This window comes from Pelophylax lessonae, assembly GCF_965119305.1.
Source record: "Pelophylax lessonae genome assembly, chromosome: 3".
Lineage (NCBI taxonomy): Eukaryota > Metazoa > Chordata > Amphibia > Anura > Ranidae > Pelophylax > Pelophylax lessonae.
The window spans coordinates 284487162-284623820 of record NC_138770.1 but is presented as its reverse complement, the minus strand read 5'-3'; the positions used below and the strand labels follow the sequence as shown (position 1 = coordinate 284623820).

The following is a 136659-nucleotide window of genomic DNA, read 5'->3' as shown; positions in this document are numbered from 1 at the left end:
AATGCTGTAATGTAGGAATGCTTTCAAAAATATAAATTTAATTGTTTTTTTTAATTTACAACATACAAAGTGAGCGAATAGAAGAAAAATCGAAATCATACCTTTTTTTGTTGTGACTACCCTTTGGCTTCCAACCAGCATAAATTCTTACACTTACAGTAAACACTTTGTACGCTTTAACAAAGTCAGGAATTTTGTAGGATTAGAGTCAGGTGATAAACCAATTATACCAAGCAAGTGCTAATGATCATCAATTTCATATGTAGGTTGAAACATAAATATTAATTAAGGCTGGGTTCACACTGATGTGAATTAGATTTTAAATAGAGGACTTGTCAAAAACGTTCCTGACTGGCCAGGCTTTATGCTCGGGAAAGGGTCTGGTATGGATTTTGGGAGGGACCCCACACCATTTAAAAAAAAAAAAAAATTGGTGTCAGTGTTCTCTTCTAAATCCATACTTATTCCGAAGGGCCTGGTATGAATTGGGGGGTGTGCCACGCCTCTTTTTTCACGTTTTTTTATTCAGTGGTCCTCAACTCCGGTCCTCAGGGCCCACTAACAGGCCAGATTTTAAGTATTACCTTGGAGAGATGCAGACTAGAGTACTGCAATCACTGAGCAGCAAATTATATCAGCTGGGATGCATATCAGTTATCTTGCAAACCTGGCCTGTTAGTGGGCCCTGAGGGCCAGGGTTGAGGACCACTGTTTTAATTGACGGCAATTGTTTTCTTTACATTCTGCTATCAGCAACTCATCGGTTGTTAATGACATGGCGGCTACCCGCACCCTAACAGTCATGCGGGTAAACAACACCTACATCTGATCCACATATTGAATTGAACATAGTTCACAGGTGATGACATAAACCAAATACTTGTATTGCAGGTAATAAAGGATATAATTTTAAACTGCTTGTCAGTGGTAACAGAATGGATCGTGTCACCTCTTTTAACATGGGAGCAGCAAAAACATCTGTCCGTGCCACACCGAAAAGTACCTTTAAATTGTAATCAATGTAAAGGGGATTTTTTGCTGGTATATAAATATATTGGGAATAAGGTGTTTCCTATAGTGTGGGCTCTACGAGAAACTGTCCTCACTCCCTTACGCGGAATCTGGGCATAAGTAGGATTATTGTATAATACTAGGAAATATCTTAGAATAGTGTTCCTAACTTTCCCAAATCCGCTACTAAAGGGAGTAGAGAACATACATATTTATTAGTGTAAATAAATACACCGGCTAGTGCCAGGCACTAACTTACCGCATGTTTTCACTACTAAAATACCGCAAGACTTAATAAAATAACTCATGCAGTATTTTAGTAGCGTTTTTTGTGAATGAAAAACACAGAGCGGTATTTTACCTGCATTTTTTGAGGGGAAGCCTGCCTCTTTGTAAATGGAACCTAATATTTAAATTTTTAACACGTTTTTATGTTTTACAGAAGTAAAAAAGCTGTATCTCTGTGCTGTGGTGGGGCGGCAGCTGTCACAGATCAGTAATATACCAAACTTATAAATAATCTTAAGAAAAAGTGTGTAGCACCAAAAGTAAATGAACAATGAAATATAAATACTGTGTTATAAATGAACAACACATTAAAATAAAGTCCAAAAAAGTGCTAAAGTGAAAAATGTATTTCCTGGCCCACCTCACGTCAGCACACCAGACATCTCAAGTCTCCCGCAAGTCGCGGGAGACTCCCGCTTTCCGCCCTGAGCTCACGGACACCCGCGAGCTCAGGGCAATATCCCGGCTCTGTCTGTGAGTCAGATGACTCATCGATGCAGGCAGAAGAGTGTGTCAGCAAGCCTGCACGGAGCCGAAGTAGATCCGGCTCACAGGCGGAGTGATATGAGTCATGCACTCCGCCTGTGGGAGGAGCTGCAGAGAGCAAGCAGAGGCTTTTCTCTCTACTACAGCCACATCTTATACTCCAGGAGGCATTTTGGCGCGCGCGGGACCAATCATCGTGACACCCCACTCTGTGACAGACACAGTGACCTAACCTGAGAGCAGCACCAGAGAGCTAGCACCTGAGAACAGTACCAGCAAATGACCAGCACCTATGACCAGCGCCAGTACCAGCACCAGTGACCAGCACCAGTGACCAGGCCAGTACCAGCACCAGTGAACAGGCCAGTACCAGCACCAGTGACCAGCACCAGTACCAGCACCAGTGACCAGGCCAGTACCAGCACCAGTGACCAGCACCAGTGACCAGGCCAGTACCAGCACCAGTACCAGCACCAGTGACCAGCACCAGTGACCAGGCCAGTACCAGTACCAGCACCAGTGACCAGGCCAGTACCAGCACCAGTGACCAGGCCAGTACCAGCACCAGTGACCAGCACCAGTACCAGTGACCAGGCCAGCACCAGTGACCAGGCCAGTACCAGCACCAGTGACCAGCACCAGTGACCAGCACCAGTGACCAGGCCAGTACCAGCACCAGTACCAGCACCAGTGACCAGCACCAATGACCAGGCCAGTACCAGCACCAGTACCAGCACCAGTGACCAGGCCAGTACCAGTACCAGCACCAGTACCAGCACCAGTGACCAGCACTAGCACCAGTGAGCAGCACCAGTGACCAGGCCAGTACCAGCACCAGTGACCAGTACCAGCACCAGTGACCAGGCCAGCATCAGTACCAGCACCAGCACCAGTGACCAGGGCCAGCACCAGTGACCAGCACCAGCACCAGTGACCAGGCCAGCACCAGTGACCAGGCCAGTACCAGAGACCAGTACGAGCACCAGTACCAGCACCAGTGACCAGGTATACTGATTTCATTTCATTATTCTCTGGTAGTGTTAAAATGGAAAGGGGGGGGGGTGCGGCGCGTGCATGGGGGGGGGGGGTGCGGCGTGTGGGGTGGGGGGGTGCGGCGTGTGGGGGGGGGGCTCACCTCCCTGAAATTAGTTTTTGCAGGTTGGGATGTCTGGCACACAATGGGTTAACACCTCCTCTGGAGCCCACAGGACCACCTCTTCCTAGCTAAATAAAAGACAGCCCCTCCCCCAGCTGAAGTGTTCTTCTTTTTTGGTCATGCTCCAGGCCACCTGTGGTTTGCAGTTGGTAAGTGCTTTTCTGCAAGGATATCCCCCCCCTGCCGAACCTACCCCTCCATGTTCAGCCTCTCATGGTGCTGGGAGACCCAGAATGTTGAAAGTAAATCTTTCTAAAAACTGGGTGCCCTGTGTGCTGGGCTGCGGGCAAAATGATGCTTAAAGAGCATTGATATTGTACAGGTGTGGTATTATAAAAGCTCTGCAATGCCATCATTACCTCTCCCTTGAGTTTTTATTTTTCTTTCCTGTCTTGTATATGTAGTGCACCGCACTGCTCTCCCGGCTTTATTTTCAGTCTGAGAGCGGCTGTGAATGATGCCACAGCGAGCAGGGAGATGGGCAGCACAGGATGGTATCCGCCAGGCGCCAAACAATGGCGTAAACACTCTTGGAGGTCTGTAGAGGAAAGGATTTCTCTCGCTCTCCCTCTGCAGTCCTGCCAGGTAAGGACTTGTTGCTGCTGCAGTATGTTCCAAGAGATGGGACGGTCTGACTGGTTGTGCTGTACTATGCTGTGTATTCCGGTGGGTTTGACGGTCTGACTGGTTTTGTCTCAGATCCTGTCTGCCTCTGGCTGTGCTGTACTATGCTGTGTATTCCGGTGGGTTTGACGGTCTGACTGGTTTTGTCTCAGATCCTGTCTGCCTCTGGCTGTGCTGTACTATGCTGTGTATTCCGGTGGGTTTGACGGTCTGACTGGTTTTGTCTCAGATCCTGTCTGCCTCTGGCTGTGCTGTACTATGCTGTGTATTCCGGTGGGTTTGACGGTCTGACTGGTTTTGTCTCAGATCCGGTCTGGCTGTGCTATGCTGTGTATACCAGTGGGTTTGACGGTCTGACTGGTTTTGTCTCAGATCCGGTCTGGCTGTGTTATGCTGTGTACCCCTGTGGGTTTGACGGTCTGACTTATTTTGTCTTAAGCTGGATACACACTGTACAACCTTTTAGATTTACCTTCAACTATGTAGTGCATGGGCCGGCCTGATTGCAAATTGAAAGTATTTAGATTTGATCTCATATTATATGGTTTTGGTAAATCTGGGGAGAAAAAATCTATGGACAATTTGTATAGTGTGTATGGCCCATTAGACTCTGACTATGTCTGCTGTCTGCCTTGGGAAGTGTTGCTTGGGCTCACCTGCTGCTACTTCTGAAGTAAGTGGATGAAGGCAAATGAGTCTTAAAGAAACAGCGTTCATGTTTTTGGTGAGAGGTAATATATGATTTTGCTCTATATATTTTGTGCAAATATGAGCTTGCCACACCTGTTAGTGGCACCGAAGACTAGCAAAGGTAGGAGGGGGCAACGTGGGACATATTTTTAAAAGAGTGCTCAAGGACTGCAAAGAAAGAAGTTTTGCATGATTGTGGGAGCAGAGACCCTGAAAGCAAATGCTCCAAAAAACATAAGACCCGCCAACGATCTTCTCCTGCCCAGGACAAGCCACATCCAATGGAGTCCTCCACAGGGCGGCTTTCATGCTCCCCAAGCACCCCAAGTGGCAATGGCGCCCATGCGTTTGTCAGCATGATAGGAAATGTCTTGGCCAGCTCAGGGTGCATTGTGGGCCTGCATGCAGCTGCAGTGGCAGAGAAATGAGAATGCACAGATTGCCTCACAAGGATGTGGATGTGCAAACTTCTAAGCCCTATTGAGGAGGCTATAGCCGAAAGTACGCTGCAGATGCCTTACCACTACAAAAGCATGCAGATATTTCCAAGGGCCTTCTTTTCTTATGACACAGCGTAAAACGCTCGTTAACCACTTAAGCCCCGGAAGATTTTACCCCCATTCCGACCAGGGGGTATTTTGCGATTCGGCACTGCGTGACTTTAACGGACAATAGCGCGGTCGTGCGACGCTGTACCTAAACGAATTTGACGTCCTTTTTTTCCCACAAACAGAGATTTCTTTTGGTGGTATTTGATCACCTGTGCGATTTTTTTTTTTTTTTTTTTTTTTTTTTTTTTTTTTTTTTTGATCACGCGCTATAAACAAAAAAAGAGCGTCAATTTTGCAAAAATAGCAATATTTTTCACATTTTTTTTGATATGAAATTCCCCCCAAAAAAAATGTAAAAATCAAAATTTTTTAACATTTTCGGCCAATTTGTTTTATGCTACCTATGTTTGGTAAAAAAAATCGCAAAAAGCGTATTTTGATTGGTTTGCGCAAAAGTTATCGCGTTTACTAACAAATGGAAAGATTTTTGTCATTTTTGTTGTTTTTTTTTTTAACGCGTAATGGCGGCGATCTGCGATTTTTTTTTTTTTTTTTTTTTTTTTTGCGACATTGCAGCGGACAGATCGGACCCTTGACTGACATTTTTGACACTTTTGGGGTTACCAGTGACATTTCTACAGTAATCAGTGCTATATATATGCACTGTTACTGTAAAAATACACTGGTAGTGAAGGGGTTAACTTTATTTGGGAGGGAGGGGCTGTGTGTGTCCCTAGGGGTGTGCTTTCTACTGTGATTGGCTGTGGCTTGAGCTGTAAGGACACTGATCAACGGATCTACATAGTAGATCCATGTGATCAGTGTCTTTACAGCTAGGAGAATGACAGGCAGCTTGTTTACACAAGCTGCCTGACATTCTCCCTCTCCCCCGCCGATCGCCGAGTGGCCGGCGGACATCGGGTCCGCTGGTCACACGTGCGGGGGGGTCCGTGACCACGCGGGAGCGCGCCTCCGGGGGCGCACGCTCGCTCCCTAGACCCTCACAAGCAAGCAACGTAGCCCTACGTTAGTTTGCCTGTAAGGGGCTGACCGCCGACGTAGATAGTCGTGCTGCGGTGGGCAAGTGGTTAAGGAAGGATGGCAGAGACCTCTCCAGAAGACCAACTTGCAGTAAACAGGTTCTCTAAGCTTTATTCAAATAGGATGGCTGATGCATGTTTATGCACTGCGCTTCCAGGAGTGGATGCTGCCTTCTAACGTCTGGCACATCAAGTGTTTTTGCCTTTTTATAACTCAGTTGCCTTTATAGAAGACTTTAATCCCAGAGAGAAATTAGGAAATTATTGAAGATCCTATGGATGGCAAAGTGGACTTGTTCATATCAGATGCAATCCAGTACATTTTTTATTCTGCTGCAAGAAGGCATGGACAGTGTTTAATTTCCTAGTTCACACCAGTGCAGTGCATTCTAGCGCAGGCAACAAAGTAAAAAATGTTACATTTGTTTCTGTATTGAACACATCTGGAAAGTGGCAAAACGCATTGAGAACGCATTGGACTGCATCAAAAACACTTATGCAGAAACACATCTGGAATGCAGAAGTTGTGGTGATCTGGCAATCATGCTTGTAGAGATTCTAGACAGTGACCGTTTTTCCTGTCAACCAGCAAGGTTTGGCACGGTTTCTGGAAGAGTTGAACCTGGCAGATGGCTTCTGGTTGATGCATGGATAGACTTAGTACAAGCCTGGCACACTCTGCCACACCCATGAGAGCATTGTGATTACCTCACTGGAGGGCAGATATAAAGTCCACACAAGCCTTCAACACATTCTATAGTGGGAGGTTGTTTGGTCAAACACTGAACAACGCAATTAAAGTGAGTGACCGGAAGAAAAGATGGGAATGTGGCCGCATACTAGTATGAGAAGGCAGCCATCTTTGACTCAAGCCTATTGAACTTCAGAAGGGTGCAGGAGGCCAAGTCTTATAGGACAGGCCATAGATTTAACAGATCACATTGGAGGTGTCTCAGTTACTCTTTACATGAAAGTCCAGAGCAAGTTGCTAAGATGGCTGAAATGCCTTTTTGAAGGTGGGCTCAGATAGTCTTTCCCAGTTGGGGCCAGGAGGCCTGAGTGAAGTTGATGATTGTAGCTTCCTTCTGGAGGGTTTGGACAACAATCCTTAAAGACCAGTGGGTCCAGAAGACAGTTAAGTGGGAGTACAAAGGAAGATCCCAACGCTGACCACTGAACCAATTTCATTTATGACCAACAGATCTCAGAAGAGAGAATGTTTGGTTTGCAAGATTGTGTTTAAGAATACTGCTACAAGACCATCATGCCAGTGATGCCAAAGACATAGAATCCTTTGGGTTCTTTTCTCCTTGGTTTTACTAGTACTTAAGGCAGGAGCCTTCTGGTCGTTTTCAGTTTCAAGGAATCGAATGTGTGTACACATACACACACCAAGAGGTTCAAGATGGAGGCCATGCAGACAGTCACAGGGATAGTTCAGCTGGAAGACCAGTTAGTGTTAATTGACCGCCGACTCATACTCTCAGGTGCAGATCAAGGCCACGCTCCAGAGGCATGTGGGAATTGCGGTGGCCAGATGTTCCTTCCAGTTCAGGTCTTTGCCCTTTACAGAAGTGGCACAGCCCCAGGAATCGTTTGAAAATCTTGTTGGCAGAGGTGGTACCTTGGTCAGGTGGCACATGAGGTAATTTTTAATTTACCTTCTTTAGTCTATAAGCTGGGCTGTCCATGGATCAGAAAATCTTTGTGCCTATACAAATTCAGCAAGAAATGAAAATTTGGACATCGCTACTGTACTTGCAGGACATGCCTCTCAGCCCAGGAGATATGATTCTGATGGCAGATCTCAGCCTTTGGGGCTGAGGAGTACACAATCTGAATAAACCAATGGGATACAGACTCCCCAATTATCTGGAACTGAAGGTAACCTTTTCTAGCATTGCAAGCCTTTCAGTATCTACTTTAAAGGGGCTTGAGTGAAGTTGATTGACAACAAGACAGCAGTAGCCTAGATTTCTTCCCAGGGGACACCAGAAGCCTTTTCCTGTTACATCTTGCAACAGAATAATTTTGCTGGGCAGAGAGCCACTTACAGTTCGTTAACGGTGGCCTTCTTGCCAGGAAAGCAAAATCAACCAGTGGTTTGGTTAGGCAAAAGATTTTTCAACAAGTGCCTCAAACCAATATTGGCAAATAAGGCTTTCCAACAGTAGTTCACAGGGAGACTCCATTGAACATGCAGCTTCGGACATTTGCAACAGTATACCAATGCAAAGGCTCTGTCATATAAGATAGGTTCACAGTGCCATGGAATTTTGTGTTTGATCTTTGTCTCTTGCCGATATCCTTGAATATAAAGATGCTTCTGAAAATTTGGACAGGACAAATCCATGCCATATAAGTCCCTTCCACCTACCGAGAAGGCCTTGACTTAGACTGCTCCCCAGATGTCATCAGCACCACCAAACCCATTTCTGGTCAAATTAAATCTTTTTGGCAAGGTTAGTGACAGCACCCTAATCCAATGAGACTACTTTAACAGCCTGGCTATAGAATAGGCCAGACTAGAGGTGCAGGGATTCTCATCCAAGCTTGCTCAGACCTTGGTGTCCAGAGTACAGACCCTAAATACTACATATGAGAGGATATGAAATGTTTGTTTTCTTTGCTCAGCAAAGGCTTTCTCTCCTGTGTTCCATGCTCTAGCCAATATCCTGGACATTTTACAGTCAGCGCTAGAGGTTGGTCTGGCATACAACTCCATTTAAGTTACAATTCTTCACCTTATCTTTCACAGACTTCAAACTGGTGGAAGAGCCAGATGCTTTTTGCAGGCGACAATCTACAGTATACATGACCTTGAAGGAGATCCTTGTTCCATCTGTAGGACTTAGGCTTGGATCTGAGAGCACTAGGGCGCCCGTTGCTCCAATAATTTAAATTCCATCAAGATTCCTTACAGAAAAACAAGTTCTTCTGCCAGTAACAACTTCAGACAGAAGGTTTGACAATTGCAACACTTTTCCTGCAGGGGCCCTTTGTGTCCTTCCTTTTTTTCCAGAAAGAGTGATACTATGTCTATCTCCAGAGTTCAATTTTAAAGTGAGATCCAGTTTCCAGCAAGACTGGGAAGTAGTCCCTGAGTTTCACACAAGAGTCACTGGATGCACAGCAGAAAGACTTCAGTTCCTTACACATGGGCACGTTGCTGTGTACTTGGTCAAAGAGGAAAGTGGACAATCCTTCTCATTTAGCCATCAGGTCCTCAAGAGTCATCCACTAATGGACTTCTAGGGTGATTACATTGCATGCTGGAAGTACGCTTTTCTGCTCTGAAATAGTTGCAAGCTTATTTGACAAGAGGGGCGGTAGCCTTTGGGGCAATTGTGCCAGGATTTCTTGGAAGGTCATTGTAAGGCGGCTAGCTTGAAATTCTTATCGGGCCTTCAACCCTACAAACGAAATATGCGATCAGCAAGTTTGGGACTAGAGGGATTCACTCTTATTGGCTTTAACAACTTTTCTTTTGAGTGTCTCTTTTCAGGTGTTCTCTCCCGCCCTATATTCAGCTTGGGTATATCCCATTGTGTGCTGACGTGAGGTGGGCCAGGAAAATGGAAAATTGTTATCATACTTACCGTAATTTCCCTTTCCTGGCCCATCCTCACGTCAGCACAAGACTCCCTCCCTAGTGGCCTGTCGCAGGCTAGGTTATCGAACACTTCAGCTGGGGGAGGGGCTGTCTTTTATTTAGCTAGGAAGAGGTGGTCCTGTGGGCTCCAGAGGAGGTGTTAACCCATTGTGTGCTAACGTGAGGATAGGCCAGGAAAGGAAAATTACGGTAAGTATGATAACAATTTTCCATTATATACAAGTCCAATGTTGATTGAAAATCAACAATAAAACACCAATATAGTGAAAAATATAGATTTAAATGCATAGTCCCATGATAGGATCAGCAATATAAATGTATTGGTAAAAGCACAAAGTTTAGTGCAGACGTGCACAAAAAATTGGTAGTGACTTGAAAAGTGAAGAAGTGATCCAGTACAGTGCTCCAGAATCATCCACCATACCCCTGTAAAATGGACCCTCACCGGAAAAGCTGGTTGCCGTTGCAGCAGCAAACACGCAATCAGTGTAGATTCGTCATCTGTTGTGGGGAACGCTGTTCAGCGACTAGTACCATCCAGATGTAGCTGTGGTAAATAAAGCTCACCGGGAGCCAGGTGAAGTCTCCATAGTGTAGTATTTTTTGGATGTATATGTTAAAAGACAAAATAAAATGAATCATAAAACCTTATGACAATGGGTGCCACTACCGACCCGGTATCGGACAGTGGCCTGTCGTCAACACTAGTGTCTTATCCAATAGCGTTTCATCCAATAGGACATTATTAAGGGGTTCTCTAGTATCAAACGTCAAACTAGTTGAAATAGCCTCTTAGAACTGCTCAAGTGATCTGTCTGCCATTTTGCCGGTTACAGGATTTGACACGGCCACCATTATACTGGTGTTCAAAGGCACAGAAAATGCTAGTGCAAATGCAAAATGCTATTTTGTTGAAGACCAGGAAATGACCAAAGTTATTCAGTGGAACAAAAACCAAAAGATTGGACTTGTATATGTACATGTCTTTCACTTCAGCACGTTTTTGGACTTTATTTTAATTGTTGTTCATTTACTTTTGGCGATACACACTTTTTCTTGTATGTTTTACTCTGTAAGATAGTTACACAGCAAAAAAACATTATACAACCATGATGGAATGAGATGTAGAATGGCACAAGTTTCAAATATTGTCTTCACACCTTATGTAATCGTCAGCATATAAATCATAAAACAGTCCACCAGTTAGATCAAGTAAATATAAAAACAAGGAAAAATGAAATGAGAAAAAGCAGGTAAGACAGTAGCAGTAGAGGAAGAACCCACCAGGCACAGATGACAATTAGTAAAAAATTACCGTTTGTAAGTGCTAAATGTACAGTCATATAGATTAAGTAACCCTAATGTCAGATTGCTGCTACGCTAGACCAAATAAAACAGACAAACCCACTTAGAGGGAGTATACTCTGTTTGCAATGGATATGCAAAAGAGAAAATCTGGACAGCACTGCGTTGCAATCACCTTAAGGCCCCTTTCACACAGACGGACCGTACAGATCCGCCTGTTCGTTTTTTTGGCGGATCTGAACGGTCCCCCCATGCATTGCTATGGGGCATCAGATGTCAGCGGAGACATGTCTGCTGACATCCGACCCGATCCCTCAAATCTGGATGGATGGAAACCCTATTTTCCATCCATCCAGCGGATGGGATCGGATGAGAACGGACCGACGGTCCGTTCCCATCCAATTCCCCCATAGAGATGCATGGGGAACTGACAACTGTGTCTCCGCACACAGCGCGGAGACACAGCTGTCATTCTTCTGCTCAGCGGGGGATTGGCGGATCGGTCCCCTGCTGAGATAAACAGAGTACGTTTAACGGACTACAAGTGTGAAAGAGCCCTAAGGCCCCTTTCACACATACGGTCCGTTCAGTTCTTCAGTTCAGTCACGTCAAATGTATCCAGTTTTCCATCCGTTTTCCATCCGTTTTCCATCCGTTTTCCATCCGTTTTCCATCCGTTTTCCATCCGTTTTCCATCCGTTTTCCATCCGTTTTCCATCCGTTTTCCATCCGTTGTTATCCGTTTTTCATCCGTTGTTATCCGTTTTTCATCCGTTGTTATCCGTTTTTCGTCAGTTGTCATCCGTTTTTCGTCAGTTGTCATCCGTTTTTCGTCAGTTGTCATCCGTTTTTCATCCGTTGTCATCCGTTTTTCATCCGTTGTCATCCGTTTTTCATCCGTTGTCATCCGTTTTTCGTCTGATCTGTTTTTTTTGATGGATGAAAAATAGGGCATTCATCCGTTCAAAAAAACGGACATTGACGGAAAGGGATGAAAACTGATGTTAACGGATGATCATCCGTTGTCATCCGTTTTTATATAGAGATACATTGATGTCCGTTTTTCATCCGTCAACGGATGGATGAAAAACGGACAAACGGACAGCATGTGTGAAAGGGGCCTTAGGCCTCTTTCACACGGAGCGGACTGTATTGCGATCCGCCTCCGGCAGCGGATGGTCATCCGCTGACATCCGCAATCCCATTGACATGCATTATGTCCGTATATCACCCGCAAACGGATGGGGTGATATACGGACATACAGAACGCCCGTGTGAAAGGCCTTAGTGTAAAAAGTTGAATGACTAATTATGTCAACTTAAATAATATCATGTGTGGCCAGCAGAAAACATCTGAAGATAGTTAAGATGGTTCTGGCAATTAAGGGAATCATAAATGATGTCAAAGCTCTCCTATAATGTGAAATTACCCTTAAGCCTCGTACACACGCACCGATTGTTGGCCGACCGATCGGCCATCTTTTGTCCAGTGTTGTTGTGTTGGTTGAAATGTGCTCTAGACTTGCACTGGACTTTTGTTGGCCAACTTCAGAAGTGATGTCATGTGATGGTTTACTTTCCGTGTGTTTTTTCTTCTCTGAGCATGCCCAGTCTTGCTCATCAGATTTTTGTCTGCCGAAATCTGTACTGACTGAGGAACAATCGGCCGTTCTGCTGACGGCCAACAAAAATTTTATAGCATGCACACCAGATTTTGTTCGGCTGAAAAGTCGCAGTTGGTTGTCGGAAGCATCATACTAAGGGCTCTTTCACACGGGCGTTCCTTTTTTTTTGCCCGATCAGGTCCTTTTTTTTTTTTTTTTGTAACGGACACGGATGACACTTGTGTCATCCGGTCCGTATGTCCGTTTTTCATCCCATCCGTTTACGGATGATAAACTGACATAATGCATGTCTATGTAAATACGGATGTCTGCGGATGACACCACTGACATCCGTTTTTGCTTCAGTTCCGTTTTTTGAAAGGAAGAAAAAATAGGGTTCTCCTCCGTTCAAAAAAACTGAACTGAACTGAACTGACAAAAAACGGATGTCAGAGGATGATCATCCGATGACATCCGTATTTACATAGAGATACATTATGTCCGTTTTTCATCCGCAAACGGATGGGATGAAAAACAGACATACGGAACGCCCGTGTGAAAGAGCCCTAACAAGCCGACAATCGGCCGATCGGACGTTGGCCGAACATTCACGGCCAACAATGGTTGCGTGTGTACGAGGCTTTAGAACCGATTTTAAAAAACTTTTTAGAAAACATATAAATCCAACAACTAAAACGGAAAACAAAAATGTTCATATTCTTGCAGGGGTGCCGAGGCACAAAAATACCCAGATCACAGGAAAAAATTGTGTAATAAATGCATAGATATAAAGACATGGAAAAAACCTTCAGTCTCTCACAGCCTAATTCACTAAAAGAAAGGAGTAGAAATGCTCACTTCTCATTAACACCTCAACTAGGTGAACCTGCAGATGTAAAATCATAACTAGATGCAATAGTGAATTCCAATTAGAGTATACCAATTTGCAGTCGCGTTTTTTATAAATGGAAATTCCTATATTCTGAATCAATATTTCAGAGCAATGGCAGTTATTATGGGTTCATTTATTTTTTATGTATAGTTATGTATCTGTTATGTGTTTTAACCTTTAGGCTACGTTCACATCTTGGCGTTGCTATTACAGGCGTTTTTATGGGCGTTTTTGCAGGTGTTTTTATGGGCGTTTTTGCAGGTGTTTTTATGGGCGTTTTTGCAGGCGTTTTACAGGCGTTTTTTGTGCAGGCGTTTTTAGACTAGAGACCAATGGAAAACGCCTGTAATCTTCCCAAAAAGAAGCTTATGTACTTTTTTGAGCATTGGGCGTTTTGCTCACGGCGTCAAAACGCTCAGATGTGAACAGGGGCCATTGAAATGAATAGGATTTGTCTTGTTGGGCGTTTTGAGAGCTGATCCTAGAGCAGAAAAACGCCCCCAAAACGCCTACATGTGAACGTAGCCTAAAGCCTCCTACACACGCGTCGAAAATTGGCAGGGAGTTTTCGGCCAAAGTCCGATCTGCCGATTTTCGGCTTGTTAGTAAAAAAAAATCTGGTGTGCAGACTATAAAATTTTTGTTGGCCGTCAACACAGATTTTCGTGCAGTCAGTACAGATTTCGACAGGGAAAAATCTGATCAGCAAGTCTGGGCATGCTCAGTGAAGAAAAAACACAAAGAAAGCAACCAAACACATCACATCACTTCTGAAGTAGAATTTTGTTGGGCGAGAAAATTCGTGTGCAGTCTAGGCACATTCCAACCAACAAAACACAACTCTGGACAAAAGTCGGCCGATCGGTCGGCCGATAATCGTTGCGTGTGTACGGGGCTTAAGATTTAATATTAGCAGACTACAGAGCTCTCTAATTATCAACATTCATTCTTTATTCATCCTAAACTTTAAAGCATGTCTGATTGTACTCAGCACATTGGTGTAGTGGTCTATGATCATGGCCAAAGACTGCTAGGTCATGGGTTCTAGTCCCAACCATGCTCAAACCTTGCGTGCTCACCAGTGTGTTATTATTATTTTGCCACGTAGTAATGCCTTGACTACATCACATAAAATTGCATGTAAATTGCCATGTACATTCAAGAAACAGACATGCATATTTGCCGGTTGCAATTAGGCGTTCGCCAAGTTTCAGTATTCACAGCTAAAATTTATGGAGATGATAGCATATTTGGGATTTGAACCCATGGTTGCAGTATTTATAGATAGGAGCGCTAACCACTAAAACATTGAGCTGAGCACAATTACACTTGGAAAATTAAGTAGTCCAAAGCTTCAATAATTCCACAAATCTTGAAAGTATATACAGTGCTCAAATGCATGATCGTTGTAAAATTGACACTAATTTGTAATGTATTGTTGGGTCCTGGCAATACAGATAAAAAAACGGCGTAGGGTCCTGTCCCCCCCAGTCCATACCAGGTCCTTCGGGTCTGGTATAGATTTTAAGGGGAAATTTAAAAAAAAAGACGTGGCCCCCCCCAAAATCCATACCAGACCCTTATCCGAGCATAAAGCCCGACAGGCCAGGGTGGGGAGGGGAATGAGCGAGCACCCCCCCCCCCCACCTCCTGAACCCTACCAGGCCACTTGCCCTCAACATGGGGAGGGTGCTTTGGGGTGCCCCCCAAAAGCACCTTGTCCCCATGTTGATGGAGACAAGGGCCTCTTCCTGACAACCCTGGGCTGTGGTTGTGGGTGTCTGCGGGTGTGGGGGCCTATTGTAATCTGGAAGCCCCCTTTAACAAGGGGGCTCCCAGATCCTGGCCCCCCTATGTGAATGGGTATCGGGTACACCATACCCCTACCCATTCACCAAAAAATTGAAAAAAGTAAAAAACACAGAACACAGTTTTAGACAAGTCCTTTATTCAAAATAAAATTTACAAAATAGTGTCCTTCAATGCAATTCCATTGTCAATCACAATACCCTCCGGCCCGAAAAAAAAAAAAAAAAAAAAAACGCTTTGCCATTTCTGAGGCTCCCCGCCGTCTGCCAATTTGGAGCTTTGACAGCTCTTTTTTAGGCAAGGGGCGGGGCTACCCGGTTACATCACCTGGTGACTCTGTCCTTTCTGACATCACATGACGTCAGATGGGGGCGATGCCGCTGGGTGACGTAACCGGGTAGCCCCCAGATGATGTCTCCTTAGACGAAACGCGCATCGGGTCCACTGTGTATGCCGTCTCCATCTATTTCTACATGCGTTTACCATCTCAAGCTTCTTCCGGTGGAAGAAGTATTGTTGCCCTTATCACCAGTGGTTATAATACTCTATTTATGTGGATGATGATGATGTTGAAGGATTGAGTTATCGACTTTCAAAGGCTGTGGATGAAGATATACTGCCATACTACAGTTTAACTACTCTTTACAAGCCTGAATGACCTAAAAAGTGTACACTTTATTGGGTCTACTACATCTGGTAAGCATTCATTTTGGTTGTCTTGGTAGTGATGGTTATGCACCTGAGATCACAGTAGAAGATATACAGTATCAGCATACACTCATGGTGGATTTTATGGACTGTCGCTTTGATCAACAGTGTCCTTAACAGCATCAGCTCTAAATTGTTTATGCACTTTATATATAAGTACTATGTTGATTTATACTGCACAGAATATGTGGTTTTTATGAAGATTTGTGTTTTATTATTGAACTACAACAATATACACGTTTTCATATGTTATACAGTTTAGCACTTTAATTTGCGAGAGTTTGCACATTTTTCTCCGGTTATAGTGATATGGGTATGCATATTTCTAGATGTGGCATACATTAGCACTTTAATTACATGAGTTTACACGTTACTTTGCTAAACATACATTTATATGTATGAGCACTGTTGCACTTTATATAAATGTTTTAATTTATCAGCGCTGCACATTTTATACATTGATTTCACAAATTGTCATTTGTTATTGCTGGCTGCTGTGCACTTTGGATTGGCGCAGTTTATACTATTATCTGCCCATATCTCTATTATATATATATGACAGACTTTGAAGTTTGAATATGACAGACAGACAGACAGACAGAAGTTTGAATCTGTACAAAAAATAAAACTTTATTTTGCCAAAAAGAAAACATCATTTTAAAAATAAAAGAATTAAAAGAAAGACTTAAAATACAAGGGCTGGTCAGCAGAAGGACCAACCCCAAATTGCCACTCCAAATACTGGATACAGCGGACGGCCCACCGCAGCTTCTCTTTCATTTGGAACGTCAATGGATTCGTCACCACTGGGGAGAAAAAGAGACAAAATAATTACCTGGAGGCAAAATGCATAAACAAAGGATTCACAAAACCATCACATCAAAAACTAGGCACTGTAGCATATTTGCCGTTTTACATACATTCTTGCTCAAACATGATAGATTGCTTGTCTGCATAGTCAGATTCAAATGCCTAATCCCCAAAAATGTTTAGGGCACGTGTAAGGTGAGTTCCTTGGCCAACAAGATGAAATTTTTACGTTCAATCTCCACGGATATATCTATGTTGGGAATGCTGTACCAATTCAATTGACACAGGATCAGAGTTTCCTATTGACCTAATGGTTTGATTAATAGGTATGGTGGAAGGGAGGAGGCCCAGCTCCTAGGAAGCTGAGGTGTGGTCTTTCATTTCTTAGCATTGAAGCCTGAAGATGGTAGAGATGACTGGAGGAAGCACTTTGTTTGGCCTAACAGGTAAATACTCACTAGATTCTCCAGTTTTTAAAATATTCTCCCAAATGTGAATAAACTTTAAGGGGCCATAAGTATAGACAATAAGCTGTCCGCGGGAAAGTGTTCTAAAGGTTCAACAAGATGACTTCTGACTTTGTTAGCTGTTCCCCAAAAACAATGTAAAAGGCTTGCCATGTAAACCTCAACAGGTTAAGAGAAACAAACATTTGTAACAATGGTATGTGTTTTGTCCAATTACTACTAGGCTACATGTGCACATATCTCTCTCTATCAAAAACTAGATTTAGATCTCTCTCTCTCTCTTGCTATCTATATATTTAAAGAGACACATTGTAGAGACTTGTCACTCTGTCTGCAGCTGGGCCTGTGGAAGGGGTTGGTCCAGCTGCGGAGCAGCCCTTGAGGCCTCAGGAGGATCTGTGTGAAGAGAGATCAAAAAGAAGAAAACTAAGTTTAGTCATGAAATTCAAACAACAAATGGAGGATAGGCAGTCAGGAAAAACATCAAACCCCCTCTCCCATTCTCTCATCTTCATCCACACCATATCCACCCTCCCCCTTTTTTCTCTTTCTCTAAATGTTCACCCATTAAACCCCCCTGCTCTTTTACACTTTTCTCTACTCTCCCACCTATGTCTCTCTCTCTCTCTCTCTCTCTCCTTACCCCCTCCACCCTCCCCTGAAAGGGTGCTTTAAACATCTATTCAGTGCTGAAGCTGGTTTCTACACTTCAACCTTCCTGTCACATCTAGCTAAAATACAATGGATCTTCACCAAACTTACATATGGCACATGGCACATATACACATTCCCCTAGCACACACAATAAATGGGTGAATCCCATTGAAGGTACTTACAGTGGTCTCCAGCCTGAGGGACGTCCTCTTGCGAGGTCTGGCATGGCTCAGCCTCCACTGCCTCCTCCTTCTCCCCCGCCCCCTCCTCCTTCTCCTCCACCACCTCCTCCTCCCTCCTGGCCACCATGGCTGATTAAACATGGCAGCAATATACTCAATGCCCCAACAATTTTGGTTCCAAAGCTAGAGCCACAGAAAGAGACATCAGAATCGCTGCTGTCGTCACTTTCCGTAACTGATGGCGAATTTTCCCACGAATCGCTATCGCTCAGTTCTTCACGTAACTCAGTTTCGCTGTTGCTGTTTTCCAGTTAGTCTAGAAGCGCTTTTGAGCAAAAAGAACGCTTTTTGGACGCCATGGTCATTCTCTATTTTCCAAGCACAAAGCACTGGAAAAGCACAGGTAGGGCACTGGAAAAGTCACCAGGTGAAATCCTGTGGTGAAATGGCATGATACAGTGTAATCCATTAGGATCACAACTTTGTATCGCTCACAGGGAAGGGAACCGTAAGACAGGTGTCGGCATCGGCCGAGCACACAGCGGGAGGACGGCGGGGGAGGACAGCGGGAGGACGGCAGGGGAGGACAGCAAAAGGACGATGGGGGAGGACGGCGAGGGAGGACAGTGGAGGATCGCAGGGGAAGGTGAGTTTTAAAATGTAAAACAACAGATTTCTATGCAAAACAATGTACCGCTTTTAGCAAGAAATCTGGACATAATCAGACCGCCAGGGAGGTTAAACATCCTTAACCCCTTGGTGTAGGCTACCACTGGCACTTTAAGGGATTTGCTAGGTTTGGCACCTCATCCCTTTAAAACCATACACATTAATTACCAAGGTTCTGTGGGGAATTAAATTGTTAATGAAACTCACTTGATGCCTTATCTGTAATACATTTGCATTTGCCTCAGAACCTGTGTAATTCATGTGTGTTGGGGTTTAAGGGGAATAGGTGGCCAGTTTAGGATTTTCTCTTCTGGGAGGCGGGGCTTATGGCCATGTGATCACCACGATTGTCAGTCACATGATTGACAAAGTCCCAAATTACAAGTAGTGAGTAGGAACTTGCAGTGAGCTGCCAATCAGTGTGCAAGACCAAATATGCACACTCAGCTCTGCTAGCAATATTGCATGCAAATATTCAAATGCTCTGTGACAAGGGCCAGCTAAAGACATGGCGCATATTTGTGTGCACACAGCACCGACTGCATCAAAGCACTGCTCCTTTAAAAACAAGATTGAAACACACACACACACATATATATATTAGACCCATACACACTGTATATATATATATATATATATATATATATATATATATATATGTAGCACCCTCCTAGATAGGTGCTAGGCAGGGGAGTGGCAGGTAAAGCATAGTCTGCTCCATTGGCTTTTTAGGGGAGCCTGATCAGTAGTTAAGCCTTTTACATGTGTCCAGGGTGTGATTCATCTGGGCTGAGGGAGTGTCCCCACTGTATCCAATAGGGGGGAGCCTGTTAGACAGCGGAGGAAACCCAGCCAGTGACACACAGGCTTTTATAGCTATCCCAGTGGGTTGGCACAAACAGTGATGCATCCTGTGATATGTTATAAAAGCCAAAGGCACATGTGACAGGATGTCTTTGGGCGGGAAGCCAGGTCCCAGGAGGAGGGTGGCGGCTGTCTCTCCACCTGTCTGATGTGGAAGGTGGTCACAGGCGGTCGGCCTAGTGAACCAGGAGTGTGGGGCTGAGCCAGGAGGTCCAGGAAGCTGACAAGTGGAGTTTGAGGCAGAAGCAACCTTGGGAAAAACAGTGTCCGTGAGTACCGGGAAGCTTGCCAGGGGTCTGCCCAGGAAGGGGGACCACTCCAGTGGAGTGTCAGTGGACAGGAGTTCAGAACACACAGCAAGTGAGAAAGGGGGTGCCAAGTTAGACCCTGAAGAGTAACTTAAACAGGATCATAGTGTCTATCTTCACTTCAGTGGCAAGGTGAAGCAGCAGCCTTTCCGCACACATTGCAGCTAGTGTCTTCAGAATTGTACATAGTTCATAGTTGGAGTATCCCACTCATCCCTTCTCTTACCCCAGTTCTAAATAAAATACAACAAAACCAACATCCCCTTGATTGATTATTGACTGAGCCAAGGACTTTAAATGCTATTTGTCTGCTATCAGTTGCTAAGGGTAACCCAGGGGAATCCAGAAAGTGCAATTCTCAGCAATCCTCTAGGGGCAGTGCTACATATATATATATTTATATATATACACATACATACATACATACATACATACACACACACACACACACACACACACACATATATATATATACATATATATATATATATATATATATATATATATATATATATATATACACACACACATATATACAGTATCTCATAAAAGTGAGTACACCGCTCACATTTTTGTAAGTATTTTATTATATCTTCATGTGACAACACTGAAGAAATTACATTTTGCTATAATGTAAAGTAGTGAGTATACAGCTTGTATTACAGTATAAATGTGCTGTTCCCTCAAAATAACTTAACACGTAGCCATTAATGACTAATGGCAACAAACGTGAGTACACCCCTATGTTAAAATGTCCAAATTGGGCCCAAAGTGCCAATATTTTGTGTGGCCACCATTATTTTCCAGCACTGCCTTAACCCTCTTGGGCATGGAGTTCACCAGAACTTCACAGATTGCCACTGGAGTCCTCTTCCACTCCTCCATGACGACATCACAGAGCTGGTGAATGTTAGAAACCATGCGCTCCTCCACCTTCCCTTTGAGGATGCCCCACAGATGCTCAATAGGGTTTAGGTCTGGAGACATGCTTGGCCAGTCCATTACTATTACCCTTACCTTCTTTAGCAAGGCAGTGATCATCTTGGAGGTATGTTTGGGTTCATTATCATGTTGTAATACTGCCCTGTGGCCCAGTCTTCGAGGAAAGGGGATCATGCTCTGCTTCAGTATGTCACAGTACATATTGGCATTCATGGTTCCCTCAATTAACTGCAGCTCCCCAGTGCCGGCAGCACTCATGCAGCCCCAGGCCATGACACTCCCACCCCCATGCTTGACTGTAGGCAAGACACACTTGTCTTTGTACTCTTCACTTAGTTGCTGCCACACACACTTGACACCATCTGAACCAAATAGGTTTGTCTTGGTCTCATCAGACTACAGAACATGGTTCCAGTAACCCATGTCCTTAGTCTGCTTGTCTTCAGAAAACTGTTTGCGGGCTTTCTTGTGCATTATCTTTAGAAGAGGCTTACTTCTGGGATGACAGCCATGCAGATCAATTTGATGCAGTGTGGGGCATATGGTCCGAGTACTGACAGGCTGACCCCCCCACCCCTTCAACCCCTGCAACAATGCTGGCAGCACTCATACGTCTATTTCCCAAAAACAACCTCTGGATATGACGCTGAGCATGCGCACTCAACTTCTTTGGTTGACCATAGTGAGGCCTCTTCTGAGTGGAACCTGTCCTATTAAAGATAATAATGATAATAATGATAAGGCTTACCTATAGGTACTGTAAATATCTCCTAAACATGCACCGCTTAGGAGATATTTACTTTGCATGCAGCCAGTGACATCACTGGTGCATGCGCTCTAAAGGAACGGCCGCTCGTGCCGTTCCTTCAGAGCCCTGTCCCGTGAACGTCGGCTCCCGCGCGTATGAGCGGGAGTGACGTCATCGCGGCTCCAATCAATCAGATGGCCGGATGCCGCAAACCAAGAAGAAGGGCAACTGAACATATCACCTGTGCGAGAGGTGAGCGGGCGGAACTGTGGGGCTTCGTCTAAGGTAAGTATTTCATAATGAGCTAGTATGTGATGCATACTAGCTCATTATGTGCTTGTCTTTCAGGTGTTTTTTTTTTAATTTTCTGAGGTTTACAACCTCTTTAAACCACTGTATGGTCTTGGCCACAGTGCTGCAGCTCCGTTTCAGGGTCTTGGCAATCTTCTTAAGGCCTAGGCCATCTTTATGTAGAGCAACAATTCTTTTTTTCAGATCCTTATAGAGTTCTTTGCCATGAGGTGCCATGTTAAACTTCCATTGACCAGTAGGAGAGAGTGAGAGCGATAACACCAAATTTAACACACCTGCTCCCCATTCCCACCTGAGACCTTGTGACACTAATGAGTCACATGACACTGGGGAGGGAAAATTGCTAAATGTGCCCAATTTGGACATTTTCACTTTTTGTTGCCAGCTGTGTTGGGTTATTTTGAGGGGACAGCACATTTACACTGTTATACAAGCTGTACACTCACTATTTTACATTGTAGCAAAGTGTAATTTCTTCAGTGTTGTCCCATGAAAAGATATAATAAAAATATTTACAAAAATGTGAGGGGTGTACTCACTTTTGTGAGATACTGTATATAACATTATATATAACATCAAAAACAGAAAAACAAAAGAGAAAAAAATATATCTATTAACATTATTGGTACATGTCAGATCAATCTTTTTGCATAATACAGTATAAGCTACATGTCTGATCGGGTACTGTGATGGGGAATGTAGTGATTAAACCCTTTGGACAAGAGGGGTAATATAGTCCTAATGACAGACAAACAATATGTGGATATGTGTAGAATGGTACAAACCCATGTCCAAGACACAAATGGGGGAAATCAACACAGAGTTTAAAAATATCATCCAGCAGGCCAATAAAAATGCACTTATTCATTGTGACTGCCAAAGACACATAAAAATGCAATGCAAACACCTGGCTGTTCCATTGTGTTGGGGATTATGTAATTAACATAAAGAGCAAGACAGTTTGTGGATTTATATTAACAGCCCACCTGAGATGTTTACCCTCCTTTGTAAAGGATACAATTTAATTTTTATAAGATCTTAGAGAGGATTGAGGCCCTCCCAGGTACCCTGCTTGTGTTCATAGATATAGAGGCCTTGTACTCTAGTAAACCCTTTGTGCGAGGTGTTGGGGTGATCAAATCCTTCCTTCAAGAATAGGATCGTACTAAATGGCTGTTTAATAAATTTATCATTTAGATGCTCAGATTCATTCTTACCAGGAATGACCTTGTTTTCCAGGATACCAACAACCTCCAGGTACAGGGCATTGCTATGGGCATATGTAGTGCACCTCTTATGCAAACCCGTACCGGAGAGAGTGGGAGTGACAGGTATTCTTGGACAAGACCCTGTCTATGTATTTGTACCATGTACTTTGTTGGCACAGATACATATATGATGTGTATGTCATTTGGACAGGTACTATGTTCAAGATACAATCATTTATGCAAACTAAACAGGGCCGGACTGACCATTGGGCACAGCGGGCATTGTCCCGGTGGGCCGCGGCGCCGCGAGTCATCCACGGTAAAAGTAAGTTCCCTCACTGCGGCCGCCGGCCGATGTACTTGCCAGTTTCCAGCTTACCGGCTCCGCGGCCAATCAGCCTTCTGCTCAGGGGAGGTGCGAGTCACACCCCCCTGAGCAGAAGGCTGATTGGCAGCGGAGACGGAAGTCAAGTAGTTCAGCGTGTGTTACTTTACTTCCCGCCGGCCGCCGGTGTCCTGCCCGGCGCGGCCAGCCCAGCCCTGCCAGTATCGGACGACATCTCAAGCAGCTGCAGCCTGCAGATGGCAGCTCCTTCAGTCCAACTCCGGGCTGCTCACGGGGGGGCAGCGGGGAGAGAAGAGCAGAGAAGGTAAGTGCCTGCCTGCAGACAGTGCTGTGCAGCCCCGGCCGTGTGTGACTGCTCAATAGGAGGGGGATGGATGGGGCGGCTGCAGCCTGCATATAGAGGATTTTTGATGTTTACCTATTCCTCCTGCTGCCGCTAGATGGATGCCTGATTCTCCTCTCTGCAGGCATTCTGCGGCTGCAGGAGAAATATGGAAATATAATCAATTTCTCTATATGCAGCTGTCCCATCCCCCTCCTATACAACTTCTTTTACTGCCCCCCACTCCCCCAGTGATCTTAGCGCCCCCCCCTGTGCTCTTCAAGTCCACATAGTACTTTTCAACCCCCCCTATGCACTCTGGCTCCCCCAGTGCTCTCCACCCCCTGTGCTCCCTGGCTCCCCCCTAAGTGATTTCCAGTCCCCCCAGTGCTCTCCAGTCCCCCCCCCCCATGCTCTCCATCCCCCTGGTTTTCCCTGCCTGCCCCCCCCCCGTGCTATCCACGCCCTGCGCCTTCCAACCCCCCTGCAATGCTTTCCAACCCCCCCCCTTAATTCTTTCCAGTCCCCCCCCCCCCCTTGCCCTTCAGCTCCTCCAGTGCTATCTGCTTTCCCTGTGCTCTCCGGCCCCCCTAGTGTTCTTCTATCTTCTATTATGTCTGCAGACTCTGAACGTCTCCTGTACTATGTCTGCAGTCTACGACTTTCTCCTGTACTATGTCTGCAGTCTCTGCCAATATCCTGTACTATGTCTGCAGACTCTGACCATCTCTTGTATCACGTCTGCAGTCTCTGACCATCTCTTGTATCACGTCTGCAGTCTCTGACCATCTCCTGTATCACGTCCTCGGTCTCTGACCATCTCCTGTATCACGTCCTCGGTCTCTGACCATCTCCTGTATCACGTCCTCGGTCTCTGACCATCTCCTGTATCACGTCCTCGGTCTCTGACCATCTCCTGTATCACGTCCTCGGTCTCTGACCATCTCCTGTATCACGTCCTCGGTCTCTGACCATCTCCTGTATCACGTCCTCGGTCTCTGACCATCTCCTGTATCACGTCCTCGGTCTCTGACCATCTCCTGTATCATGTCCTCAGTCTCTGACCATCTCTTGTATCATGTCCTCAGTCTCTGACCATCTCCTGTATCATGTCCTCAGTCTCTGACCATCTCTTGTATCATGTCCTCAGTCTCTGACCATCTCTTGTATCATGTCCTCAGTCTCTGACCATCTCTTGTATCATGTTTGCAGTCTCTGACCATCTCCTGTACTATGTCCAGCGGGAACACTCTGCAGCCGCACCGCACAGCACACCCAAGGTAAGTGGAGGTCTGGAGAGAGGAGTGACTTCTACTTAAGGATTTCTTTTGCAGATAGGCTGGGCTGGCACTGGCAGCAACAATTTTATTCAAAGAAATCAGGATTTCTTCTGCAAATAGGCTGGCACTGGCAGCAACAATTTAATTCAAATCGGGATTTATTTTGCAAATAGACTGGTCTGGCACTGGCAGCCAGGCATAGTACTAGTCTAGTACTATGCCTGCCAGTGCCAGGTCAGCCTATTTGCAGAAGAAATCCTGATTTGAATTGGTCATGTCATGTGTCTGATGAGATTGTTTTTTGTTAATTGTCTGATCTGATGCCACTGCCAGCCTATTTGCAGAAGAAAACCTTATTTTTCCTAATGTTTTGATCATGTGTCATGATGACATTGATTTTGGTAATTATCTGACTCTGATGCCAGCCTATTTGCAGAAGAAATCCTGATTTGAATAAAATATTTGCTGCCAGTGCCAGCCTGCCAGGTGATCTAAAGTGTGAAGGTGCAGGAATTGGGGTGATCTGAGGTGTGAAGGTGCAGGAATTGGGACTGATCTGAGGTGTGAAGGTGCAGGAATTGGAGCTGATTTGATGTGTTAAGGTGCAGGAATTGGGGTGATCTGAGGTGTGATAGTGACGGAATTGGGGCTGATCTGATGTGTGAAGGTGCAGGAATTGGTGTGATTTGATGTGTGAAGGTGCAGGAATTGGGCTGATCTGAGGTGTGATAGTGCAGGAATTGGGGCTGATCTAAGGTGTGATGGTGCAGGAATTGGTGTGATCTGAGGTGTGATAGTGCAGGAATTGGGGTGATCTGATGTGTGATAGTGCAGGAATTGGGGCTGATCTGAGGTGTGATAGTGACGGAATTGGGGTGATCTGAGGTGTGATAGTGACGGAATTGGGGCTGATCTGAGGTGTGAAGTTGCAGGAATTGGGGTGATCTGATGTGTGAAGGTGCAGGAATTGGGGCTGATCTGAGGTGTGAAGGTGCAGGAATTGGGATGATCTGAGGTGTGATAGTGCAGGAATTGAGCTGATCTGAGGTGAGAAGGTGCAGGAATTGGGGTGATCTGAGGTGAGAAGGTGCAGGAATTGGGGTGATCTGAGGTGAGAAGGTGCAGGAATTGGGGTGATCTGAGGTGTGATAGTGCAGGAATTGAGCTGATCTGAGGTGAGAAGGTGCAGGAATTGGGGTGATCTGAGGTGAGAAGGTGCAGGAATTGGGGTGATCTGAGGTGTGATAGTGCAGGAATTGGGGCTGATCTGAGGAGTGAAGGTGCAGGAATTGGGGTGATCTGAGGTGTGAAGGTGCAGGAATTGGGGTGATCTGAGGTGTGATAGTGCAGGAATTGGGGTGATCTGAGGTGTGAAGGTGCAGGAATTGGGGCTGATCTGATGTGTGAAGATGCAGGAATTGGGGTGATCTGAGGTGTGATAGTGCAGGATTTGGGGTGATCTGAGGTGTGATAGTGCAGGAATTGGGGCTGATCTGAGGAGTGAAGGTGCAGGAATTGGGGTGATCTGAGGTGTGAAGGTGCAGGAATTGGGGTGATCTGAGGTGTGATAGTGCAGGAATTGGGGTGATCTGAGGTGTGAAGGTGCAGGAATTGGGGCTGATCTGAGGTGTGAAGGTGCAGGAATTGGGGTGATCTGAGGTGAGAAGGTGCAGGAATTGGGGTGATCTGAGGTGTGATAGTGCAGGAATTGAGCTGATCTGAGGTGAGAAGGTGCAGGAATTGGGACTGATTTGAGGTGTGATAGTGCAGGAATTGGGGTGATCTGAGGTGAGAAGGTGCAGGAATTGGGGTGATCTGAGGTGTGATAGTGCAGGAATTGAGCTGATCTGAGGTGAGAAGGTGCAGGAATTGGGACTGATTTGAGGTGTGATAGTGCAGGAATTGGGGTGGTCTGAGGTGTGAAGGTGCAGGAATTGGGGTGATCTGAGGTGAGAAGGTGCAGGAATTGGGGTGATCTGAGGTGAGAAGGTGCAGGAATTGGGGTGATCTGAGGTGAGAAGGTGCAGGAATTGGGGCTGATCTGAGGTGAGAAGGTGCAGGAATTGGGGTGATCTGAGGAGTGAAGGTGCAGGAATTGGGGAGATCTGAGGTGTGAAGGTGCAGGAATTGGGGTGATCTGAGGTGTGATAGTGCAGGAATTGGGGTGATCTGAGGTGTGAAGGTGCAGGAATTGGGGAGATCTGAGGTGTGAAGGTGCAGGAATTGGGGTGATCTGAGGTGTGATAGTGCAGGAATTGGGGTGATCTGAGGTGTGAAGGTGCAGGAATTGGGGTGATCTGAGGAGTGAAGGTGCAGGAATTGGGGAGATCTGAGGTGTGAAGGTGCAGGAATTGGGGTGATCTGAGGAGTGAAGGTGCAGGAATTGGGGAGATCTGAGGTGTGAAGGTGCAGGAATTGGGATGATCTGAGGTGTGATAGTGCAGGAATTGGGGTGATCTGAGGTGTGAAGGTGCAGGAATTGGGGAGATCTGAGGTGTGAAGGTGCAGGAATTGGGGTGATCTGAGGTGTGATAGTGCAGGAATTGGGGTGATCTGAGGTGTGAAGGTGCAGGAATTGGGGCTGATCTGATGTGTGAAGATGCAGGAATTGGGGTGATCTGAGGTGAGAAGGTGCAGGAATTGGGGTGATCTGAGGTGTGATAGTGCAGGAATTGAGCTGATCTGAGGTGAGAAGGTGCAGGAATTGGGACTGATTTGAGGTGTGATAGTGCAGGAATTGGGGTGGTCTGAGGTGTGAAGGTGCAGGAATTGGGGTGATCTGAGGTGAGAAGGTGCAGGAATTGGGGTGATCTGAGGTGTGATAGTGCAGGAATTGAGCTGATCTGAGGTGAGAAGGTGCAGGAATTGGGGTGTTCTGAGGTGTGAAGTTGCAAAGCTCACTTGATTTCTTACTATTATTCAAGCGGTTTACAGCAGTTACTTTATATGAAGTTGACAGTTGTTTTTTATGTATCTGGCACTCCCAATTTCTTTGAAAACATTTTTCGGCACACTGTGCCCACAAAGGTTGTCTACCCCTTGATTAGAGTAACCCTCATCTTGTGCTGCTTCATACTATTTTTAGGACTCAACCATCAAAACAGGATTTAAAGTAAGACAAAAAAAACAGCATCATATGGCAGCTCTGATCTAAACTGGACCCAGTCTGTCAGATTAAACTAAAAAAGGAACCGTAATCGAATCCACACATCCTGGAACATTAAATCCTCTCATCAACCATCCCGACAAACGCCCCGCCACGCCCCCCCCGCGGGCTGCTCAGTCCAAAATGCCCGGGCCTATTTTTTGTCCCAGTCCGGGCCTGAAACTAAATGTAACAACTCTTTCAATCTAAAATTTTCTATGCAATGTGATGTGGCCAGGATTTCATTCCAATTCTAGTTCCAGAACAGCTGGAGGGCCATAGTTTGGACCCCCTTGCATTACGCGATTACATCATGTTCTAGGAAGAGGACTTCAGGTATCAGGTCAAACTATTACAGACTAGGCTCCTAGCAAGAAGCTACAGCAAAATAATTCTAAATAAAGCGTATCATAGAGCCTTGGAAACTTCAAGAATGTCCCTCCTGTATAATTCTAAGAAGTGGGATTAACAAACCACAGGTAACTTGATCACTAAGTTTTGTGACAAGCATTTACAGATTCGCTCTACCATTCAGAAATACAGATATTTACTACAAGGGGATGAGATTAAATCAAGATATGTCAAGGAATCCCCAGAGATTGTATAAAGATGCTCCACCTATATGAGGGACAGACTAGTTTGTAGTCATTATACCCAGTATGAAAAACACGAACCCCTCTACATGTACCGATAAAATTAATAGGCATTCCTTGTTATAGTTGTATATTTGTTTCTCTTTTGAATTGCTGAATGTTTGAGCATATATAAATGCTCTCCCAATCCTCCTTAAACAGGTTTCTATCCTGTGAACCATGTAGAGGCTGTCCCAGTCTTATTTAAAATGACTTCAATACATACAGTCATATGAGATTCCCTCAATTAGGAAGCCCTCAATGAGGGAGCCATGATGATTGCATAATAGTTGACTTTTATTACATCTGAAGTGACATATACACTAAGTGCAGTGCCAGCATCCCTTAGAACAGGGCTTGACAAATTTTCTATGAATCTAGGAGCCAGCAAAAAAAAAAGTTAGGAGCCAGTTTTTTTTTTTTTTTTTTTTTTTTTTTTTTTTTTAGTGTGGGTTGTCAGGGCAAGTAATTTGCGCCCTTTAACTCTAACTTACAGCAGAGCGGCCAGTCAATGACTCCAATGTAACGCATTACGTCAAGGTTATGGGCTGGCCAGAAAGAATGACATTAAAAACCTGTTATAGGGGAAACTCCTTTTTATGTGAATGCATCATGACTGTGGCATGTAAAATACCCTCATCTGCTGCCTATTGTAGCTTAAGTGTGGCAAAAACATGTCTTTACATCACATTTTTACCACCCAACTGCAAATCTAAATAAAGCCTTTGTGACATTTTAAATAAAATACAGAAAAGGATGAAAGAAGTATCTCAGTGCTGCTGATCTTCTGTTGCCTCTTTGCAGCTACTTCCTGTCTACATGTGTGTCACCCTGTGGTGATTGTTGATAATACACAGGGCTTTGCCAGAGGACATAAAAAGATAGTTCTAAAGCATGCCTGCCTCATCTCCCCTCCTCCACCTCACAGCACACCTTAAAAAACTTTGCACTATTAGAACAGCGGCTCACTGTGTCACAGCATGCACACAGGAACACACAGCCCAAGCAGCCCCCGTGCTCTATCCTCCACCAGAACCCTCCCCCCCCCCCTCACAGTAGTGACAGTCCGCCTGCTAGGTCAGGTAAAGGCCACACAGGCTGCCGGGTCCCCCCCCCCTCCTCACCCTTCACCAAGGTCTGAACTCCCCCCACGTCGTGGGCTCTGGGGGGGGGGAGGCCAGCCTGACAGCGACGTGACGGGCAGCAGAAGAGAGCTCAGAGAGCAGCCATTCAGGACCTTGCTCGGGCAGAGGAGAGGAGAGGAGGCCGGGCCCCCTCCCCTCCCATGTCACTCACAGCCGGACTTCAGATTACTGCACAGCTCCAGGGAAAACACGGAGACCGGGGAGGGGGGAGAGCAAAGGATCAGCTGCCCGGCACTCTGAGCTGCGTGTCCAGGCAGTCAGTCAGGAGTTGCAGAGAGTGGGCTGGCGACAAATCAGGCACCAGGACGCGGTTTCTGGTCGCCATGGCGACCTGGCGCCCAGGGTTTGTCGAACCCTGCCTTAGAAATATATACAAATTGTCACAATAAAGAATATGGGACATTTAGGCATGCCATATCAAAAACAACATTATTCAATAAAAATCCTATTCATTTATTGTTTACATTAAAACATTATATTAAAAAATTGCTGGCTCATGCATGTTAATGTTATATCCACACATATTACTGGCTCCCCATATCCCCGTAACATAACTGATGTCCATACATGTGTTAAAGAGCAGGCTCCCTAAATTCTCATATGGGAATGGCTTGACACGTTTCAAAATATTTTCTTCTTTGGGGCTTGATGGAAGCTCTGTAGGTAAAGAAAACAATGACAAAATAGCAACCAACGTCTCCAAGTATCCTTTTTTGTTGAGAGATACTGTATATCCTACATCTCAGTGTTGAATAGAAAGACTTCACTTACAAATGAGAATGACATACAGTATAGTCTGCCCTTTGGTCCCAAGGCAGACCCTCAAATTGTACCTGCATGAGGGTCTTGGGCTTGATAGTAGCATCCTTCAAGGCAGAGCCTGCATGCACAGTTTCTTTCCAGACCTTTACAACTCAACATTCTGGCAGTGTGGAACAGATGTGCTCCTTGGATCGCACATGTGTCTGACCTGCAGGACCAGACTCTTTTGGCATGATAAATTTCTACCCCAGTGCTGGAATCAGGGATACCCTTTCTCCTAAACATGTGGAAGGTTCTCGAAAACAGATGCCAACCTGTCAGGCTGGTGAAAGCCCTAAATGCCCTCTCAGGGCAGGAGACTTGGTTTTGCAGAAAGCCCGACATCCTGGAGCTGTGGGCAATTCCATTGTCCCTACATCGCTGGACCTCTAAATTTTAAGGCCAGCTGACAAACCCCAGTCAGGCAATACCATGGCTGTAGCCTACATCAACCTTCTACCTACATCAAACTTTAGGGAGGCACAAGAAGTTGCACCACTTAAAGGGAAGTGGACTTGGTCATCTCTTGGTCTCAACTTCTTGTTTCATCCTTGTCCACTGTTAACATCCCCGAATGTGAGAAATTGGCAGGCAAATTTTTATCAGCGACTAGCTCTGGGGTAATGTGTTCTCCTTCCAGAGGTGTGTCAAGCATTTTGCAGCTGGTGGGGGACACTGGACAAAGATATTCTAGCATTCAGATTCTTCACAAAGCTGAACAGGTTTGTTGCCAAGTTGCAGGGACATTGGGTCTTGCCTGGAGATGCTCTGGTGTCTCAGTGGAGTATTTACACATACTCAGACTACTGGCAGACTCTCCATGTGCCCTTCCAGATCGCTCAAACATGCTGTCCCAATGACCAATACACCAACCTGCTTCTCGGTTGCTGGCTTTTTTTTTTTATAATTCATTTTTAAAAGAAGTGTGTACAGCAGTCATACAATATACATGGAATTATATCAATACAATACACTAGATAGTATTGACAAAAGTGATATATCCACATAGCAATAGTAAACAATATATTGCTAGGGTACACATAGTATCACGTACCTGGTGCTAGAGGCCAATGGAGAGAGAGGGCTTCCCTTGCGGCTAAGTTCCAGACCCCCCTGAGGATGAGAACAGGAGAGGTCAGGCCCAAAGTAGCACGGGTCGCCTGCTGGATTGTGAGCAGGAGGATCCAGAGTACAGCTGGAGTGCTGGAGTGGAATCAGCAGACAGGTGGCGCCCGTGAGGTGTTTACAGGACTTGGATAATGCTGAGACTGGAACGTGGTCGGGTGGATAGCCAAGATCAGGAGCCAGGTGGATATCAGAGCAAGCGTGGTCAGGTGGATAGCCGAGATCAGGAGCCAGGTGGATATCAGAGCAAGCGTGGTCAGGTGGATAGCCGAGGTCAAACACAGGAAGCAATCAGGAGACAGGTCAAGGACAAGCCGGGTTGGTAACAGGAGACAGGAACTGGAATATCACAGGGATAACACACTGGAGGAGCTGAAGATCAACCAGCAACTAAAATCACTGGCAGGTTTCCTTAAATAGGCCCAGGTAAATTGCTGGTAGTGCTGCTGGGTCCTAAAGTCCTTCTCCTGCCAAAGTGCTGATGGCGCTGCTGGGTCCTAGAGCCCTTCTCCTGGTGTTTGTGCCCTGACAGTGCCCCCCCCTGACGGGCAGCCTCCGGATGCCTATTTGAGAAATTTTCTCTGGGTATTTGTCCTTAAACTCTTGGAGGAGTCTGGGGGCATGTACATTGGCTTCGGGTTCCCATGAGCTTTCTTTGGGTGGATACCCTTTCCATTTAATTAAGAATTGGGTTTGTCTCCCTCTCTTCCTGCAGTCCAGGATTGCTTCCACCTCGAATTCTGTGTCCTCACCAATCGTCACTGGCGGTGGAGGTGGCTCCACTCTCCCTGGAAATGGATCTGGAACAGTTGGTTTAAGCAAGGAGGTGTGAAAAACCGGATGGATCCTATATGAGTCAGGCAAAGATAGTTCGTAAGCCACTGGGTTAATTTCCCGTTTGATCTGAAAAGGCCCAATATACCTTGGCCCTAGCTTCCGTGAAGGGCAGGCCAATTTCAGGTTGGCAGTAGACAGCCACACTTTGTCCCCAACCTTGAAGGAAGGATTTCCCCTCCGTTTCCGATCAAAGTGTTTTTTGTAATCCACTTGGGCTTTCTGTATGGACTCCCGGAGGACCTGATAATTGTTTTGAATGAAAACAAGTCTGTCCTGCAAGGTAGGTACAGAAGTTTCAGGCATAATTTCAGGCAGGGCAGCAGGGTGGAATCCATAATTAGCCCAGAATGGGGACTGATTTGTAGCTGAATGGACAGAGTTATTATAGGCAAATTCCGCCAGCGGAAGCAGGGATGCCCAGTCATCTTGGGAAAAAGCTGAAAAGCAGCGGAGGTATTGCTCGAGGGTTTGGTTAGTACGCTCCGTTTGCCCATTACTTTGGGGATGGTAGGCAGATGATAAGCAGAGTTCCACTTCCAAGGCTTTACAAAGGGCTCTCCAAAATCTAGAGGTGAATTGCACCCCCCGATCCGAAACAATGTTCTTTGGTAGTCCATGAAGTCTTATGATCTCCTTGATAAACATGTGAGCGGTTTCCGCTGCAGAGGGAGTACCAATCATTGGTATGAAGTGGGCCATTTTTGATAATCGGTCTACCACAACAAGGATGGTCGTGAATCTTTCAGAGGGAGGAAGATCAACAATAAAATCCATAGAAATCATTTCCCAGGGGCGATTAGGGATAGGCAAGGGTCTTAATAACCCCCAGGCTTTGACTTTGTCACTTTTGCTACGTAGACATATGGTGCATGACTTGACGTAGGATCTACAGTCCCGACTGAGGTTAGGCCACCAAAAGGACCGCTGAATGAGCTCGTTAGTTTTACGGGCCCCAAAGTGCCCTGCAAGTCGGTGGTCGTGGAATGCCCTGAGAACCAGAGACCTAGCTTCTTGAGGTACAAAGATTTTGTCCTGGTGCCAAAGTAATCCACCCTGCCTCCTTAATGAGTCATGTTCGGATTCGGGGCACAATACAGAAGCTTGTTCAATGGATGCCTTTAGGCTAGGTTGAATCAGCAAAAAATTTTGGGCAGATAAGATAGTGCTTGGAGGAGCACATTCAGCAGATTCGGGGAACATCCTGGACAGGGCATCGGCTTTCCCATTTTTGGAACCTGGGCGGTATGTCAAGTGGAAATTAAATCTCGAAAAGAATAAGGCCCACCTGGCTTGTCGAGGTCTTAGGCGTTTTGCAGATCTTAAATATTCCAAATTTTTGTGATCTGTGAAGATCATAATTGGATGGTTAGCGCCCTCCAGGAGGTACCTCCATTCTTCGAGAGCGACTTTAATTGCCAGGAGTTCTCTGTCACCCACGTCATAGTTTCTTTCGGCCTGATTCAGCTTCCTGGAGCAATAGGCTACTGGGTGGAGCAGGGCCTTTGGGCCCTGACGCTGCGAGAGCACGGCTCCCGTAGCTACTTCGGATGCGTCCACCTCAAGGACAAAGGGAAGAGCTGGGTCAGGGTGTTGCAACACTGGAGCAGAGGTGAAGAGAGCCTTCAGTTTTTCGAAAGCCGCTTGAGAATCTTGGTTCCAGGAGAAGCGTGAGTGCAGGCGAGTGAGCTGGGTGATCGGGGCAATAATAGTTGAGAAATTCCGAATAAATTTCCTATAAAAATTAGCGAAGCCCACAAACCTCTGGACCCCTTTCTTGTCAGAAGGTGCAGGCCACTCCAAGATTGCTGATACCTTCTGAGGATCCATGGAAATCCCTTTCGTGGAGATTATGAGTCCTAAGAACTGGATAGATTGTTTCTCGAACTCACACTTTTCTGCTTTAGCATATAAGCCATGGGTTCTTAAGGTCTTTAACACTTTTCTGACGTGCTCTCGATGGAGTTCAAGCGAGGCTGAGAAAATTAGTATGTCGTCCAGATAGACGATTAAGAACAGGTCAAGGTATTCTCTGAAAATATCATTCACAAAATGTTGGAATGTGGCGGGGGCATTACATAGCCCGAAGGGCATCACAAGGTACTCAAAGTGACCAAAGCGTGTTCGGAAGGCGGTCTTCCACTCATCACCTTCCCTAATACGAACCAGGTTATAGGCCCCCCGCAAGTCCAACTTCGTGAAAACCTGGGCTGTTCGGAATCTTTGGAATAACTCAGGGACGAGAGGGAGTGGGTATCGGTTCTTGATAGTAATTTTATTAAGGTCCCTATAGTCAATGCATGGTCTGAGAGAACGATCCTTCTTCTCGACGAAGAAAATGCCAGCTCCAGCAGGTGACGATGAAGGGCGGATGAATCCTTTGGCAAGGTTTTCATCTATATATTGTCGGAGGGCCTCCAGCTCCACTTCGGATAACGGAAAGATGCGCCCAAAGGGGACTTCAGCTCCAGGTAGCAACTCAATTGGGCAGTCGTAGGACCGATGTGGGGGCAAGGCATCGGCACCTTTTTTGTCAAACACATCAAGGAAGTCAAGGTAGGCTGAAGGAACAGCATGACAGGGATCCGGTGTAGGTTGAACGGAGAGACACACTGAAGAGTTGACAGGCGTAGGGACGCCACAGTGTTGCTGACAATAGGAAGATGAGAAGATGATTTCTCCCTTGGGCCAGTCAATTTGCGGGTTGTGGGCCCGTAGCCAGGGTATCCCTAGGATGGCTGGGAAAATAGGAGACCTGATGACATCAAAGCGGAGAAATTCCCGATGGCCTGCTTCTGTTGTGGCAAGGACAGGGATAGTCTCCTGAGTGACTGGTCCAGAGCTAGGAGCAGTGCCATCTGCTAAATGTACATCAAGTCTTTGTTCCTTCAGTTTCAGGGGTATGCGCAAGTTCTTGGCTAGGTTGATATCCAGGAAGCAACTACAGGCTCCAGAGTCAATGATCGCCTGCAGCTTTACTTCCTTTCCATCCACCTGCAGAGAGATGGGGAGAATTAAATGAGTGGATATAGTCCCAGACAACTGAAGGTAAGAGGGGCGTGGAAGGCTGGACTTCCTTGGGCGGACAGGACAACTGCGAAGGAAGTGGCCCGAAGTCCCACAGTAGAGACACAAGTTATCCTGTCGTCTGCGTGCTCTCTCTTCAGGGGTTAAAGCAGGGCGGAGTAGGCCAGTTTGCATGGGTTCCCCATCGGACATATTCATGGACTGGGGAATAGAGGCTGGGAGTGTTGGTCCTGGGACCTTTGGCATTATCCATGTGGGTCGAAGGGTCTGAGTGCGTTCGGACCTTCGCTCCCGCAGCCGTCGGTCTAGTTGGATAGAGACTTGGATGAGACTCTCTAGTGAGGCGGGAGCCTCAATCCTAGCCAACTCGTCCTTGAGAGACTCAGATAAGCCTTGCCGGAACTGGTATTTTAGGGCGGCATCATTCCACCCAGTATCAGCTGACCACTTGCGAAATTTCACAATGTAATCCTCCACAGGTCGTCTGCCTTGTACAAGAGCATGAAGGGCCGACTCTGCGGTGGCCGTCCGTTGTGGATCATCATATAAGGTAGCCATAGCTTCAAAGAAGGTGAAAACTGAATCCAGGACTGAGTTCTTTTGCTCAATGAGATTATGAGCCCAGGACTGTGGCTCATCAGATAAGAGTGAAATGATGAAACCCACCTTGACAGTCTCAAGAGAAAAAGTCCTTGGTTGCAGGGCAAAGTAAAGGTCACAAGCATTTTTGAAAGCTCTGAATTTCCGTCGGTCACCTGAAAAGCGATCGGGAGTGGGAACTCTGGGCTCCGGAGGGGGTAAACCCATAGCAGGTGCGGCTGTAACAGAACAACTGAGAGGGTGAAGGCGTCCTTCCAGCTGAAAGTAGCCATCTTGTAAGCTCTGGACTGTTTGTGTAAGAACTGTAATCTGCTGACCTAGGGCCTCTAATGCGGAAGCACCTCTCTCGGCCTCAGACATCTTGGCTGGTTGATACTATCACGTACCTGGTGCTAGAGGCCAATGGAGAGAGAGGGCTTCCCTTGCGGCTAAGTTCCAGACCCCCCTGAGGATGAGAACAGGAGAGGTCAGGCCCAAAGTAGCACGGGTCGCCTGCTGGATTGTGTGCAGGAGGATCCAGAGTACAGCTGGAGTGCTGGAGTGGAATCAGCAGACAGGTGGCGCCCGTGAGGTGTTTACAGGACTTGGATAATGCTGAGACTGGAACGTGGTCGGGTGGATAGCCAAGATCAGGAGCCAGGTGGATATCAGAGCAAGCGTGGTCAGGTGGATAGCCGAGATCAGGAGCCAGGTGGATATCAGAGCAAGCGTGGTCAGGTGGATAGCCGAGGTCAAACACAGGAAGCAATCAGGAGACAGGTCAAGGACAAGCCGGGTTGGTAACAGGAGACAGGAACTGGAATATCACAGGGATAACACACTGGAGGAGCTGAAGATCAACCAGCAACTAAAATCACTGGCAGGTTTCCTTAAATAGGCCCAGGTAAATTGCTGGTAGTGCTGCTGGGTCCTAAAGTCCTTCTCCTGCCAAAGTGCTGATGGCGCTGCTGGGTCCTAGAGCCCTTCTCCTGGTGTTTGTGCCCTGACACATAGTGTAAAAATGAACAAAACATAAAAAGAAAAAGATGAAGCAAGAGAACCTCCCTTAAACGTAACCGCCTTAGCGGTAATCCCGAGCGTGACTCGGGGTTGATTTTTCATTGCAGGAGCGGTAACCCCGAGTCACGCTCGGGGTGGATTGCAGAGAGCGCAGCGGAGCTTCTCTTACCTTATCCTGGCGATCCAGCGATGATCTCTCATTGCTGTGACCGCCAGCCGAGAGTCCCGCCGCTCCTCCGTCCCTCCGTCGGTACGATCACTTCCTAGTTCCGTTCCCTGCAGCAGCAATGCTGCATGGGAGCGGAACTAGGGAGGGAAATTCAAAAAAAAAAAAAAACGTTACACAAAACACACTTTATATTATATTATATATATATATATATATGCATATATATATATATATATATATATATATATATATATATATATATATATATATATATATATATATACACACATGCATATGTGTATATATATATATATATATATATATATATATATATATATATATATAATATGCACACACACACATATATATAAAATTATATTATTGATTCAATTATAATTCATGCGTTATATATTATATATATATATATATATGTGTGTGTATATATATATATATATATATATATATGTATGTGTGTATATATATATATATATATATATATATATATATATATATATATATATATACACACACACACACACACACACACACACACACACACACACACACACACATATCTATATATAATATATAATGCATGAATTATAATCTAGTCAATAATATAATTTTATTATATATATTATATATTAAATAATAAAATAATATTATTGATTCGATTATAATTCATGCGTTTGTGTTTCAAATTTATCACATCTGGGATGTCTACTAGAGTCTTGTTTTGGTCAGGTTTAAGTCAGTAATTACTAAGAATTGTAGGCCTATAATACATAACGCCAAATTTCCATGAAAAGAATTGTACCGCTTTTGGTATGTAATTCCAGACATAATCATACCGCCAGGGAGGTTAAAGGGTACAAAATGACAAATATCACAGTGTCGTGGAGTAACTGGTGCTCATTTCAGTCAAGAAATATGAAACCATTAATGTCTAAAATAGTCTAGTACACATAACACTGTATCATCAGATCATCACCAAGCCCAAGGTAAGTTAACACTTCTACCCAGCCATTGCTCTCTGCCCCCAGTCCCTCAGAGCGGTGGTCACAGTACCAGAACCCCCTATTCTTTTAAGGGCTATAGAAAGTACATTATTAAAGTCCACAGCAATGGGGATATTCCCCTGAGCCATGTTAGGCACTTTATTAGTGCAGGACAAAAAACGGATTAAGTCAAATGGGGTTTATTTAAACATTCACAAGGGTATAACATGTGTCAAGGTATTTTAGAAGCACAATAAGGTAGCATGCCTCAGGATCAGAGACCACTGTCTCCATCTGTACTGCCACAGCTTTAGTAATCAGGATCAAAACTCCTTGAGAGTAGGTGAGTAGGTGGCATGGAATGCATGGGATATGAAGGGGCATTTCAGGGCTATAACTCTAGAACCAGTAAAGTATGTTCTCTGTAGAAATACTGTATAATCTGGGATTTAACCCTTTTGATTTGACCAAATACCAGGGACCTCCTAACTTTGGAATTGAGGCTTAGAACATTCCATGACAGCATTTCAAAAGTCATAATGGCTTAGGTATAAATTATGGGATGAATGGCGAGCCATGTGCATACCAAATATATAAGTATACATACAATAATCTAGGCAAAATGGTTGAGCAGATACACAGGTGAGCAATACACTGATAACATAAAAGTACAGAAACCTTGAATCCCCAAACCCCCACCCAGCCTGACATAGGCACAACAAGCAGGCTTTTTCTCCAGAACTAAAATAAACATTAACAGAGGTATCCACAGAGGCCCCACAACAACCCATATAGCACTGCCAACAGAGCATGAAAAAATAAACATATGGTGCACCACAAGGTACTGTGTTTAGGAGTAATGGAATGTGATAAGACATGAGTTAGCCAGCGTGCCAATAGAGCAGACCAAGGAGGTACACCAGTAAGTAAGGCCAACAGAAGATACATGGCTGGCCGAGTATAACAAAAAGAAAAGGCAGCATATGTAGAAGTGAGTAGTATGAATGATGCCAGAGGGTGTTCAGTTTACTCTATCTAACCAGTCAGAGGCTTCTTCCAGAGAAGTGAAGAATTGCACTTTTTCATTAGCTACCACTCTTAATTTCACAGGGTACAGTACACTATAGGCCACGTTTAATCCAGAAAGATTGATTTGTGGTTTCCATTGTGAGACAACTCCTTCATCTGTGCAGCAAGATGGCTTTCTTATCTTGGAAATGCAAAAGCTTTATCAACATGGGGCATGGTGGCGCGCCCGATGGCAAAGGGTGCAAGGGTACCCGGTGAGCCCTCCCAATAGCAAACAAGGAGAAAAGCATACTCAAGCCCATATTGGTTTTATTCCAATGTTCTATGAAGCGTTCCTTACCTTCAGTGCCCTCAGAAAACCCGATGAAGCGTAGGTTGTTACTCCAGAGGCGATCTTTTAGGTGACATTAAATTTAGAAGAATAGTTTGACAAATTTTGAGCAGTACGAACATCAGCCTGCATGGGGTGAAGCATGTCTTCTACATCACTAATCCTTTGTTCTGGTGCTGAAACCCTAGTACATATCATGATGTAGAATAGAAAGATCCATTTTAACAGAATCAATCTAAGTGGTTATTGCAGACTGACAAGAGTGTAGAGCCTCCATTACATGCCTTAGAGTTAGTTCAGCTTCCTCAGGTGCAGATTTGGAGACTGCAGCTTTGTTAATGTGAGATTCTGTGGGTGAGCCTCCTGCTTAATGGCTGTCTTCTTCCTCCCACTCCTTGTCCATACCATCAAGGCTCAGGAAAGGAAACCACCTCTGGTGAAGAGGATGATAGAGGAGCTGGTGATGACAGGGGGGCCGGGAAGTGCTCCCTAATAGTGATAGTGTTAGGGCGCTTAGGTTTATGGCTTGGGTCAGATGGGGAGGCTCATTATCGCCTTCTTGAGCCTGTCTCGCTGAGGCAGAGTGCTGTGGACTGTTAGGCCACCGGTGCCATCTTGGGAGCTCTGGGGGGGCCCCAGGGGAGCCAATTCCCCTGTGGATTTTGGGGCATGTTGCCCAATCTTCACCATCCTGGTGAACATGGGAGGGTTATGCGGAGCCGGTGAGGCTAAAACTCATGAGCCTGCTGTGCTAGTAGGATAGAGGTTAGAGGATGGTGGCGTTGGTGGCGCTCAGCTTCTGAGCTGCTTACATGCACACAGCCAGGCACGCCCCCTCAGTTGCTGACTTTAGTGGCTTAGCTGTTGAAGCCCAGGTCCTGTGGGACTTTTTTACCCTCTTAAAGGCTAGGAACCTGACTTCTTGGAAAGTCTAACATTGCACCTGGAAAGCCTATTTTGTGTTGTGAAAGGCTAGAATGTTCTATGCTGGAAGGCTCTCCATGGGACACCTTCTGTCCTTTCTACAGCCTGGTCTAGATCAGCATCTGCTCTTGAGTACTGTCAAGGGAAAAATCTCGGCCTTGACCATTGGCCTCTCGTTCTTTAGCTGGAACTTTTGTGCAGTGTCACACACATTTTTGTTCCTGTACATTATCCTGTTACTCCATGGGACCTTAACTGATTCTATTGACCCTTCATAGGCTGCCCATTGAACCTATTAGTGATGTTACCTTGTCTGACCTTGGTCACAAGGTGGCCATTCTCGTTGCTATCAGATCAGCGCAGAGGGTCTCTGAGTGAGCAGCCTTATCCTGTAAAGTACCTAAAGCTTGTTTTCTCCATAAATGTGTATTCCTCCTTTTCAATGTAATTCAGACGTTTTCCTTCCCTTCTAATATCCTGTTTCAAAATCTCCCAAAGAAAAATGTTCTCCATGTGGTATACTTTTCTTTGGAACCACATCTTCTTCATAGGAAATCAGATTACCTCTTTGTACCTTTGAGCCTTTCCCAACCTGTTTGTTGCACTGGCCTTTCGGCATTTGTTTGCAGTGTTGTTCATCCTTTAGTTGGACTGCGTTTGTATGTCCCATGACCCTGTGTCTTGTACTGTACAACTAAGCAGCTTGCTATCCCAGAAGAGGAGTGTCAGGGCCTGGACTTGAACCTGAAATCTATGCTGTGTTTGGCAGTAACTCTTCTCGCTGAGCTACCTGAGATGCTGGACAGCACCCTGTCTGATCCATTGAACAATCCTGCCTTGTGTCTTGACTGCTGCTGAATCTTGAACTCTTTGCTCCTCCCATGAACTTCCTGATTTAAGCCACATCTCTGCACTTCCTGTTTGCCAGATTTTTGTGCTCTCTCCAGCCAATATCTCGCTCTTGTCCTCCCTGCTGCCGTCCATATTTGTGCTACACTCATCACCGACCTTTGGTTTTTTGCTCGACTACGCTTCTGCTTGATCCCAACCTACAACCACTTTGACTTGCTTACTGACTATGCTTCTGTCTGATACTCACCTACTATATCCACTACTGGACCCCGGCTTCACCTCCTGATGAAGCAATCCTGAGGACGACCACCTGGTACTATCACAATGCAAAACCCATCTCCACCATCAGGAGCTCTGGTGAACACCGGTTAGTACTTAGACTCTGCACTTCAGGTGAGTCCGCGTCATCTGCCAGGATGACCTGCTTGTCTACCTATCCTGCTGGTCAGTAGGAGTCCCCCTACTGTTATAGCTACTGGTTTCCGAGCCTGACCCCTAATAAAGACAAGGAGGTTCTGGGCTGCTCTGTGCAATGCTATTGCAAGCGCAGTTAAGTCTAACACGTTTATAATTTTGGAAAAAAAAACTTAAACAGAGATCAAACAAACCCTCCTGCATTAGTAGTCCTTGTTTATCTACAGCCCTCTCTTCTTTACAGCAGTTCACAGTGTAGAATTTATACAGCTTGTCTGAGCTTTTAGAAAGCAGGAGCGGGGAGCTGAAGTTCCACTATGCAGAGCTCATTAACCGCTTGCCGACCGCCGCACGACTATTTACTGCGGCGGTCAGCCCCTCACAGGCAAAGCGACGTAGGTCTACGTCGCTAGCCTGTGAGGCTCTAGGAGGCGCGTTCCCGCTCCCGCGCGGTCACGCCCCCCCCCCCCTGTGCGTGTCCCCGATGTCCGCCGGACACTCGCGATCTTCCGTTACACCAGAAGAAAGGCAGGCGGCTAATGTAAACAAAGCCGCCTGTCATTCTTCCCTGTGTAAGAATGGAGATCAAAAGGTTCTACTATGTAGGACCGTTGATCTCTGTTCTTACACTAGTAGCCACAGCCAATCAGAGTTAGAAACACGCCCCTAGGGACACACTTAACCCCTCCCTCTCCAATAAAGTTAACTCCTTCACTGCCAGTGTAATTTTTACAGTAACACTGCATATGTATAGCACTGATTACTGCAGTAATGTCACTGGTAACCCCAAAAGTGTCAAAAATGTCAGTCAAGGGTCCGATCTGTTCGCCGCAATGTCGCAAAAAAAATCGCAGATTGCCGCCATTACTCGTTAAAAAAAAAAAACAACTAAAATGAACAAAAATCTTTCCCTTAGTTAGTAAACGCAATAACTTTTGCGCAAACCAATCAAAATATGCTTTTTGCGATTTTTTTTTTTTTTACCAAACATATGTAGCATAAAACAAATTGGCCTAAAATGTTAAAAAATTTAGATTTTTACTTTTTTTTGGGGGGGGGGAATTTCATATAAAAAAATTTGAAAAATATTGTTATTTTTGCAAAATTGACGCTCTTTTTTTTGTTTATGATCAAAAAAATCGCACAGGTGATCAAATACCACCAAAAGAAGGCTCTGTTTGTGGGAAAAAAGGACGTCAAATTTGTTTATGTACAGCGTCGCACGACCGCGCAATTGTCCATTAAATAGTGCCGAATCGCAAAATAGGCCCTGGTCAGGAAGGGGGTAAAATCTTCCGAGGCTTAAGTGGTTAAGAGCTGATTGGAGGGAATGGACACCCCTACCACACACACACAAACACACACACAAAAATATACCTGAGCCTATCAATCACAGGCTATGTGCTGGAGCTAGCTCCCTTGTCACTTTTTTTCTCTTGGTTTCAGGAATACTTGTCAGAAATGACATCTTCAGATAGCAGAGGAAGGAGGCAACGGACAGAAATTACACTTAGTCTATAGCACACACTATAGAAAGATATGCTTTCTTCATATTTAATGATTGAGGTTGCACGTGAACTATTTTCTGTCCACACACCTGATTTCTTTTGGCACATCATTTTTCTAGGATGAGGTTGTTAGCCCAATTCCAAGCCTTCAGTAAGAGAACCAGGGTATCCCTTTTTGTCTGGCCTATTTGTCATATCTTATAATACCTATGCTATTGCCTGTATAACACGCAGGACTATTTTGACAATTCTACTGCACAAGCTCCACCACTAAAACAAAGAAGGTATACCTTCTAATACACTGATAAATAAGACACACTAGTGATAAAAAAAGAGGGAAAATTAAACGAATAAAAATAATAATAATAATAAAAATTAACTAATATTTTGTATGCGTTTATGTATAGGAAAAGCGGTGTAGCCTAAAAAGCCGAAGAGAGGAAACCCTAGAGACTTCTTACATTCTAGAAAAAACTTACCCTGATTGACATGCACAGCTTTGTTTGTGCAAAACTTGCAGAGTATTTGCAAAGTGCGAAGGGGGGTAATATTTGTATTCAAAGTCTGATGACCCTTTCCCGTATAAGCAAAATACTTTTTTCTTTGTAATTCATTTATAATTGCACTACGTCTGATCTCTTCAAGCAATGAAGCTCCTGCCTGTACTGTTTCTCAGTTTTTATTGTTTTTTAAGTGTTGCTGTTCCAGTTCCAGATATTGGTGTGGACTGCGATGACTCAAATATTTTTAAGGCAGTGGATGAAGCACTGAGGTCCTACAATAATGCTAAAGAAGATGGAAACCAATTTGTTCTGTTCAAAATAACAGATGCCAAAAAAAGGGTATGTATACCTCAACATCTTAGCATTCGCTTCATGTGCCTTGCCATTAGACACTCATTCTATTGTAATTAGCAAATTTTAAATCTGTTTGAGCGCTAGGTTTAGGTATGCTCTAAAACTGAACTATCAGTATGGAAAAAACTCACAAAGGTTTATATATTATCTAGAATTTGTTTTTTACATATTTTAGGAACCCAAATAATAATAATAAATGCTGTACATTTTCATATTTGTCCATCTGTCATGGCCATTGCAAGAGAGTCACACTCATCCGAGTAGTTATTTTAATTGCATTTATGTAAATTATTGAGACTGAAACAGCAATGTAAGACTCTGGCCATAGAGGGAAATGGGAGAATACATTGTACTAGAGCAGGGGTCTACAATGGAGGAGCCCTCCAGTTATTCAGAAACTACAATTCCCATCATGCCTAATCATGTCTGTGATCATCAGAGTTTTACAATACCTCATGGGACTTGTAGTTCTGCAACAGCTGGAGGGCAGTTGTTTGGAGATCCCTGGACTAGAGGGATAAAACAAAGCAACTGGGCAGGGAGATCATAACTTTGAAATTTTGGTTAAATATAATAAGTTGGTGAATGTACTAATCGTCCACCATCCAGACAAAATGTAAACATTCATTTTATATTGACTGGTCCTTTAAACTGGACTAAAGAAAAGAGGTGATATCAAAGTAACTGACTTCACCTTCCATATTTACAGAAGATTATTCAACGCAAAGAGTAAAGACTGAATAGAAGCACCTAATTAGTTGTCATGGACAACAAAAACAATTATGTACTTGATTTTTTTACACTTTTTTTTTTTTTTACAGGATATTTTTTTAACTTTGTTTCTTTATTAGTTAGAGAAATCAGAACATGAATAACAATCAATCAGTTCAATAAGGGGCACACAGTACATAGTTTGGTTTGTCAAGAAAGGAGTCTCTAATTAGAGAGAAATCACATTTAAAAACATAAATGCTGTATGCAGTACAAACATCTAATAACAAATTACAAAAATATAGTCATGCTTTCTGAGATGCCACTGGTTAATTGGTTTATCATTCAGTTAACCTGCATTTGTATTTTGCATTTGCAAGTGTAGAGAGGAGGATTAAGCATGGTAAATCTGATTAGAAAATGAGGGTATATTGTTATAAGTTAGGGTGGTGCAAGGGCTACGTTGTTGCCAGAAGGTATTAAATATAATGCTGGCCAATACATTATACAATTTTCTTGTTCAATTTTCTTTAACCACTTGCCGACGGCTCACATGGAGCGTACTGCGGCAAAGTGGCTTGTTATTGTCCAGCGACGTAGACCTACGTCGCAGGACTCCTCCCCTTATGGGCGGCGCGCCGCCAGAAGCTCACTCCCGTTGTATTCAGACACAGCAGGAGTCGGGCCAGGGGAGGAGAGGCGGTGATCACCGCCGCTCTTCCCCGATCGTCGGGGATCGAGTGAGGAGATCCGCCCGCTTGTGTAAACAAAGCGGGCAGATCTCCTATGTGACAGGCAGGGTCAGATTACAGGATTCAGCATAGCTGAACCTGCGATCTGTGCCTGTGTCACACAGTCCCCTCGACCCATACACGTCAGTAAGCACCAGGCATACATTAACCCCTTGATCACCAATAAAGTTAACCCCTTCCCTGCCAGTGTCATTATTACAGTAACATTGCATATTTATAGCACTGATTACTGTAGTAATGTCAATGGTATCCCCAAAAGTGTCAAAAATGTCAGTTAGGGGTCCGATCTGTCCGTCGCAATGTCGCAGTCCCGCAAAAAAAAAAACGCAGATCGCCGTCAGATCGCCGCCATTACTAGTTAAAAAAAACTATAAAAATGACATAAATTTCCCGTAGTTAGTAGCTGCATTAATTTTTGCGCAAACCAATCAAAATACGCTTATTGTGATTTTTTTTTACCAAACATATGTAGCAGAAAACAACTTGGCCTAAAATTCAAAAAAATTTGGATTTTTACATTTTGGGGGGGGGGGGGGGGGGGAATTTCATATAAAAAAATGTGAAAAATATTGTTATTTTTTCAAAATTGTTGCTCTTTTTTTGTTTATAGAGCTAAAAGTTAAAATCGCACAGGTGATCAAATACCACCAAAAGAAAGCTCTATTTGTGGGGAAAAAAAAAGACATAAATTTAATTTGGGTACAGCATCGCACAACCACGCAATTGTCTGTTAAAATAATGCAGTGCCGAATCACAAAATATGGCCTGGTCAGGAATGGGGTAAAATCTTCCGGTCTTAAAGCGGTTAAAAATACGCTCATTGAGAATTTTTTTGTCAAAGACATATAGCTAAATACATTTTGGCCTAAATAGAAGACAAAAATTGAATATATTGGATATTTTTTAACTGTAATTTTTTCAAAATTGTCGCTTTTTTTTATTAATATCGCAAAAAATGAAAAGCGCAGAGGTGATCAAATACCACCAAAAGAAAGCTCTGTTTGTGGGGAAAAAAAGGACATAAATTTCGTTTGGGTACGGCGTTGCATGACCGCGCAATTGTCAGTTAAAGTCGCACAGTGTCAAGTTGCAAAAAGTGGCCTGGACGTAAAGCAGGAAAATCCTCCGGTCCTAAAGTGGTTAAATTTACCAGTTCAATGGTGTAGTGCAAGGCCCTGCCTGAGTCAGTGTTGTATTTTGGCCTAGGCCAACAAGGCCCAGGCCTAGGGCAGCACTTTGCAGGGGGGCAGCAAAAAAGCCAATCCCCTCCACCTGAGACTATATTGGCCACTGGTTGCTAGAACCACCTCTCTCACCCTCCTCTCTCTCACCCCCCTCTCTCTCTCACTCACCCCCTCTCTCTCTCCCCCCTCTTCTCTCTCTCACCTCCCTCTCTTTCACCCCTCTCTCTTTCTCTATCATCCTCCTCCCTCTCTCTCATCCCCTCTTTCTCTCTCACCCCCCTCTCTCTCTCTCATCCCCCCTCTCTCTCATCCCCCCCACTCTCTCTTTCCCCTCTCTCTCTAATCCCCCCACTCTCTCTTTCCCCTCTCTCTCTAATCCCCCCCACTCTCTCTTTCCCCTCTCTCTCTCTCACTCCCCCTCTCTCTCATCATCTCTCTCTCTCTCATGCCCCCTCTCTCTCATCCCCCCTCTCTCTCATCCCCCCCACTCTCTCTTTCCCCTCTCTCTCTAATCCCCCCCACTCTCTCTTTCCCCTCTCTCTCTAATCCCCCCCACTCTCTCTTTCCCCTCTCTCTCTCTCACTCCCCCTCTCTCTCATCATCTCTCTCTCTCTCTCTCTCATCCCCCTCTCTCTCTCTTTGATTCCCCCCTCTCTCTTTCTCACCCCCCCTCTCTCTTTCATCCCCCCTCTCTCTCTCCCTCCCTCACCCACCCCTCTCTCTCTCATCCCCCTCTCTCTCCCTCCCTCACACACCCCTCTCTCTCTCTAGCCCCCTCTCACCCCCCCCCCCATGAGATCTCTGGGGTTCATGCTGGGACTTGTACTCCTTCAGTTTTGGATGGAGTCACATCGGTTAAAAAAGGAGTGGGGAAATTTTACATGGAGGGGAAAGGGGGGCGCCCAATTTTAGTCTTGCCTAGGGCAGCACAAAACCAAAATACACCACTGGCCTGAGTGCATACAAATTGAAAGTGTTAAGGTTTGACCTCATATTATATGGTTTCGGTAAACTCTAAATGTAAATTGTACAAGAAAATTGTATAATGTTTCGTATAGGATGTGGTCATTAATGATCTGAATGACCACAGAGAGAAGGATGGTTTTGGTATCATTCAGTAGTATCAAGACCACAATTCTGGCCTCTATAACAGTGTGGGTTACAAAGGTTTAAAAATGATTGGCCACTGCTTAATTCCCACTCCCAATAGGACTATTTTAGGGTCTGGAACACTGGAAAAATGGGTTTTACAGGATTTATATTTGTTTAAAAACACAGGAAACAACTGAACAAAACAAAGTAAAATTACAGTTAGAGATAATGAAATAGCCGAAATATTCAATAAAGCAATATATAATTAAAGACATTTGTAGTGTATTCAAATGCTAACAAATGTAACTCACTTTCATCAGTGATAGAAGACCATCATTTTTATTCATATGTAGCACTGCCCCTGCAGGAGCCACTGGTAATTCAGGTCCTCTGCTCTGGTCCAGCCATATGTGACCCTCACCCTCACTAACACCATGAGAATACCTTTCTGTAAGCCCCCTGCAGGCACACAATATACAGTATACTCACAACCCTTTAAGAAAAAGGCAAACTGTATAGGCAGATAAAAGTCATAAATTATAAAAGAGAATATTGGCACATGAATGTCAATTAGCATAAACACAATAGTAATTGCATAATTAACCTCACATGGATGCTTATGGAAGTTCAAATTCCAGCTTATTCTGTGACCCCCAAGAGCATAAACAGTAACTCTTCATATGAGATGATACACCCCAAGTGACCAAAAAAAGGTTAAAAAGCATAGGTGGATCTCACTTGAGAAAGGGGGTTATAGCCGGTGGCAACACTGATCAGTGTATTCTGACAGCGGGGAAGTCTCTGGCCTAGCACAGCGAGAGTGATTCTCCCATCCACATCCAATGTGTGGATGAGGAAATCGAGGCATTTTCAGCGGATTAAACAAAAAAAGCGGATTAAGGCATGGGCTGCCTTACAGTAATAAAAATAATAAAAATATTGCATGCATTATGCATTTGGAATTGAACTGATAGTGTCTCTCCGACTCTTCTGACTCTAATCTTTATCTGTTTTGATCTAGGGCAAGGACAGTGTGAGAGCAGAATAAACATGATTCTTGATTTTTAAACAATTCCCAGGTCACAGGTTACATTACGTGTCACATAGGGCAAGCAACATAACGAAATTACGTTTTTGCATAGCCTATGGGTTTTGCAAGGTTAATCAAAATGCGAACAAATGTATTTTACACGTCAGGAAAAAAACATATTCCAGCTATAGCACACAAAAATTAAATACGTTTTGGCTTATTGTTCTTTCATGATCCTCTATTTTCACTCTCATGTCAGTACAGGTATAAATGGACACACAGTACAACAATAAGAATAAGTACAGTGCCTTGAAAAAGTATTCATATCCCTTGAAATTTTCCACATTTTGTCATGTTACAACCAAAAACATAAATTTATTTTATTGGGATTGTGTGTGATAGACCAACACAAAGTGGTACATAATTGTGAAGTGTAAAGAAAGAAAATGATTAACGGTTTTCAAAATTTTTTTACAAAAAAATACCTAAAAAGTGTAGTGTGCATTTGTATTCAGACCCTTTACTCTGATACCCCCTAACTAAAATCTAATGGAAACAATTACCTTCAAAAGTCACCTAATTAGTAAACAAAGTCAACCTATATGTAATTTAATCTGTTCTGTGAAGCCCTTAGAGGTTTTTTTTAGAGAACCTTAGTGAACAAACAGCATCATGAAGGCCAATGAACACACCAGACAGATCAGGGATAAAGTTATGGAGAAGTTTAAAGCAGGGTTAGGTTATAAAAAATATCCCAAGCTTTGAAGATCTCATGGGGCACTGTTCAATCCATCATGTGAAAATGGAAAGAGTATGGCAGAATTGTAAACCTACCAAGACACGACCGTCCACCTAAACTGACAGGCCAGGCAAGGAGAGCATTAAGCAGAGAAGCAGCCAATAGGCCCATGGTAACTCTGGAGGAGCTGCAGAGATCCACAGCTCAGGTAGGAGAATCTGTCCACAGGACAACTATTAGTCATGCACTCCACAAACCTGGCCTTTATGGAAGAGTTGCAAGAATCAAGCCATTGTTGAAGAAAAGTCATAAGAAGTCTTATTTGCAATTTGCGAGAAGCAATATGGGGGACACAGCAAACGTAGAAGAAGATGCTGGGGTCAAATGAGACCCAAATTTGAACTTTTTGGTCTAAAAGCAAAACGCTATTTGTGGCAGAAAACTAGCACTATACTGCACATCACCCTGAACACACCATCCCCACTGAGAAACATGGTGGTGGCAGCATCATGTTGTGGGGATGCTTTTCTTAAGCAAGGATAGGGAAGCTGAGTTAATACGAAGATGGATAGAGCCAAATGCAGGGCAATTTTAGAAGAAATCCTGTTAGAGTCTGCAAAAGACTTGAACTGGGGCAGAGGTTCACCTTCCAGCAGGACAACGACCCTAAACATACAGCCAGAGCTACAATGGAATGGTTTAGCTCAAAGAATATTCATGTGTTAGAATGGCCCAGTCAAAGTCCAGACCTAAATCCAATTGAGAAACTGTGACTTGAAAATTGCTGTTCACAGACGCTCTCCATCCAATCTAACAGAGCTTAAAGTGGAGTTCCACCCTATTTTTATACTTACCTCAATCTTCTCGCTCCGGGTCACCTGAAAAAGAAATGGATAATCGCATATTTTTTTTTTTTTTACTTACCTCATAGCGAAGAAAAAATACTTACCTTACTTCCTTCTTCCTCCTTCCTCGGCCGCGGCCCGTCGTCACTTCCTGGCTCTGCAATGATTCCTGGGAGCTGAACGTCATAGCTCCCAGGAATCATTGCGCCTGCACCGGCCCCGACGTCAGTTCCGGGTCGCGCGCGTCATCCCCTTCTAAACAGCTTCTGGGCATGCCCAGAAGCTGTAGAGGGATGACGCGCGCGACCCGGAAGTGACGTCGGGGCCGGCGCAGAGCACCGTGGGACCAAAGAAGGCGGAAGAAGACGCCGAAGGGGATCTCGCTGGCTTCAAGCTGCCCACATCTGAGATGGCAGCGCTGGACAAGACGTTTGCAAGGTAAGTATTTGTCCTAAGAGGTAAGTGCAACCCGGGACAGATCAGAGGCTAGCCATTGTGGAATGTACTAGCCATAGGCGTGCGCACAGGGTGTGCCGGGTGTGCCTGGGCACACCCTAATCACCTAGGGCACATTAGCATTATCGCTCTGTTTGCCAGTGAGGAGAAAGATCTCCCTCGGACCTGCTCTGCCATAAGAGAAGTGCCACACACTTCTATTTCACTTTGCCAGCAGGGAGAGTAATGTATCGGGGCCATGTACATGTAGGCAAACACATGCATGTGTATTTAAACTTTGGGGTGCACACCCTAATGCAATAGGCTGCGCACACCTATGGTACTAGCCCTGACTGTCCCGGGGGTATTAAAAAAAAAATAAATAAATCCAGGGTGGAACTCCGCTTTAAGCTATTTTGCAAAGAAGAATGGGCAAAAATTTCACTTTCTAGATGTGCAAAGCTGGTAGAGACATCCGCAAAAAGACTTGCAGCTGTAATTGCAGCGACAGGTGGTTCTACAAAGTATTGACTCAGGAGGGCTAAATACAAATGCATGCCACACTTTTCACATATTTATGTTTAAAAAATTTGGAAAACCATTTATCATTTTCCTTCCCCTTCAGTATTATGTGTCACTTTGTGTTGGTCTATCACAAAAAAATCCCAATAAAATGTTGGGTTGTAACATAACACAATGTGGAAAATTTCAAGGGATATAAATACTTTCTCAAGGCAATGTAATCATAAGAAAGTACTGCAACAAATTAGTAATCATAAAATTTGTACTATGAAGGCTGCTAGTATTTTAATTTTAGTCCCAGTGGCAATTGTGACCAGGACACAAAGGATGATGCTCCCTAAAAGCAGTATAAATTTTGCTCGACTAAAATATGACTAAAACTAAACCAACTCAGATGACTAAAATACGACGAAAACTAAAATGACATTTTAGTCATAAGACTAAAATACGACTAAAACTAAAATTACATTTTAGTCAAAAGACTATGACTTAAGCTGGCCATACACTAGCCGGAAAATAGTTCAAACTCATTTTTGAAAAACGAAACATCGGCCGTGAGAGCAGAGGATCGTGCCATCATGCAATGAACGAATTTCGAATGATAAATCGATCAATGGACATAAATAATCCGTTTTTCGTTCAGTTTGTCACATATTCGTAGTGCAAACCGGGCCAGAAACATTTTAACCTTTCAATTTATCGTTTGTCCGGCAGAATTTTCCAAACTGTTCCTTTGTTTTTTCAGCTCTGAAAAATTAAAACCGATTTTCTATTTGTGCCCATTAACTGGACGAAAAATTAATGAACGCACCAAATGACAGATTTTCACACGATTTTTCGGCTAGTGTATGGCCAGCATAAAACATAATCGAGAATTGACATCAAAATTACCACTACTCTGCTGGCCATTGCTTAATCAGCAACACAATTCCATTCAAAGCCTGTAAAAATAGCACATTAAAGTTTAAACATTTACAGTATTGCACTACAGCTTAAGCATATGTAGGGGGCATCTACTAAGCTGCTGAAAAAAAAAAAAAAAAAAAGAAAATTAGGAAAAAGGCTTTTCTTATATTTTTTTCTTAATATTTAATGTTGGTAATATATTCAGGCAATATGTGCAATGACAGTACAGCCAATAGAGTTGATGGTTTTGGGGTTTTTTGTATTTTAAAGTTGCACTTCTGATTGTCAAAAAGCAATATTTTTGTTTGTTTATTAAATTTGCTTTTATTTATAAAGACGTTATATATCACAAGGGCTAAATCTGTGTCTGTAGTGTATGTTCAAACCTTAATATCATAAATGATAACATGTTATTAGATTTTTAATACAGGAGTATATAACTAGTTTGAAAATTCCAGAGAAATGTTTAAATAATGCATTACCTAACCCATTCAATTTGTAGTTTACTAAAATATATGAGATTTTAGTTGATTAAAATGTACGGGAGATTTTAGCCCACTAAAATATTACTAAAACTAAAACAATTCAGATGACTAAAATACGACTAAAACTAAACTAGCATTTTAGTCAAAAGACTAAAGTATGACTAAAACTAAAATGGCATTTTAGTCAAAAGACTATGACTAAAACCAAAGCGAAATCTGCTGCCAAAATTAACACTGCCTAAAAGGGACACAGACAGCTATAAAAACTTGACAGAGCTTCTAACCCCTCATCACTCTATTTAAAAAAAAAAAAAGGCTTTAGATTGCACTTTATCTGGTTGCATGCTGTTTATTGGTAAATGACCCAGAAAATAATAAAATTAGACAGTCAGGCAACAAGCAATTTCCAAATTAGGTCAGTAATGGCAACCTACATATTTATCTCAGTACATGGCATTTTTGTTACATTTGAACAATGTTTTTGTTCATTGTGGTACATAAGGCAGTGTTTTTGCCACCCCTCCCCTCCTTAAACTGCAAAGACAGCAGACAGGGGTGTGCACATGTGTGACGGTACTCACCGTCACTGTGGGGTTGATTTACTAAAACTGGAGCACTCAGAATCTAGTGTAGCTGTGCATGGTAACCAATCAGCTTCTAACTTCAGCTTGTTCAATTATGCTTTGGCAATAAAACCTGGAAGCTGATTGGTTTCTACGCAGAGCTGCACCAGATTTTACACACCCTAGTTTTAGTAAATCAACCCCAATGAGTGAAAGACAGATACTTAAGGGACACTAAGAAAATGGTTTGGATAACTTCAAATGGGAGAGAAATATTTAGCAACAATATCTCTCAAGAAATATGAAGATTTGATCCCACTTTACACTGTGAGACCTATAGCCTGTTGCCATGAAGTCTGTGACACCTAAATAATCATAGAAATACATAGAAGTGTATTCCATGTACTTCAATGTAGGAGACGGACAGACTGTCATTGGCAGTCTTGTCCCATTGTTAAATGTTAATGACCTCACATTGTTCTGTCCAGATGGCTAGATAATTAGTTCAGGTTAATTCTATTACTGTATACAATTTAATCTGCATTTGATAATGTAATCAGGCAGAGGGGAGGGATTGTGTACACTGTATGAGAGTGACTGAGTGTTTATTGGATTGTGAATTTCATGTCCTGTTCCCCACAAGGTCACCTGAGCAGTAACCTTGTGGGGGAAAACGGTATTAGGAGAAGCCGTACCATTAAAGTTAGAGTTCTACTTCACCCTCAATCTAGAGTCCTGTCTCTTATTGGGGAAATCTGCTACAAGGGATTGCTATGCTCTTTCTACTCCCTTGAATAATCATTAAGCTCTTGTAAGAGCTTGTTCTTGTTCCTGCTTCACTCTCTGGGGAAAGAGAGGTTCACCCACTGGAACCTGGAACCTTGTCGTAGGTCCAGGGTGGTTAGGAGACACCGAGACCCCAATCAAGATGCGGCGGTTCATGGGGTCTGCAGTGGTTATGGTGTCTGGTGCTTGGAGTCCTCGGGAACCACTAGGAGCATCCGTCAACGGAGCTACCAAGTCAGGGTGCCAGTTGATCTGTTACAACATGCTTTGGCCACGTTGCTTTGGGTTGCTTCAAAAATCTTCCCCATGTCATATTTTGTGGTCTGTAGCGTTGCTAAACGTGACCCATTCAAGCAAATAGGGCCACGCTGCAATCGCGTGCAATGTACACCATTTTGGCGGAGTGGTGCACTTATGGGGCTAAAAGAGGCAGTAAGAAGGCAATGTCAAACACCTCCGATAAGTGATCGGAATGTGGATCACTTTTCAGGGGAGTGTCAATTTTGCCACTTAGCCTTAATCCTATGCACGTTAACACACAAAATAACATTGTGCTAACATGCATGTGTTAAATGCAACACAGAAGAGCGCCTCTTTGTGTATGGGCCCTTAATTTGAAATGCGGATATAGTTTATTTACATGAATTATATATTTATATTACATTGTCATAATCTTCCTCACACCATAAATCAATTTGTGTTTTTATATCTATAGATCTATCTATATATAGCTATATATTCTGTGTAGCTGTGAAGCTGCAAATTTAATGTGTTTCTGTCCTTTTTACTAGCATGATGCAAATGGTCAAATACATTATTATACTGAGTATGAAATACGAGAAAGCTCCTGCACAGTGAAGAGCGAGCACAGTTGGCAAGATTGCCAGCTCCAGACAAACAAACCAGTAAGAATATGTTTGCACTGCTTTTCTTTAATATGTGTGTTTTCTGTTTTACTAACAAGTCAGTATTATTTCATTTGGTAATTCTTGCTTGGATGTTTCTTATGTCAAAAATGTAGATGGGCGCCATTGGGCTGATTTTTTACTAATTTCCCATCACTCTTAGGGACAACAGTAAAGAGTTTTCCATACCAACTTTTCCTACTCTAACAACCCCAACCTACCAGTTATGTAGCCAAGAAAGAAAGTCCCACACCTGCTGCTGCATTTTCTGTTGACTAAATGGAAAAGTCAGTAAAAAAAGGGAGATTTCCATTTAAAAGACATTGAAGGTTGGTCAAACATGAAAAAACAGGTATATGCAGTATAAGAGGCCAACATGTGACCTGTAAAGCCTGTATCCACTGTGAACTACAATATCATTGTTCCATCTATTAACTAATTGCCATATGGATATCTAAATCAGCCTTTTTTTATACCTCCCAACTGTCCCTGATCTCGTGGGACTGTCCCTGATTTGGAACAAAGTCCCTCTGTCCCTCTTTCCTCCTCCATTTGTCCCTCATTTCGGTGCAATCTATATAGTTGCATATAAAATGCCCTACTTCTGTATCAAAAAGTGTTTTACAGTGCTAAACCTTTCACCCAAATTCTAAATTGTAAATTCTAAAAGCCAATATAAAGGAATAGTAAAGGTAAAAAAAAGCACTTGAGGGTTTAACAAATCATTTTTTTTGTACAATTCTCCTTTAAGGGGGCATGGCGGGGGGTCCTATGCTAACATACTTTAGCTAATTGGTGTCCCTCATTCCTATTTCAGAAATTTGGTTTTCAACCAGGGTGCCTTCTTGGGTCTCAGGAAGTAAAATTTCGTCCGACGAACGATCTGCCGATTTTCGGATCGTTGGTATAGTATTTTCGACAGCCAATTACGAATTTTCGTACGACAAAAACTGGATTTGATTTATCGTACGTGAACATAACATCCAATTTTCGTTTACTGAGTACAGTTTTCATCCGAAAAAAATCGTAAGAGCAAGACTACGCATGCTCAAACAAAAGAATACATACAAAACAATTCAACACATTAATCAGTTCTGAAGTTGAATTCTGTCGTATGAGAATTTTCATATGAAAGTAACCTCTTCACTTTCCATATGATACTAGCATGCAACAAAAACAGACAAACACTCGTCTGATAATCTGATCGTGTGTGCGAGGCTTAATTCGTATCAGCGAAAAAGTGACAAAGTATCAGTACTCGTACTCGGTCTTAAAAAACTGGTATCCGTGCATCCCTACTATACAGAACCAAGGTCAATATTAGGGTAAGTGTGTTTGGAGGCAAAGGATAGGTTTCCTGCTGCAAACTGAAGTGGGAGGGTTAACGGGGGGGGTTTGGTGAAAGTACAATTTAAAGAAATGTCTTGGAATTTCTATTTTTTGGCTCTAAACAATGCACTATTATTATGTCATTTATCAATAAAGTTTTCTTACTAGTCAGTCAATAGATAACTATCTGTGCAGGAATTGGGAAAATGTTCAGCACATCTCCTCGTCGACAATGAAAAGAAGATTCAGACTGTTGTTTCCCAGAACTGCAGTATCAGTAAAGGTATGATCATTAAGACTTGTGAACCCCACATTCACATTTTGTATGAATTTGTAGCACACATATCAGCATAATACAGTACGTAAACCTCTTTTACCTTCAGTGTTTCCACCACATCCTTACCACAAATTGTTTTCTTCCTCCATTGTCCACATTCTGATAGCTCTCCCTTGTCCATAATCTGTTCTCTGGTAGCAACCCCTCCATTGTTCACTTTTTGGTACCTCTCCCTTGTCCATACTATGTTTTCAGCTTTTCCTCCATTGTCCACATTCTGGTAGCTCTCCTTTGTGTATACTATGTTTTCTGCAGCTCACCCTTCATTGTCCACATTCTGGTAGCCCTACCTTGTCCATACTATGTTCTCTGTCAGCTCTCCCTCCAATGTCCACATTCTGGTAGTTTTCCCTTGTCTATACTATGTTCTCTGTCAGCTTCTCTCCATTATCCAAACTCTGTTAGCTGTCCCTTGTCCATACCATGTTCTCTGTCAGCTCTACATCCATTATCCACATTCTGGTAGCTCTCCCTTATCCATACTATGTTCTCTGTCAGCTCACCTCCACTATTCACATTCTGGCAGCTCTCCCTTGTTCATACTACTGTATGTTCTCTCCCATACTGTTCATACTATGTTCTCTGTCAGCTTTCCCTGCATTGTCCACATTCTGGTAGCTCTTCCTTGTCGATACTATGTTCTCTGTCAGCTACTTTCCACTGTCCACATTCTTGTCGCTCTACCTTGTCCATACTACTGTATGTTCTCTGGCAGCTGTCTCTCTTCCTTGTTCTCATTATTGTACTGTAGCTCTCCCTTGTCCATACTATCTTCTCTGGTAGCTTTCCCTCCATTGTCTACATTCTTGTAGCTCTCCCTTGTTCATACAATGTTCTCTGTTAGCTTTCCTTCCCTTGTCTACATTCTTGTAGCTCTCCCTTGTACATACTCTGTTCTCTGCCAGCTCTCATTCCATTGTCCACTTTCTGGTAGCTCTCCTTTGTCCATATTATGTTCTATGTCAGCTCTCCCTCCATTGTCCACATTGTCCACAAACGCCGCGGCTGTGCGCCACGCCTCACACACACAGTCCGGCCTCACACACAAGCGGCCTGTGACAGGCCGGCGGGCGGGCGCACAGCGGAGGAGCGGCATGACGTCATGTGGCGCCGGCTCACTAGGGGGAGAGTGCGCAGCGGCGTTGCGCATCTGCGCAGTGCGCACCAGCCCCGCCCCAGCCTAGGCGGCCTAAAGCGCGCGCGGGAGTGGCGCCACCCCACCAGGCCCGCGAACTTCGCCAGAGAGAGACACACCACGAGTCATCACATCACATCCTCCTCACACGTGGACCGGACCAGGCCAGCGACAGGTATGGTCACACTGACAGTCTGTCACTCCATTTTTTCGTGCAAAAATTGGACCAATTGGGAACAATACCTACCTGTTAACAGACAGCTGGATAGTCCCATAGCATAAGAAAAAAGTCCCCCTGGTATCATCTAGGGCACATGGTGGGTGAGCGTAAACTGTATGGCTATCCTGTGGTTCCTGTAGGCTTTGCATGTGTGCGGGGGGGCCTCCATGTCCATTTTGCTTGGGGCCCCCAAATTCCTTCAAATGGCCCTGTGTCCATGTACATAGTATGTGCTCAATACTTGGTCAGGGCTCCTTTTGCATGAACTACTGCATCAATGCGATGTGGCATGGAGGAGATCAGCCTGTGCCACTGCTGTGGTGTTATGGAAGCCCAGGTTTCTTTAATAGTGGCTTTCAACTCCTCTGCATTATTGGGTCTACTGTCCCTTATCTTTCTCTTGTCAGCACCCCACAGATTCTCCACCCTTTACCCACCTCAGAGCACGGCCCCTTGGTTCCACCCCCCTACCCATCTCTAAGTATTACCCTTTTTAGCACACAGAACCAAGTATCAATTTGTAGTGCTAAGTAACTTTATAGAATGTGTTAATGTTTTAATGAAAACCAAAAGCAGTAAAATAAATCCCCCACAGCCAGCAACAACAGACCCCCGCCAGCAATAATTGATCTCCCAGCAGCCAGCATCAGTAGACCTCTCCCTTTAACAGTAGATCCTTCCCAGCAACAATAGATCCCCCCAGCAACATTAGATCCCCCCGCAAAAATAGTTTCTCCAAGCAGCAATAGATCTGCCACAACAATAGATCCCCCAGCAACAATAGACCTGCTGCAACAATAGATACTTCTAGTGACAAAAGATCCCTAAGCAGCCAGCATCAATAGCACCCCATTACCTCTTGCCATTACATACATTCAGGTGCCGGAACTGCGTACCCCCGCATTCCTACTGAAGAAAAGCCCTGGTCATACCACTTGTTGAAGGTGTGTCATGACTGATGCAAACAGCTGCACCAAGCATTCACCCATCAGGAGAAAATATATAACCTCAGGAGGAAGAAATAATGGTTCATACATGACCCCCTCCACCCACTCCATGATCACCTATCTTTCTGCCACCTATCTTTTCATGCATTAGTCCATGACAACTTCTTTGCACCCTGTACCAGTTAAATATATATAATTGCTGCTGCTGCTGTCTTCTCTAGCTTTCAGCAAAAATCAGTTATAATAGCCCTGCCAGCATTCTCCGTACTGCCCTCTTGCCTAGTTATTTTCTCAATGGCTCATAAGATCAAACTTAGTCTCCTTGTTTTTTCCACAATAAGGTCTTCTCTCTTTCACTTTCCTTTGTCCTCAATCAGCTACACTCTGTGACTAAGTAACACTTGTCCAGCTGATTGGGTAGTAATGAATACTGATCTATGTGTGGTATGTGTCACTAAAGGCCAAAACTATTCTATAACTAGTCTATAATAACTCATTCATGAACAGCCACAAATTTGCTAGTGAATGGAAATAAATATGTTTTCAGTTTCCCAGCCTAGTTTGCCTAAATAGCATAGATTATGGCTACCAATCATTACTGTAGAGAATCTTTTCATTCATCGGGTAGAAGGATCAAAAAGTCCCAAACATATACAACTACAAACTAAACAGGATTTGATACATTCTTCAGTGTTATTGGTTGAACTACTAGATGGACTTGTGTCTTTTTTCAACCAGACTAACTATGTAGCTACTGTATGTTGTAACATTTGAACAGACTTACAAGCTTGTTCAGTATCAGTTGATTTCTTACAGCTATATTTTACATGATGGTTTTCCAGTAATCAAATTCTGGGAAGGACAGCAGGGGAAGAATACAATGCATTCTGGTCCTGTGTGACACCATACTGTAGATTGGTTTCCAGTGATCCAGGAGAGCATAAAAAATATTTTTTGTGGGGAATATTGTTTTTTATGGGTTTAACTTCTTCAGCACTTAGGAACATCACTATAAGAGTGTGAAATGAACGGCAAAAATATGGACTGAATTTTGTCAGGTAAACTTGATATACTGTATATTAATACTGTAATTTTTATACAGCAGGCAGGACGTTATTCAACTTTTCATTTGATTTTGTGCATTTTCCAGTGAGCCCATACACACCAGGGTGGTCAGAGGCATAGATTGGCCATTAATGCAATGCAATGTGGTGAATGGGCCCTAAAATGTTAGCAGGACTCATTATGATTAAAGTAATATGTCATTTATTTTCTTCAGTGCCACTGGAAGCTCATGTGACTGCAGTACATCACCCATGCCTTGGCTGTCCTCATGCAATAAGCACAAACAATGAAGAAATACTGAACTTTGTACACTATGCTATTGAAAAAATGAACAGACAGGGGAGCCATCTATACTACTTCGATTTGGACCAAATAGTGAATGCCACTCGCCAGGTCTGTACAATACAAAACTATTTATTTTAGAGGGACATGTAATGTCACCCATTAGGTCCACAGAGCAAAAAAGTTCCCTTAAGGGTCAAAGAGAATTAAGGTAGTATTATTATACTGCATATTGACTCAGGGTTTAGATTTGCAGTGATACAAGCACCAATTGAGGAACGTTTTCTTCCTCCTTATATTCTAATATATATAGTCCTGCTTGTGGTGGATTTTAATGGCACTCACATGAGGCAGATTTTATATAAAAGTATCAAGTTTTATTATACATTATTAAAGACGCCGGGGTGTCAAAACATTAAAAAACCACACAGTAATTAAAAAATGTGATAACAGTTTCCTTTTGGGGACTCTAGTGCAAACACCTATATTTGATCAAATCAATGATCGAGGTGTGTGTGTCCTTTGCTGGTCGACGCGTTTTGCAAACTACTTCCTCAAGACCAACAGCAGGTATATCATATTCTCCTAATATGCGTTGAGGTAAGAGCGCGCTTATGTCACATACGTCTGGGGGCAGACACAGGGGATCAGTATCTCATTTAATCATATCCAACATGTCAGTGTACTTATACGTGTATATTTGTATTCCCTCAATTCATCCACCCAGGGGAGTATGTGTCCATCTGCCTCAATGGGAGGCAAATGGACACATACTCCCCTGGGTGGACGGATTGAGGGAATACAAATGTACTATCCTAGACCTTAAGATATGGAATTCATTTGTTGTGAACCGTTGTTTTTTGCTCTGGTTGATGCATAGAGCAGTTTTTTCTTCTTCAGTAGATTATCAAGGTACATTAAGATCAACAACTGTAATGAGGCCTTCTTTTTGCCAGGATACCCATGGTGATTACAATCCTCTTTCCATACATGTCGGAACCCTATTTAATACAGACTAGAAATTTTGGTTATAAGTACACTGACATGTTGGATAAGATTAAATGAGATACTGATCCCCTGTGTCTGCCCCAGACGCATGTGACTCATATTAGCAGAATGTGATATACCTGCTGTTGGTCTTGAGGAAGCAGTTTGTGAATCGCGTCGACCAGCAAAGGACGCACACACCTCGATCATTGGTTTGATCCAATATAGGTGTCTGCATTAGAGTCCCCAAAAGGACACTGTTATACCATTTTTTAATTACTGTGTGTTTTTTTTATGTTTTGACGCGCTGGCGTCTTTTTAATGATGTATAATAAGTGAGTGCGCATAAGCAGGTCTGATTCTTTGGCTTTTAACTCTATGTTCCTATAAAGCCTTCATACTTTTATTAGATCCTGCCATGTGCTGACTTTTGCTTGACTTTCAAGAAGTGTATAACCTGCAACATATGTGTTTTCATTGCTGTAAACTACCTTATTTCTGTGACAAATTCATATACTACAATATAAATAACATTTAATCATCAACATGTGTTGACACAGATATGCAGTACAGTAAACCCCCCTCCATTGCGGGGGTTACGTTCCGGACCCAGCCGCGAAAAGTGAAAATCCGCGAAATAGAAAAACCCTATTAAAATGCATTGTAGGCATGTTTTTTTTACTGTCACTGTATGTGTAAAAGCATTTTAAGGTCTTTAACCACTTTACCACCGGAGGATTTTGCTGTCTTCCGTCCAGGCCACTTTTTGCGATTCGGCGCTGTGCGACTTCAACTGACAATTGCGCGGTCGTGCGATGCCGTACCCAAACGAAATTTACGTCCTTTTTTTCCCACAAACAGAGCTTTCTTTTGGTGGTATTTGATCACCTGTGCGATTTTTACTTTTTGCGCTATAAACAAAAAAAGAGCGTTTATTTTGAAAAAATAACAATATTTTTAACATTTTTTTATATGAAATTCCCCCCAAAAAAGATGTAAAAACCAATTTTTTTAAAAATTTTTGGCCAATTTGTTTTCTGCTACCTATGTTTGGTAAAAAAAATCACAATAAGCATATTTTGATTGGTTTGCGCAAAAGTTATTGCGTTTACTAACAAAGGGAAAGATTTCTGTCATTTTTGGTGTTTTTTTTTTTAACGCGTAATGGCGGCGATCTGCGATTTTTTTTGTGGGACTGCGACATTGCGGCGGACAGATCGGACCCTTGACTGACATTTTTGACACTTTTGGGGTTACCAGTGACATTACTGCAGTAATCAGTGCTATATATATGCACTGTTACTGTAAAAATGACACTGGCAGGGAAGGGGTTAATTTTATTGGAGAGGGAGGGGTTAATGTATGCCTTGTGCTTACTGACGTGTAGGGGGGGAGGTGACTGTGTGAGTAATGGACAGATCGGATGTCCAGCTATGCTGAACAGTCCGATCTGTCACTCCCTGTCACTATGGAGATCCGGCCGCTGTGTTTACACACAGCGGGCGGATCTCCACACTAGATCCCCGGCGATCGGGGCAGAGCAGCGGCGATCGCCGCTGCTCCTCCCCTGGCCCGACTCCCGCTGTGAATGAAAACAGCGGGAGCGAGCCTCCGGCGGCGCGCAAGCGCCGCCCAGAAGGGGGAGTGTCTGACGACGTTAATACTACGTCGTCAGACGATAACGAACCACTTTGCCGCAGTACTATTACCGTACTCGGTCGGCAAGTGGTTAAACACACTTTTAAAACGATAGAAACTCATTTAAACACATAAAAGATACTGAGAGACATCGCAAGAGCTATGGAAAACACAAAAATATTTCATTTTTAATGATTTATATAGTAAAATAACATTACAAAAAAAAAAACGCAATATACCGGGACTGCAAAAACTGAACCGCGATGGAGCGGGGGTTTACTGTATATATCTGTAAATCTTGTATTTGTGGTTTAGCAGAGTATCTACCCCCAAGAACACAAATTTATTTCCGGCTTACAAGTGCTTAGATGTGCTTGGTATATTAGTTTTCTTTTTTCAGGTTATATTTCCTTTATTTTCACCTGGTGACCCTGCCAGTAAAACACTTTGGGGGAATTCATAAGGAATGTCGTAGACACTCTTTAGAACTCCTTTGCACCTCCACACCTAAATTGCCGTTTTTGTGGCAGATTCATGTACATAAATCTGGCTTAGAAGGTGGTGGCACTGAGGCCAGAGTGTTCCTACAAGACATTCTGTCTTTAGTTCAGCACAGCAGTACTGAGCTCCCTTCCCAGCTACAGCACCCGTCACACAGACAGGAGTATGACTGAGGAATTTTGTAGTAGGGTGCATACTATCAATGAAAAACAAGGCAAACCTGAGTTCGTAAAAATGTGAAAGTGGGTGCGCTGATGTTTTGAATGTGCTGCAACCAAAAACCAACTATGTAATTGGAAAAATGATAATAACAAAATTGAATAAATAATTTGGTGCACTAAATTCAAATATTGGCACTAGTGAAATGTTGTGAACCACAGGTGTCCACCTATGAAAGTCCCAAAACAAAGTGAGAAGTATGAATGTGGCCGTGAACAAATAATAAATATGTGCAATATATGTAATGATCCCCTGCAGGGGGGTATACAAACAATATTAAATTGCAAAACACTGAATATAATGTGTTAAATTCTTATACAATATAATTAAAATGTAAGGTGATACCCCCAAACCAAAATTGGGTGTATAAGAACCCCCTCAGGCGTCTAGTGTAGTCCGCAAAAAAAGTCCCACAAAACAATGGCTAAAACTTTAAAGTTCTTGATAAACAAAACAATGTGATCTTCAAGTGATGAAGTGAATTCTCGTGAGCAATATTCACAGCCAAACGTGTTGAATATATGTGTGTGAATCCCACCACCTTAACGGTATGCTTCTTACCAGCAGGGGTATTGATAAGGGCAGAAAAAACCAAAAGCATCATCTACCCAACTCTTCCCTCCCTATAGACCTGAGCGTCTGATCCCAGATTGTGCACCCCCCCTCCACTCAGACACCAGTTCGCAGCCCCAATGAACAGTAAAGGAAAAAAGCAAGGAAGCAGCAGCCAAATTGGAACAGTTTACACATAATCCATCTCAAAATAATGTGGAAGGGTCGCAATCTAAGATATCTTTGTCATCTTCTACAACCCTTAACGGGGCAAAGTCTGAGTAGCAAGCCCTCGAAAACGGCTTCAGCACCCTCTACCCCGGTTGCAGGGGGATTACTTGACGTTTCTGGACTAGGCCCTATTTTGCGATTCGGCGCTGCGTGACTTTAACGGACAATTGCGCGGTCGGGCGACGCTGCACCCGAATGAAATTTACGTCCTTTTTTTCCCACAAACAGAGCTTTCTTTTGGTGATATTTGATCACCTGTGTGATTTTTATTTTTTGCGCTATAAACAAAAAAAGAGCGACAATTTTGATAAAATAACAATATTTTTCAAATTTTTTAATATTAAATTCTCGATCGAATTTTTTAACATTTCAGGCCAATTTGTTTTCTGCTACATATTTTTGGTAAAAAAAACTGCAATAAGCATATTTTGATTGGTTTGCGCAAAAGATTGGTTGGTTTGATTGGTTTGCGCGCTTACTAACTACGGGAAAGATTTATGTCATTTTTATTGGTTTTTATTAACTAGTAATGGTGGCGATCTGCGATTTTTTTTTTGCGGGACTGCAACATTGCAGCAGACAGATCGGACCCCTGACTGACATTTTTGACACTTTACCAGTGACCAGTGACATTACTACAGCAATCAGTGCTACAAATATGCACTGTTACTGTAAAAATTACACTGGCAGGGAAGGGGTTAACTTTATTGGTGATCAAGGGGTTAAGTGTGTCCCTAGGGGCGTGATTCTTACTGTCAGGGGGCGTGGCTAGTGAAGTAACCACAGAGACATGCGCATAGCCTCTGTGCCTACTTCAGTGAGAATGACAGACGGCTGTGTTTACATCAGCCATCTGTCTTTCTCCCTCTCCAGTGGGAAATCGCGAGTGGCCGGCGGCCATCGGAGCCACCGGTCACACGCGCTGGCTAGGCAGGGAACGAGCGGGGGCGGTAGCGCGCCCCCTACAGGCTCTTTGGCAAGCGACGTAGTACTATGTCACTTAACCTGTAAGCGGCTGCGTGCCGCAGTAAATGTACAGGAGGCGGTCGGCAAGTGGTTAAGGAAGAAGGACTAGAATGGAGTAAAATCCCTTTGTTGAAAAATTTGATAGAGGCCACATCCTTAAAGGGGCTGTTCTCAAAATTAGATAAAAATATACATGTAAAAGTATTGGAAAAAGACTCTCAGTTGTCTAGCAGAGTAAAATGGGAAGAGGACATGGGGAAATTAACAGATGTACAATAGGATGGCAAAGTAACCTCAATAGATACATTATACCTCTCAGCCGCCCAGAAACTCACACACTTTTACATTATTCATAGAGCATTTTACACGCCAAAAAGATAGTTTTTGTTTGGGGGAATCCCGGATGCATCCTTCTCCAGATGTAACGCTGCAGTTGGAGATTTGATTAATATGCTTTGGAGGTGTCCCAGGTTACATAGATACTGGGAGGAGGTGCTGGATAGAATAAACTCAGTGTTCGAAACAAATTTACGATTGGATCCGGTACTATGTGTATTTGGGTACATGGAGCAGGGAGTGGGTTATGTGGCTAAGTGAACAGCAGTTTTTAGATGCTTGTATTAAGCTAGTAAAGCCATTTCAGGGAAGTGGATAAAGTCTGGACTACCATATATAACAGATTGGCTGAGAATGGTTAATAATATAATACTAGGAGAAAAGCTGGCTTATATAAGAAGGGGAGGTATAAAAAAATGTGAAAAAATATGAAAAGTATGGATAGAAACTCCAGGTCTAGCACCCGAGACAGCGAATATTTAGAATGTCTGGTTGGGTAATATAATCATTTCAAATGGGATACGGGGAGGGTGTGAGAGGATGGAGGGGGGAGGGTGGTTAAAAGAAAGTGTTATTGAATGTTTGTTTTTATTTTTGTATGTGATTTTTTTTTGTTTACTGGAGAAAAATATTAAAATAGAAGAATGAAAATCATTCGAAAATCTGTCATTTGGTCAGTTCGTTCGTTTTTCATCCAGGTAATGGGCACAAATAGAAAATCTGTTTTAACTTTTCAGAGCTGAAAAATCAAAGGAAAAGTTTGGAAAATTCCACCGAACGAATGATAAATTGAAAGGTTAATGTGTTTCTCGCCCGAACTGTTTGCACTAGGCATATGTGACAAAACAAATGAAAAACTGATACATTTATGTCCATTGAACTATTATCAATTAAAAATTCGGTCATTACATGAAGGCAAAATTGTTTGCTCCCACAGCCGAGTGTTCGTTATTCGAAAATTAGTTTGAACTATTTTTCGGCTAGTGTATAGCCAGCATTTGTCTCTCAGTTCCCCTTCAGGCTCTGCCCACCCAACAGGCACTGCAGCTGTGAAAACCAGTTTCCCATCAGGTCTGCCTCCTATATTACCCATCGTTTGCCAAAATTTGGCCATTGCCATATTTGGTTAAAAACATCACCAGTATTCCCAGCCCCTTTGTTTACAACCAGATTGCCATCAGGGGATAGATCCCTATGAGGGAAGCTGTACTTCCTAGTACAGATATGCCCCACTCTGTGCACTGGCATCTCCCTGTACACCAGCTCAGAGTTGGTCTTAACCACTTGACCTCCAGAAGATTTACCCCCTTCATAACCAGGCCATTTTTTACGCTAGGGCACTGCATTATTTTACCTGACAATTGCGCGATTAACGCTGTAGTCAAAAAAAGATTATGTCATTTTCTTCCCACAAATAGAGCCTTTTTTGGTGATATTTTAACACCACTGTGTTTTTTAATATTCTGCGCTATAAACAAAATAACCGAAAATGACCGAAAATTAAAAAAAAAATAAAATTTTTTTACGTTCTACTGTAAAACATATTGGAAAGAAAAGTTAATAAAATCAAATTTCTTTAAAAAATTAAGGTCAATATTTACTCTGCTACATATTTTTGGTAAAAAAAAATCCCAATAAGCATGTATTGTTTGGCTTGCGCAAAACTTATAACGTCTACAAACTATGGGATATATATTGGAATTTTTATTTATTTATTTTTTTATACTAGTAAAGGCAATGATCAGCGACATATAGCAGGACTGAGATATCGTGGGGGACAATCGTACACTAACTGAGACTTTTGACACTTTGTGGGACCCAATGACACTAATATGGTGATCAGTGCAAAAAATATGTACTAATGACACTGGCTGGGAAGGGGTTAAACATCTCAGTCTAGGGTGATCAAAGGGTCAATTGGATGCCTAGCTAATGTATATGTATACTTTGTGTTTACTAAGGGATCCGATGCAGGGAAAGAAAAATCCATCACTTCCCCCCCTGTCAGGACGGAGCTCTACCTTGTTGACATAGGCAGAGCTCCATCCAATCTCTCTTTCTGATGATCGGCGGGTGCCGGTGGACGTCCAGTCATTGGCATCCCCTGATTGTCTTCTGCTGTAACTAATCACAGCAGAAGCAGTTGCCCCCTGGGCAGAACGGACACACTGTAGCAGTGAATCTGCTATCGGACAGTTGTTTAGTGGTTAATAACTACCAGTTTCCAAATCTGCATGGTGGCATTAAAGAATTTATCACAACCATAATAACAGGTTCTTAAAGATGCGATAGTAAGAAGTAACCAAATTTTTTGCATGTGTCAGTACTGTTACTGAAACTGGTGAAAATGTGTGAAATAGGCACGGGTAGTTTTAAAGTTACCTACCAAAAGAAAACTGTTGCAGGTGCTTAATTGTATTCCCTATTCCTGCCCTATGGTGACGATGCTCACTTACTCACTGTACTGTATCTATTGGTGGGCAGCATTGACACCCTGGAAAAGGAGGTGTCTTAGGATTAAAACACACCTCCCCCTATCCTTTTCTCCATAACACGCAGTGGCGACCCGTCCATTGGGGGCGCAGGGGCGCCGCTCCTCTATCCATGTGTCCGGCCCCCTAATCTACATGCAGGGCGCCGGACGCATGGATTCCAATGGGGTTTTTTTTTTTTAAACACATGATTAGAGCCAGAGGCTCTAATAGGCTTCAAAAAAGGGTGGGCTCGGGGTGCAGAGCACTGCGTCCTGAGCCTACCCAGTTATGTGACAATAGCGAATGAATATTCGCTATTGCCACACTGATTCTCCTCCTGGTCAATCAGAAAGCGAGTCCTGAGACCCGTTTCCCCGATTGTCCAAAAGGAGAGGCCATGCTATTGGCCGAGGAGGAGGAGGGAGGAGACGCAGGGGAAGTCCACGGAGGAGACTGAGGAGGAAGCCGCCACCACCGCCACTGCCTGATTTCTGCTACATATGTTTGGTAAAAATAAATCTCAATAAGCGTATTTTGATTGGTTTGTGCAAAAGTTATTGCGTTTACTAACTAAGGGAAAGATTTTTGTCATTTTTGTTGTTTTTTTTTTTTTAACGAGTAATGGCGGCGATCTGCAAATTTTTTGGCGGGACTGCGACATTGCGGCGGACAGATCGGACCCTTGACTGACATTTTTGACACTTTTGGGGGTACCAGTAACATTACTGCAGTAATCAGAGCTATACATATGCACTGTTACTGTAAAAATGACACTGGCAGGGAAGGGGCTAACTTTATTGGTGATGCAGGGGTTAAGTGTGTCCCTAGGGGCCTGCTTCTAACTGTAAAGGGATGTGACCAGTGGTGTAAAAACAGAGACATACGATCCTATAGCATAGCATAGCAGGACCGTATGATCTCTGTTCTTACACAGGGGAGAATGACAGGCGGTTTTGTTTACATCAGCTGCCTGCCTTTCTCCCTCTGCACCGGACGATCGCGAGTGACCGGCGGACATCGGGTCGCGGGGATGTGCAGGAGCGAGCGGGGGCAGGAGCGTGCCTCCGGCGGCGCGCTCACCCCCTAGAGCCTTACAGGCTAGCGACGTAGTCCTTCGTCGCTTTGCCTGTGAGGGGCTGACTGCCGCAGTAAATATACTGTGGGCGGTCGGCAAGTGGTTAATACTCGTGTATAGTTAAAAAATGAATAAAGCCTTAAAAACGGTATTACACCATCTGGAGCCTTCTTTCATTCGATAACCCGGCCGGACCCACGGATGGAGGCTAACTAGGAGGTGGCAGTCTGGAGTATTGGGGCACTACATCCCCCAGCGGAACCTAACCTGTTCCAGGTGGCCAAACAAGCGGTATCCGGTCTTAATACTATATGGTATATAAGACCCATTCTATCTGGTGAGTGTGTTATCTTACTACTTTCCACGGTGGCAACAAGTATCAGTACCTGACTGTTTGGAAGTTGAGCACAGAGCACCTGCACTTTATTTGCACTCAAGGAATACCTGTCTAATTGCACTTCAAGTCACCCATGAACTTTATTTCTATGAGGATTTCCATTAACTTTTTTGAGCACTGATCAAATACTCATCACAGTAATAATTGCACTTCCCATCACTCTTGAACTTTGCTTTTTTGTCTTTTGATTTTTACAGTTTTTTATGAATATGCACTGATATGTTATTTAGCTACATTGTATTGTAGTAATTTTATGCTCTATTAAGCAACTTGTTTTATTAATACTCAACACCCCATCAAGAACCATAGAGTTATCCAAAATTTACTACTATTATTTACTGTATTTGTGTTGCATTTAATGCTATTGTTTAGGTGCACCCATCTCATATGATTATTTTATAATTTTTTTCTCACTATTAGCACATCCAGCACTTTAGAGGGTTTACAAATTATTTATTTATGCACCATTAGCACTTTATGAGATTATCTACAGTACAGTAACTCAGGCATACTTACTACAACTGTCACCCACCTTTTTTGGTATTGCAATTTTTGCACTGGATAAGCACCTTTTTCTAACCTCAAATTTAGCTACAGCAAGCACTATAGCTAGCCCCTGTATTTGTGGCTATATTCAATTATATTCCTACCTTCTCTACAGCAGCTGCATTTGATATATATTTAAATATATATTTTAGTATACCTTCTATTTCAACCCACTGGCGCGGGGATATACTTTTAAGTATATATATATACCCTCCAACCGTGTATTTAACAAAAACTGAACGCCCCTAATAGTTTGTCACTGATTGCAGGGCCTCTGCATTTTAATCTGTCAAATTTTAAGAGCAAAAGTAAACCCAAGCCATTTCAAAATTAAAGCATTTCTCACCTCCTACTTCAATTGAATATTCTTGACTTGGCTGATAATTACCTAGAGCAAAAAATAAAATTGTTTTGAATTATAACTAGAACTAATAATAATGTTGAGTCTCTTCCTAGAGGTCTCACTCTCACCAGATTTTACATGGTAAGCAGACTGTTGGCACCCTCTGCTGGTCAATTATGCTATTGGCTAAGTAGTGAAAAGTTAGAGCAGCTATTATTTCTTTGTGCTCTCTGTTCCCCCTCAGGCAGATTAACACTTTTCTTTGGCCTAGTGACCATTATCACCAAGACAGAAAATTAGGGGAAATCCAAAATTAAGAGTTGCCACCAAAGCAAGAGGTGAGAATACATCATTCATTAGGGCAGATGTTCAGATGACAATTAAGTAATAGGGTAATTGTCTTTACTTAGCAGGGGTTTTCTTTCATTTGTTTTTAAATCTTCAAAACCAAGAGTGAGTCCCAGTTCACCCAGATGCGATGCGGGACACCTGCAAATCCACTGCGGATTCCCGCATCGCACTCCACTCGCAGACAGTTCACACTGAAAATCGCTGGGGTTGTCAATCAGGGGAGGACTGGCAGCCTTGGGCCTGGGGGGCAAGTCCAGTCAAGTGGCCCATTGAACCACCGAGCTCACCCTCTATGCCCACCTGGTTTATAACTGATATTGATGTTATAAAGCAAGACAAATATGATACAATGCGGTAACATAATTTAATGTTAATAGCAACAAAGGAGGTTTAACAAAAATAATGCATCAATGCAGCCTCACCAGTGCCCATCGGTCCAGCCTCATCAGTGCCCATTAATGCAGCCTCACCAGTGCCCATCAATGCAGCCTCACCAGTGCTCATCAGTCCAGCCTCATCAGTGCCCATTAATGCAGCCTCACCTGTGCCCATCAAGGCAGCCTGATCATTGCCCATCAATGCAACCTGACCAGTGCCCATCAATGCAGCCTGATCAGTGCCCATCAATTCAGCCTCACCAGTGCTCATCAATGCAGCCTCACCAGTGTCCATCAACACAGCCTCTCCAGTGCCCATAAATGCAGCCTCACCAGTGCAGCCTTATCATTTCCCATCAATGCAGCTTGATCAGTGCCTATCAATGCAGCCTCACCAGTGCCCATCAATGCAACCTGATCAGTGCCCATCAATGCAGCCTAACCAGTGTCCATCAGCTCAGCCTCATCAGTGAAAGAAGATTATTGGTGAACCCAACAAAAACTGTGCAAAATGAATGTGATGTATAAATAAATAAACACTACTCATAACCATAAATGTGTTTAAGGTGAAATTGCTTCCACTCTGCGAGCTGCAAAATCAACGTGAATAACGTGACAAACGAAAAAGTGAAAAAATGTGGCGCTGAACAGTTTGATAAAACACAAAACAAACTATTCCAATGTGCAAACGTTCGTGCAAGAAAACAGTCTCTAGTGTCCAAAAAAAAGGGTTAAGCAAACAGCCAATGATGGAAACAAAGACTTGATAGGAGTGAATCTCAAAAAAGCCTCCACCTCCACACGATCACCCAGTGAAATGTATAGGTACCGCTTACCAGAACCACTGGACCCCTTAGTTATAGGGGGTCAAACATGCTTATTGATCCACATCAGGTCCGACCCTGCACATCCCCCTCTCACACAGGCGACAGTGTGTAGCCAAATCGATTGAGCATTAAAGAACCAAGTCATAGATGGAGAGAAATGACAAACAGGCTCTCATGGTGCAGTATTACTCATCAAAGGATCATTTATTGATATAAAATGCACTTACTACAATCCGAACAATGAAAAGCCTTAAGATCAGTTTCAGTTTGCTGGGGATAGGAGCAGTGGCGGAGCCAGAGGGTTAGCTGGGGTGTCAATTGACACCCCAGAAAAAGTCCCTGCCACCCCTGTTGCCACCCCGATCCAGGCTGGCAGCGGAGGAATCACAGGCAGTGGTGGGATGGGATCAGCCGGTTCGCAGAACCGGCTGATCCCTCTAAGCTGGCGGCCAGGGTCAGGGAGCAGCAGAACAGTGCGTCCCGAAGCCGAGCCCGCCCATTCTGTGACAATAGCGAATGAAAATTCGCTATTGTCACATGGATCCTCCTCCGGCCAATCAGGGAGCGGGTCCTCCCGCTTCCTGATTGGCCGAATGGCAAATGCCGTGCCATTGGTCGAGGAGGCGCCGGCGGGAGGACTGAGAAGATGCAGGGAGCCGCGGACCGATGATAAGCTGCTGTGATGACCGTCCGTCCGTGAGGTAAGTAAGCCGGTCTCATGGGGGGGGGGGGGGACGACGCTGGCACTCTGCAATGATTGCGGGCAAATGCTGTGGCACTCTGCAATAATCATTGGGGGCATTGCTGTGGCACTCTGCAATAATCATTGGGGGCATTGCTGTCTCACTCTGCAATAATCATTGGGGGCAAGGCTGTCTCACTCTGCAATAATCATTGGGGGCATTGCTGTCTCACTCTGCAATAATCATTGGGGGCATTGCTGTCTCACTCTGCAATAATCATTGGGGGCATTGCTGTCTCACTCTGCAATAATCATTGGGGGCATTGCTGTCTCACTCTGCAATAATCATTGGGGGCATTGCTGTCTCACTCTGCAATAATCATTGGGGGCATTGCTGTCTCACTCTGCAATAATCATTGGGGGCAAGGCTGTGGCACTCTGCAATAATCATTGGGGGCAAGGCTGTCTCACTCTGCAATAATCATTGGGGGCAAGGCTGTGGCACTCTGCAATAATCATTGGGGGCAAGGCTGTCTCACTCTGCAATAATCATTGGGGGCATTGCTGTGGCACTCTGCAATAATCATTGGGGGCAAGGCTGTGGCACTCTGCAATAATCATTGGGGGCAAGGCTGTGGCACTCTGCAATAATCATTGGGGGCATTGCTGTGGCACTCTGCAATAATCATTGGGGGCATTGCTGTCTCACTCTGCAATAATCATTGGGGGCATTGCTGTCTCACTCTGCAATAATCATTGGGGGCAAGGCTGTGGCACTCTGCAATAATCATTGGGGGCAAGGCTGTCTCACTCTGCAATAATCATTGGGGGCATTGCTGTCTCACTCTGCAATAATCATTGGGGGCATTGCTGTCTCACTCTGCAATAATCATTGGGGGCAAGGCTGTCTCACTCTGCAATAATCATTGGGGGCATTGCTGTCTCACTCTGCAATAATCATTGGGGGCATTTCTGTGGCACTCTGCAATAATCATTGGGGGCATTTCTGTGGCACTCTGCAATAATCATTGGGGGCATTGCTGTGGCACTCTGCAATAATCATTGGGGGCATTGCTGTGGCACTCTGCAATAATCATTGGGGGCATTGCTGTGGCACTCTGCAATAATCATTGGGGGCATTGCTGTCTCACTCTGCAATAATCATTGGGGGCATTGCTGTGGCACTCTGCAATAATCATTGGGGGCATTGCTGTCTCACTCTGCAATAATCATTGGGGGCAAGGCTGTGGCACTCTGCAATAATCATTGGGGGCAAGGCTGTGGCACTCTGCAATAATCATTGGGGGCATTGCTGTGGCACTCTGCAATAATCATTGGGGGCATTGCTGTGGCACTCTGCAATAATCATTGGGGGCATTGCTGTGGCACTCTGCAATAATCATTGGGGGCAAACCTGTATCCTGTCTGTATCCTCTGATCACCACCACCTGTATCCTGTCTTTACTAGTAATGGCAGCGATCATTAGAGGGACTGCGACATTGCGGTGGACGAATCTGACACTAAATTACACTTTGTATATTGACCCCCCAAAATAATACCTAGCCACCCCTTTGCCACCCCTGTTTTAAAAGTCTAGCTCCGCCACTGGATAGGAGACGCCGCTCCACGCCTGGATAAATTGTTTTAAATCATCATACAAATAATGTTTGGGTGGATTTCTGCTAGTCACACCTGTGTCAACCCCTCCAGCCTATGTCTTAGAATAAGAGGGAAATGAAGCCTCCCTCAATCTACATGTAATATCCATTGTGTTTAGCTTGTTAAAGGACATGGAGGAGGAAGGGGGGAGTGGGCTGTCATTTACCACTGTGTATCCACCCACATATGTGAATCTGTAGTTTCATGGGCTTAGCATAGAAACTCACAATAAATTGAGCAAATGCAGAAGCTGCCAACACTGCTCTGCAAAATCCCCAACAGCATTGGGGACATGATCAAAAGGGGAGATAGAGAACAGCAGAACTATTGCAGAATACAGAAAATGAATCCCATAGTGACTGAATGAGTATGAACAGCATGTAATATGCCATTTAGTATAGTTTTTTATGATATGGTTTTAGTGACACTTTAACTTAAGATGTGTTTTAGTCCTTCCATGCTCTAGCCAAAACTAAAGATCAAAAAGTTTTGGTTTTACATACATTTTAAAATACTTTAGAAATATTTACTGAAAGGAATGTTACTAAAATGTTATTTCGACTTTTATCAAACACCATCCATAGACAGTAAAAAGCAAACAAATGCAATCACAATCCAGTCTCCCTCAGGCTTATCAGTCTACCGATGGCTCAATTAACATGCTTACGTGGCTAGGCTAAGTTTGCATATTTATTACATAAAGAGAGAATGGGATAGCTGATGTTTGATATTCAGGTGCAATCAATATTGGTGGTGGTAAATTTGAATAGACTTGTGCGGAGAGGGGAGCTGTACATCAGCTGCAGCATCATCATCAGAGACAAGATCCAGTTTAGGGGCCTGTTTGCACCAGAACGCGGTACGGGAAACCCACATTTCTTGCTCATACCAGCAGCTGGCGTGCGGTGCCATCCAGCTGAGATCAACACAGACATGATGTGCTGAGCCCAGCGGATCACACAGACATCACATAAATTTCAATTGCCAGCCACGTGGTGCGAGCAGTGGACCCGATGTCCGCCGGGCACTCGCGATCGTCTGTTACACCGGGAGTAAGGCAGGCGGCTAATGTAAACAAAGCCGCCTGTCATTCTCCCCTGTGTAAGAATGGTGATCATACGGTTCTGCTATGTAGGACCGTTGATCACTGTTCTTACACATCAATCCACAGCCAATCACAGTTAGAAACACGCCCCTAGGGACACACTTAACCCCTCCCTCTCAAAAAAGTTAACCCCTTCACTGCCAGTGTCATTTTTACAGTAACAGTGCATATGTATAGCACTGATTACTGTAGTAATATCACTGGTCCCCCCAAAAGTGTAAAAAATGTCAGTCAAGGGTCCGATCTGTCCGCCCCAATGTCGCAGTCCCGCAAAAAGAAAATCGCAGATCGCCGCCATTATGCGTTAAAAAAACAACAACAAAAATGACAAAAATCTTTCCCTTTGTTAGTAAACGCAATAACTTGCGCAAACCAATCAAAATACGCTTTTTGCGATTTTTTTTTTACCAAACATATGGTAAAAAAAATTGGCCTAAAATGTTAAAAAATTTGGATTTTTAAATTTATTTTTTTTGGGAATTTCATATAAAAAAATGTGAAAAATATTGTTATTTTTGCAAAATTGACGCTCTTTTTTTGTTTATAGCACATGATCAAAAAAATCGCACAGGTGATCAAATACCACCAAAAGAAAGCTCTGTTTGTGGGAAAAAAGGACGTCAAATTTGTTTAGGTATAGCATCAAACGACCGCGCAATTGTCCGTTAAAGTGACACAGTGCCGAATCGCAAAATAGGCCCTGGTCAGGAAGGGGGTAAAATCTTCCGGGGCTTAAGTGGTTAAACCAGGACACACATTAATTACACAGGTTCTGTGGCTGATTAGGGTGGTAATTAAACTCACTTGGTGCCTGATGTGCATTATATCAACCTCAGAACATGTGTAATTAATATGTGTCCTGAATTAACCACTTCCGGACCGCCCATTGCAGATTTACTGCGACAGACTGGCCCTCCTGCGCGAACCGACGTAGCCCTATGTTGGTTGCCTGCCTGCAGCTAGGAGGCGAGAGTGTGCCGCTGGTGGAACGCTCTCGCCCCCACTCGGCAGTGGGGACTCCGATGCACAGGGCAGGCGGCTCCGATTGCCGCCGGGCACCTGCGATCGTTCCCCGCTGAGAGAGAAGGACAGGCAGCTGTTGTAAACACAGCTGACCGTTCTTCTTTCAGGAATGATCACAGAGCGCCTGTGATCCTTCTATATAGGATCACAAGTCTCTGTGATCATTTCACAAGCCACGCCCCCATACAGTTAGAAACACGCCCCTAGGCTTACATTTAACCCCTTGATCACCCACTGTGTTAACCCCTTCCCTGCCAGTGTCATTATTACAGTAACAGTGCATATTTTTAGCACTGATTACTGTAGTAATGTCACTGGTCCCCCAAAAGTGTCAAAAATGTCAGTTAGGGGTCCGATCTGTCCGCCGCAATATCACAGTCCCAGTAAAGCTCGCAGATCGCCACCATTACTAGTAAAAAAAACAAAAAAAACAATAAATATAACATAAAATTTCCTGTAGTTAGTAGACGCGATAACGTTTGCGCAAACCAATCAAAATACGCTTATTGCGATTTTTTTTTTACCAAAATTATGTAGCAGAAAACAAATTGGCCTAAAATGTTAAAAAATTTGATTTAAAAAAAAATTTTTGGGAATGTTATATAGCAGAATGTGAAAAATATTGGGTTTTTTTTTTTTTTTTTTTTCAAAATTGTCGCTCATTTTTTGTTTATATCACGAAAAAAAAAAAAAACACAGAGATGATCACATACCACCAAAAGAAAGCTCTATTTGTGGGGGAAAAAGGACATCGATTTTATTTAGGTACAGCGTCACACAACCGCGCAATTGTCCGTTAAATAAACAGCAAGGGGGGGGGGTAGTAAGACTGGAAAGTAATATCCCTGAAGGGGTACAATGTTACAATAAGCAACATTAGAAAGAAGTTTTAGTTTTAGTTTTTTTTTTTTTAGTGCCTTGACACCGGAGACAAGGCATTTTGTCTTATCATGTGGTGGTGGGACTGTGAGGGAATAGCATCCAAACACAGTCCCACCACATCTAGTGTGAATATACTCTAATGGCCCGTACACACGAGTCGAAATTCGGCCGGGAATTTTCGTTCCGACGACCGATCTGCCGATTTTCGGCTTGTTAGTATGATGCTTCCGACAACCGACTCCGACTTTTCGGCCGAAAAAAATCTGGTGTGCAGGCTATAAAATTTTTGTCCTCTGTCAAAACAAGGCCGATTTTCGTGCAGTCAGTACAGATTTCGAGAGGGAAAAATCTTATGAGCAAGACTGGGCATGCTCAGAGAAGAAAAAACACACGGAAAGTAAACCAGCACATGACATCACTTCTGAATTAGAATTTTGTCGGGCGGGAAAATTCGTGTGCAGTCTAGGCACATTCCAACCAACAAAACACCACTCTGGACAAAAGATGGACGACCGGTCGGCGGAAATTCGTTGCGTGTGTACGAGGCTTAAGGCCCCTTTCACATGGGCTTTCTGATCAGGTCCACCTGTCAGTTTTTTTAAGGCGGACCTTATTGGATCCTCAATGCATCCCTATGGAGCAGCGGATGTCAGCGGTGATATGTCCACTGACACCCGCTGCTATCCGATCATGTCCGTGAAATCCAGACAGATGGAAACCCTATTTGTCTGGAGGATCGGATGAAAACAGACAAGCGGTCTGTTTTCATCCGATCTCCCATAGAGGAGAGCAGGGATCTGACAGCTCACAGAGCTCACAGAGCTCACAGAGCTCACAGAGTGGAGATGGAGCTGTCATCCGCCTGCTCAGCGTGGATCGGCGGATCGATCCCTGCTGAGCAAAACGGAGTCCGCTGAGGGGAAAGCTGTGTGAAAGGGCCCTAAGAGCCGGTTCACACTGGGGCGACTTGTCAGGCGACTTGGTTGCCTGAAAAGTCGCCGTGAGTCGCCTGCCATAGATTAGCACAGGACCCGTTCGAATAGGAGCGACACAAGTCGCTCCAACTTAGAAAAAGGGTCCTGTACTACTTTGGGGCGACCTGCATTGACTTCAATGATATGAAGTCCATGCATGTCGCTCCGAGGTCGCGGTGCGCGATGTGGCAAGTCGGGTCGCCTGTATGTGAATCGGCTCTAAAAGTGAAACACAGGAGAGAGAGAGAGTGCAGAAAGATGTCAGCAACATAAAACATTTTGTTATTAAATAAAGCATATAGTTGCACTTCAAAAGGGAAATTATTATCACTGAATAGGTACAATGTTACAATAAGCAACATCAGAAAGAAAAGTAACAGAAACTTCTCTCTGATGTTGCTTATTGTAACACTGTAACCCTTCAATGATAGTACTTTCCAGTCTTATTACCCCCTCTGCTGTCTACAATAGGAAGCAAAAGTGTCGAGCTGTTGCATTCAATTAGTGTGTGATTTTCTGTGTAGGAAGAGATCCCAGGAGCACAATGCAAGTTGTCCCAAAAGTCTCCATACATAGGAAAAATGAACAAACTCTATTTTTTTTAATATATTATAAAATATACAATTATTTTTATTTAGAAAGAGATGGCCTACATGTAGAAAATATTTTGTAAATATTTTGTAAAATGTTATAATGAGTATTTTTTAAAAAGGTACATTTGGCTACAATTTCCCATTTTCCCTAGGTATGGCAACTTTTGGGACACCCTGTATTTTAGTTTTTAAAAGATTTTAATGTATTTCTCTTGTTATTTGTCATATATCGCTCACAACATTGTATTCATGATTTTATTATTTGTATTAAAGTTTTTACTTTGTACACTTTCTCTTGTTAGTCCCAATCACCCCACCATTCAGATATTTATAGCAATTGTAAACCTGTTTTGTTTTTTTAATAACAAACATGTTCTACTTACCTGCTCTGTGCAAAAGAATTCCACAGAGCGGGCCTGATCCTCCTCTTCTCTGCACGCTAGGGGGAGAACCTCTGGGGGAATGCAGGATGAAAAAAGATCTGGGGGTCTTAGTAGACCACAGGCTCAGCAATAGAATGCAATAGATGTAACACCATCCAACAGTTCTAACCTTTCCCCATTCTATCCAAAACTTGAAAGAAGCTGTGCCTAGACATACATTGTTACAGCTATGAAAATATTTGGATCCAAGGAATTGCTGCTTCTGTCTTTGTGGGGCCAGGAAGGAATTTGATTTCCCTTAGCAAAATTGGTCACAGTTTTCCTAGAAATTCTTTTTGACCTTCCCCAAACCAGGGGTCTCTAAACTACAGCCCATGGTCAAAATCTATCCTGAGGCAAGATTTTATCTGGGCTTTTTCCCACAGGTATTAAGGCCTAACACCCTCTGAAAAATGAACTGCAGTCAATTGCTTTTCAAAGGGTAGTATAGCAGCAGCTGGCAGACATTACTTTTTTTTAAATTGATGAATGGCAATTCTGCATGGTGGGACGACACTGCAACTGCGAGCCAAGCATTTGATCTAATTGGGGGAGTTAGAAAGGTGGGGCTGCCTGTCAGTGTCTGCAACTGAGTTAAAATTGTCATTCAGGCTGTAATGATATAATTCTGGTGGACAGTCAGTGAACAGTAAAACTGCAGCTAAATTGCCTGTTTTACTACCCCTTGCCACCAATATAAAAAAGAGCCCTAAGAGGGGACTCTAATGGGGAATCCTATGTAAGGGGAACTCTGATGTAAGGAGGTAATGTCATGGGCTCAAGTTTTTTTACATTTTTTTGCTTTGTTTTACTGAAGTGGTTTTCTGTTCTTTTTTTGACCTGTGAATATTTGTGGGCCTCTTACTGAAAAGTCTATAAATACCCTTGCTCTAAACTAAATCTATTTAAGTTTTAAAAAGATGTGAACTCAGACATGTGTCTTTTTCCAACTTAGTTAACTATGTAATTATATCACTCTTGTCTTCTTTTGTTTCAGGTGGTGAGTGGATGGGACTACAATATAAACTATTTGGTTAGAAAGACAAACTGCTCAAAACGTGATTTTAAAACCAAAGATTCAAATGAGTGCAAACTTGTCAAAGAAGGGGTATGTTTCTTTAATAGTCATAATATAAAATAAATATACATAAAAACGCAAGTTATGTTCAGTGATTTGGCATAAAGCCTTAAAATCAGCTTATAAGAGTAGTAACCAGTTTTTAAGAATTTCGTAGCTCTCTATTGAACACCTTTCTGCATAGATTCCAAATTATAGCTTAGTATTATGGCTCAATTCAATTAGGTGCCAGACTCCTCTATAACTAGCTGGAAACATCTTATTTTTTGTTCTAGATTGTTATGTGAAATATGTGTAAAAAACAGTGGCTATCACATGGAAATATAACAGCTCACTGATCCACAGGAAATGAGCTTAATAAATACATTTAAAAGCATGGCATCATATATCAAGCTTAGAGTCCAATGACCCACAACCAAGTAGGCATTATCTGTCAGAGGGTACAAATATGTCTTTAGATCAGACTAGGGGCTAGAACTTAAAGTGGTTGTAAACCATTACATACTGAATACCCAGTGAAGTGATTGGCCTCAGGTGATACACAGAGATTAAACAAATCCTCCTACATAAGTTGTATCTGTCTATCAGCAGTCTTCTCATCTCTATATCTGTTCAAAGTGATGAATTTTAAAGCTTGTCTTAGCTGTCACAAAATAGGAGTGGAGAGCTGGGGTTACACTCTGCAGAGCTCAGTGAGGTGAGCTCTGAGAGCGGATTGGAGGGAAGGAACAACCCCCCTCCCCCCGCCACACAGCAAACAGGAACAGAGCTGAGGCTGTCAATCAGCTGGAGGTCCCTCCCCTGTCACCTTTCTTCTCTTGGTTTTAGGAAAACTTGTAAGAAGTGACTTATGCTGATAGCAGAGGAACAAAACAACAGACAGAAATTACACTTAATGCTCTTAAATGAGACAAGTACACACTACAGAAGGATCTGCTTTGTTTACATTTCATATCCAAGGTTTACAACCACTTTAAGTCAAACCAATGAAAACTACAGCAGCTTTGACACGATTATACTGTATTGTTTGATATTATAGAAAACAAAAATTAATCTTTTTGACTATAACAATGTTTCTGGTTCCATTAGTATACAGTATTTACATAATATTCCATACAACTGCATATTAATGGGGGTAAAGGTAAAACTAGCAGTACTGCAGAATGAATATACCACAGGTATAAGCGTGTGTGAGTTATGGAGAAAAATGTCATACATATACCAAATGGTCCAAATGTTAATATAAAAAAATGTGTACACAATTAAATTAAACACTCTAAAGCCCCGTATACACGTGCAGATTGTCGGCCGAACGATCGGCCGTCTTTTGTCCCCGGGCTGTCGTGTCCGCTGAAAAGTGCAAAAGACTGCACATGAATTTTGTCCGCCAACAACAGCCGACTGCAGAAGTGATGTCATGTGATGGTTAACTTTCCCTGTGTTTTTTCTTTTCTGAGCATGCCCAGTCTTGCAAATCTGCTGTCTGTCGGCCGAAATCTGTACTGACTGGCGAACAATCGGCCGTTCTGGTGTCGGCATACAAAAATTTTAATGCTTGCACGACAGATTCTGTTCGGCCAAAAGTGCGCTGTCGGCTGTCGGAAGCATCATACTAACAAGCCGAAAATCGGCCAATCGGTCGTCGGCCGAATCTTTTCGGCCAACAATCTGCACGTGTGTACGGGGCTTTAGTTAACAGCTAAACTCATACCTCCCAACTTTTTGAGATAGGAATCGAGGAACACCTATTAGCAAAAGTATATAGGCATTGGAAACACCCCCTGCCACGCCCTCTTAGAGAATTATACCAAAAAAAAATATATATATATATATGTATATATATATATATATATATATTTATACCCACAAGTGCTTTTATTTACCACTGCTATTCTTTTATTCTGGCTTTTGACATTTACAAATGTGGCAATTTAGGAATTGGATGAAAGATTTAGCACTGGGAAACACTTTTTGATAGATAGTGAATTTTATATACAACTATATAGATCAGACCATAATGAGGGACAAATGAAGAGAAAAGAGAGACAGAGGGACTTTTTTCCAAATCAGGGACAGTCCCTCGAAATTCGGGACAGTTGAGAGCTATGTAAACTCACTCTCCAGTTAGCAGGGCCAGTGGTCTGTTGCAGAGATATGTGACTCACAAGACTGGCCCAAATCAGGATTGTTTGAGCTTGCAGTTGGGGAGCCCCCTTAAGCTGCACAAACAACAGCTGAGGGTATACCCCCTGTCAACTTTCAACATATTACCACCTCACTGCCTGACCATCACCTCTGAAAAGCAATCTGAGCATGGATTGCTTTTCAGAGGAGCAGCAGTCCTTGCCACTACTGTAAAAGGGACATTAAGCTGAGATTCCTAAATTCGCTAATTAAAATAGTTTAAAACTGATTGCTAAAAAAAGAAAACCAGGTCAGTGCAAAATGAAAAATACACAATTTTTTCTTCCAGGAAACAGGGGAATGTGAACTCCACGTATCTGAAACACCTGATGGCCAAGTAAATGATATCCTCTTGACGTGCACATCACAAGCTGGTAGGTAACCAAACTACAAAATAATATGCCATTTAGCTGTGCAAGGAAAGAAAAGTCATGTCTCCTTTTTTCTTTCCAATGCTGCACTGCTGCTTCTTGCCAGCAGATGGAGGTGTACAACCATTTCCATGGCCTATTGACAAGGATCCAAAAATTGTCTTCAATAATAATGTGTTTTGCTGACAATTTGCAGCATATTACCAAATATTTACAGTACACTGGTTTATAAAGTGCTAACAGTGCAAGCCAAAAAAACTCTTGCTTAAAAATTCAATATAAAATAACTGCAAATGTAGGGTGTCAGCAGTCTAATCAATTGTTTTTGGAGATTTTAATCAGGTCAGAGTATTGACTTTGCTCCTACAATTACTGGGACCAGTGCCACTCAATTACTGTAATTTTTGTCTCTTTTTCTATTTCCTACAAAAAAAAGATGGTTTCCCCCCCCCCCCCCCCCCCCCCGCCTCAGAGATAGCATCCTACTGTACCAGGCAGATGAGCTTGGTAAGGGCTCATTAAAGTGGGCACCTACCATGCTAATACCAGTCTTATGCCCTTCCTTAATTCCTGGCTGCTTTGAGTGATGGACAGAAAATGGGGCTGCTATAACAAAGCACCAGTCTTTTTCTCACAGGTGCTAAGCTTTTACACACAATCAGTGTCCTATGATAAGTGAGTAAGTTGTCACTCCTTTCTTTTTCAACTGGTAGAGTTCCTTTGAACCCCTCTACCCATTTACTTTGGTGCATTAAGGTTAATTGAAAGCAAAACACACTGTTTTTAATGAAAAAAAAGGGCAACCCAGAGCTTTGCCTCTCTTTATTAAAAAAATAAATAAAAAGGATGTATTTCCTGCCATGTCAAGTGTTACTATTTCTTTTCTCCCATCTAAGGTGAATTTCGAGAAGGCAAAATTGGCTCATCAGCTGCTGAATGACTGTTAACTGAACAGCACTCTAGAAGTGCAAGACCATGAACAGAGGCAGACTGTTACAGTCCCTATTCTCTGAATGGTTAATTTCATAGTTTACTCAGCAGGATTCATTGTGGGTGCATAGGTTCTATTGAATGGATGATGTGATCAACAATGGCAGTTGGGTAGTAGACCATGGAAATCTACCTTGATTCTATGGTCCAGTACTAAGACAGATTTCAATTATTCAGTTGCACTTTAGCATCTGTTCCGTACATACAGTATATTGAAATGTAGATGGTTGCTTTTCAAGAATAGGATGACCTAGTTTGGCATATCAAAGCAAAAATGACCCCGCCCCCAATATTTATATATTTATTTCATTTTTTTTTTTTTTTTCAAAAGCTTAAAGGAACGGGGGAGCAATTTAATGTCTATGAAAATATTTTTTTAGACCTGCTATGCATACGCTACATTCTCAGTATCTTTTAGGAGGGGTGAAACACTTGTTATGGAATTGCTAAATATTTTTTTAAAAATTGATTTGGAAAAACTTAACTTGTATTGTTATTACCACAGTAATAAGACATTTAATTTTGTGGATTTTTTTAAAAGGGTTGATATTGAAAAAGGGAAACCTCAACTTCCCTCGTTTTATAGAAATTTTCCTCTAACTTTTTTTGATTTAAAAATCATTTTAGAGAGTTCCCTTAAAGTGGATGTAAACCCTAATTCTTGAAATCTGACCTGGGCACATATATCTTAAGTGTTTACTTATCTCTCTCTCTCTCCAAAGCCTTAAGTCCTGTGTCTTCCTGCTGCTCAGTTCTTCATGATAACTTCTGACAAGTTCTCAGACAAAGGAAATAAAAGCAGCTGAAAATTTGTAATGGGGAAGGGACTTAGAGATAGATTAGCAGAGAGCCTGTTTATTCGCAACACAGCTCTGCATGTTTATTGCGTTTCTCTGGCTATGTGGAGTGGGGGTGTGTGCCTTTCCTCCAATCAGCTCACACACAGTGTATGCCTAGACTCCCCTCCCACTGCTGAAACAGGAAGAAGAATTTGTAACACGATGTGCACTTTCTAAGGAGTATAGAAGCTGAAGACAGCAGATATACATGTACAACTTATGTATGGAGATTTGTCTCATCTCTGTGTATCATCTGAGGCTGTTCACTTCACTGGGTATATGTGAGGGTTCACATCCACTTTAAATTTTTATGTAAATAATAATTAAATCATTACATTAACTCTATCATATTTATATTGATTTCCTGATAGCTATGCCCAATTGTAAGGAAGCTTCTGTGGACAGCATCACAGAATACGTGAATTTAATATTTAGAGCTCAAGTACACAAGCTTTTTTTGCATCTTGCCTTACTTTCCCATTAATGAGAATGTAAAGCAACTCAAAGCAGCTTCAAGTCATTTAAGTAACATAGAAACAGCTGGATAAAAGTATTTACACAAATCAAAGCAACTCAGAAGGAAATCAAAGCAACAGAAGACTTGAAAGCACAAGTCTGATGCTTGTGTAGGTGGGCCTTTATGCTGCCCAATGATTTGACATCCTTCTAATCCAAGTATTCCCCCTGGAAAAGCACATTTCCCTATTTTTTTTAGGACAGGGCCTCTTCCCTACAAACCTGGATCTGTGGCTGTGGGGGTCTGCAGACGGGGGGGGGGGGGGTTTATCGGGAGCAGCCTTTAAAAATAAGGGGCACCCAAGTACTGCCCCCCATGTGAATGAGTAAGGGGTACATAATAACTCTTTTACACAAAAAAAGGAAAAAGTCCCACAATGTAAATCCAATGTCATCCAAATCCATGTCAATGATGATAAACAATGCCCAACATTTGCAGAAAAAATGAATCCCACTGACCAATGTAACACTAACCCTGCCCCTTTGTTTGCATGGCTCAGGTTTCCCAGCCAGTAAATGAATGGGGCCGGGTGAGGTCACCAGTTACTGTATTAAGGACCTGGTAATTACGTTAATCAAGGAAGCTCAGCTGTAAGTGTGTTGTATGTTTCTCACATTGCAATAGGCATATTCTGAAGAGAGCTACTGTATATGTGAGGCTTTCACATCTACTGTTGTGGTTGCTGTGCTGCATGATTTTCCTTTAGGGCAATTTGTGTTTTTGGCAATGAGCAAATTCAGCTGGCTTTTTAGATGAGTTTGAGACGCTTCTGAGATCATTCAGAAATTAATGACAGGTGCAATTGACCTTCAGTTACCATCCTTCTGATATGAAGTTGACCTCCTTTTAACCTACATTTTGGATGTTTAGCACACTTACCTTGACAATTTATGTGCAGAAATAGAACAAATGTTCAAGTTGTTCAAGTTGGTGTCCACGCTGGTCCTACTGTCTGAAAGCAGTAGCACAGGATGGCGGCATCTGGACAGTGGCATCAGTCTTGTTGTTTTTTGTATTTAAAATGTAAAAAAACAATGTTCTGACTTTTAAAATAAGGCCGCATTCACATTTGAGCATTCTGGGAACGCAGGGAGAAATGTGTGTTTCTGCCCACGTTTTTGGAAACATGCACAAAATGTGCATTGTGCTTGGGGTGCCATTATTTTTTAATGCAACTCCTAACATGGGTCCCACATTTTGTCAAAAAAATCATGATGAGCAAAAGCATTTGGCTTAGTGCCGAAAAAAAAAAAAAAAAAAGGTACATGAGCTACCAACGGAAGCCCATTCAAGTGAGTAGTCTGCCCTGTACTGCTGTGCAACAAACGCACCAAAAAAAGCTGCAAAAAAAGTAAAGCATAGCATCACTCCAGTGTGATTGCAGCCTAAAAGCAACATTTGCTATTATTCAGATTTAATTTGTTGAGATTTTAGATAGGCGCTTAATGTACTGAACATTTTATGACTACTTTTTGTGTAAACTACTATGTTCCTAGGAGTTTGCCTTAGCTGTCCTTTAAAGGTGGACCCTGATGATCCTGAACTCCTGACTCTATTAAGTCAAGTTATAGATGAGTACAATTCCAATATTAACATTACAAAGCTGCACAAGCTATTAAGAGTGACAAAGGCAACAAAACACGTAAGTTTATATACTCTATGCATTCATGATAATATTTTAAAAGTATGCCTTTATAAAATGATCTCTAAATATGAAATGATTGTCATCCACGAACACAGGTGCTTATGCCTGTGCCAGAGGGGAATTCATTTATTAAAGAGAACAACTGGAAGTGAGACATATGGGAAAGCACAAAGTTTAAAAAACAAGAATAAACACATAGAAATTCGATTTGACAGTAGTTTTTTGGAATTATTTTGACCATGGAGCTATTTAAGGGGTAACCTTATTTAAACCAAACAATAGCAATTCAGTTAAATCTATATATACTGTATATAGCCGTCTTAAGCTAAACCATGAATAATAAACCAAAATTCAGTCACAATATCTGTCCCACTAAACTGAACGACTAAACCCTACAGCAAATTGGAACCGAGGATAGAAATAATGTATGAAAATTCTCGTACGACAAAGGCTTTTTTATTGTTATTTGTTGTTCTGATCATGTGCAGTCTTTGGTATCTGATATTTCTTGTACGAAAATCGTACAAAACCAGTACACATTAAACGAAAATTGTTTGTTCTGTTAGGTATGATTTATTGTGTGCCAAAACTCTTAAACTATTGTGATGATTTTGATTGAAGTAAACCTCTACTTTAGAAAAATACTCTAAAGTAAAAGTAAGTCTGTACAGTGTGCACCATATGGTACATACTCAAACCTTAAGGGTTTCTTCAAACCACTTTCATTAGCTGTTGTAGTTCCATGATATCCACTATGGGACAGTGCTCAGAGCTGAAATTATTTTTTTTTATAAATGTACTCTATTGGCTACAAGTACCTCACTGTACTAAATACTTTCTTACACTTGTATCTTTAAATCACAGGGATTTGATGAACAGATATATGAAGTCTTGTTTATGATGATGCCGACCAATTGCTCCAAACCTGATTACACCATACTGGGAGATGAATGTGACAATGCAGAAAAGTCTGTAAGTTCTTGTACAAATGCTTGGGTATATTAGTATTTAGCAAGAAAAACTACCCTAATAAGTCTAACAGCACACAGCTGTGCTTTCAGCTCCAAGACAGAAAATAGGTATTTCAATACCAATTTGCCCTAGGAAAGATTGCCCTGAGCAAAATTTAAAAAAAAATAAGTCACTAGCATATTTTTGAGAGGAGCTTTCCAGCAGAAAAAAATGTTTGATGTGCATTTGGTGTTTTCAGGTGTGAATTGATTATAGTGAAAAATGAGCCAAGGGGAATGTTTTTGAAAAGACACTTAGAAACGCAAACGCACATAAACCTGTGTGCAATACAAGCCATTATGTGCCTTTTTTATGCTTTTTCTTCCAGAGGTTCTGGCATTTTATTTTAGGTGTTTAGTGTGCATAGACCCTAAGGCCCCTTCCACACAGGCTTTCCGATCAGGTCCGCCCTGTCAGTTTTTCAGGCGGACCTGATCGGGCGCTCTATGCACCCCCATGTAGTAGCGGATGTTAACGGTGATATGTCCGCTGACACCCGCTGCTATCCGACCTGATCCTCTCCGTGAATAGACACAAGTCTATTTTCAACTGCAGGTCCATAGGAATGCATGGACCTTTAAAGAGCCTTTCAAAGGAAAACTATACAGTTGGTTCCCAGGTTACAAACAAGATAGGGACTGTAGGTTTGAATTTGTTTGTAAGTCAGAACAGGTGCATTTTCTAAGTGTAGCTTCAGTCAAAAAATACATTTTTACGTTTTTTGGATAGCATAGGGAAGGGGAAGGGTTACCACCCCTGTAATGTTTGTTTTGCTTTCTGTGCCCCTGTTGAGAAGAGTTCACCTCACCTTCTGTCCCTATGACAATTGGATTTTGGATTGTTGATAAAGCTTCAGTGGAGACATTATTTTTCCCATGAGAACTCTTACAGGAGTGACTTTCCCTTCCTAGGGCTAGATTTTTCCACACTTCCTGTTGCCTCCCTCCATTTGTAAGTAGGAGTGGTTTGTAAGTCGGATGTTTGTAACCCGGGGACCACCTGTAATGGGTTTGGATCAATATTTTAGGTATTATTACTGACTTTAAACTGTTTTATACCATTCACATACAGTATATACATACATACTGTGACAGGAAGTCAGGTAAATCTGGGAATGTAGTCACTGAGAGGAGACACATTCCCACCTGCTTTGAAAGTTCACTGATACTATAGGGTGTTGGCTGCAGAGAGAGCCAGCAGGAAGTTGAAAACCATTCAGCTGTTCAGAATGAGGAGATCAAGGACTCTATAATTTGTCCAGAGAAAATCTATTGAGTGCTGCCTCCTGTCGCCGTGTAGGCTGGGAGAGGAGGACAGACATACGTGTACCTCCCGACGCCGTGTGGGCATGGGAGAAGGACTGCTGCCGCCTGTCGCCGTGTGGGCTGGGAGAGGGGGACAGTCGGATGTGTGCCTCCCGACAAGCTGGTGAGCATGGGAGAAGACCCCCTACAGCGATGTGAAGCTAAGGAGGGTAACCACGAGTGAAGACGTCTCAAAGGTGAGAAGACAAAGTGTTCCATGTGAAGAGTGTGAAGAGAAGTGTTCCATGTGAAGAGTCTGAAGAGTAAAGGATCCTGTTATAAATGAACATGTGCTGTGTGAAAGAAAACAAAGGGACATGTTCAATGGACAATGTTTGTGCTGTGTGAAAAGCAAACAAATGGACATTTGAGTGTCTGCTGTAGGATCAGCAGTGTCGGCCCAACAGTAGGTTGGAAAGACTTCTTAGGTAGGTTCCAGCTGTGAGAAGGTAGCCGCCCACAGAGGCAAGGATTTATTTTGTCTTTTATTTTATTTTGGCTGTTTTGATGCTTGCAATTGTGTTAAGTAAATTGCATGAATAAATCAGTCTTGTTTTTCAACCTCTAATCGGCTATCTCTGTGAAAACGCACCCCCAAAGGGGTCACCCATACGCCTACCACCGAGCTAATCCCTTACATATGGTGGAGGTATGCAGTGGGCAGAAGCAGCAAGATCCCTGCAAGGAAGTGCAAATGTTTGATGAACTTTGTCTGGTGCATGAGATTGCACAATCTATGTGTGCAGGAGAGAAGATCCTGACAGAAAAAAAAAAAAAAAAAAAAAGTGTTTTAAAGAGACAGGGGTCTCAAAATTTTTTGATGAACTTTGTTGTGTCTGGTGCAAGTGACTGCACAAACTGTGTGCGCAGGAAAAGAGATCCTGCAAGAGAGAGAAAAACTACATGTGTTGAAGAGACAGTGGTCTGAAAATTGTTTGCTGGACTGTGAAAAATTTGTTTGTGGAGTTATTGAAGATGGGGCGGTCCAAACGCCTGAAAAATGCAAAGATAGATGAAATGAGAGACCGGATTCTTTGGATGGAGGGGATGTTGCCGTCTGAACCAGCCCCATCCATGCCTAAAGAGAGTCTACTAAAGAGGAAGGTTGTTGTCCCTAGCAACACTGATGAAACTGCTATGGAGACGCAGTGTGCTCAGATGAAAAGTAAACTCAAAATGGAGGAGATGTTGAAACATCTGATTATATCAAATGCAGCTCAACAGCAAGCAAATGCAGCTCAACAGCAGGCAAATGCGGATTTTCAGCGGAGCTTTGCAGCTCAGCAAAAGGCTCACCAAGAGAGCATGGCAGGCTGGAAACAGAGACGCCAGCAGCCAATGGAGGCCATCGGTTTGGAAGAAACCGAGTATGTGTGCAGGGCTGAGTTGGATGCCTTGCAACGGAAAATGGAAGAAAAGGAACAAGCCTTGGAATTGCTTAAAATGGAGCATAGAAACTTGCAGGAAATGAATGAACTACTCAAGTCTCATGTGTTACAGTGGGAAGAATCCACAGCTCTTCTTTTGGTCGAGTTGCAAAAACGCAGAGAGACTATAATGGAGAAAGATACCATCCTCATGGAAAAGGAAAGTGAAATTCAGACTTTGCAGAAGCAAAGTATGGCTGATATGTTGGAGTTGCGTAATCAGCTGGAAAAAAGTCTTCAGTGTTTGGAAGTTACAAAAATAGACCTGCAGGAGTCGCAGGAACAGAATGTTGCTCTGAAAGCGACATTGTCTCTCAGCGACAAAGAGAAAAGTGAAAGAGAGGCTAAATTACTGAGTACTGTGTATGAGCTCACTACTTTAAGCAATGTGGTAAATGAATGGCGTGCGGACTGTGAAAGTTGGAAAGGGGAAGCCCAACGTGTCCAGCAGCAGTTAAAGGAGAAAGAAGCCTGTGTGGCAGAATTACATTCTTATTCCCAGATGCTAGCCAATGAGGTGAAGGCTCTTATGCAGGGAAAAGAAGATTGTGAACATAAGAGGGAAAAAGTAGAGGCACAGCTTCTGGAATCGCAAGTCAAGGTGTCAGAAGGTGACCGATTGTGTGCTAAGCTGTCAGAGAAGGCAAACCGACTGCAGGTTGAGTTGGACAATGTTACAAATCAGCTTTCTCAAGCAGACAGCAAATCTAGAGAAATTGCGGAAGATTTTTCTATCTTGGAATCGCAGCTGCAAGACACGCAGGAACTCTTACAGGAAGAGAGGTGTCAAAGGCTGAGTTTTAGCACAAAGCTCAAACAAATGGAAGATGAGAAAAATGGCTTCCTGGAACAATTAAAAGAGGAGGCGGAAGCAAAGAAAAACCTATCAGAGCAAGTCGCAACATTGCAAGCTCAGATAGCGGATATGAAAAAACGCATGGAAGAAAGCGTTGGTTCATTACAGTGTGTTGAAGATGTGAAAAAGAAGTTTGATCAGATGCTTGGTGAAGAGAAGACTGTGTCTGCAAAATATGCAGAAGAACGCGCCCGTGCAGAAACGGAGGTGCGTGATAACGAGAGCAAAGCCCTGTTCTTGGCTCGCTCTTTGGAGGAAGCTCTAGAGTGTAAGGCTGAACTAGAAAGTGTTAAACAGCTGCGTACAGAAATGGAAGAATTGGTCAGCTCCAAGGATGATGTTGTGAAAAGAGTTCAGGAGCTAGAAAAGTCTAAGCGAGCCTTAGAACAGCAAGTAGAAGAGATGAAGATTCCGTTGCAGGAACTGGAAGAGGAATTCCAGGCAACAGAGGATCTGTCCCAAAGAGGGGATAGTGTGCCTGATGCAGTTTTTAAAAGGGTCAGTGTTTTGGGGTCTGTCCTGAGTGAGCCTCAGAAATGTGATGACATGTGGCTTGAATCACCCCTTTGGAATAAACCGTTCCTTCAAAAACTTCAAGCATTGGAAAATGTATCATTAGAGCTTCAGCAAACAAAGGAGCTGAGTAAGAAATGTGATGATTTCTCAGTTCAGGCTGAAAACCTAGTGGGGAAAACTAAGGCTGTTGGTGAAAACGTGAAGCAAATGAATAAGTGCCTTTCAGGGAGTGTTTCCAAAATGGAACTGGTGAAAGACGGGTGGCAGAAGTTTGATCGTGATCTTGAGATGCATTCCATGTGGAATTCAGATAGAGAAAAAGAACTAGGTGACCTTGAGCGGTCAAATAGTTCAGCAGAAAGTGCATCGAAGAAACCTGTAAAAGAATGTGTTGCAGTTCCATGCTTCTTCACTGATGCAGAGAGGAGGTCTATAATGGATACCACCCAGATCGCTGGGTTCAACTGTGTTGTTGCCTTTAACCCCTATGTTGGTGTAAGGAAAGTTGATGATGTTCTGGTTGACTACTTCTGTGAAGAGTTTGGCAAGAAATATAAACTGAATATCAAATCAAATAGTAGGCCTTTACTGCGACTCGCTCAGGAGGGCGAAAAGTTTAAGAAGTTGATGAGTGCAAATGCTTCCGATCTGCCTATGAATATGAAATGTTTGGTGAATGATATTGATATCTCTGGGAAAAGGAACAGGGGTCACTTTGAAGAAATGTGTGACAGCCTGTTGTCTCAATTGGAAAATCCTCTGCACAGCATCTTAGAGCAAGCAAAGCTCAAGAAGGAAGATCATTCCCTTTTACAACAAAAAGTCAATGATTGTGTACAGATGTATGGAGAGGCAACTCAAGTCACAGAGGGATGTCAAGAGTCCCTACTTGGAACAAAGCTTAGTGAAGCAAAGGTTCTCAAAGTTTTGTGGAAAACATTTATGGATTGCAGAGAGAGGCGTCTTAAGAATGTTGAAGACATTAAGACTAGCCCAATTGAGTTGCCTATGGATCACGGTCCTCCATGGTGGATTGGACAGACGGTTATGAGGGACAAGCTGTCTGACATTTATGAGAAAGCTGTCAATGAAGATGACAGAAACGAGAAGGAGCAAAATGATGCCAAAAATGCAGTTGAAGAATGTGTATATGAGATGAGAGACAAACTGTGTGGCATTTATGAGAAATCTGTCAATGAAGATGACAAAACAGTTTCATCCGGAAGCTTGAGGATAATAGGAGGCTTATCAGTGAGTCAGCAGTGCCTGACACATGCGTGCCTGGAAATATGTGTCCCAACCCTAGGGTTGAAACAAGAGGGGGGGGTATGTGACAGGAAGTCAGGTAAATCTGGGAATGTAGTCACTGAGAGGAGACACATTCCCACCTGCTTTGAAAGTTCACTGATACTATAGGGTGTTGGCTGCAGAGAGAGCCAGCAGGAAGTTGAAAACCATTCAGCTGTTCAGAATGAGGAGATCAAGGACTCTATAATTTGTCCAGAGAAAATCTATTGAGTGCTGCCTCCTGTCGCCGTGTAGGCTGGGAGAGGAGGACAGACATACGTGTACCTCCCGACGCCGTGTGGGCATGGGAGAAGGACTGCTGCCGCCTGTCGCCGTGTGGGCTGGGAGAGGGGGACAGTCGGATGTGTGCCTCCCGACAAGCTGGTGAGCATGGGAGAAGACCCCCTACAGCGATGTGAAGCTAAGGAGGGTAACCACGAGTGAAGACGTCTCAAAGGTGAGAAGACAAAGTGTTCCATGTGAAGAGTGTGAAGAGAAGTGTTCCATGTGAAGAGTCTGAAGAGTAAAGGATCCTGTTATAAATGAACATGTGCTGTGTGAAAGAAAACAAAGGGACATGTTCAATGGACAATGTTTGTGCTGTGTGAAAAGCAAACAAATGGACATTTGAGTGTCTGCTGTAGGATCAGCAGTGTCGGCCCAACAGTAGGTTGGAAAGACTTCTTAGGTAGGTTCCAGCTGTGAGAAGGTAGCCGCCCACAGAGGCAAGGATTTATTTTGTCTTTTATTTTATTTTGGCTGTTTTGATGCTTGCAATTGTGTTAAGTAAATTGCATGAATAAATCAGTCTTGTTTTTCAACCTCTAATCGGCTATCTCTGTGAAAACGCACCCCCAAAGGGGTCACCCATACGCCTACCACCGAGCTAATCCCTTACAATACATACATACACACACAATGTTTGACAAATAAACATTTTAATACATGAAAAATGATACCCAGAGAAGTTGTTGAAACTTTCGACAGAGCTGTAAGGCGTGAGCGGGATAAGTCATTGCTGTTTAGTCAGGTAATAGTTAATGCTGACTTGACTTAAGACAAAAAAGAAAAATATATTTCACATTTTCATTTTTTAGCCCTGAGATGAAAAAAATATATACAAAACCATTCATTTTAAAGCAACACAAGTCAACATGCAATAACATACTTTTTAAGTGAGAATCCAGCCAAATAAAATGTACGTTCCCATTTTGACACAAGGGACTTATAAAACAGGGAAGGTTGAGGGGTTTTCCATGAGGTTAGAGTTAGAACATACACCGATCAGCCATAACATTTTCACCACTGACAGGTAAAGGGAATATCTCATTACAATGGCGTCTGAAAATTGGTGGGATATATTAGGCAGCATATGAACATGTTGTCCATGAAGTTGATGTGGTGAAAGCAGAAAGAAATGGGCATCGCAGTTTGTTGTGTATGTTGCTGTGAAGCCCATGGTGACCCATGTCCATAGCCGAAAGCTTCTACAATGGTTACATGAACATCAGAACTGGACTACGGAGCAATGGAAGAAGGTGGCCTGGTCTGATGAATCACGTTTTCTTTTACATCATGTGGATGGTCGAGTGTGTGTGCGTCACTCACCTGGGGAAGAGATGGCACCAGGATGCGGTATAAGAAGGCAAGTCAGCAGAGGCAGTGTGATGCTTTGGGCAATGTTCTGCAGGGAAACCTTGGGTCCTGCCATTCATGTGGATGTTACTTTGGTGTCCATGCCTCAAGGGGTCAGGGTTGTTTTAGCAAAAAGGGGCCATACTCAAGTTGGGTGGTCATAATGTCATGGCTGATTGGTGTACAATGTACATATTGTGCCAAAATACTGCTGGAACAATTAGCCCCCATTCACACTGAGGCGACCTGTCAGGCGACCTGGTTGCCTGACAGGTCGCCGTAGGTCGCCTTTCATAGAGAAGCTGCGGACCCGTTCTAATAGGAGCGACACAAGTCGCTTCGACTTAGAAAAAGGGTCCGGAGCTTCTTTGGGGCGACCCGGAGCGACCTGCATAGACTTCAATGTTATGAAGTCCGTGCCGGCCGCTCCGAGGTTTCGGGGCGAGCAGCGCGCCGCGACCTATGAGGCCGCCCCGGCAAGTCGGGTCGCTGCAATGTGAACGGGGCCTTATGGAAAGGATTTGTTTTTTTGTGGAATGTCATCAACAAAAACGTATATGTTTTTTTTTGCCTATGTTAATAAATAAAGATCAGCTCCCTTCAGAGCTAATATTTTGGTTTTGCATGGTTGTTGACAAGTGTAATCAAACCTGGCTTCCTACATTTCTTGGGGCTTCACTTCAAATTCCAATTTTCCCAACTGGTGTATGGAAGTAAATAACGTATAATAAATAACTGGAGACTCTTTTGCTAAAGCCTTTCTACCTTGGGGTAAGGAAATATTACAAACAGGATTGGGGGGGAAATGGCCTTTAAAGATATTTAAAAAAAAAACAAAAACAAAAAAATAACCGTTTTCTCATTTCCTTTCTCCTTTTAGTATCCACTATCATGTGATACCACGATTCATGTTACAGACAAGAGGATTAATGTTCATTCAGCTCCTGAATGTATAGAACAAACAGCGGTAAGTGGTTTTCATTTATAGTGGAAAAATGGTCATTTGGAATAAAAAAAGCAAATATTGCATTTCTTATTTTGTTTTTACTTGTCAATAGGGAAACTCTAACTGAGTAGCATTTAGTTTGCTAAAGCACAGGGTATCAAAAATCTACCATTTTTAATAAAGATGAAAGGTTTTCATCTTTTTCCACTTTTTTTTTGCATCTCAGTGTTGCTTATTTACCTTTGGCCTCTTTAGCCACTTCCTATATACAGGCTGCAGATGACTGCTCTTGATTGTATTCTAAATGATGACAATGGTGAACCATGCCTGCACAATGTGTGCTGGCACAGCTGCTTGTAGTCTCAACGATGGGTGCATGTGACAGGGTGACAATGAGGAAGCGCAATTGGGGGGGTACTAGATAGTAAATGCATAAGGCGCTCATCGCATCCACATGGATTGTTTTCATGAAAACTACATATATACAGTATATACTGTATATATATTAATGTAATAAAGATTGAAAACCACTTATTAAATTACATAAACATTCTCATATACACTATAGTATAGTATAAATCCTAATTTAGTATCCCTAAAGTATTGGGGCGCCTGCCTTTACACACACATGAACTTTAATGGCATCCCAGTCTTAATCCGTAGGGTTCAATATTGAGCTGACCCACCCTTTGCAGCTATAACAGCTTCAAATCTTCTGGGAAGGCTGTTCACAAGGTTTAGGAGTGTATCTAATGTTTGACCGTTCTTCCAGAAGCCCATTTGTGAGGTCAGGCACTGATGTTGGATGAGAAGGCCTGGCTCACAGTCTCCGCTCTAATTCATCCCAAAGGTGTTCTATCGGGTTGAGGTTTGGACTGTGCAGGCCAGTCAAGTTCCTCCAGCCCAAACTCGCTCATCCATGTCTTTATGGACTTTGCTTTGTGCACTGGTCCAAATCATTTGGCGGAGGGGGGATTATGGTGTGGAGTTTTTTTTCAAGGGTTTGGCTTGGCCCCTTAGTTCCAGAGAAGGGAATGCTTAAGGCGTCAGCATACCAAGACATTGTAGACAATTTCATGCTCCCAACTTTGTGGGAACAGTTTGGGGATGGCCCTCCTTGTTCCAACATGACTGCACACCAGTGCACTAAGCAAGGTCCATAAAGACATGGATGAGTGAATTTGGGGTAGAGGAACTTGACTGGCCTGCACAGAGACCTGACCTCGACCCAACAGATCACCTTTGGGATGAATTCGAGTGCAGACTGCAAGTCAGGCCTTCTTTCCAACATCAGTGCCTAACCTCACAAATGGGCTTCTGGAAGAATGGTTGAAAATTCCCATAGACACACTCCTAAACATTGTGGACATCTTTCTTAGAAGAGTTGAAGCTGTTAATGCTGCACAGGGTGGGTCAACTGTTGAACCCTATGGACTAAGACTTGGATGTCATTCAAGTTCATGTGCGTGTAAAGGCAGGCATCCCTATAATTTTGGTAATATAGTGTATGAGATTGATTTGATGAATGAAGGAAACTTGACATGGAGGCTGCCATTGCTGAGTCCCACTTCTGAAAGCGTAGGTTGCTTGGCTGCCTTGCTCACCCTCTTTATACTTTAAATTATTATTATTTTTTTTTGTTTTGGATGGAGTGGAGAGGGATTACAACATCTGTCCATTTTTATTGCTGTTGTTTGGCTTGTCACCAAAAAAGTAAAAGATGGGAGATCTTCCAATGGGAACACTAGGTATGGTGACCTAGGGGTCCCCAAGGTTTGCCCGTAATTTGCAGCAATTTCCTCTCACTTCCTTTTTGCCTATAGGACAGGAAATGAAGGAAAATCTTCTCAATGGGACACAGATGGCGAAAAAAAAATTGACAGGGGTTATAACCCTGCCTTGCTCTATCCCAAATGAAGAAAACAAATTTTGCCTATAGTTCTACTTCAAGCACTGACCTGGAACAAATAAAAACACAAAGACTTCTGACATTTCTCCTAGACTCCTGATCTGCATGTTTGCTCAGCGTTATTAATGTAGTAAGTCAATAGATCAGCGTAATATGTCGGCTACTCTTTGTAATCTTTGTAAGGAGGACAGCAGTTGGAGTCCATATATTTCTCCAGTGAGAGGTTTACTTCAAAGTGTATGTAAGCCCTAGCAATGAACTTTGCTTCCTTCCTCTCTTTTGGTCTGTTAAATATAACATTGAAAGTATTTTGTTATATCTTTTTGATATAAAAAATTTGAACTTGCCTGTGCTGCACTGAAATCCCAAGCAGTGTTATCATCCTTGCCCAGTTCACTTTTTTGAACTACAGAATACTCCTGTCTGCAAATTAAATAAAAAAAATGTATTTTCATAACTAGTATTTGTGCAGTATATATAATATGAAGTAGAGTTAAGCTATAATTATTAAAAAATAAAGACATTTGACCAAAAAATCTGAAAATTTAAAGAATCTATTTGTGTGGGTAAGTTTAAAGATATAAAAACTGGAAAAAAAAAAAAAACAGCCCTATAGTTTATCTGTATGGTGCCAAAGGCATTGCAGAGAACCCACATACTGAAAATGAGTGAAGAATTAAATAAATATTTATTTTCACATTAAGCAGTCACCTATGTACAGAAGACCCCAAGATCAGCAACTTGCAGAGTCTGGTACTGTCTGAACCCGTCCATAGACATTTTAATAGTCAGTAAAGGTTTATTGGGTGCCTATAATCCCCAGTCTATGGGTAACCCCACATGTAACTACCACTGGCTCTGTTTTCATGTTCCATACTCTGCCTTGTTTGATAAGTCACTTCATGTTTGTCTAGAAATATACAGTACTGCATTTGCTATTTTGCTATGCGCTTCCAAGCCAATCAAATATGCTTTTAGGTTAAACAAGAATGAAAAACATTTAAACACATATGCAATATATGACTGTAAGGTGTATGTTTCAAGTGAATAACTTTGCAAACATTAAACACCTTTATGTTCTATTCAACCAAGATTTAAAGCACTTTTCAGAAGGTTTACATGTGCCACAAAGGTGTACTGGTTGAAAAACATGTAGGATTTATTAATGTTGTATAAATATGATATAATTGTGTTGCAGAGACTGCAGCGTGTATATGGTCTATCTCCTCTACGCAGCCTCTATAGACCTGGTAAAAGAGATGAAAACCTGAAACTCTTTAATCCTAAAATAATAAATCTGAACTCCAGAGGTAAGAAAAATAACCACCAGAAAGAACCCAAACAGGAAAAGAAGGAAAAACAGGACAAAAAAACCCTTAGAGAGAACGAACGTGATCATGAAAAGGAGTCTTCTTCAGAGGAGGTGGATAAAATTGGAAATAAAGCCAATGTAAATAAAGCCACTGCAGCTTCACCCCAGGTTCCTGATTTGCCAAGTGCTCAACCTAATATACCAAGTCAACAGGCAGTTCCTGTTGATGTTGAAGATGTTGAAGAAACATCAACGTTAGAGCTTCCTGCTCTGCCAAAATGTCCTGGCAAGATATGGCAACCATTAAGTTTGACTACAACAGCCAAAATATTAACCGATGATGATCTTGCATTTGCTATTTCTGATTTCAAACCTCTCCCAGACAAAGAAGATGAACAGAGCAAACCTTACACCCCAAAACAAATTTCTGTCATTAACGATGAAGACCTGTTGATGTGATCCATAACAAGAGCAAATAAATTCAGAGATAATGCTGTTCAATTGAAACATTTAAAATAATGTTAACCAATATTTGTAGATGTAATGCATTGTAAGGATGGTTGTCTTATACATCACAATAAAAACTTGGAATTTGCTGTGAGAATACTGTCATTTCAAATCTGTGTTTGTTTGCTGTTGAAAGATAAGATAATGTGAAGTCTAAGTGCAATGGTAAGATTTATATATATATATATAAGTACCATGCAAAAGTTTTAGGCAGGTGTGAAGAAATGCGGGAAAGTAAAAATGCTTTCAGAAATTTTAATATTATTGTTTTTTTTGTATTATTTAGAAAATGGAAAGTGAGCGAATAGAAGAAAAATCTAATTGTAATCGATATTTGGTGTGACCACCCTTTCAAACCGTCAATTCTTACACTTGCACACTTTGTCCACTTGCACTAAGTCAGGGATTTTGTAGGATTAGAGTCAGATGTATGATCAACCAAGAACACACAAGGTATACTGCATCAGCAAGGCCTCTTCCAGCAAAGATTTCAAAGCAGAATGGGGGTTCAAGCTCTTTTGAAAAAGTGCAGAGAAAGGGGTTGGCCAAGGAAACTTAACGCAGCAGATAAAAGACACATCATGCTTGCTTCAAAAGATGTCCAGCCTGTGCCATCATCACAGAACTGGGGGAAAGTAGTGGGATCCAGGTACACCCATCTCCTGCCTGCAGAAGTCGGGACAAAAGTGGTCTTCTTGGAAGAAATGCAGCCAAAAGTCTATACCTCTGACCTGGAAAAAAGACTAAGAGTCTCAACTATGTACGAAAACATAGGAACTGGGGTGCAGAAAATGGCAGCAGGTGCTCTGGACTGATGAGTCAAAATTTGAAATATTTGGCTGTGGCAGGAGCCAGTTTGTTTGTCAAAGGGCAGGGGAGCGGTACAATAATGAGTGTCTGCAGGCAACAGTGAAGTATGATGGAGGTTCCTTGCAAGTTTGGGGCTGCATTTCTGCAAATAAGGTTGGAGATTTGGTCAGGATCAATGGTGTCCTCAATGCTGAGAAATACAGGCAGACACTTATCCGTCATTCCATACCATCAGGGAGGCATATGATTGGCCCCAAATTTATTCTGCAGCAGGACAATGACCCCCAAATATACAGCCATTACTAACTATATTTAGTGTACAAAGCAATAAGGATTCTTGAAAGTGATGGCTTGGCACCCACAGAGCCCTGATCACAACATCATTGAGTCTGTCTGGGGTTAGACAAAGACAGAAATATTTGAGGCAGCCTACATCCACAGAAGATGTGTGGTTAATTCTCCAAGATGTTTGGAACAACCTACCTGCCAAGTTTCTTCAAAAACTGTGTGCAATTGTACCTAGAAGAATTGATAATGTGTTGAAGGCAAAGGGTGGTTTTACCAAATATTGATTTGGTTTGGATTTTTCTTCTGTTCATTTACTTTTCTGTGGACACATCGGATCATGGTGATCAGTACCCAGCCACTGTGAAAGGCCAGGGTTTCATGTGATCGCTATGATTGGTCATAGCGATCACATGAATACAATGTATTAAATCAGTTATATATGGCTTCCATTCCTTAGGCCCCTTTCACACGGCTCCGTTCAGTCGATGGAGCCGTGCTGCTCAGCAGGGGATCGATTCGCCGATCCCCCGCTGAGCAGGCGGGTGACAGCTCCGTCTCTGCTCTGTGTGCAGAGACGGAGTACTTATGACGCTGGCTGGGAAGGGTTTAAACATCAAGGGCGATCAAAGGATTCCATCACATCCCTTTTTAAAGCACCACACAAAGTACACAAAAACACTGAATAGGCACACATTGTGAAAATTGTGCCTATTCAGTGTTTTTGTGTACTTTGTGTGGTTCTTTTACAAAGGGATGTGATGGATTTTCTTTCCCTGCTTTGCAGGGAAAGAAAATCTATCACATGCCTGCTGTCAGGACACAGTTCTGCCTTGTTTACATAGGCAGAGCTCTGTCCAGCCTCTCTCCTTGATCTTCAGTGGGTGCTGGCGGATATCTGTTGGCTGGCACCCACTGATCTGCTTCTGCTGTGTATAATCACAAAAGAAGCGTTGTGCCAGCGGGGTGTGCCCCCTATGCAAAAGTGCAGAATTGAGTATATATATATATATACGTGATTCTGCACAGAAGGGCTGCCCTGTAGCAGTAAATTTGCTACAGGGTGGTCATTAAGTGGTTAAACTTATTAAAACATTTATTAAATAACCTATTAACATAAACAAGACTAGGCAGATAAAAAAGTTAAGATGTTGCAGTGATAATATCTGCACTGCATCCTTAAGAACTTAAATATAGGTTGGAACACTTTAGAAGGGAAAATGGGGGTAAAGGATCTGGGATTCACACCCCGTCATCATTTTTTTACCTCTCTTTGCAGAAGTCCTGTGATACTGGCTTTCCAATTAGGGAGCTTGGCGTTTGATCATGTGAGCTCCTGCCAGGCATCCTGATTGGTTGTAAAATCAGTACCACTTTCCCTTGTGGCACTCTGACAATCAGAGAAAAGATCTAATCTTCCCACCTGGACATTATCTTCTTGCCTGCAGATTCAGAGTGAGAAAAATGCGCTTCCACACTTCTCTTATTTTGCTATTGCAAAGCTGTGATTGGCCCACAGCTATCACATGGTACCTGGGCCAATTACAGCACCCTCTACCATGTGATTAGCTGTAGCCAATCACAGATCATAATAGTAAGCAGGCTGTCATGAATGAAAGAGATCTTTCCCATCTCCCTGCCAGCACCCTAAAAGAGAAGTGCTGAAACACTTCTCTTATGGCAGAGCCGGTCACTAAGAAATCTTTCCCATCTTCCCACTGTGACAGCGATCTCCCTGCTGGCACAGTGAAAGAGAAGCGTGGAAGCACTTCTGTTATGGCAGAGCAGGTCAGAGGGAGATCTTTCCCGTTTCCCCACTGCATAATCAGAGGCGTAGCCTGAAGTTTGTTAGCCCCGGATGCAAAATTTGACCTAGGGACTCTCCACTACCGCGCACCAAGATACTGCAAGTGGCTAAAGAGTTATTTCAGACCTTTATTTACATATTAAGAGGGTAATTCAAAAGACTTTGGAGAAACTGTCCACATTTTGACATAATAAATAAAGCTCTGTATGTGAATGAGGTATTGGGGCTTATTCACATGGTTGTTGCGTCCTGTACAGTGCAAACCACATTTTTCTATCTGACTGGAGCTGTCTGCAGGAAGCCTATGTTAAGCTATAGGAAAAAGCAACTGTACCAACACAGCCGCAGGTCCTAGTTTGACAGGTATGTGGATGCATTTGTATGGTCCCAAACACAGACAGTATACATCTGTGGTCATTTACTCCTACTTTCACACCTGTCAGATTAGACACTGCATCCCCATAGAGTAATAGATGGCTCCCGCCTCTTAAACAAACCGCTCATTCACACAAGAGAACCCGTGTAAATGAGACCTTTTTTATATTGTCTTTTACATTTTTATTTATTTCTAGATTTTTTTTGTTGCAATTTTTACTTTTTTTTTTTTTTTTTTTACATTTTGAACAATTCTTATTTGGAAGGACTTTGGTGAAATATCAGGGATCTGAGACAAAGAAAGGGACTGAGAAAACTCATTCCCCAGGTCCTTTCTGGAGCCTCAGCTGCACAAAATGAATAAACAGGAAGAGCTCTGCACAGCCTTCCTGTTCATTCATAAACCGAAGCATAGTAAACACTATGCTTAAATTATAGTGATGGGCGAATGGTTTTGGCCCGAGCATTGGTTCAGCCACAAACATCCGAATTTGCAGGGGGGCTCGCCAGTATGTTTGCCTGCCGAGCGCCCAACAATGCACTATGTGCTGCGCAGTGCGTTCTAAGCTCTAATTGGCTGAAGCCAACCACTGATCAGGTGCAAGGCTTTGTCCAATCAGGGCACAGTGAATAACTGGTTATTAACGAGCGTGCCGGGAAGCAGGCCACCGTGACCTCGGCAATGGATGAGTCATCAGCTGCCGGCTATAAAAATAATGGTGCGGGGTCCTCTCTCAAAATCCATACCAGGCCCTTAGGTCTGGTATAGATTTTAAGGGGAACCCCCATGCCAATTATATTTAAAAAACAGCATGGGGTCCCCCCCCCCCAAAATCTATACCAGACCCTTACCTGAGCATGCAACCGACCGCTGCATGCTAGGATTTGTGATGTCACAAGGGCGATGGAAGATGGTAGTAGCCTTAAACGTAGGTGAAGCTTTTTTTCCCCCTTTTTTAGGTCCAGCAAGCGTCATGACCAGAGATGTATAGTAACGAAGTAGAACTACTTAAGTACTGTACTTAAGTACCGAAATGCGGTATCTGTACTTTCCTAGAGTAGAATTTTTTTCTCCTACTTCTACTTTTACTTCACTACATTTTTTCGATGATTTCGATACTTCTACTCAAGTATTTTTTTTTTGTGCTGCATAGTTACTCGTTACTTTTAAAAAAATTGCCACTGCCAGAACAGTAGATGGCAGGTTTCATAAAGCTCAAAAAAAATGTGTATAATGTCATTTGTAAATCAGCGCATACGAAAATAAAGGCAGTGTATAATAAAAGCTGCTATACCAAATCTTTCCAATAAAAAGAAAATATGAAACAAACAAATAAATGGTGCTACAGCGCTTAAAGTGCATCAAGAAACTACTAACAAACACAGGTTAATCATTTGAATAAATCATTTGAAATCATAAAAAACAATATGATGTTCAAACTTTTGACTTCTTTCTTTAATAACTACATAACACAGTACTTGTACTTCTACTTTCAGTACTTGAGTAGAATTTTTTTTTCAAAACTACTGGTACTTTTTACTTTTAGTACTTAAGTAGCAAATTTTTTGAAAAAACTACTTGCAATACTTAAGTAAAAAAAATGTTGAATACTTTAGTACTTCTACTTAAGTAACTTTTTCTGCGAGCACTTCCACTTCTACTCAAGTCGCTTTTTGATCAAGCACTTGTACTTTTACTCAAGTAGAAATTTCGAGTACTTTATACAAGTCTGGTCATGACTGACGATGGATCTACATCAGGGGACATTGTTTTTTATTTTTAATAATGGAATTTACAAAAACTGTGTGTGTTTTTTGTTTATTTTTGACACTTTTTCTTGGTGAATGAGTAGGGGTACATGATATCCCCTTGATAAAGGGGTCTTCCAGGTTTATAAGATATCTCTAACACATAGCATGTACATAGCAAAAATGACACCCCAAAATACATTCCGCTACTCCTCCTGAGTATGGCAATGCCATATGTATAAGACTTTTTCACAGCCTAGCCACATAGAGGGGCCCAACATCCAAGTAGCACCATCAGGCGTTCCAGGGACATAAACCACACACATAAATTCCTGACAACCTATCACATTGTTGAAGGCCCTTCATATTTCTAACACATACCATAATACACACCAAAATGCATTCTGCTGAGCAAAGGGTAAATAAAAGATTGCTTGTAGTTTTAGCAGTGATTAACACTGGGGAGGGCATTGGTCCAGGCAGCAAGCAGGAATGTGGACAGCGACAGTGAAAGGATCGTCCAGGCAGCAGGCAGGAATACTGCCCATAGTCAGTACAGGCGGAGATATTGTCAGCGCAGGCAGGGATGTGGTAAGCAGCAGTGAAAGGATTGTCCATGCAGCAGAAATAAATATTGTCCATAGTTAGTACAGGCAGCAGGCAGAGCACAGTCCAGAGCCTGGACTGTGAATGTTTCTATTGTTTCACTTGGTGATATCCTTTATACCCTTTTAGGAACAAAAAGTCAACTCCTACAATGGATGACATCCCATGCGTTGGGATGATGAGGGATGATGTGGAGGCATTCTTGTGTACTTTTGAGAACACTGCAAAAGGGCAGGCCTGGCCTAAGGAACAATGGGCAACGCTTGTTACACCACTGTTAGTGGTGGACTCCCAAAAAGACATACTTCCACCTGACCTCTGATGATGCCAGAGATTATGATAATTTAAAGAGGTTGTAAACTCGGTAAAATTTTTTTTTTTTTTTTTACAACCTGAAAGAGAAATACATAATGAGCTAGTATGCATCGCATACTAGCTCATTATGAAATACTTACCTTAGAACGACCCCCTGCCGTGCCATCCGCTCACCTCTATGACGGGCTACATGTCTAGTCGCCCGTCTGCCGCGGTGACGTCACTCCCGCACACGCGCGCAGGAGCCGACAGTCACGGCACGGGGCTCTGAAGGAACGGCACGAGCGGCCGTTCCTTCATAGCACATGCGCAAGTGACGTCACTGGATGCATTGAAGGTAAATATCTCCTAAACGGTACAAGTTTAGGAGCTATTTACAGTACCTATAGGTAAGCCTTATCATAGGCTTACCTCTAGGTACAACTTGCAGAGGAGGGTTTACTTCCTCTTTAAAGCTGAGATGTTGCAGTATCTGGTAGTCACAACCTTGGGTACACTATTCCAAATGTATGACCTTATTAACCTTGTTTAATGTTAATTTCAGCCCGAAGGGCTCACAGGGCCTCAAATTGTGGAGTGAGTCATCAGGGCTCGATTTCTGAGGGCTCTACCTCCAGAGCTACAGAGGAGGGTGAGTCAAGCTGTTCCAAAGTCGGCTGGTCAAGCTGGTGGAATACAATGCCGAAGAGGATCTCTTGGCTGGCTCCACAGTGTTGAGATCCCTAACAAACAAAAAGTCACCTCCCTTAGCAACCAGTTTTAAACCAGCACACAGCTGGTAAAGCCGCTAAGGGGAAGCACCAAGAGGCTGACAAAGAGTGAGTCAAGGGCAGCCTCCTGTGGAGAGGCCCCATTTGACAAGCCCCAGCTGAAACTGTGAGCATCCCAAGTGATGGTGATGAAGTGAGTGGGGTCACATTGCCCCCTGATCCCCAAGTCTTTGGAGTGTGTTTTGGCTCAGCGCCTGTCCTTGTTTGTTCCCTGGGGCCTAGTTGCAGATCCAGACATGCCGAGTTCTGCCGTGAAAGTAAGGGGAAATGTGTGCATACCCTCCTAGACTTCAGGAGTAGTGTGTATGTGCTCTGTGACTTTAAGACGTACCCCATCATGCTGGTGATCTTTGAAACCAGCTTGGGACCTGTTTTCCATGAAGTGCCTATGTCCCTAATCCCTTTGCACAGTGTAATACTGGGGAGAGACTTTCCACTATGCAGTGGGAAGGAAAAAGGCTTTGAGCTGGGACATTTTGAGGGGACTGTGGAATGAACACTGGATCCTTTTGAACAAAATGTTGACAACGATGCTGTAGGGGTGACCACTGGTGGAATGTATATCTTGCTAGTGAAATGGAGGTGTTCCCAGAGACCCTCAAGAGCTAGAGGTATTAAAGAATAACTCTTGAACCACCTAGTTACGTGACTATCGTGAGTCTTGTCCAGAGTCTCACAAGTCGCCCCTCTATGCCCCATTGCCATAGCCCACGGTTTTTATTGCCTAGAATTGAGGTTCCTTTTGACCAAATCAGAATGGATTTGAAAGGTCCAGTAGTTACGTATGCCAAAGGCCATCAGTACATCTTAGTGGATATGAACTCTGCTACTCTGTATCCTCCAAGACTTTCCACATGTTTATCCACACAGGAATTCCAAGAGATGTCCTAACAGATCAAGAGACTCCCTTTATGTTGAAGGTAATGAAAAGGTTGTGCAAATTGTTGAACGTTAAGCACTTGCATACTTCGGTTTACCACCGTCAGACGGATGTTTTGGTAAAACAGTTTACCAAAAACTTTAAAAGTATCCTATAAAGGTGGTGGATAAAAATGGGAGAGACTGGGATTATCTTCTAACTTAATTGTCGTTTGCAATTAGTGAGGTCCCACAGTCTTCTGGGGTTTTCACTCTTTGAACTTTTGTATGGGAGACATCCTTGGGTGTTACTAGATATTGTGAAAGAAACCTGGGAGACTAAAAACACTTCCTATCAGAATATCATACAGCATATCTCAGCCATGCAAGACGATTGCCTCAGTATTGCTCGTTGTCCTAAAGCACATGTAGCAAGCACAGGAAGCACAGAGTCAAGTGTACATTAGGCCACCAAGAGACAAGTGAGAACCTTCCAGGGTCTGGTTGAATATTATTGTAGATTTATCTAAAACCTTGCCATCCTAGAGGTGTAGCCAAAGCTTTTTTGGCTGTACTTCTATGGATCACAGGAGTGCATTTCGTTATGCACTCCTGTGACCCATTTTCAGTCTGCTAACGGCCGACAGAGCTATTGTGGGCTCTGAAAAGAGCAGCTGGCTCAGCCGCTCAGTGAGCTGCTGAGAGCCTGAGACAGCTAGTCCCCAGCTGTTTGCAGCCTTATGACCAAGAGCTAGGTGATTAGTGGTGTTTGATCACTCAGTTCTTGGTCTTAGAGCCGCTGGGGGACAGATGATGCATCGGACTATGCTGCATCCACCTAGGTACGTATATTTCATTTTTCAATGAATCCTGAAATTCTCTTTTAACTGACCTGACCAAGGGTAAGATCTACTATGGAAGGATTAAGTGAAATTCAAAGACTGAAGAAACTTTTCAAAGTTTGAAGCAGGCTCTAGGTAAGCAGCCAGTACTGGTAGTTCCAGACTTCAAACAAAGAAATTGTGGTCAACGCCCAATGCCTCAGTCCTACCAAATGTCCAAGATTGCACAGGACTGTTTCTGGATTTTAATAAAATCCCAGGCCACTGGGTGGCCACTGAAGGTCCTGTACAGTGACTGTATGCACAGACTACACCAGCTGTTTTGTGGAATTATCAGAAGGCAGATCCTCCCACTGTGACCGGCAGCTGTCTTGAATAAACACAAGTATGTGCCCACTTCCAAGGATTGCAATGTAGAGCAGCTGAAGGCCAGTGCCAGGTGGAACAAGATAACACTGTAGCTGTTCTGGCAGCCCAAGGAGCTGCAGCTGGACAGGGTGGCAGGTTGGTGCTCAGTCTCTGGAGTATGAGCAAAACCCAGTACCTCTTTAAGAATGTACCCAACCCCAGGCCACAATCGAGGGGAGGTGGCACTCTGCAATAGCTGAATGTGCCAGCATCATCTTTAACCCTTGTCAGGCAATAACCAGGGCAACGTGCCAGCTTCTAATTATCTGATTACTGGGAACAGTGTGCAAAGTGTCTAAGGGGAGTAATCTGCCCAGGGATCATTGTTTACAGAAGGAGGGGCAATGTATACAGTGAGGCAGTGTGTGCAGGAGGTAGAGCAATGTACAGGGAGAGGGGCAATGTGTACAGAGGGACGGTGTATATAGAAGGGGGGAGTGTGTGCAAGGGAAAATAGAGGCCCTGTGTAAAGTCCGTGAATTTAAACAGGAGCTTCAGAGTCCTTAAGAAAAAGATTTAAAGTCAGCAGCTACAAATACTGTATCTGCTGACTTTTAATATCAGAACACTTACTTGTTCAGGGATCCTGTGGTGCCTTTATCCCTGTCGATTTTTCCATCGGCTCTCAGTCAGGTGCTGCCACCACCATTGCTTCTAAGGGAAAACGGCAGTGAAGCCTTGCGGCCTTTCTAAATGGCACGGCAACGGGGGAAAGAGGATGGGGGGGGCAAACTTCTGGGTTATCCTTTCGTGTCAAAACCAGGTACCCACTCCCACCCTGAAAGGTGCCAAATGTGGCACCGGGGGGGGGGGCAGATAAGCGGAGCTTCCCCTTTTGGGTTGAGCTCCGCTATAATTTGGTTAACCTCCCCCCGCCTGCGCTAAGGCCGAATGATGGCTACAGAGCGGACCTAAGTTGCCGGGAGAGCGTACATTGATGTCCTCCTGTGCACGAGCAGTCCATGAGACTTGCCTGATCACAGATCGGAGTAAGGGGGCGGTGCCACCCCCTTACCACGTGATCAGCTGTCAGCCAATGACAGCTGATCATGTGAAGTAAACAGCAGCCAGCGATCAGCTGTTTTTTTCTCCTCATGCTGTCAGTGTGAGGAGAAAAAGAAAACGATCGCTGGCTGCTGTCAGAGGGACATCGGTCCCAAAGAGGAGAGGGCAAATTTTGCCCACCAGTGCCCACAAGTGCCCACCAGTGTTACACACCAGTGCCTATCAGTGCCACCTACCAGTGCCCACCAGCATCACCTACCAGTGCCCAACAATGCCATCTGACAGTGCCCACTAGTGCCACCTACCAGGGCCCACCAGTGTCCACCAGCGTCACCTACCAGTGCCACCTATCAGTGCTCACCAGTGCCACCTATCAGTGCCAATCAGTGCTCCATCATAAGTATCACCCACCAGTGCCTATCATTGCCACCCATCAGTGCCCATGAGTGCTGCCTATTAGTGCCCTTCAGTGCCACCTACCAGTGCCCTTCAGTGCCACCCATCAGTGCCACCTATCAGTGCCACCTTATCAGTGCCCACCAGTGCCGACTTATCGGTTCCCACCAGTGCCGCCTATCAGTGCCCAACAGTGCCGCCTATCAGTACCCAACAGTGCAACCTTCAGTGCCCATCAGTGCAGCCTATCAGGGACCATCAGTGCTGCCTCATCAGCACACATCAATGAAGGAGAAAAATGACCTGTCTGCAAAATTTTATAACAAAGTATAAAAACTGTTTGTTTGTTTTTTTCAAAATTTTCGGTCTTTTTTTGTTTGTTCAGCAAAAAAAAAAAAAAAAAAACCTCAGTAGTGAATAAATACCACCAAAAGAAAGCTCTATTTGTTCGAAAAAAAAAATGATAGAAATTTAATTTGAGTATAGTGCTGCATGACCGTGCAATTGTCATTCAAAGTGTGACAGCGCTGAAAGCTGAAACTTGGCCTGGGCAGGAGGGGGTTTTAAGTGCCCAGTAGGCAAGTGGTTAATTCAAAGATGGTGTTTATTTGTTGTTTCTAATTAATTTGCCCACATATTAGTCAGTTTTTTCTTTCGACCAGTGGGTTGCATGAAAAAAAACACTCAATACTCAATTTGCCTATCCACACACTCGATATGAATTGAGAAATCTTCCCCGCTGAGCTATTTTTCTCTGACGGAGGGGAGACTTCCACGCCTCCAGAATACACAGTTCAGCATTGCAGGCTATATCGTGGGTGAGGGTATTGCAAATAAATAGCAGTGCCCTGCTGCAGCTGATGCACAGTTGCAAAGTGGATAGTGTAAAGATAGGATCCACACTGGTCAGGGACATCTTACTTAGCCTAGGGAGAGGTAGAGCACCGCTGCCAGAGCTGGTCATTTCAGAAGTCCTGAGCTGTGATTTGTAACCAACATCAGTCTGCTGTTTGCCGATACTCTGCCACTTGCCTGCAGTTACCCCTCTACTCAGATGTTGCTCTGGTCACTTAAGCCTGCTAAAGCAAAAAAAATGTTCCCTGCTGGAGTCTTGCCAATGTGAAGCTAACATTGCTGGAACTTTTGCAACTGTGTTCTTCTGATATTGTGCTCCTGGTGATATATATATTTCATGGAACTGGTAAGTCAATAACTTTGGCCGCTGTAACGCATGTGTTGTTTGCCTACCTACAATTTTACTAGATAATAATGGTGCCAATTCCTTTGGGTATCTGTGTGCCCCGTTCTTTCACATTTGGTACCAACTCATTGACCCCACCCACAGGTGTGCTTACAATAGTCAACTTTTATTCATTTATGTAAAACCTTTACCCCAAAAGAAAAGAAACTGTTGCTGTAACTGCTTATAAAGTGTTAGTTGGTGTTTAGTTTAAATTTGAATCTGAATCTGCTAGTCTTAAAGGGTAACTCCACATTAGTGGGAAAAGAAAATAGCAAATAAGGAAAAAAAAATATAGCGCATACAATTGCAACACAAGTCATATTGTAACCAAATGTTATTAAAAATGACCTTTCCTTTTCAATCTGCAGCCGCTGTAATTTTCTGAAAATGTAATGCAATATGGATGGAGGTGTTCTGTACACAGAATGTGCATGGACACACCCCAGAAACATCATTTCCTGCTTATGTCACTGGCTCACCATTTTGCCCAGAAGTCTGCCTAAGATACAAGTCAGATTTCAGGCATCCCCTGCAACAAAAATTGCATTTTTGGTGAGATATTCCCAATAGAAACAGATCTAAAGGGGTGCAGACCCAGCAGATTTTCTCATCAGTGCTCTGCAGGTGCCACAGCTGATTGATCATTATAAAACCACTCCCATTAGATTCATTTTCCCACATGGATACAGACAAACACAGAGGGATTTCTTCAGAATAACAAAAGGTAGGAATCTGCAACAAAGGTTGTTATAATCCTTGCAATGTACATAGATCACCCAGAGGGAAATGTTTTTTCTCAATAAAACTGGAGTTACGCTTTAAGCCATGAGCTGAATGTCTGGCGACATCAGCCGGTTTAATAAAAACCGTGTGTATGGAAGCCGATCCAACATAAGCTGGCCATTAGGTTGGACGTGCATGCTGGAAAAACCAACAGCCGAGCAGCTCTCAATCAGATGCCTGGAGTGTTCTGGCAGGGGGGCTGTCAGAACACAATAGAACAGCCAGTGACATTGCTGTACTAACATTAGATTGTTAGTACAGCGACTCCAACCAGAGTTGTCAGTTTAAAAAAAAGGAAAAACTAGTGGTGTGTGCGAGGCTTTAGGTCCCATTCACACTATTATGCGCAGTGCAGGGAATCACATTTTATGCATGTCGACTGGCCACACGCCTAGAGCCACCCATTCATTCTGGAGACTAGAGCAAATTTATAGCAGCCATAAAGAAATGGAACTTGCCTTATTCAAAAGATTACAGGACTTCCCTTGACTGTTCAACTGAGAAAACCAAGAGTGCCAGGAACTGGTTATCTTCTTATTGAGCTTAATGCGGAGTTCCGGCCTCAAATACGTTTTTTAACTAAAAATACCCCTATAATACTAATCCATCACCCTTTACAGAACCGCTATTCTCATACTTACAAGGTGTACAGTATTGGATTTTAGTCAAAATCTTACTTTTAAAAATGCTGTCTGGGCATGGCCATCTTGGATGTGGGCATCTGAAGCCGCAGTGTAATCTGCTGTGTCCTTCTTCCTGATTCCTGGGAGTGTTCTGGGAGTTCTTCCTGATTCCAGCCTTCTGGAAGTGATGACAAACAGCTCCCAGGATGCAATGCAAAGGCGGAAGTGATGTCGGTGGCCGCGGCCACAGAGGGGGGAGAAGGAGGAAGTACAATCAAAAATGCCCTGAAAATAAGGTAAGGGACCCCCGAAAAAATTGAAAATGCCCAATTGCTGATCAGCATAGCGAGCACTCCAGGAATCACTAAAGTTGCAAAATAGGCCGGAACTCCACTTTAAAATCACTGTACATGGTGTAAACCCAGATGTAGAGAAATTGCCTTACAATATCCAAGTAAAATGGGCAACAGTGGGTTCAATGTATGAAAAGAAAAATCAAGTCTCCTTTCGTCCTGTCTCCTTCTCAAAGTTTACCAAAGTTTTAGCTAGAGCTAAGCATGATCCAAGCTTCTGATTTAATGTCTTCAACATTCATAGCCCTCCAACTGCTAGAAGAGGAAAACTCACCACTAAATACAGAGTTTTTAGGAATCTTGTAACATAAGGGAACACAGAGGGTGCAACAAAGTGCAGCATTAGGTGCCTTTATTAAAGATTAAAAACATAAAGAATTGGCCACTCACATGTGTAGAAAGTTTAATGTGCATAAATCACAGACATCCATCCCCAAAACATGTAACCATGCCCACAGGGTCCACCCCACAGAGTGACATCACAGAGCCTCTTCCTTGCTGATCCAATTCGGCCTCTGAGCTCTTGGAGCTGCATCTCAGCTGCGAGATTTGCTGGCTGTATATTACCCTAGCCTCTGGCTCATAGGAGAGCAGAGTGGCACCATTGTAACGGATGTCTAATTTATGCTCATTACGCATTCTACACCTGTGAGTGGATATTTTATGTTTTTTAACCTTCGATAAAGACACCTAATGCTGCACTTAGTTGTGTCCTCTGTATCTCCTTATGTTTCATTAGCTGAAGGTTTCCCTGTCTTTTTGGGGAGCTGCAGTCTAGGCAGAACAGGAGTGCATGTTTTGTTTACACTCTCCACACCTGTTTGAAGAACCATGTCTGTATTAGGGTCCTTTCACACGGCCGCTCCGTGTGTCCGCAAATCATCCTATTTTTTTGCGGATGATTTGCGGACATAATGTAAGTCAATGGCTTTGCGGATGTCAGCGGAATACCATCCGCTGACATCCGATTTGCCTCCTTTCAGTTCTGTTCCGTTTTTTGGAACGGAACAGAACCCTATTTTTTCATCCGTGTAAAAAAACGGAAAGGAAGGAAAATCGGATGTCAGCGGTGTCATCCGCTGACATCCGCAATGCCATAGACTTACATTAGGTCCGCATATCATCCGCAAACGGATGGGATGATATGCGGACACACGGAGCGGATGACACAAATGTCATCCTCTCCGTGAAAAAAAAAAAAAAAAAAGCACCAGAGCGGAGAAGAAATCCGGAGTGGCCGTGTGGAAGAAGCCTTAGAAGAGAGTTGCCTGCTACCTATTAGGACTTATTATTTACCGTTCTTCCTGGTATGATGTAATTTCCAGTCTGTGAACCCTCAGGCTGCACCCTATGGGTTACGTCATGCGCCACGTGACTTCAATAGGGGTGTGTGACACAACGCTTAAGGCAGAGCCTGAGGGATTGAAGACCGGAAGTCATGCCAAACCAAGAAGAACAGTACCCCTGTGATTGCTTATATTGTTTTAAGTTGATGTCAGAACATTTTTAATATAATAAAAACATTCCTATACAATATCACACTATTGGGGGCATCCTCTCTGTTTTGACATGGCACAGGAGTAACAATACATTGTGCAGGTAAGGCACTCTTAAAGGGACCAGTACCCAGTTACCCAGGTGGAACATCCGACAGGATACGAGTACCCTACTGAGTAGGAGGCCATACTTCAAGCACATAGGGCAGGGGTCAGCAACCTTCGACCCGCAGGCCGCACCCGGCCCACCACCGCTAAATGTATGGCCCGTCAGTGCCCATGTCCACCGGGCCCGTAAACATTTTTGCTGCTCTCCTCTTCCTTGTACAGCACTCGTTATCACAGGGTTGGATGGGGGCGGGAGCTGCTGGAGTTAATTTTTTACATTAAACAGCAGGTGACTGGTTGCCGGGCAATCCTAGCAACCAATCACCTGCCTGTTAATGTGAAAAGTTAACTTCAGCAGTTCCTGCCTCCATTCAGCCCTGTGATACTGGCCGATCTCTGCTCTGCTGTGTAAGGAAGGAAAGTTCTACCTACACAGTGTGAGTTTGTGTGTGTGTGTGGGGGTGCAGGGGGGTATGGGGACAGATTACACTGCTTTGGGGGGGCACATGAAACTGCTATGGGGGGAGAGGGCAGAGGATCCTATGGGAGTGATGTAAAGGGGGACAGAGGACACTGCTATGGGGTACAGAGGACACTGCAATATGGGGGAACCCTATTTGGGACACCATTACCCCTGGGGACAGGGACCCTATCTCCCCTGGGGACCCCATCTCTCCTGGGGACAGGGACCCCTTCTCACATGGGGACAGGGACCCCATCTCCCCTGGGGAGGGGAATTCCACTGCTTTGCTGTAATACCATCAGCTGGGCATCCATTATGCCCCCAATTACCTTTAGGAGGGATGGGCCACCTCCAGGCTCACCTGCCCCCTATCTATCCATTGGCTTGCATGTGCTTCCACTGTGAAGGCTCTTATAAATTCATTAGAGTTAGGACTGCAGGTATACAGGGAGCCGTGAAGTGGCCCAGCAGCTTTCACATGCGTTTGCAAATGTGTGCTAACTAAACCCCTGTTTTGACGCAAATCTGGTTGGTAAGCAAACTGGCTAGCAAATTGAACTGGGAATTTTACTTTTGTTTGTTTCATGGGAATTCCACCTCCCCTGGGCATGGGGACCCCATCCCCCCTAAGGACAGGAACCTCATTTTCCCTAGGGACAGGAACCCCGTCTTTAGACGGTGCTGGCTGACATCTCGATCCGGCGATGTGCACAAGAACCTCAGCTCTCCAAGGACTCTCACTCCTCATTGGCTGAGGCAGCAGCATAAGCCATTACGCAGAGGATTAACCCCTTAGGTTCCACAGTGAGTATAACAAGCATGCTTTAATGCATATACAGACTGATTTTACTGTTGTGGGTTTAGTAACCCTTTAAGGGCAGTAAAGTCATGCCAGCAGCTTGCAGGAGTTGAGTAAATTGCATGGCTGAATGTACAGAAATAAAGAAATCATTTGGCAGCTCTTGTACATGTATATCTCTTCGCCTGCACTTATTTCAGCATTGCACACAAGCGAATTGTCTCCCTCACAAGCACTTTCTACCTTCCTGCAATTACCCAGCAGTGCACACTGCACTGGGCTAACTTGTCCATGACGTCACCGCCACTCATGTCAGTCAAAGTCCTGGCCGCAAGTAAGGCGTGGCTTCTCAACCAGCAGGAGCAAGGGCCGGGATAAGAAACCCCGTACAGCCTACAGACCTATAACCCACTCACTATTTGCTGCAATATCTTTCCGCCAGTGACAAGAGTGCCGTGATAAAATAGTGCCTCGTTCCCGGAGGAAACGCTTGTATTCTGAGGAAACGGACCGCTCGAACGTTCATCGTTTCGGCAGTAACACTGGTCGGCGTTTGTTAATTCAGGCCGGCGTGTGGAGACTAGCGGGAGAAGTTTTTTCATTGTCGGCGCGGGATCCATGCGCCGTTCAGAAATCTAGTTCCGGTGCTATAAATGGCCGGTGCCACCTTAGCTAGTTCTTTTCAATTGAGTTTTGGAACGTGGTGTGGAACATGTCAGGTGGCTCTGCGGACTATTCCAGGTATTTCTCCGCCGCTCTCCTTAGGACAGATAGCTCAGTGGGCTGTGGCTGGAACCGACAAGCGGCATCCACTAAGGGGAGGAGTGTTGCGGCGGAGGGGTGTTAGAAGCGCCTCAGAAGTAGCAAGGCCTGGCCGCTTAGGTAATGGAGACCGGGGTGTGGAGGGCGAGGCTGGTTGTAGCGGTAGGGAAGGGGTCATTTATAATGAGGCGTGTACGTGCCTTGTATTTAGGACGTTCCTTCATAGTAACTGCTGTTTGTACAGTGCTGCTATGGTGACTCCTATACATGGCGGGCCGCCATTTTGGTGCACGGCCTGGGTTACCGCCCGAACCCGGCCACAGTTCTGGACGCCCGCCGGGGGGAGGAGGCGGGAGCCGTCAGCGCCGCAGGGTGGGAGGGGACCCTGATGCTTTTGGCACAACATGGCGGAGAGAAAGAAGGGAGGGGGGTGTTCTGCGGTGTAGGGGCTCATCTCTAATTGTGGACTGATGGATCTTGTTACCAATGTCTACTGAGGTGGCAGGGGGCTTCACTGCAACTGCTGGGTGATCAACATTCACTACATGGCATTCCTGGATCGGAGTGTACAGAAAACCTACTCCAACCTTCCTCGCCCTTTTCTTAAACTTCCGGTGTCAGGGAACCCCTACTAAAATTCACAACTTTGAATACATTAGTCTGATTTTCAGTGGGAAGAATCACCCCTTACAGAGAGCTAAAAGGGTCAGTGGGAACAGAGGTAAAAACTGCTTTTTGATCAAGGAACCCTCAGCTACTTCTGGAGGAACCTTGTCCTAGGGTCCAGTGATGGCAAACCTTGGCACCCCACATGTTTTGGAACTACATTTCCCATGATGCTCTACTACACTGCAGAGTTCATGAGCATCATGGGAAATGTATTTCCAAAACATCTGGGGGTGCCAAGGTTCGCCATCACTGGACTAGACTCTAGAACAAGCCACGGCTCATACACAGCAGTGGGATGTGCAGTGCAATGTTCTTTTATTACAGGTGTTTGCATAGCAATGATTGTGCTTAGTTCAAACTGGCAGGCGCAGCATGTTTCTAATGTGCTACCACATGTATGGCTTTAATCTTGTCAGGCTGCTGTATGTACGGACCACAGAAAAGCCATATCTCTGCTAAAAATGCCACAACAAAACACATGGCACATGTATGGCTTTAATTATAACAGGCTGCTGTATGTAAGGAACACGGGAAAGCCATATCTCTACTAAAAATGCCACAACAAAACACATGGTGCTGTGGCACCATGCGGCTTGGTGTGTCTGCAGATGCAGGAGTTTGCCATTACCAGGGCAGCACTGTTCTGTGACTGTTGGGAAGATGCATGTGCTCTGGATGCACATAGCTGTGAACCTAGCTTAGGCGCTTTAGTTATTGTGTATTCACTAGCATTAGTAAATGGATATAAAAAGTATCCTATTTGAGTTAAACTTTTATTTCCTGGTTTCAATGCTTAGGCAAAAATTGCCATACGTCCCATAAGGGGGTATCTGCTTTTCTCAGCTAAGCACTCCTGCATGCATGCCTGAGCTAAGGGCAGTTGGAATCCAGGAAGTAACTGCCACAGTTGTGAATCATGTCCTTAAGATGGCTATTGCCAGAAATGTTAGAGGGTGTTTTCAAAGTGATTTCTCAGCAAAATAAAGCATGGAGACTTGGATAGTTGGGGTTTTTTCCTCCCCTTTTAAAGCAGAGCTCGATGCTTCTTCAGAAAAAAAGTCAGCAGCTACAAATACTGTAGCTGCTGACTTAATATTGGAACACTTATGTCCCATTAGATTTTTTTCAATTGGATACTGCGACCGCTGTCTCCACTAAGGGAAACAGCCAGTTCCCTGCTGTGCTTTGGGAATGGCCTGGAGGGGGGGGGGTTGTACTTCCCTTCCCATGTGAATGATCCCTACCTCTCCTAGGAATATACTAGGGCAGGGGTCTTCAAACTATGGCCCTTCAATTGTTCAGGAACTACATTTCCCATCCTGCCTAGTCATGTCTGTGAATGTCTTTTACAATGCCTCATGGGATGTGTAGTTCTGCAACAGCTGGAGGGCCGTAGTTTGCGGATCCTTGTACTAGGGTAGCTTAAAACGGTTGAAGTTCTGTTGTAACAGTGCAGGCAGGTTTTCCTTGTGGAAGAGGCTTGCCATGTCTCTTCTGCAATAAAATATCCCTGCTTGCTGTCTTCTCCAGCGTTGTAAACTGAGCTGTGCATACTCAGCTTAAAGTGGAACTAAGCACATTGACCTAAAGTCTTGCTCACTTCAGGCTTGCCTCTTTTTGCAAGTATGGCAATGTTAAAAATGAGTGCCTATACTGTTTAAATTGTGTAATGTCTCATCCTGCTCTGCTGGATTTGTAGAAGCCAATATGCTGACGACCTAAAGATTTACTGCTGCTCAACTTAGGCAAAATGGCAGCCTTCTGCAAGAAGAAACGGGAACAATGCTGGAGGCAATTTACAGCGCACTAATTCTATTAGCATAATGTGGAATGTGTGTTCCTTGCTAGAACTTTTTTTTTTTTCTCCATCAAGTTTCACTTAAATTTCCCAAAACGGTTACATTGAAAGCATGGCGTGAATAACTAAAGTGCCCTTTCAAATGGCTGGTGTCATAACTGATCACGTGTAGCACCATGGCAGCTGAAGTTGAGGGCAATATGGCAGTTTCCCTGGCTATAGGAGGGGTTAGTATCACTTTAACAGCATTAGACTGATCTCTGCAGGAACCTCCTGTGTATTCAGATGTGAAGACGCTGGCAAGGGACCATTAGAAAGGTGGGTATTAACCCCTTAGTTCTGATTTAACTCTGCAGCATCTTTTTGCAGTGTGGGGGGAAACAAAGTACCCAGAGCAAACTGCAAGACTTTCCAGTTGAACTAACCATGAGGCATTGCAAGACAGTTACAATATGACTCCTGGAGACAGTTCCAAGTGTAACTTGTTAAGTTAGAGATTTTCTGTAACAGCTGGAGGGCCTTGACTTGCCCACCCTGACCTAGAGGAAGCCAACACAAGCACAGGAAGATGATGCAGACTATGCAATAGGGTCCTGATTTGGAGTATATTACTGCCCATTAAGCCACTGTACTAATGGTGCAAGGGGTCTTAAAACTGAGGTTTCATTAGATCCTAAATTTAACCCTTTGGCAAGTGATTCTGTAGAAACAAACTTGCCCAAATAACTACTGAGCATGAAAGTCACTCCTGCAACTAAGCCATGCAACAGTTTCCAAAGTGCCATGTGGCATTCTAATATTGGGTCCTGATATTGAAATACTTTAGTTCATTGTAGGGTGATAATGGGGGGGGGCACTCGCTATTTTGTGTGGTATGTACCCATTCATGACAAACTGGTTACTTGGCAGTTGTACCTTGTTGTTTTGGCTGCTTCATAGTACATGACCATGTGAAAATAGACTATGCAGGATCTAGCTGGTAGCCAGATCAGGAAGTGCCCTGTACTTGTGTATGAAGCATGTAGCCTCATGGCTGCCATTCAGGCAGCAGTGTAAGTCTAGGCAGGGCCTGAGATGCCAACTTTTCTGTTTATGGAGCTGAGCACTGTACAATTTTACAGATGTATGCATGGGCCCAAAGTGGGTAATGCACCTGCTTTGATAGAAGTAAAGTTACTAACTGCACATTTTATGGCTCTGTATGTGAGCTATTGGGTAAAAGGCTGTTTTATTCTATTTCTGTTCTTTACAGATAAACTAGCCAGGTGTTAAGAGAAGCAGTGATATCAGACTCTGTCCCACCTAATTTATCCATGGCTGTCAGTGTTTACAGCTTCCTGGGAGTAGAGCACCAGAGCAATGCTGTGCACTCACCAGTGAGATTAATGAGCTTAAATGGTGCTTTTGCAGTAATACTGCAAGTGCTGTCTGACTGTAGTACAAAGTAGTGATGGGGACTTGTTCTAAGGGCCAATACTTCATTAGGCTTGAAGTCTCATGGGTTGACTAGTAAGTAAAGGTGCACTTCAGTTACCTGAGTGGATATAGTTTAAATGAGTGTTTAAGTTGATGGCATGCTATGAAACCCTCAGCTACATGTTTTTAATGGGACATGTTATGTCTAGAATTCATTCATGGTTCTAAAACCTTTGAAATGTTACATTTTTCTCATTTGTTTCCTTTGTTGTGCAACTGTCTTTAGGTTCACACTACCACATGGTAAATAAAATTGTACTGCACAGGCTAGTGATGGTGTCTGCTCTTGCAGAGAGTGGTGACTTGAAGCAATTCAGTGCTCGGCAGAAGAATGCAGACATGCTGTAGTTTTACAAATTTTCCAGATTTGTGACGTGAACTGGGCGCATAGAGAACAATTTTTTCCATATGCCCTAGCAGTGACTTGCTTTTTAGTGTGGGAAAATGCAGTTCATGGTACATAGTGTGAATAAGCCCTAAATTATTCTGGCTTGTGTACTGTGCACCAGACCTGATTTACAGCTGTAAATTGAGTTAGTTAAGGCAGCAAATGGTTTCCAAAATTCTCTTTTGCTTATGGCTTGGGCTATTAGCATTAGCTCTATGGAAGGGCATATGGAAGTAATCCTATGCTTGTGTTGTGACACACAGATTTTCCTAGATGAAGACCCTGTGTGTTTTGGATGACGCTTGAATTGGCAACTTTTTCTGTATACCAGTTAAAAAAAAAAAACTGCTTTTTCTGACATTGGCTTATGTAAAGCAGTAAACCAGTCCTTTTTAAATCACGAAGTTCCAAATGGTCAAGAGTGAAAAGTGGTGTGGTAACAAGGTATTTGTGTGGTTTTGTTTGTTTTTTTTTTTGATTGGCTTTACTCCAAATAGGCAGTGTTTTGGGAATTTTCCTTAGCTAAAAATTTTGTAAATGCCATTCCCATTGATTTAGGAGTGCCTATGCAAGCTGCAGGAAATCTGAAAACCTGATCTGTGGGAGCCACTGTTCTAGATTGACTGCTGGTCAGGGCAGCGCTTCCTTCACAATTTATTTTTTGTATAGTCAAGACTTTAGTTTATAAAGGATAATGTAATGATTCAAGTGAAATGATGGTTACCATCTTTCGGGACTGACCTGGAATGGAGAAAATATACTCTGCTGATCACTTGTAGATGTAAAATATAATAGTCTATAATGCTCAGACTGCAGATATTAACTGAATACCATTTCTTTTGCTGTAGAGACCATGGCGGCCCAGAAGGAATGGACCCCGATGGTGTCATTGAGGTTGGTATGATGCAAGCTGCTCTCCTTACTTTATTCTTGGCATACAGTGTATATAAGCCTTTCTCTTTTTGCAGAGTAACTGGAATGAAATTGTTGACAATTTCGATGACATGAATCTAAAGGAATCTCTTCTGAGAGGAATTTATGCTTATGGTTTTGAAAAGCCTTCTGCTATCCAGCAAAGAGCAATCATCCCTTGCATTAAAGGTTGGTGTGACTTGTGTTTTAAAATGAACAGTATAAATCATTAGCTGGGGAATATAGGATTAAAATTCATAATCTGTTAATGTTTACAAGTGAAATGATGGTAACCATCTTTCGGGACTGACCTGATAATGGAGAGAACATTATTTCTGATCACTTGTTTATTTGTCTTGGTTCACATACCCAGTAAAATGTGGGAACAGTAAATGTGTATCCTACTTTTTTTAGGGTATGATGTGATTGCCCAAGCTCAGTCAGGTACTGGCAAGACAGCCACATTTGCTATTTCCATCCTGCAGCAGCTGGAGATTGATCTTAAGGAGACCCAAGCTCTAGTATTGGCTCCAACAAGAGAACTGGCTCAACAGGTATTGCGAGGGTAGTTACAAATGTGCGTGCTGCTCAATTTTCAGTTTGCACAACTGTAAAATGAACTTGATGGCTCACTAAAGCATCTTAAGCCTAACAGTTTTGCAGACTGCATTTTACTTTTTTGATGTGTAGTGAAGGATGTGTAAGATTTAGAATATGCAGCTGTGCAATATGAAAACTGCAGTACACGATCTCTGCAGCTACTGCTGGCATGCATGTCACAATGTTAAATGCTTAATTTCATGTTCACAAGCTTATAACCGGAGCTGACTGCTTGTTAAAGCACATGTATTTTCTTGCTTCACTTGTGCATTCAGTAATTCAGGCATTTTCTGGCAAAAGTATTAATCTCCCAGTCCTCTGTTTACTAAATGGGTTGCATGCATTTAAAGAACAATTCTTAATGACTGGAAAAATGGGTTGCACTGAGCAACCTGACTTGTTCTTGTGTTGGGTTTCATGAACCCAAATTTTTTTTTATAGAACCTGGTTGTAAATTGTTGGCTAATCCAGGTAGATGGAACTAGTACAGTGGTAATAATGGCCCTAGTACACATGTGTAGAAGTAAATTTTGTAATGGCAGAGTGTTTGTGACAATAGTATTCTGAGCATTTCACCCAAATGCTTTACTTTTTCATAATCCCTAAATTGACATTGGCAATGATTACAATTTGAGACATTTTGCTGCAGTTCACATAAAGCCGTAGTAAACTACTTCTAAAATTGTGCATTAGGCAGTTTAAACTATAATGTGCTAGTATGCATCATACTATCACATTGACCGACTTGCCTGAAACTAAACCCTCACTGCTGAAGATGCTTAATCTTCACCTAGTCATCTTTCTGGCTCTGGGCCTATCTGGCTGAGCTGGCTGTGACATCACTCCTGCGCATGCATGCGGAGGTGGTTGTTACAGTACAGCTCTGAAGGAACAGCTTTGGTATTGCAGTGCCTGTAATGTCCACTGGCTGCATGTAAAGTAAATATTTCCTAAATGTGCAAGTTTAGGCGATATGTACAGTACCTATAGGTAAAAATTATACATGGGGAGTTTAAGCCCACTTTAAGTGTTCCTCTGTAGGAGTAGAACCATTTTGAATGCTTGCCAAAGTTGACCCAAGCCCTGTATGCTAGATCAGATATTCTGGAGATTACAAATGGCTGGTTTATGCCTCTGATACCAACAGGAACATTCACAACTTAAACCTTTGTAGTTGTGACACACTATACCAGAAGTAACTAAATTGAGATTTACAGTAATCCCCCCTCCATCGCGGGGGTTACGTTCCGGACCCACCCGCGAAAAGTGAAAATCCGCGAAATAGAAAGACCCTATTTAAATACACCCTAGGCATGTTTTGTTAACTTTTTAATAGCATTTAAAGGTCTTTAAACAAACGTTTAAACAATAAAAACACATAAAAGATAGAGAGAGAGCAAGAGCATTGTAAAAACACAAAACTATTGTGCTAACAGTACAGTACTGTATACTGTACAGTAGTAAAAAAATACTGTACAACTGTACTGTACTGTACAGTATAGAGAGAGAGCAAGAGCATTGTAAAAACACAACTACTGTACTGTATTGTGCTAACAGTACAGTACTGTACAGTAGTAAAAAAAAGAGTACTGTACAGTACTGTATAGAGAGCAAGAGCATTGTAAAAACACAAAACTATTGTGCTAAAAGTACAGTACTGTATAATGTACAGTAGTAAATAAAAGAGTACTGTACAGTATTTGTACAGTACTGTACTGTACTCAGCAGAAAAGAAGATGACGATAAGCAGCAAATAAGAGCAGCTACTGTCCTTTTGAAGGCGCAGGTTCAGCAGGCGCTTCTTTTGGTGTAGGTGGGTTGTCTTCTTGCTGCTCCATGACCTCCACTTCTACATCAGAGGTGCCTGTGGAGGTACTTGGGATGGATGTGGCCTTCTTCTGTTTTGTGAAGAACATAGTTATAGGCAGTTGCTGGGCGTGTTTCTTCTTTTGGGCGAGGAGGTTCTTGTACACCTGAATGGCTCCATCAATGCTGTTTTGGAACTGCAGTGAACGAACCATGTCAGGATCCCAATCAGCTAACATCTGTTTCAGGTCATTGGCCGTACGCATGACCCTGCCAAGGCGCTCAATTGACAAGCCTTCCTCTTCATCCTCCCCCTCATGTTCCTCCATTTCCTCCTCACTCGCTGACTTGGTGAGTTCTGTCAGATCCTCATCGGTTAGTGGAGCTGAATGGGTTTCAATTAGGTCATTGACATCGTCCTGGGTCATATCCTGAAAACCTTCACCTCCTAGCAACTTCGCCAGCCTAATTGATTTGTCCACAGCTGAATGATGAACTTCGTCAGGAGAGAACCCTTCATATTCATGAATAATTTCTGGCCAAAGCTTCTTCCAACAGGCATGCAGGGTCTCCTTCTTCATCTCCTTGAGGGCCTTTTGTATGTTCTCCAGACAAGTTGCAATGGTGTAATTACGCCAGTAGTTCTTCAAATTGAAATTATCATCATTGTTCATGGATTCAACAAGATGATTCAAGGAGTTGCGAGTGTACAGCGCCTTGAATGCTCGTATCACACCCTGGTCCATAGGCTGAATTAAAGACGTGGTGTTGGGTGGAAGGAACTCAACTTGCACTCCTTCGTACGATAGATCCATGGCATGGCCTCCTGCATTATCCATCAGCAGAAGCACTTTAAAATCAAGGCCAAGTTCGGCAAGGTAGACCTTGACGGCTGGGATGAAACAATTATGGAACCACTCAGTTGTGAGGCGTTTAGTCATCCAAGCCTTAGGGTTATGCATCCAATAGACTGGTAGCTGGTTCTTGTTTTTATGCTTCAATGCTCTGGGGTTCTTGGCCTTGTAGATCAGGGCTGGCTTGATCATAAACCCAGCAGCATTTCCACACATAACCAAGGTTACTCTGTCCTTATAAGCCTTGAATCCAGGGGCTCGGGCTTCCTCCTTCATGATGTAAGTCCGTTTGGGCATTCTCTTCCAGAACAAGCCGGTCTCATCCATATTAAAGACTTGCTCTGGTTTGTACCCACCCTCCTCGATGAAACTCTTGAAGGTCTCATTGGTGTACCTTTCAGCAGCTTCTTTGTCGGCAGATGCAGCTTCACCTTGCAATGAAACACTCTTCAACTGATAGCGTTTCTGGAAGCGGTCAAACCACCCCTTGCTGGCAGAAAAGTCTCCTGATGAAGATGTACCTGTACTAGAAGTAGAAGGCTGATCAGGATTGTCGTTGTCTGACTGTTCGGCTGCGGCAGAGCCTTCTTCAGAGCCTCCTTCATTGGCAAAAGTGTCGTACAGCTTCTTTGCCTGTGTCCTGATGATGTTACCATCCAATGTGATGCTTTTTTTTCTGCAATCTTGGATCCAAATGGCCAATGCAGTTTCCATCCTAACAATGGTTTTATTGCGGGAAGAAACAACTCTTTTTGCAGCTTGGTTTATGGACAGTGCAGCAGTTGCCCTGATATTCTTGTCATCCTTTTTGATGTATCGAATCGTTGATTCATTCATACCATAATGGCGGGCTACAGCAGCATAACTCTGTCCTTCCTTTATCATATCAAGAAGTTTCACCTTCTCCTGAATTGTAAGGAACTTCCTCTTCTGTTTTGGCTCGCCAGAAGCCTTAGCCTTAGATGATGGGCGTTTGGGTGGCATTCTTGCGGGCATTCTTGCTTGTAGTTGGCAAAGGAGCACGGAGCACATCTGCACATGCTCCGAATCGCGTTACCGCCCCCTCTAACGTCACCGCGCTCGGTGCGGTCCACGAGCGAGGCATGCGTTCCACCACAGCCTCGCTCTGATTCTCTCATTCACCGCTACATAACCGCGAAATGGCGAAATATTACCGCGATATCCGAATTAATGGGTCCTAATTAGAATAGCGCGAATTACCGGGACCGCGATATCTGAATTAATGGGTCCTAATTAAAATAGCGCGAATTACCGGGACCGCAAAAACTGAACCGCGATGGAGCGGGGGATTACTGTACTATACAAAGTATTGTACAGAAAGCCCATTGACATTGTGCAGCATTTGAGTTAAATAACACTGTAGATGTCTAAAAGGCAACTTTTCTTTTAGTAAAGTTGTTAGTCTAAGACTGGATTGTTTCATTTTTAGCTAGTATAGGGAATGGGTTAAAACTCTCCGGGTATACTTGCCACCTGTCTTAAGATTTCCCCTGGTTCTGATCCTGTAGATAAAATGCAAGACCATGTTTGGTAACCCATTTTGGACTGTCACAGGAACACGTGTCACCACTGGAAGGTTTAAGGGGGAAAAATAAGATTCACTTTTCCATCCATCAGTTCCAGTTATTTGTCTTACCCAGGACAAGGAGACATTCCGATGGGTACACAGACAAGATACATTTCACAGCTGTAGCTTTATCCCAATTCCATCAGTAGAAGGCCTATAGCTAGGTACTTGCCTGCTCAGAGAAGATAAAAAGCAATCGACTCCTACTGTAAATTTTTTTTTTTTTTTTTTTTTCTACAGTTAGGGCTTTGCGTCAGAGAATGGCGCAAGCAATTCATATTGGTGGATGCAACCAGGAGTTTTTACAAAGGCTGTACAGCACTGCATTTTTTTTCCCTCCCTATAATCTTCACTGTGCAGGATATTGCATGTTTCTTTCACTTTGGGTAGTGGGAATTATTGGCCCTTTTTTCACTAAAATGGGCATTGTCTTTTTAATATGTTGAGCCACTCCTGTCTAAGCACAGGAAGGTGGCTTGTAGGAAGTACTGCAGAATGGATCACTTAAGGAGTCTCTCCAAAACTATTCTATGGATCAGTTCCTTCTGCACTCTTGTGACCTGGTTTCTGCTGACATCAGAAGCCGGTCCAGGTTCTGAAAACCTCAGCCCATATGCCTGGCTCAGCCTCTGAACCAATCTGCTGAGAGCCTGAGTCGGCCCCTCCACAGCCCAGCACTTAAGTACTGGAGGGGAGAGCAAAGAGTCACAAAGGGGAAGAACTGAGCAATCAGCGGTGTTTGCTTTGTTCTCTAGTTGGTGAGCGACGGATGCAGCATTAATCAGGAGAGTATAAATGGTGTAGTGGGGATTTTGGTTTTGTTTTTTTTTTGTGTATTGGTGCTCTGGCAGGGTGGGCCATTTTCTATTGCCTTTCAAGTCCAGCAACAGCCTTTTGCAATGTTGACATGCATCTATGGAGAAGTCTACTCTGCTTAGGACTGAAGTACAGGTGCAGGCTTGTGTATGACATGTGCTATTTAGTTTCTCTAGCAATTTTTTTTTTTGCATTAAGTAGGACATTTTTTGGCACCCAGTTGGGTTTTTTCTCCTGCCTGTGACTAGTGTTCTATTGAAGAGTGGTCACTTTGAGAGGTGTCCCCAGTAAAATATTCATCACCTGGTTCTGTGACACAAAAATTTTGCATTTCCATCTCATGATCAGTTGGAACACTCCTCAGCAGGCAATAACCTGACAAGGGTTTTAACTCAAGGTTTTGGCTAAAAATGTTGACTTCCCCCTGACCTTGGGCAGTTGTCATACTGGTAAATGCATAACTTTATCAAATTTAATGGTTTCACACATTTCTTTAAACTTCAGGGCTGCCCCTTTCATCAGATCAGGCAGGTGATGGATCATGTGAAGCCCTACAGTTCCTGGCCCAACTGAAGTCAGATTTACAGTGAATTCAAAAGTAAGCCTGTTAACCTGAGCAATCTGAACATTCAGTTAGTATGAATCCCCAGTTGGTACCCCCATTCTACAGAGAACCAATTAAAGTGGATGGTATTACCCTTTTGTGAAAAAGGACTATGCCAGAAAATTAAAGCTTTCTTGCATTCTGTTTAATTCAGTCTTCTGGCAAGTTGCTAAGAATGGCCTGTGTTATTCATGCATAAGAAATTATATTTTTGTTGTTCTAAGATACAAGTGCTGCATGAGTTGGGAGTTCATAGACTTGAATTTTTCCACACACACTTCGAAATGGCTTTATAGCTGCATTCTACTAGTTTAACCATAAAAATAATTTTGCTTTTGTTGCCTAAATTGGCAGCATTAGAACTTTTGCTAGGCATGACTGTTTTTGTTTTTTACTTGGAAAGTGCATGCTTTTTAAGCTTGTAGCATAAACACTTCACTGGCTGTGGCTCCTAATGTGAATCTCTAATGCAGCAGTCTTATTTATTTAGAAATGTTGTGGACAGGTGGATAATGTAGCGCTAGCATTACAATTGGCAATGTAAAGCTTATCACTGTGTGAATGTAAAATGTATACTTTGTTTTTTTTTAATCAGATTCAAAAGGTTATTTTGGCCTTGGGTGACTACATGGGTGCAACATGCCATGCTTGTATTGGAGGCACAAATGTCCGTAATGAAATGCAGAAGCTGCAAGCAGAAGCACCTCACATAGTCGTTGGGACTCCTGGGCGAGTGTTTGACATGCTGAATCGACGCTACCTATGTAAGTGGTGAAGTATTGGGTTTCATGTGATGCTGAAATGTCAGTACATTGGTCTAAATGGGATGTACCAGTGCCAATTCTGCCTTGTGTACAGGCTCTCTAAGTTGCATCCTGAAAAACTGATAAATTTAACTGCACATGCTGACAAGATGCAGTGCACTTAAGCTTTTACAAGTTCCACTTTCATCCCATGTGGCTGTGTCAACTAGGTCATGTTATATAAGATTTGACTGGGGAATATAGCATTGGCTCTACTCCATAGTTCTGTCTGCATATATCCTTCAGAGCCTGGGCAGGAGGAGTGATTTACAACGTCATGTTAGGCCCTGTTCACACCTGAGTGTTTTTCAGCTCCTAAAACGCTCATCTCTGAAGTTCCTTTCCAAACGCCCAACAAGCAAAATCCCATTCATTTCAATGGCCCCTGTTCACATCTGAGTGTTGTCGCCTGAAGTTCAAAGTACATGAGCTTCTTTTTTGGCAGATTACAAGTTTTTGATCAGATGTCAATGCCTAACACCTACATAAAAGCCTGAAAACAATATGCTCTGGTGTGAATGGAGCCTTAGGAAAAGGTGGTTGTACACATGGAGCTGGACTTTATATCAGCTAGGCTTTAGTGTCTATTTGTGTACATTGCATCTTAAAGCATGAGTCATCCCTGCTCATTCTGGTTTGTTTCAGCTCCTAAATGGATCAAGATGTTTGTTTTAGATGAAGCAGATGAAATGTTGAGCCGTGGGTTTAAGGATCAAATTTATGAAATCTTTCAGAAGCTTAGCACAAATATTCAGGTAACTCAATCGGATCATATTCCTGTTCTCCTGCATGAGGCTCTGTGAACAGTAATGCTGCAGCTTTGTGTAGCTGATGCAGGCAAGGTAAACTGCAAATGTTCCTTATGTGCCACACTTTAAATGGAGCATGCTGCAGTTTAAACTGAATGGGAATCCCTTCTGTACACTTTTAATAAAAAAAAAAGCTAGCCACTTGCCGACAAGCTGCCGTAGTTTTTACTGCAGCAGGTCAACTCTTGCGTGAAATGACGTACCTGTACATCGCTTAGTGTAATAGACAGTGGGGGTGCACACACGCGCCAATGGCCAGAGGGGAGCCAATCGGTGGATCCAGCAGATGCAATGTCCACTGGCCAACGATGATCCCCGTGGAGACAGAACGGTGGTCTGCCTATGTAAACAAGACAGACTACTGATCTGTCACAGATGACCACAGGGATCATGTGTTCCTAATATTTAGGAACACAGGTCTGTGTTCATCTATTGAGTACATTCTCCAGTTAAAAAGAACTCCCTAGGCGCACTTACACCTTTGCTCACCCCTGGCGTTAACCCCTTCCCTGCCAATGTCAGTACAGTTAACAGTGCATATTTTTAGCCCGGATTATGTCACTGGTCCCCCTCAAGTGTCGGGTGTCCAATCTGTCTGCTGCAATGTCAGTTCTGCTAAAAATCACTGATCGCTACCATTACTAGTAAAAGACAAATCTATCCCCTAGTCTGTAGACATGACTTTTGCGCAAACCAATCAATATACACTTGGGTTTTTTTTTAACAAATATGTGGCAGATTACAGATTGGCCTAAATTATTAGATTTTATTTTTTATATATAGGTTTTATAGCAGAAAGTAAGTTTCAGAATTGTCGCTTTTGTTTATAGTGCACAAAATAAACCTGCAGATATGATCAAATGCCACAAAAGCCTTATGGGGAAAGTCCTCATTTTATTTGGGTACAGCGTTGCACAAGCAAGCAACTGTCAAAGTTAACGCACTGCCATATCGCAAAAAAATGGCCTGGTCATTAAGGGGGTAAACGTCTGGAGCTGAGTCTGCATTTTTATGCATGCTTTCAGCGAACACTAAAATACTTGGCAGTGTAAAGTGGATGTTTAGTATGAGTGCCTTAGGCGATCATCAATATAGACTCTACCTGGGACATAGTTCAGAAATCAAATTTATACATTTTACATTTCAAGTATTGTATAGCTTGATCTGGTGCAAAGCAAGTTTTTTGTATTGGAAATTTTCTATTGACAGCCTAAATGTTTGTTGGTGGCTATATACTTTGCTATTTCAATTGCAGAAAGTGGAGGTTTATGGAACTTTCATTAATGCATGAGTATTGGCATTAATGCTGTTTTATTTTATTTTTTTTAAGGTTGTCCTTTTATCTGCCACAATGCCCACAGATGTGTTGGAAGTGACCAAAAAGTTCATGAGGGATCCAATTCGTATTCTTGTGAAAAAGGAGGAACTGACTTTGGAGGGTATTAAGCAGTTCTATATTAATGTTGAAAGAGAGGTAAGAACAGAAGCACCAGCTTTGTACAATGTCTTTACTGGCCTTTGTTCTGTGACCTACTTAAGCTGTTGAGATTGCATGTAGCTGCTTAACCAAATATTAAATTACTCTCCTTTAGGAATGGAAATTGGACACTCTCTGTGATCTGTATGAGACACTGACCATTACACAGGCTGTCATTTTTCTTAATACAAGAAGAAAAGTTGACTGGTTAACAGAAAAAATGCATGCAAGAGATTTCACTGTATCTGCTCTGGTAAGTTGTGTTTTTTTTTTTTTTTTTTTTTTTACATGCAGGATAAGTTACAATATGGCAGTGTGGTGCTGTGTTGTCGTTCCCCCTGCTGAAATAAAACTGTTTCCTACTATCCCTGACTGTTCAATGTGGCAGGCAGGGACGCTTGGTCTCAAACAGCTATTACAGTTCTGTGCAAGATAAGTTAATAACACACCCTTACATTGCAGCATGGTGATATGGATCAGAAGGAACGAGATGTCATTATGAGGGAGTTCAGGTCTGGATCTAGTCGAGTATTGATCACTACTGATTTACTGGTAAGGGTGACTTAAGAATGGGGGAGGGGGGGGTGTAATCCAAAGACTTGTATAGTCTGTGATGGTTTCTTGTACCTAGCAGTGATGTTCTTTGGGATATTAAGAGCCATATTCCACAGTGAATTACACAGTTGTTCTTCACCACTATACTGTGGCTGACAGTTATTTTGGTTTTTAATTGAATTGAATTGTTATGTTTTCACTTGCCCATGTTTCAACTACACTTGGGTTACTTAACTGTGGATGGATTCTCGATCTAAAATATGCAGTTTTAACTCTGGAATCCTTCACCACGTGCCTCGTGTTCTAAACAGTCAATTTTGATGCTTATCTAGAAGTCACTATTCTGCAAAAGGTGCTCATTGAATAATTTTAAACTGCTGCAGAAATTAAAAATAAAAATGGCTATCTTTTTCAATGAAGCTAACTATGTAGACTGCCATAGATTAACACAGGGAAAAACATTTTGTCCACAATTACTAAAGGTTTTAGTCAAATGTGTTCCAATGACTGACCTTTTTTTTTTCTTTTCTAGGCACGTGGCATAGACGTGCAACAGGTTTCCCTGGTGATAAATTATGACCTACCAACCAACCGTGAAAATTACATTCACAGGTCTGTATATACAATAGTGTAAAGTGTTGCGCTATAGTAAAACAAGTAATCCCAAGTGGAAATTAAAATTAAACTATCCAAAAAGAGATGGAAGTCCTTTGCTTCATGGATGCTGTTTGCACCTGCCAGATGTTGATTTATTGAATAAAGGGATCACTCAAAAGATAAAATGGTATTTGTGCACATCTTAAACAGTTAGGTTTTACACTTTATCCAGTGCTTTTCATAGAACTTGTTTGGGAGCTCTGGAAGTCCCTTCGAAGGCTCATACCAGAATGTGGTTTAAAGGGGAATTCCCCAAGTTTGCCAGACCTACCGGTCACCAGGGGATCCTGGCCATTTGGTAAGGGCATCGTGTTTGTTTTTTCCCTCAATCTTTTGGGACGGTTAGAACTATTTTTTTTGTAATGTTTTACTTGGGATTATTTACTTGTGCTTTAATGAAGCGTAACACTGTTTAACAATTCTTTTGTGATAAGTCTCACTGTTTGCAGCCTGTGAAACTGTATTCTTGTGTATACAATACTTGTTTTCTTAAATCTTTTCTGTAACTTTATTTAGTTTAGTGGTTAAGAAAATTCTATCAGATGACCTTCAGCAAATGCAGTAAAATTTTGAATGCCAAAGCACTTTCTATCCTTATAAAGTAAATAACGCAGGTTAAGTTACAGTATAGCTGTGAAGTGCTGTTCTGTCGTTCCCCCTGCAAATAATAAATTGCTTCCTACTATCCCTGTCTGTTCTGAACAAAACAGCCGACAGGGACGCTTGGTTTCAAACAGGTTTTGTCTATAATATGGCATGTAGTAAATTCCCCAGGCAATCTTTACAAAGCTTTTATGTTTAAATAGCTAAGGAGCAGAGTACCGTTTGCTCCCGGACGCAGCAGAGAATGGCCTATGGAACTGGTGTGTATTTCTCTTGACCAGAGAAAACACATCTGGTCGTGAATTGATGGCGGCCAGTGGAACAAGGACTTGTACTTGTAAAGGTAATGTCTTTATATCTTTCTGTTGTCTAGATACAACAGTTGGGGAAATTGGTTAATTGAATAATGCTTTGGCTGTCTGCTCTTACATGCCTACATGTTCATAATTTAGCTATGTAGATCTGTTACTACTCAACACTGCAGGCACACACCATGCTATAAAAGTAATGTGGCATTTGGGGGGGGGTCTCTGAACATTCAGTTTTCAAAACTGACTAGGCAAAAAGCACTAAAAGTACATTTTCTGTAGACAGGCTGAAAACTAGTTTGTTTAACCCCTTGGTGCTGAGTGGCTGCATTTTTTTTTTTCATGAATTGGGGCAAAGTGTGCACTGTCAGTGCTCCCAGGCGGCTAACAAGTTCCAGATCGCTACTTGCGAATGGGAACTTTCAATTGTGTGACTGCCAGCCCATCACAGTAGTCGCATGATTATAAACCCCACCTCCCAGCATCCTGAACTTAAAGGGCTGGGAGGCATCAAGAGGTAAGGCTTTCCCTGCAGCAGTGGTGTAATTTGGGTGCATGGGAAGCCGATGTGGACTGGGAGTCAACATGCTAAAAGTCAATGGGTTCCACAAAGTCGTACAAATGAGGCCTATTTATCTCGAGTGGCAGCAAAAATGCACTTTATATTTTTCTTTAGTCACATACTTGGTGGGAACAGTATCTTCAAACCTTGGCCGGATTTGTTTGAGAAAATACAGCCATTAATTGGGCATCAGTGGCTTTAGATGGTGTGGATTACTACTAAGCAGAAGAGACAATAAATGTCCAGTGTATAATATGCAATAAAACTAGGCAGGGTGTGGGGAGGAATATCTGCTGGTGCCTATGTACATAGGATCACCAGTCTGGTAATTTAGTAATACACACCTGGTGCTGTGGAACTAGGCAAATGCTACCATTTTAATCAGTTTGAAAATTACCTTCAAAAATGGATTTGCAACAGTAAAGGTGTCTATTTACCCAGACTTGGTGGCGTTTATAAAGCTCTTGAGTCTTTACAACAATGTAAAGGTGACATGGACTAAATTTGGTTCAGCCTGCAATGCAGCAGGATCAGGGCTAGTCAACTTTCCATACTTTCAAGTTGCCTAGCTTATAATCTATATTGATTGCTTGTGCATTTTCAGCAGTTCATTGCCTTAAACTGCTGTTTAGCATAGGTTTTCACCAGACATTTGTGTTCTTGTATTGCTTTTGAGCACCGGATAATATGCATGTTCAGTTCCCTATTACATGTGTGGCTGGAGTATCTTGTAGATCAGGGGTGGGCAAACTGCAGCCCTCAGGTGTTGACCACATGTCCACGAGACATTGTAAGTTTGACAATTGCAGGCATGATGGGACTTGCTCAGCAACAGTTGGGGGGGGGGGGGGGTTTAATCCAAAGACTCAATCTGTGAAGGTTTTTTTGTACCTAGCAGTGATGTGATCTTTGGGATATTAAGAGCCATATTCCACAGTGAATTACACAGTTGTTCTTCACCACTATACTGTGGCTGACAGTTCTTTGGTTTTTAAATTGCATTGGTTGTTGCCATGTTACTTTCACTTGCCCATGTAGCAAAACTTGTTTCAACACTTGGGTTACTTTAGCTGGATTCTCTTGATCTAAAACGTGCAGTTTCCTTAGAGGGAGTAAACGGGTTTTTTTTTTTTTCCCCTGGCAAGTTAGTCCTAATGTGCGTCTTTTGCATCGCATACTAGCACATTATGTTAAATTTGGTTTTAAACAAAGCCCTCCTGCGCTGAGATGTCTGTGCTGGAGGCAGCTTCCATCTTCACCTGTCTTCCAGGTTTGCAGACTCAGTCTCTGAATGGCCAGAGCTGCGATGGCATCGCTGCCATTCATGGCACAGGGCTCTGAAGAACGGCCATCCCTGCCATTCCTTCAAAGAACATGCACCAGTGCTGTCACTGGCTGCATGTAGAATACATTTCCTAAACGGGCTTGCCTATAGGTAAATGTATGGAAGTTTACTTCACCACATGCCTCTTGTGTTTTCAAAAGGCACCCCTGCTATATATGGAGGCCAGAAATATGGGTGACTGCAAATTATGGACGGTAATACCTTAGAGTTAGGTTAAATACCAGGAAAGGAGGCATTTTCGGTATTGTCGGATCATTCTGCGTTTCAACTTTAACATGGTTGAATGATCATGTATGCATTTTAGACAGCATTTGGCTTTGTTACAAAGTTGAACAAACTTTTTCTTATGTACATTAGAATGGTTGCACATGTACTTTAGGGACATGGAACTGTTCTTCAAGAAGGTATATTAGCAGGATTTCTGACATGAGGATTTTCCAGCCTGAGTCAACAGAAGACAGATTCTAGAAAATACAAACTGTATATAGCGCACTATGCTTGGTGGCTTCATTCTTTGGTTGTCCTGTTTATGAATGACATGAACAAAAATTATATTTTCTTGCAGGATTGGACGTGGAGGTCGCTTTGGTAGAAAAGGTGTGGCAATTAACTTTGTTACAGAAGAGGATAAAAGAATACTTCGAGATATCGAGACTTTCTACAATACTACTGTGGAGGAGATGCCAATGAATGTGGCTGATCTTATTTGATCCATGGGATGAGTTTTTTTTTTTTTTTTTGAATGCCGTACTCGCTGTTGCTGAATTGGCGAATCACGACGCGCATTTGTGCTTTTCTTTGGAAATATATTGAATCTTGTCTCAATGCTCATAACGGATCAGAATTCGATTTTTTGATAAGCAAAGCGACTGTAGTCGCCTTCTCTAGAAGGGAAGTTGTGGGCTTATCCTCTTTCCAGAGTTTAGACTGTTGGGGTGGGTTGTAAAGCAATGGGGTCTTTACTTTTTTGTGTTAGACATTTATTTCCTAGTTATTTGGAAGTGGTTGTGTTTGATGTTCTTTATCATTTAATAATTTACTTATGGACTAAAAGATATAAGTGCTGTATAAAATCAGCCAATTATGTTAAATTAGCATATACACATTTATTGTACATTACAGATGTAGA

General features: G+C 43.1%; 2 protein-coding genes across 3 annotated transcripts in view; both read left to right on the top strand.

Annotated features, from left to right (window-relative positions):
- Positions 1-44024: 44024 nt before the first annotated feature.
- KNG1 (kininogen 1) lies at positions 44025-100133 on the top strand. The gene is made up of 10 exons (XM_082251885.1): positions 44025-44264; positions 55121-55234; positions 56759-56846; positions 60482-60660; positions 80708-80818; positions 83262-83346; positions 87186-87331; positions 88199-88306; positions 96251-96337; positions 99424-100133. The coding sequence occupies exons 1-10, from the start codon at positions 44070-44072 to the stop codon at positions 99994-99996; spliced, it is 1686 nt and encodes a 561-aa protein (XP_082108011.1). The 5' UTR covers positions 44025-44069; the 3' UTR covers positions 99997-100133.
- Positions 100134-116766: 16633 nt separating this feature from the next.
- The window catches only part of EIF4A2 (eukaryotic translation initiation factor 4A2), a 19922-nt gene continuing 29 nt past the window's right edge, over positions 116767-136659 (top strand). The window contains exons 1-12 of one of the 2 annotated variants that reach the window (XR_014225013.1): positions 116767-116879; positions 122080-122125; positions 122200-122332; positions 122558-122697; positions 129007-129175; positions 129860-129969; positions 131354-131497; positions 131616-131753; positions 131963-132052; positions 132588-132667; positions 133519-133658; positions 136096-136233. Coding sequence is in view for 1 of the 2 variants with exons in the window: in XM_082249413.1 (XP_082105539.1) it covers positions 116851-116879; positions 122080-122125; positions 122200-122332; positions 122558-122697; positions 129007-129175; positions 129860-129969; positions 131354-131497; positions 131616-131753; positions 131963-132052; positions 132588-132667; positions 136096-136240 (1224 nt within the window). In the remaining variant the exon portion in view is untranslated. Of the gene's footprint in view, positions 116880-122079; positions 122126-122199; positions 122333-122557; positions 122698-129006; positions 129176-129859; positions 129970-131353; positions 131498-131615; positions 131754-131962; positions 132053-132587; positions 132668-133518; positions 133659-136095 lie in introns of both variants that reach the window. The other variant, XM_082249413.1, reaches the window with a different exon arrangement.

Bases quoted from the DNA above. Each gene is read 5' to 3' on its own strand.
- KNG1 (XM_082251885.1), top strand. From the start codon at position 44,070: ATGAAGCTCCTGCCTGTACTGTTTCTCAGTTTTTATTGTTTTTTAAGT. The intron at 87,332-88,198 runs GTAAGTTTATAT...TTTAAATCACAG, and splicing joins TGACAAAGGCAACAAAACAC to GGATTTGATGAACAGATATA. The intron at 88,307-96,250 runs GTAAGTTCTTGT...TTCTCCTTTTAG, and splicing joins GTGACAATGCAGAAAAGTCT to TATCCACTATCATGTGATAC.